Raw genomic sequence first — 144,179 nt, 5'->3', positions numbered from 1 at the left:
TTACTGGGGTCTTATGTGCTCCAGGCCATCTGTTCTCTGGACAGAGACTCGGAATTGGTCCTGTCCTGTGGCCCTTCTCCAGTCTTTGGTCTGAAAGAAGAGGGTTGTGCCCATGGGATTGAGGTCCTGCCACTTCCGGACTCACATCCAAAGACCACAACCGTGATGTGAATCATAGCCCTGTGATGATGAATATGTTCATGCTCAAAATTCTCTTTCTAGAATAGCTTTCAAAGGAATCCAGGAAACTGGGACATTTATTCAGGGATTTCTGTGCAAAAGGGCAGTTTTGGCTAAAGAAAAATCAGAGAGCTCTAAATTGGGAATCCAGCTCCATCACTGTTAGTTGGGTGGTCTTGAGAAAGTTACTTGACCTCTTTGGATCCCAGTTTTTCCAACTATAAAGTGTATTATACATGCTATAATAATATCAGCAAATAATGATGTGGCACTTGCTATGTGCCAGACACTGTTTTAAGCCCTTTCGGTTTACTTAATCACTTAATAATTTGTATCACTCATGGTTGTCAGGTGGATTAGCCCTAAGCTGAGTGCCTTATTGTTCCTGGCTTACTGTATGTTCAAAGAAAATTTGCCACTTCCAGTAGCACTTGCCTGGGAGTTATTAAAATAGAATGCCATGCTTCTTCATAGCTGGTTCTAACCTACTGAAGCTAATAAATGACCAGGAGCCTTCAGTAGCTTGGGGGACATCAGACCCTCTCTGGGCCTAACTGAAGACTTACCTGACCAATAAACAATGGGGCTGTATAAACCAACTCCGTATAGACTTGTGGACTCATTCACTGCTTTATAGAGTTCTCAATCCTTAATTAACATAATCACCATGAAATCTCCTGTATTACACTTAAGAATTCCTGACTTTTCCTGTTTTGTGAGGTCTCAGTTAATTTACTCACCAGTGGTTATTTCCTTGCCTGATAGCTTTTTCCCCAGGCACTGATGTCTTTGTTTTCCCCTTCAATATGTAGGAAGTCAGTCAATTAATAGGTGTTTTTGTTAACTTTACATGCTATTTACGTATGTGTTTCTCTCTTTGATGAGTGAGGTGAGGGATGGTGTCTCTAAGGCTGGCAATTCCTTTTCTGTACTCAGTACCGCATGACCACTCTGCTCTTGCCAAACAAATGTAGGACTGTGGGGCAACCCGGGTTGCTGGGAATTTATGCAATCTGGAGGCAGTGGTGGTGGTGGGGAGCTATTTTTTAAGTTAATTAATTCATCTGGCTGCACCAGGTCTTAGCTGTGGCACATTGAGGCATGTGGGATCTAGTTCCCTTCCAGGGCTGGAACCCGGGCCCGGGCATTGGGAGTGTGAAGACTTAGGACCACCAAGAAAGTCCCTGGGAGGGGCCTATTTAAGGAAAAGAATTTTTTAAATTTTCAGCAAATTTTTATTTTTGAACAAATACTTATTTAAGGTGAGAAAATAGAATCCAACAAATTACAAATTTAAAACAAGTGAGAAATGACACTCTCCTGATGGAAATGCTTATGAAGGGTTACCTTTTCATATTACGAACCTCCAAAGGAGCTTATAGAGAAGGAAATGGCAACTTACTCCAGTATTCTTGTCTAGGAAATCCCATGGACAGAGGAGCCTGGCGGGCTGCAGCCCATGGGGTCGCAAAGAGTTGGACACTGAGCATGCACGCAAAGGAGCTTATGTAAGTGCAGGGCCCTGAAGTTGAAGCTTAATCTGCTTCATGGCAAATCTCACTCTGATGACCACAATACTCCTACATCTTAAACCCCCTCCCTCAGAAGTTCAATGCTTCTGGCTTTCTTTCAGCTTCCTGTTAGAAATAGAAGGTTTTGGAATTGGAGACAATGACTTACTTATTGGTTAGAATCTGGCCCTTTCCCTGTGGATTGCCTCCCTATTTGGAAATTAATTAACTTCTCTGAGCTTTGCTTTCTTTCTTTATAAATGTAATCAGAGAACATGCAGGCTTGCCACCTATGATTCTTCTGTTAGAGGCATCAAGTGATGTGAGTGACAGAGTTTAAAGTTTCTTAACCCCCAATCCAGGAAAACTCATGTGATTTTTAGTACTGAGGTCCTAGAGGGCTCTACCCCAAGGAAATCCAATCTACAGCCCTCTCTAAAAAGCAAAGTAACCAATAGGTAATCTAAGATATGGAAATGTATACTGTGTGCCTACAGACAAATAATAATGAGTGATTTTAAGAGATAATGAATAGCATTTCCTCATGGTTGATGGGAGGAGTCTCTTTGATGGCTGTTCTCCAGGTGCTTCCAGATACCTACCTGAGGGCAGTTTCTGTGACTGCCATTGTCTAGCACTTTAATGGACCTATAGCCACTCCCTAAATGTTTGATGAATAAACACTTATATAACAAAAGAGTCCTGTTTTATAGAAGTGGTAACTAAAAATTGCACTTATAGTGCACCTATACCAACTTTATTCTGTATCCTCCTTCCCTTCCTTAAGTATAAACAACTTTTTCCTATTCTAAGATCTGGGATCTGGCCCTTGGGACCATCACATGACTCCTTGCTGGCAATTAGTCCCCTTAGTTAAGGAAAAGCAAATGGATAAAGGCCTTGTACTTTCAGGTTTGGAAAAGCAGGCTGGCCCCAAGGTGGGGTTGGATTTCAGGGCCTGAAAAGGACCAGAACTCAGGTCCAAGTGACAAGGTCTGAAGAACACAAAGCCTGGCTCCTGAAGTGGTAGGACCTGGGAGCACGGAAGGTGGTATGCAGTTGGCTAGGCCAGGAGCCTGCTTCAGGAAACCCGTCTCTGGAGGAGCAATGAGGGGGCCACACAGAGACCCCTAGCTCTCTGCAAGGAGCAAGAGTAGCCGGGAAGCAGATGCTGAGAGATTCCCTGCCCGTCTCTGGATTCTGTGAGCTGCGGCTGATGGGGGAAAGGGAAGTGTAGTTGGACTGGAAAGGGGACAGACATTGGCCTTTCCACCAGGTCAGGAGAGTGGATACCTGAGAAAAGCAGTAAAAGACATGTGACACCATTCACGTCCCTGCTGTGGGGACCATGGCGAAAGAGGAACAGGCAAGCACTTTTTACTTCATCAGGGGAGACTAGTTGAAAGCTGCTTCGTAGTTTGGCAGGCTTCAGAGTGGAAAGCAATCTCAGAAGTGAAGCAGGAGTCTGGTTGATGATGAGTTGGGTCACCAGGCTGGAGCACTGGACTCCCCTGGGTGGTGTGATGGGCAATAGGGATGGAGGAAGAGCATGAGGGAAATTGAAGCCCTTGGGCAGACATGTGAGTTTCCTGCAGGGTACCGGCAGGACTCAGGGAAAGGTTCTGATTTATGCCTGTCAGAATGTGGTGGCTGTGGAAGGCAGGTTTGAGGGGCTGGGCGTGGCCTCCAGGAAGCACTGGATTATTCTGGAGCATTTAATTATAATTTATGCCATAAAACATCCGGGGTAGTTTTTATGCCATGGGAGTTGATGCTGCTCTATTTTGGTGCTTCCAGTGCCTTTTGGGGTTCCTTAGAGCCTGTGCTCTTCCTGGGACCAAGCAGGATATCACTGAAGACCCTTTGGGAAAATTTTTACCTGAAGGTACCAGAGGATCTGGGCTTCCGAGGTAGCTCAGATGGTAGAGTCTGCCTGCAATGCAGGAGACCCAGGTTTGATCCTTGGGTTGGGAAGATCCCCTGGAGAAGGGAATGGCAACCCACTCTAGTATTCTTGCCTGGAGAATTCCATGGACAGAGGAGCCTGGCGGGCTAGTCCATGGGGTCACAAAGAATCAAACATGACTGAGAGACTAACACATATAATACATACATACCAGAGGATCTGCTTCAGGCTCAATATAGCCGTCTTTTCAGACTTTTGTCCAAGGTGCTCTGGTGTAAGTGCTCTTGGATATTAGACCAGGCATCCTGAGGACAATTAAGCCACATCCCTCTATTTGAGGCAGTCTCAAGGTGCTGAAATCATCCCAGCTTCCACGGCCATTCTCCACGTTTCCCCAACATTTGGACCAGGTGGTTGTCTGGTTATTTGCAGAACGTATCAGGAAGCCCCAGAAACCTGCATTTTACTTTTAAACAGGAATTTTTAATTTTATTTTTAGAAAACGTATTTATTTATTTTAATTGGAGGATAAGACTTTACAACATTGTGATGGTTTTTACCATACATCAACATGAATTGGCCATAGTCATGTGTCCCCTCCCTCCTGAATCTCCTCCCACCTCCCTTCCCAATCCCCTCCCACCTCCCTTCCCATCCCTCCAGGTTGTCACAGAGCACCAGCTTTGGGTTCCCTGCATCATACACCAAACCACCACTGGCTGTCTATTTTACATATGGTAATGTATATGTTTCAATGCTATTCTCCCAAATCATCCCACCTACTTCTTTTCCCACGGAGTCCAAAAGTCTGTTTTTTACATCTGTGTCTCCTTTGCTGCCCTGCATGTAGGATGGTCAGTACCATCTTTCTAGATTCTATATATATTTGTTAATATATGATATTTGTCTTTCTCTTTCTGACTTCACTCTATAATAGGTTCTAGGTTCATCCACCTCATTAAAACTGACTCAAATACATTCTTTTTTATAGTTGAGTTATATCCCATTGTGTATATGTACCACAACTTTCTTATCCATTCATCTGCTGATGGACATCTAGGTTGCATCCATATTCTAGCTATTATGAATAGTGTTGCAATGAACATTGGGGTACATGTGCCTTTTTAAATTCTGGTTTCCTCAGGGTGTGTGCCCAGTAGTGGGATTGCTGGGTCATATGGTAGTTTTATTCCTAGTTTTTTAAGAAAAGAATTTTTTTATTAAAGGTTTTTTTTTTTTTTAATGTGGACCATTTATAAAAGTCTTTATTGAATTTGTTACAATGTTGTTTCTGTTTTATGTTTTGGTTTTTTTGGCCACAAGGCACGTGCGATCTTAGCTGCCGGACCAGGAATCAAAGGCAAAGTCTTAACCACTGGATTTCCAGGGAAGTCCCAATAGGAATTTTTGAAACCCTTCAATGGCACACCTTGATGCTGGGAATTCTGTAACAGACAGACATGTCTTCTCTTTGTTTTCAGAGCAGAAGATTTCCTGCCTTTGTGTGTGCTCTGGGGTGTTGGGCAATCAGGCTGGCTTTGTCATAGCACTTTGGAGCTGTGATTTATGTAACAATTCATTTCAAGAAATGGTATTTCTTTGAGATCCTGCAGTAAATTGAGATGAGATGATAATGCATTTTTAAAGTACTTAAAGTGAGGTCACATGTGTTAAATGTTACATGGAGCTGTTGACAGTCAGCATTAAGATTCTTGGCATTTAAGTAAATTACCGGTGAGGGAAAAGGGTTCCATCAAGTCACCTGTTGACATGAAACTCTCAGTAATTCTCTGTGTAACAGCCTTGCTTAGCAAAGAAGAGCCATGCGTTCACAGGGACTCTTGGTAGCTTTTTGTAGATTCATTGTCTATACATGGGCAACAGTTTCAGAATGAAGGGAGTTTTGTCATTACTTCACTCTCTTCTCTTTCCCTCTTGCTTGGGATTCTACATTAGGGAGGAAGCAGCCCAATGCTTCTTTTCATTTTATGTTATAACATTTACCATCACAGTGAGCAGGCTTTAGGTAATGGAGAGTTTTCCATCCTCAGCCCATGGCCTGGCATTTTGAGTAACATTGTTGAGAATCTCATACAATAAAACATGTGAAATAAATTCTTTTGGAATGTGTTTTGTTAGGTTTGAGTCTCTTAGAAAAACCATTGTTCTTGTATGATACAGGGTTATTGTTCCTTTCTATTCTCTCTCTTTGAAAAAATATTTTCCTCTTTTAGATTTTTTCTTTTCTAGTTAAATTTATGTATTTATCAAAGTAGCATTTGAATCTATTTTTAAACTCAAATACATCATCTTTTAAAAAGTCTCTCCTTTAAACTTTTTTCTGATTAGAAAAGCAGTCTATTTTAATTGAGAAAATTTAGAAAATGCTAAAAGTTCTAAAGGAAAGAATTTAAACAACATTCTTCTTATAACATGCAAATGGTAACTTCACCTCTCATTTTAAACATAAGAAACATCAAAGCCATATGATACATGTTTATGGTTGAACAGTTGATTTGCATGTTATATTTATATTAAATAAAGGGCTTTAATGACTGGATATGTTTTTTTTTCTTTTTACTTTATTTTTTATTGAAGGATAATTGCTTTACAGAATTTTGTTGTTTTCTGTCAAACCTCAACATGAATCAGCCTTAGGTATACATGTATCCCTTCCCTTTTGAACCTCCCTCCCATCTCCTCCCCATCCCACCCCTCTAGGTTGATACAGAGCCCCTGTTTGACTTTCCTTAGCCATACAACAAATTTCTGTTGGCAATCTATTTTACATATGGTAATGTAAGTTTCCATGTTACTCTTTCCATATATCTCATCCTCTCTTCCCTTCTCCCCATGTCCATAAATCTGTTTTCTGTCTATTTCTCCATTGCTGCCCTGTAAGTAAATTCTTCAGTACCATTTTTCTGGATTCCATATATGTGCATTAGAATATGATATTTATCTTTCTCTTTCTGACTCAATTTACTCTGTATAATAGGTTTTAGGTTCATCATCAGAACTGATTCAAATGTGTTCTATTATATGACTGAGTAATATTCCATTGTGTATATGTACCACAACTTCTTTATCCATTCATCTGTTGATGGACATCTAGGTTGCTTCCATGTTCTAGCTATTGTAAATAGTGCTGCAATGAAAAATGGGATACATGTGCCTTTTTCAATTTTGCTTTCCTCAGGGTATATGCCTAGGAGTGGGATTGCTGGGTCATATGGTAGTTTTATTCCTAGTTTTTTAAGGAATCTCCATACCATTGTCCATAGTGGCTGTATCAATTTATATTGCCACCAACAGTGCAAGAGCATTCCCTTTTCTCCATACCCTCTCCAGCATTTATTGTTTGTAGACTTTTTGATGAGGGCCATTCTGACTGGTGTGAGGTGATATCTCAATGTGTTGTTTTTTTTTTTTTTCACAAATGGTAACATTTTATTATAGAAAAAGCATCCCAAATGTAAGGACTTCGTAAACACTGGTAGGTGAACAAGTGGAACTTTAAAGGTAAATACAAAGTAAAGAGGCAAAACCTACAAGCCTTTTGCCTTAAAGAGGAAATGTCATGTTCTCCTGCAGATGGTATCCCGCCAGAGCACGAACGGCTCCATCTCCCACAAAGGCCTCAGGTCTGCTTTCTGAACTATGCCCAGTTTAACAGTTTCAAAAATGATGGCAAGAAGTGGCACTGAGTGAATCACCAAGACTGACTCTTAACCTTCTATTGACTATTACTCAGTTAAGGCTCCCAGCACACTCTGGCTGTGTTTCCTCCGAGGAGGACCAGCTGGAACACTATCCATCCTTCCTGGGCTTATTCCACAGTGTTTCCACAGACCTGCATATGTTAGGTTACCACACGGAATTTAGTTCACAACAGCATTGGCTATTGCATATTGTGCAATAAATTAAGCTACTTAGAAAGTAGCTTACCCTTTTTTCTGTCATTCTTTTAATTCCTTTTCTCCACTTTGGAGAAACCATTAAGTCATCTCAGACACATTTTAACACTGTCTCCATGCCTGCATCCAGTTCCTTAATGGCAACTGTTTCCTCATCAGCTATCTATGACCTGATGCATACACAGACTCAGATCCTAAACCTCAATTCAGGTTTATCTGCTTGACGACACAGATACCTCTGAATAAGACAGTCTAGGCAAAACCATTTTCTTATGAAAATGTTTCTGTACAAACAGCCTGGCTTTCTTATTTAGGCACTTAGGAAAAAAACACCAAACCTGAGTGCTACCTTTTTCATGAGAAACACCTCTTGCCCAGCTGGCCAGTAGCTGACTCCTGATGGGAGTGACTGTAACCCAGCTCTTGGCCCTGCGAGAACTGTGGAATGTCCTGGCCCTGGGGACAGCAGCTGTGGCTGAGAGGAGCCACCAAATTAGAGCGATGCTTCACTCCAGGCCAGAGGGGAGGGGCCGCCGAAGACACGCCTCTCCACCAGAGGGAGCCTGCAGGCCCTGCTCGCCCCCCAGCCCCCAGCGCCCGGTGACACCTCCACGCATTTCCAGCACGCTCAAACCCGAGCGCTGGGTCCAAAAGCACGTCAGCCCAATTCTGGGGGGAAAAAAGACCTAGTTTGTGAAAGCCTGAGGAAGTTAAATTATTTACACAGAACAGAGTACAAGCCATACTTTCATACCTAGCTTTGTACCTAAGCAAGGACTAATTGTGTTAGCTAAGACACGTTTACCCCTAAATGTTAATATATAAGCTATAAAACAGAAATTATACATACTTACTACAGACTACACAAAAGTTTGACTCCAGTTTCCTTTGTGATGGCATGGAAGTCAACTGAAAAGTGTAAAGGAAGCACCGTTAAACAATCTGGGCTGGTCAACTACTCATGGGTGTAAATGTAGTACCAGTAAGGTCAAAGCCAAACCTGACCTCAAATATGAGCCCGTTCTTTTCACAGAATTAAAACTACCCTCTGGGCTACAAAATAACACTAACCCTCAACGGCAACCCTGACCGTCAGCCATACAAATGGATGCCAGTGTTCATCAGAGTAACTCTGTAGCTGGGGGTTGGCTCAGTTTAACCCCTTGCTACTAATTTTTCTGAATAAGAACAGAGCATTGACGTGCCTTGGGACACTGGTCCTGGTCACATGTGCAGAACACACGCCATAAGAACACTCTTGTTCATCAAGCCTGGAAAGTAGCTGTCAGCACACTCCTGACTTTCCCTTTGGAGGACTGTGACTAGGGCAGTCATAAAATGGCACGGACTAGCTTCCCTATAGTATCTTATGGAAATATGGGACACGGTATCATATGGAATTTAAGAAAACCAGGCCTCTTCTTAAAGAACTTGAAGGAAACTGTGTCCCTTCTTAAATGCTCAGGCTCGGTGACTGGAAGGCCAACCTCTACCACAAAATGGGAGAAAGTCTCAAGACGCATCTAGCTATAAGCTCTGAAGTGAGCTCTGCTGTTCACAGCCACAGGGACATCAGTATAGACAGGAGTGACCCCACGGCGATGCAATCACTAAGTTGGATCCCTTCTGCCCTTTCTTCTTTTGGGGTTGATCTTAGTACAGTTTTCTTACCTAGTGTGTGAGCAACTGATAGGTTATTTAAAAATCAAAATACCCTGATACCTAAAGTATTCCATATGTTCTGGGAGCTAGAGCTCCATCTAGCTTCCGAACTTTCGATTCCTAGCGAGGCTAGACACTTTCTTGACTACGAATTCAAGTTTGGGACCTAAGCCACAGTACACAGTAACAGTATAGATCACAAGTCCCTTGAAAGTCTATGATCCGATAGATTAGGTTAGTACTTCTAATTCCCAAGGAGTTATGAAATGGTCAAAGAGACCGAAAAGTTTGACCGAGAAAGGAGAGTTCGGTCCACACGCTTTGCCCATTTCTGGTCGGTTCCCGAAGGAGACATTGGGTGCCTCTTGGCATTGGCAGGTCGGTATAACGCCCCGACAGGTTTCTGCCATAAGCCCTATGAGATCACCGTGGAACCGCAGAGCAGAGCTCCTTACTTGTTTCACGCGGGGCATGCCATTCATTCACACAAGCACACGGTAGAGTTAGTAAAGCACAGCAGAAAACGTGTTCGCTAAGAGAACAAAGAACTAAAGCTCCAAGCATCCTTACCTTGTCCTGAAGGATCCCGGACGAGCCCCCAAGATGAAAGGTTGTTGTTGAATCACGCGAATACACCGGGATTCTTGGCCCCCGGAGGAGAAGAATTCAATCCGGGGCCAGAGACGAGGCTTGATCGCTCAGAGCTTTTGTGTAGTAAAGTTTTATTAAAGTATAAAGGAGATAGAGAAAGCTTCTGACATAGGCATCAGAAGGGGGCAGAAAGAATACCCCCTCAATGTGGTTTTGATGAAATAGATGGGGAAACAGGGGAAACAGTGTCAAACTTTATTTTGGGGGGCTCCAAAATCACTGCAGATGGTGAATGCAGCCATGAAATTAAAAGACACTTACTCCTTGGAAGAAAAGTTATGACCGACCTAGATAGCATATTCAAAAGCAGAGACACTACTTTGCCAACAAAGGTCCGTCTAGTCAAGGCTATGGTTTTTCCAGTAGTCATGTATGGATGTGAGAGTTGGACTGTGAAGAAAGCTGAGTGCCAAAGAATTGATGCTTTTGAACTGTGGTGTTGGAGAAGACTCTTGAGAGTCCCTTGGACTGCAAGGAGATCCAACCAGTCCATTCTAAAGGAGATCAGTCCTGGGTGTGCATTGGAAGGAATGATGCTAAAGCTGAAACTCCAGTACTTTGGCCACCTCATGTGAAGAGTTGACTCATTGGAAAAGACTCTGACGCTGGGAGGGGTTGGGGGCAGGAGGAGAAGGGGACGACAGAGGATGAGATGGCTGGATGGCATCACTGACTCAATGGACCTAAGTGTGAGTGAACTCGAGGAGTTGGTGATGGACAGGGAGGCCTGGAGTGCTGCGATTCATGGGGTCGCAAAGAGTTGGACATGACTGAGCAACTGAACTGAACTGAACTGAATAAGTAATGTGAAGCATCTTTTCATGTGTTTGTTAGCCATCTGTATGTCTTTTTTGAAGAAATGTCTGTTTAGGTCTTTTTTCCATTTTTTGACTGTGTTGTTTGTTTTTCTGTCATTGAGTTGTATGAGCTTCTTGTATATTTTAGAAATTAATCCTTTGTCAATTGTTTCATTTGCTCTTATTTTCTCCCATTCTGAGGATTGTCTTTTCACCTTGCTTATAGTTTCCTTTGCTGTGCAAAAGCTTTTAAGTTTAATCAGGTCCCACTTGCTTATTTTTGTTTTTATTTCCATTACTTTAGGAGGTGGATCATAGAGGATCTTTCTTTGATTTATGTCATCAAGTGTTCTGCCTATGTTTTCCTCTAAGAGTTTAATAGTTTCTGGTGTTACATTTAGGTCTTTAATTCATTTTGAGTTTATCTTTGCATGGTGTTAGGAAGTGTTTTAATTTCATTCTTTTACACGCTGTCCAGTTTTCCCAGTACCATTTATTGAAGAGGCTGTCTTTGCCCCACTGTATATTCTTGTCTTTGTCAAAAATAAGGTATTCATAAGGTATCCATGACCACAGACCACAGATGACCAGTGGTTTTTCCTGTGGTCATGTATGGATGTGAGAGTTGGATTGTGAAGAAGGCTGAGCACCGAAGAATCGATGCTTTTGAACTGTGGTGTTGGAGAAGACTCTTGAGAGTCCCTTGGACTGCAAGGAGATCCAACCAGTCCATTCTGAAGGAGATCAGCCCTGGGATTTCTTTGGAAGGAATGATGCTAAAGCTGAAACTCCAGTACTTTGGCTACCTCATGCGAAGAGTTGACTCATTGGAAAAGACTCTGATGCTGTGAGGGATTGGGGGCAAGAGGAGAAGGGGATGACAGAGGATGAGATGGCTGGATGGCATCACTGACTCTATGGACATGAGTCTCAATGAACTCCGGGAGTTGGTGATGGACAGGGAGGCCTGGCGTGCTCTAATTCATGGGGTCGCAGAGTCAGACATGACTGAGCGACTGATCTGATCTGATCTGATCTGAAGGTATCCATTTCTGGGCTTTCTATCTTGTTCCATTGGTCTATATTTCTGTTTTTGTGCCAGTACCATACTGTCTTGATGACTGTAGCTTTGTAGTATAACCTGAAGTCAGGAAGGTTGATTTCTCCAGCTCCATTCTTCTTTCTCAAGACTGCTTTGGCTATTTGGGGTCATTTGTGTTTCCATATGAATTGTGAAATTTTTTTGTTCTAGTTCTGTGAAAAATGCCGTTGGTAATTTAATAGGGATTGCATTGAATCTGTAGATTACATTTGGTAGTATAGTCATTTTCACAATACTGATTCCTCCTACCCAGGAACATGGAATATCTCTCTTTCTGTTTATGTTGTCTTTGATTTCTTTCTTTTCAGTGTCTTACAATTTTCTGTGTACAGTTCTTTTGTCTCCTTAGGTAAGTTTATTCCTAGATATTTAATTCTTTTTGTGGCAATGGTAAACGGGATTGATTCCTTAATTTCTCTTTCTGATTTTTCATTGTTAGTATATAGATGCAAGTGATTTCTGTGTATTGATTTTGTATCCTGAAATTTTGCTAAATTCCCTAATTAGCTCTAGTAATTTTCTGGTACTGTCTCTATGGTTTTCTATGTACAGTATCATGTTATCTGCAAACAGTGAGAGCTTTACTTCTTTTCTGATCTGCATTCTTTTTCTTTTTCTTCTCTGATTGCTGTAGTTGGGACTTCCAGAACTATGTTGATTAATAGTAGTGAAGACACCCTTGTCTTGTTCCTGATCTCAGGAGGAATGCTTTCAGTTTTTCGCCATTGAGAATAATGTTTGCTGTAGGCTTATCATATATGGCCTTTACTGTGTTGAGGTAGGTTCCTTCTATGCCCATTTTTGAAGAATTATAATCATTAATGGGTGCTGAATTTTGTGAAAGGCTTTTTCTGCATCCATTGAGGTTATCATATGGTTTTAATCTTTCAATTTGCTAATATGGTATGTCACTTTGATTGATTTCCGTATATAGAATGATCCTTGCTTTCCTGGAATAAACACAACTTGATCATAGTGTATGAACTTTTTGATGTATTGCTGAATTCTATTTGCTAAAATTTTTTAGCAAAAAAATTTTTGCTGAGGTTTTTGCATCTATGTTCATCAGGGATAATGGTCTGTAGTTTTCTTTTTTTGTGTGTTGTCTTTGTCTGGTTTTGGTATCAGGGTGATGGTGGCCTCGTAGAATGAGTTTAGAAGTGTTCCTTCCTCTGCAATTTTTTGAAAGAGTTTTAGAAGGATAGACATTAGCTCCTGTCTAAATGTTTGATAGAATTCTCCTGTGAAGCCATCTGGTCCTGAGCTTTTGTTTTTTGGGAGACTTTTGATCACAGATTCAATTTCAGTGCTTGTAATTGGGATGTTCATAATTTCCATTTCTTTCTGGTTCAGTCTTGGAAGATTGAACTTTTCTAAGAACCTGTCCATTTCTTCCAGATTATCCATTTTATTGCCATGGAGTTGTTTGTAATAGTCTCCTATAATCCTTTGTATTTCTGCAGTGTCTGTTGTAACCTCTCCTTTTTCATTTCCAATTTTGTTGATTTGATTTGTCTCTCTTTTTTTCTTGATGAGTCTGGCTAAAGGTTTGTCAATTTTGTTTATCTTCTCAAAGAACCAGATTTTAGTTTTATTAATCTTTACTATTGTTTCTTTCATTTCTTTTTCATTTATTTCTACTTGGATCTTCATGATTTCTTTCCTTCTACTAATTTTGTTTTTTTCTTCTTCTTTTTCCAGTTGCTTTAGGTGTAAAGTTAGGTTGTCTAGTCTATGTTTTTCTTGTTTCTTGATGTAGGATTGTATTGCCATAAACTTCCCTCTTAGAACTGCTTTTGCTGCATGCCATAGATTTTGAGTTACCATGTTTTCATTGTCATTTATTTCTAGAAATTTTTTGATTTCCTTTTTGATTTCTTCAGTAACCTGTTGGTTATTTAGAAATGTGTTGTTTAATCTCCATGTGTTTGTGTTTCTTACAGTTTTTTCTTGTAATTGATATCTAGTCTCATAGCATTGTGGTCAGAGAAGATGCTTGATACAACTTCAGTTTTCTTAGATTTACTGAGGTTTGATTTGGGACCCAAGATATGATCTATCCTGGAGAATGTTCCATGTGCACTTGAGAAGAAGGTGTATTCTTCTGCATTTGGATGGAATGTCCTGAAGGTATCAATGAGATCCATCTCATCTAATGTATCATTTAAGACTTGTGTTTCCTTATTAATTTTCTGTTTTGATGATCTGTCCATTGGTGTGAGTGGGGCGTTAAAGTCTCCTACTCGTATTGTGTTACGTCAGGTTTTCCATTTATGTCTGTTAGTGTTTGTCTTCTGTATTGAGGTGCTCCTATGTTGGGTGCATAGATATTTACAATTGTTATGTCTTCCTCTTGGATTGATCCCTTGATCATTATGTAGTGTCCTTTCTTATCTCTTGTAATCTTCTTTATTTTAAGGTCTATTTTGTCTGATATGAGGATTGCTACTCCAGCTTTCTTTTGCTTCCCATTTGCATGGAATATATTTTTCCATCTTCTCACTTTCAGTCTATATGTGTCTTGAGGTCGGAAGTGTGTTTCTTGTAGACAGCATATATATGTGTCTTGTTTTTGTATCCATTCAGTCAATCTGTGTCTTTTGGTTGGAGCATTTAATCCATTTACGTTTGAAATAATTATTGATATATATGTTCCCATTGCCATTTTCTAATTGTTTGGGGTTGATTTTGTAGATCTTTTTTCTTCTGTTGTATTTCTTGACTATACAAGTCCCTTTAACATTTGTTGTAAAGCTGGTTTGGTGGTACTGACTTCTCTTAACTTTTGCTTGTGTGAAAAGCTTTTTATTTCTCCATCAATTTTGAATGAGATCCTTGCCAAATACAGTAATTTTGTTTGTAGATTTTTCCCTTTTAGTAACTTAAATATATCCTGCCATTCCCTTTTGGCCTGCCGAGTTTCTGCTGAACAATCAGGGGCTAAGCATATGGGGTTTCCCTTGCATGTTACGTGTTGCTTCTCCCTTGCTATGTTTAATATTCTTTGTGTTTAGTGTTTGTTAGTTTGATTAGTGTGTGTCTTGGTGTGTTTCTCCTTGGATTTACCCTGTTTGGGACTCTTTGTGCCTCTTGGACTTGGTTGACTATTTCCTTTTCCATGTTGGGGAAATTTTCAACTATAGTCTCTTCAAAAATTTTCTCATACCCTTTCTTTTTCTCTTCTTTTTCTGGAACTCCTGTAATTCAAATGTTGGTGCATTTGATATTGCCCCAGAGGTCTCTGGGACTATCCTCAGTTATTTTCATTCTTTTTACTTTATTCTGCTCTTCAGAAGTTATTTCCACTATATTATCTTCCAGCTCACTGATTCATTCTTCTGCTTCAGATATTCTGCTGTTGATTCCTTCTAGAGTATTTTTAATTTCAGTAACTGTGTTGTTTGTCTCTGCATCTTTATTCTTTAATTCTTCTAGGTCTTTGTTAATTGACTCTTGAATTTCCTCCATTTTGTTTTCAAGGTTTTTGATCATCTTTACTACCATTATTCTGAATTCTTTTTCAGGTAGTTTGCCTATTTCCTCTTTATTTATTTGGACTTCTGTGTTGCTAGTTTGTTCCTTCATTTATGCAGTATTTCTCTGCCTTTTCATTATTTCTTTTTTTAACTTATTGTGTTTGAGGTCTCCTTTTCCCAGGCTTCAAGGTTGAATTCTTTCTTCCTTTTGGTTTCTGCCCTCCTAAGGTTGGTCCAGTGGTTTGTGTAAGCTTCTTATAGGGTGAGATTTGTGTTGAGTTTTTGTTTGTTTCTTTGTTTGTTTTTCCTCTGATGGGCAAGGCTGAGTGAGGTGTAAACCTATCTGCTGATGCTGGGTTTGTATTTTTGTTTTGTTTGTTGTTTAGATGAGGCTTCCTGCATAGGGTGCTACTGGTGGTTGTGTGATGCCAGGTCTTGTATTAAAGTGGTTTCTTTGTGTGAGTTCTCACTATTTGATACTCCCTAGGGTTAGTTCTCTGGTAGTCAAGTGTCTTGGAGACAGTGCTCCCACTCCAAAAGCTCAGGGCTTGATCTGTGAGTTGACTCCACTTTGCAAACATCTTCTAAACTCCACGTTTTCAGTGCTGGATCAGACATGGCATTCATCTTTATCTTAAAGGAACTGAAGAGCAAGTCTATAACCAAGTTCAAGGAGATGTTCACAGACACCAGGTCAATGTCCAAAAAATGAAATCCCATCCCTCCCATAAACTATCTCCCAAGGCTCTAGTAAAAAGTCCTAAGATATATGGTGAATCCTTTTAATTAGTCCTGTCCCATCATCACACTTAGTGGCTCCCTGGGCCACCACAGGGGCAGAACCCAAGGCCACCACCAACTGTGGGGATGTGAGCAGCTGGGCAAGCCCCGGATGCCCAGGCAGCTTCAGGAATCCTCAGAAATTTCACTAGATATGTTTTAAACTTCCTAAATGTTATATCATATTTAATATTCCATATTATACCCAAAGAAAGGAATGCCTACCCACTCCAGTATCCTTGCCTGGGAAGTCCCATGGACATAGGACCCTCGTGGGCTATAGTACGTGGGGTTGGAAAGTGTCAGACATGGCTAAGTGACTAATACACACACACACATTATATTGCATATGGAAAAGATCATTAACATAACTGAATATTGGAAATCTGGAACAGATCAGACCCCATATATTTGAGTCAATAGTCTTTTTTCATACTTCTTGTTAGTCACCTTATTCTTTTAATATAATTGAAAAAATAATAAAATATGATAACTAATGTATATTTTAAAAGATTAATTAAAATATTAGTACTAAAATTTTCCTTCCTTTTTTACTCTATATCCCACTTCCCAAAGGAAATGCTTAAAAGTGTTTTTAACTATTTATTTCAATATTTGCTGCCATTTAACTTTCTTAAAAAGTAAATTTTTGAGAACCTATCTAAAAATATTTCCTTCATTTTCTTTGATTGATTGCTTGACTAAATAGAGTTCTAGGTTGAGAATAATTTTCATTCAGAATTTTTGAAGGCATTGCACCTTCTATCTTCAAGCTGATATTAACTTGATGGCCAGTTCTTTGTATGAGTCATAATTTTTCTCTTAGGATTTCATTTTGAAATTCATTTTTCATGATTCTTCACTTTCTGTGCAGAAAATTTTCAATCTGAAATGTATTACCATTATTGTTATGATTATTCATAATTTCTGCACCTCCACTTTTTTCATTCTCTTTTTTAGAATTTCTCTTCATTGGATGTTTCACTTTCTGAGTTGATTCCCTGGAATCCTTATCTTTCTCTTCTTATAGTTCATCTTTTTGTTTTATTTTTTTGGGGGGGTTCTTTGTGGTCAATTTCTGTGACTCCATGTTATAACATTTCTGGTGAGTTTTATTTACGTTTTGGTCTTGCCAGCAGCTGAGTGCTGCAAAGGCAGTCACTGAGTGACTTGGGGCATCACTTAGCCCTTAGACAATTTGTGACCTTTTTGTTTAAGATGGGTATAATCTGGCCAAAGTTTGCATAATTTCATTTCTTCTGTCGGTATTCTTTTGTTTTGCCTTCAAGTTGCAGTTACATAAACACTGGAAATTATTATGTGTGTTTTACTTAACAATTGAAGTAATTGTGTAGAATTCATTCCAATGCTAGGACTTGAGAGAATTTGTCCTGAGGGGCACCTTAGTAGAAAAATCTGTTAGGATGTGTGTGTGTGTGCGCTAAGTTGCTGCAGTCGTGTTTGACTCTTTGCAACCCCATGGACTGTAGCCCACAAGGCTTCTCTGTCCAGGGGATTTTCCAGGTGGGTATACTAGAATGGGTTGCCATGCCCTCCTCCAGGGAATCATCCCGACCCAGGGATTGACCCTGCTTCTCCTGCGACTCCTTCATTGCAGGCAGATTCTTTATCACTGAGCCACTGGGGAAGCCCATTAGGATGTGCAGAAAGGGTGAATCCTGTGGAGAAACTTTTCTGTTCCTTCCAAGTTTACATATTCTTGAGGAATCAACCCCAGGTGACAATGAGAGATCCTCAGCATCCAGCAACCACACAGGCTTTCTGAAGTGGGTTCCAGAAGAACTTAATATTACCATCTGTTCCATTTACAATGATGGCTGGAGAAGGAGGCAGATGGGGCAACAGGATTCTTGGGACAGTAATATTCATACTAATGAATCAAACTTGTGTCAACTTACCTGTGTGCACTAAAGTCAATCTACTGACACTGGGTTGGGGTGAAGGAAAGTTTAGTGTTTATTGCAAGGCCAAGAAAGGAGTATGGGCAGCCTATGCTCTAAAGACCTGAACTCCTCTGAAAGGACATGCAAAATTTGCTTCTGAGGTTTGAGGGTAACCCTGGAGCCCAGCCATCAGGCCCACATTTGTGGGTTGTTTCAACAAATAAAACCCCTTAAAGAATTGTGGGATTGGAGGTGCTGGTTAGACCCTTGGCTCGCCAACCTCTTCCCTCCCCCAGTTCCCAGGGGAGTACAATAGAGCAGGTGGGAGATTCCTTTGTGAAAGTTGAGGACTGAGGATGTTGGGGGAGAGGGGTGCACCTGACCAAGTGGAAGATGTGTACCTTAGAGAGGTACAGTGCCTACTACTGGGGTGGTTTAGAAAGGAGAGGAAAAGCAATGCTGCCATGTCCTGGGCCCCATGAGTGAGCACACTGCCTGGTAGTCCTTATTGCCTAAACAAAAACATGCTGGGCAGAAGACTTCACTGTGGGACCGACCATCCAATAGACAGCACCACCTTTACATGTCCACCTCTGCACAGAGGTAGCAGTGACCAGCAGAAAGGTGGGTGCTCCCTCCAAATGCACACACACACACACACACCAATAAAAGCTGCACTGGAGCAGAGAATAGAGGGCCTGGGAAAGTGGGTCTGACATTCCTTTCTCTGCTTCCAGGATCTTCAGACAAACCTCTGGACTGAGACTTTGAACTAAGCACTAATAATTGTACTTTCCGAATTTCACTCAGTTAACTAAAGAAAGAGATTAAATGTAAACTGGATTTAATCATTACTGGACAATTGAGTTTAACTGGCTGAACTAGATTCAGTCTTCCTGATGCTGAATGGGCACGGAGAGCCTGTAAACGAATCAGCCTCACACTTGTTTCACTGAACTGAGACTCTTCAACCAAAACTGTTGCACAGAGAAGAGAATATCTGAAGGAATATTTGGCAAACTATTGACACTGGTATCTATGGGGACTTGTGTGGAGAGTTATAGGACACACACATTTTCTACATTATGATTTTTGTAGAAATTTATTTTTATAATTATAGTGCTATTTTGTAATTATAAAATGACAATAACAAAGTGTAAAAACTCAGAAACTGATTAGCTTACAGCTGACTAGTGTGATGTGTCAGCTGTAGTTGCTGACGGAGCCACTGCTAATGAGGAAGACCAAGACAGTCCAGTGGGGTGGGATGTGAAGACCAACGTAAACCCGTTACTTCCATGAGCAAATCGAGTGGAGGCTCTGCTTGATAATGTGAGCAGCTAGTGCACATGAGCAGGACAAATATTTAATGCATCATCCAAACCATAGCATTCTGAGTGAGCCAGAGCACTGGTACTAATTTTGCTGGGACCACAGTGTAAACTAGGTCTACGCCCTGGCAAATCGGCCTGTTGTCACTCTGGGAGCACACTGTATATGCCATGTGGCTGTGCCCTAGGAGTGGAGGTCAACTCAGGGCTGTACCCATGTGCCCTAGACAAGGTCTGGGCACCCTAAAGTGATCCGTGTAGTGAATTTTGGTGATTAAAAAGTCCTAGACTAGCAATGTCCAGTAGAAATATAACATGAAAGCCACATATGCAACTTAATTTTTTTTCTAGTAGACACATTAAAAAAGTAAAAAAGAAGCTGATGAATTTAATCCTAATAATATATTGTATTTCATCCTTGTGGAAGGCAGAGTAATGGCCTCCAAAGATGTTCACACTCTAATTTTGCCACCTGTGGTATGTTATCCTACAGGACACAAGGGATTTAACAGATATGATTAAGTGAAGGGCCTTGAGAAGGGGAGATAAATCTAGATTATTCTGTATTATCTGGGCCTGTCCTAATCACATGAATTGTTAAAAGCTGAGATTCTTTTCTGACCGTAGTCAGAGAAGAATGGTCAGACAGGTGGAACACTGTGGGCTTTGGAGATAGATGAAGGGGTCCATGAGTCAAGGACTGTGGGCAGCCTCTAGACACTGGAAAAGACAAGGAAACAGCTTCTCCTCTATGGCCTACAGAGGAGCACACCTGGATTTTAGTTCAGTGAGACCCAGTTTGGATTTCTGACCTCCATGACTGTCATATTAAAAAATTGGTGTTGTTTTAAGCCAGTAAATTTAGTAGTAATTTGTTACACTAGCAATAAGAATCTAGTATAATCCAACATGGGCTTCCCAGGTGGCACTAGTGGTAAAGAACCCGCACACCAATCCAGGAGATGTAAGAGATGCAGGTTCGATTCCTGGGTCGGGAAGATCCCCTGAGGAGGGCATGGCAACCCACTCCAATATTCTGGCCTGGAGAATCCCATGGACAGAGGAGCCTGGCAGGTTACAAGTACATAGAGTCACAAAGAGTAGGACATGACTGAAGTGACTTAGCACACACACATAATCCAACATATTTTCGTTTTGACACTTTAGCGTATAAAAATTATACACGAGATATCTTGCATTCTCTATTTCATGCTAAGTCTTCAAAGTCCCGTGTATATTTTAGACTTTAAAGCCCAGCTCAGATCTCAATTCAGGCTCTCAAAATTTCCAGCATTAGTGGCCACATGTGATTAGCGGCTACCACACTGAAAAGCACGATTCTAGACCCTTAGCTCCAGGATTCTGAAATCTAAGTTTCCCAGCACTGATTTATCCCAGCTTGAAGCATCTGCAGAGCCTCCTTCTAGGGTAGCCCTATTTCCAGTGTTCTATTTCCAGCCAGTGCACTTTGCTTGTGTGTGTATGTGTGGGTTAACTCTGTGAGCATTTAAGCTGTGCCTGTGGGTGGTGGGGCAGGGCCAGCAGCCTTGGCAGACATCCCACATGGCCCAGGGGAAAAAGGCATGGTTTTTGCAGGTCCTAGTCGTCCTCCCAGCGGGAACCAGCTTGCCAACTGATCTCCTGCTAAAGATCCTTTATCACTGCTCTCAGTCCTGCCGGCCTTGGCCAGCAGCTATTTCCGGGTCTCCACAGAGACCAGTGTGGACTCATGGAAGGTCTGCATTCCATATTTTTTAATTAAAATTTTTTTAATTCTAGCTGTGTTGACATATCATTGAACATTGTGTGAGTTTAAGGCACACAGTGATCTGAAAGACTCATATGTTACGAAATGTTTACCGGAATAAGATTACTTAACACACGTTTCACCTCACCCTTTTATTGTTGTTGTTATTGTGGGAACATTAAGGCTCTACTCTCATAGAAACTTGCCATTGTACATTACAGTATTGTTAACTCCAGTCCCACACCCCATTTTGATCTGCTTTCACATGAACCTGCTTAAACAGGCAGAGATAGTTGCAGGAGGCTCTAACTGAAGATAGTTCGGTGCCCATTCATGCCAAGGGGGTATGAGCATTTAGGTCATTCTTCATGGCCTCTTCTAGAGCCTAATCCACAATAAGCAGGTCACACGAGGAATGGGCCAGTCTGGCCATAGGACCAGGCACCTACTCTCTGGTTTGTTGGCACAGCCTGTCAATAAAACCAACAGAGAGAGGTGGGCGCTGAATACCTAACTCCCCCATATAATGGCTGTTTATAATATTAGATGTGCAAAAAGGCCACAAGGGACATACCACACTTGCTGAAGGTTGAGCTGCTGTTGCAAAGCAAGCAGAGAAAAAAAACCCTCCTGCCCTGAAAAAGCACATGTTATTATCGCCTCTGATTAGATTTCCCAGAGAAATGACCCATCACCTGGGTGAGTAATCCTAATGTCCATCAGCTTCTTCCGGGTTTCTGCTTCTGACTGTAATTCATTTCTCTCTGGCACATGTTGTTTGTATTTCTGATTAGACTAAGGTGAAAAAGAGGTGAGTTTATTGGTACAAGTTATTCATTTACTCTATGCTATTGGTAATTCTGAAGTGCATTCAGAGGTACTGGCCTTCTGATTAAGAATTTTCACAGAATTCTGTGATGTGTGGATGGTCAGCCGTGAATGGAGAAAACCTACATCTGAGGGGGTATGGTGCGGGTGGAGCTCTTAAGACTGCAGAAAGAGTGATTCATTTCAAGGTTATGGTCTAGATAGGGAAACTGCAACCTTTGGCAAGTCTACAAAGTGCTATCCACACAAATAAAAATTACTCATTAAACTGGATATGGGAAATTTTGCCAGGGAAAGTCTAGTCTTAATAGCGCTGTGTCCTTATTTTTAACCTCCCAGCAGATTATAGCTGTCTCTCCTCAGTTTTAAATGTGTGTATGTGTGTGTGTGTGGCACATGATGGAGATGTAGCAGTGTTCTCAAGAGGGTAAAAGTGTGAGAGCATGGAGTATTCTCACTGTACATAGTTTCTCCTCCTTCCAACTCAAGGAACATTTACAGGTTCTGTGGTGGTAAAATCTACTGCTGAAAGCCCTGGTCCGTTTCTGACTTTGGTGGATTCCTGTAAGACAAGGTGTGAACTGACACCTTGGGATGTCTTTTCTCTGAGAAATAGTGTATGAGGTTCCTGGACAGTGGGGCTGAGGGATCCTTTGGAGAAGAGCTCAGCAGACTTTCTTCTCACCTTCTTGGACAAATGCCCAGGGCAACCATGTTGCAACACACTGGGGGCATCTTAGGACTACACGCTGGGGGCGGCTTGGGACTGCTTGCAACTCTGCTCACATACTTTGCCAGGTATACTTTAAACTCTTGTAACTAAAGTAACTTGTAATTTGTACTTGGCATTCCAAGTTCTCCAGGATTGGCCACAACTCTCTTCTCCAAGGGTTTCCCTAGTAGCTCAGTTGGTAAAGAATCTGCCTGTAATGCAGGAGACCCTGGGTTGATTCCTGGGTGAGGAAGATCTTCTGGAGAAGGGATGGGCTACCCACTCCAGTATTCTTGGGCTACCTTTGTGGCTCAGCTTGTAAAGAATCCACCTGCCATGCGGAAAACCTGGGTTTGATCCCTGGAGAAGGGAATGGTTCAGTATTCTGGCCTGGAGAATTCCATGGACTGTATAGCCCATGGGGTTGCAAAGAGTCAGACATGACTGAGCGACTTTCACTTTTACTTTCTCTTCTCCAAGCTTGCTTGCCCTCTGCCCTTTCTTGCTCCCAGTGCTTCACACCTGTTAAATGACTTCCTTTCCCCTACTTCCTCATACTAACCCACTCTGAGCCATTGCTGACACCAGCTGTGTTCCAGAATGCCTCCTCTATTCTTTACCTGCGTGCTTGTGCTTGGTCACTTCAGTCGTGTCTGACTCTTTGCGACCCTATGGACTGTAGCTTGCCTGTATCCTCTCTCCAGGGGATTTTCCAGGCAAGTATACTGGAGTGGGTTGCCATGCTCTCCTCCAGGGGATCTTCCCGACCCAGGGATCGAACTGGAGTCTCCTGTGGCCCCTGTATTGTAAGTGGATATTCTTTACCCCTGAGCCACGAGGGAAGCCCTTCTTCTACCTCCATGTGCCCAAACACAATGCATTCTTTCAGATTCAGTGTCTATGTCACCTCTCCACAAAGCTCTCCAGCTCCCCAGCCCTCTCCAGCTCCAAGTTACCTCTTCCTCTTCTGGACTCTTTTCTTCTCTGATTGGATGACAAATCTCTTATTCCCTTTGAGTAGACATTTATGTTCACGTCTCATTTTTCGTGCTAGACCATAAGTTAGTTTCTTGAGGGTAGGGCCCAAGTGAAATTTATCTGCCCCTTGAGGGACAATCTACTCACAGCAGGTGACTGTTGGGTAAATGAATGAACACAGCATTGATCAAAAGCCATTGAGATGAGCACTCTTGGAGAAGTGTTTGTTCAAGTGAGTTCCAAGGACCATTTGCTTGGGTTGGGGACAGGAGGTTGTTGAAAAATGCCGATTCATGGACCCCAGTAAGACCTAGTGAGTCAGATTCTGTGGGAGGTAATGCCTCGGAATCTAGTTTTAGGTCAGATCTTTGAGAAGTCTGATCTTTGAGAACCTCTAGGGATTTGCAACGGAGAAGGCAATGGCACCCCACTCCAGTACTCTTGCCTGGAAAATCCCATGGATGGAGGAGCCTGGTAGGCTGCAGTCCATGGGGTCGCTAAGAGTTGGACACAACTGAGCGACTTCACTTTCACTTTTTCACTTTCATGCCTTGGAGAAGGAAATGGCAACCCACTCCAGTGTTCTTGCCTGGAGAATCCCAGGGATGGGGGAGCCTGGTGGGCTGACGTCTATGGGGTCACACAGAGTCGGACACGACTGAAGTGACTTAGCAGCAGCAGCAGCAGGGATTTGCAAAAAATGTTCAGCTTGGTTGAGGTTAGGTCCCCTAAAGTAAGGATCTAGAGAATGAGGGCTGGGGGCTCTGGAGAAATCCTATTCCACTGATGTGTCAGAAAAGGTATTTGTATTGGTTTAAGGCTGAAAACGGCAAGCTGCAGTAACTTGTGGTTATGATTGTAAGGAGCCCAGCATCTATTGCAGGGAATCCTTCTAAGTCAGGGAGAAAAATACATCCCAGGGCAGACAGTTTAATCTGTTTGTGCCTATCAACCAAAGCATTGTCAAGTGTTAGCTTCAGGTTTGGAGAACTTTGTTAGAAAACTCAAAGGTCACTGGTTTAATGAACAGAATTGAGTGTTTATTAGAAAAAAAAAATATTTTAAACAAGAAAGCAACTGAGGGAAATCAACCAGACTTTAGACCTCAAGCTGGAAAAGCTCAAAAGAAAACACAGCGCATCCAAGTGATTATTTTAAATGCATATAAAATTCTATAATAGGAAATGGGAAACGGATTTCTGTGGACTTCAGTTACTATAGCCAATGGGTAACTAAGGAAATACTCTACTCTTCCCTACTGATTTTTTCTGGGTGATTTTAACCAAGTATAAAAGCCATCAAGATGCCTAGCTACATAGGGAGAAAAGCAAATAAAAAGGCACTTCATTCTTTACATAAAAAGCTTTTTCCCAAAGAAAAGTAGTGCAGTGGTCATGCTTGTCTAAAAAAAAAAAACAACCCCAAAAACCAAATCACAAAAGGGACAAATACTTTTAAAACTATGGCATAATGGGGCTGCTGTTAATATTTAGAAAGACAGAGAATTATAGGGTTGAGCTGCAGAGAAAATGGCTCAAGGTTCTATTTTCAGCTTTTCTATATGTCAGAGGTGGCCAACGAGGCGTGGCTGACAGGGCGGCTGGCACTCTTCCAGCTGAACTGGTTTAAAAGCAGAGACCAGAGGAGCCTTCTTGGAGTTGAAGCAGCAGGTAGAACAGCCTCTAGGACTCATTTTTCTACACATTGCATTCTTTTTCCTTTTAATTTTCAACTTGATGGCCATTAGGAGGAGATTACCTGGTTGGATCATTTAGTCAGAAGTTATCGAGTTTCCATTTGGCCAAAGGCTGTGTATATCTACCAGCCATGCAAGCAACCCCTTTTAACTCTGAACTCTCAAAAGACCTCTGCAGTCATCCCAGGAGTGCTTTCAAGTCTTCTTTTTATTTGGAAAGACAGGAAGACTTATTGGAGCTGCCCTAAGAGTTTCACTTGAACTAGACTGTCTAAACCTATCATATTTGTGTGAGGCCAAATTCTGGTTGCCTGTGTGTGTGTGTGCGTGTGTTCTCTGGGGTACATGGTGTTTGTTTTCTCTTCCTCTCACACCCTGGACCAATTTACCTTATCCAGGTTAATTGCACATTTTTGTTATTATTCTGGAAATTAGGTCATCCTGGTAGTCAGACAAGCCACCTTGAGTTACCACACAAATGTTTTGCTCAGAGGCACAGAGGTAAACATGTTCAGAGGCATCTTCTTGTGAGCCTTTCCAGTTATACTTGCCTGAAGGACTGACAAACTCAGGTTTTTCCTGTTGTCTGAAACAGTGTGCCACTCTCATCTTCAGAAAGCCAGCAGAGAAGCAGTATAGCATGTACTATCGTGATTAACAAGAGGACCAGTCACCTTGTTCCTGGGGGTGGGTGCCTCATACTACCTATTCCGGAGAGGGCTCCATTTGATGTCCCCTGTCTAGCAGTGAACTCAGCAACCATAGCTCAACAACCGACCTCACTGCAGGAGGTCATTGTCACAAAGTTGTGGCCCCCACGATGGAGAGCGGGACTAAAGCGAGTGTGTGGGGAGATGGGATCAGATCCTGCTGTTGCCTTGTTGCTAGGACAATACTCAGCAAATGGGATTTCAGCTGAAGCAATCATGCTCCGATCAGGCTTAGATTAGGCTCCTCTGGGGAGAATTAAATCCAGCTCTTGTTTCTGAAGAACTTGCACATGTAAGCCCGGCATTGTAACTTTGACTAATAAGTGTGGAAAGAGAAATCAGAGCCCTCAATCTGTGAAGAGCTCTTCTGGGGAAAAGAAAAAAAAAATTACACAATACCAGTGCTGCCTTTATCAGGTGTTTAGTCTCGTCAATGTCCCTGGAACTCATGAGTTTACGACAAGCTGCATTAAAGTCTATCAATTACTTTGGAAAGGGAAAGGCGCCATGAATGCCCTAATACTACTCACTCCTCAAGTCTTGGTCTTGCTCATTCTCTTTTACTCTAACTCCATTCTTGGTCTTTAACTTGTGCACTTTGTTCTTTTCTATTTACTTATGATATATATAGGATCAGGATATTAGCTACAAAGGTTTAGAGTCTCAAAAAATTATTTGCTAACGTAACACCCCATAGATTACTTCCTGGTTGAGTGGATTAAGCTTGTCTCCCTTAATCCTGAGGTCAATCAAAGTGTCACTAATGGTAGGGAACTAAGTGTTACTTGTCTCCTTGTGTGGGGCAAAATGAAGCACACTACAGCTCTCTGATGGATCCTAGCCAGGAAGTGTTCGTGTCTCATCCTTTGAATCTAATCTTCAGTTTACAGGGAATATGAAGATAGGAGGACAAGTTTAAGAGGATAGGACTTCTGCTAGGTACCTGACCTGCTGTCTTCAAGGACTCCGTGATGTATAACGAAAGATGAGAGTCCTAGATTAAAAGAAAATTAAAGATAATAATCTGATATAATGTCTGGCCCTGGACTGGATGCCGGGTTAGCTAAATTAGCAGTAACACATTTTGGAAACAATGGGTGTGGGGGTTGAAAAGTACTGGATTAGAAGAAGATTTATTAACATGGAAAGATGAATGATTATATAAGTATATAGGATATATATGCATAAAAGGAAAGTGTGGAACGCTATACACATACGTGTTAACTGTGGTAACCTTCGGGAATAAGAATATGTTTTGAATTTTCCTGTTTTTTCCTTATTGACATTTTTCATTTTTTCCAACTTAATTGAGATATAATTGACACAAAATATTTAAGATGTCCAATGTGAGGATCCAATACACACGGGATCTAATTTCTTTTAACAGTGAAAACATATTGCTTTGTAATCACAAAAGTTTGTTTAAAAGAAAACAAACCAAGAAATGCATTTCCAGGCAGCAGTGATGAAAAGGGACAGGAATTCAGGCCAGTCAGCCTGCTCCTGGGCTAACACAAAGGATGTGCGGACGCCTCCAGGCCATCCTGAGGCTCATCAGGAAGTCCCCAGCAGAGATAATAATTCTACAGTCATGTAGCCCCGCTTGTTCCATTTTGAGGCACAGGTGAACCATAAAATTTATCACAATATAATTGAACGTGCCGATTGAATTTCCACCTATGATGATTTTTGCGGGTGATGGGATGGGGGCTCGGAGTGTGAGCCTCTTGGGAGGTGCCGGGCTCTGTCATCAGCCTTTGTCTTCTCCCGCTATGCTGCGTTCTGAATGGGAAGCATCTCTTCAGCATGGGATCTTCATAACTTTGTGTATCACTTGGTTAATTCCTCAGGGCCAGGTTTTACTAGTGACATTTCCTCTTAGTCAAAGCTTTTCCTGAGAGGAGAATTCTGTAGGAGGCAGATGGATGGCACAGTTTCTACTCAAACATTAAATGACATACAAGCTGAAATAACATCCAGAAGTTCTCTGCTTTAACCCCTTAGTCTTTTCTCCTGGGCAGGTTAGTGATACTGAATGACACTTCCTGAATATTCAAATGAAGGGATGGTGGAATAGCTTCTTTAATCCTGTTTTGATGGTAAATACAGGATAAGGAAAAAGGAAACTAAAAATGAAGTGAAGAAAAAACAGAGGATTATATCTCAAAATTGGGACAAAAATTTTACTCTTAAAATGAAGCCAAATATCTAAAAAAAAAATTACTCTTGCAACAAAGTAATCTTAAAGAAAAAGAATCAGAAAGGAAAGATAACACAAAACAATGACTTCAATCATAATGTGCAAGGTCCCATCCGCCCTGCGGGAGGGAGGTGGAAAGGCCAAGTGTACGCTCTGTTCCTTAGTTACATCAGTTAAGTTCAAATTGAATCATCTGACCTATCTAGTTGAGCCTCAGGACCTAGAGGGACCAGGTTGGCAAATCTGCTTCCGAATGTGTGGAATAAGGCCATGATGTGTCGGTTGTGACTTAGAATGAGACTGAGAATATTCCTGTTTTTGAGAGGCTGTTTGCTGGCATGCATGGCTGGCATTTTCATCCTCAAATATGCAGTTTAAATTAGAGAGTGAAAAATCCCCTAAATGTATAGAAAGTAGAACTATGGAGGGTGGAAACTGATATTTACCTCTCATGGGGTTGTTCAGGAGCATTTTCTGGTGATTCAGTGTTGACACCCATCTCAACATGGTGATATCGCTTCACACTGTTGAACTACTTTTTGCTGCTTTGCTAAAGATTACGATGTCAAGTGTATAAGCTTGAATTGTATGATTTGTGTAGATCAAATATGGCTGAGTGTGCAATTTCATGTTGTTTAATCTAATAATCGGTTTTTTCCCTTAGAGGAACTAAGACGTGAGTGGAGAGACAAAGAGTAACTCATCAGTGGATGCAAAATGATTAAGAACTGGAATTAAGAAGCCTTTATTTTGAAATCAGTAAAACATATATTAGTAATACCTTAATTTTTTTTTTCTGACTCCTCTCAGTAGGTGAATCTTTCCCTTAGATGAACCATCTGGTCAAATTTATAAACCACAGGGGGAATTGACCCAATGACTATATGAAACTCAGTTTTATCCCAAAATATTACTGTCTGCCTTGACCACCCATCTTACTTCCAAGAGCAGACTGGAGGTTTTCTCAGAAACAAATCCACCCTCACACGACCAAGATTTATGCCCATGGTAGCAATTTGGCAGAATATGGTGAAACTCTGAAGGCAAGTCCCAAAGAAGAGCTAGTGTTTAAATGGCTGCAGCACTTCTGGCACAGATACGCAGCTTCCCAAAGTGACTGCGCACTTAGATGGGTGAGCACTGGTTGTGTTTCTTTTAAAGTCAGACCCATTACTTTATAATCACACCTTCCGAGACAGGCTCTGCATCTCCAGAGTCCCTGGAGAGGCATTTTGTTCCTTCCGCCTGAATTTTATTCAATCTCGTATCTCAGTGGAGTGGCTGTAACCTGGTAGGTTCTTTTTCAAGTCCTAGAGAGACTCACTCCTAGATTATCTGTTAGGGTTTTAATTATTTCTTTTTTTTGTGGAGGGATCTGTATAGTAATTATGATACTTCTCAGATTTTGTCTTAACCGCTATGGAATTTCTATCACAGAACCAGCTGAATTGCTAGAATACAGGACATGATACTGGACTGGTATTATCTCTTCTTGCAAGTGGCTTTTCTATTCTGTAAGGCAATCATGAATTTTCTGACATAGTTAAATTAAAGATCAAAATTAGTCCAAACTATTCTGAAAGTCCCTGATGCTGGGAAAGATTGAGGGCAGAAGGAGAAAAGGGCAATAGGGGATGAGATCGCTGGACGGCATCACTGATGCAATGAACATGAACTTGGGAAAACTCCAGGAGATGGTGAGGGACAAGGATGCCTGGCATGCTGCAGTCCATGGGGTCCCAAGAGTCAGACACTACTGGGCGACTGAACAACAATCCTGAAGTTCAGATGACAAAAGTTCAGGTGTCAGTTCTGAACTGACTTTCTGTGTTATCTTAGGCAAGTTAACTAACTTCTGGAACTACTACTTTCTGCCATGGAAAAAGAAGGGCATTAAAGAATTAATAAATAATCTCCCAGTTACCATCTAACTCTAAAACAATACCAGTCTGTTTAACATCTTGTATATTGTTAGGCTATTATTTAAATTATTCCATTATTCCTTAAACATTTACTTAAAAAATTTATTTTTTGTCATTTTGATTTATTTTTAATTGAACAATAATTGCTTTACAATGTTGAAACATTCACTTTTGTAGAGAGTAAAAGAGAAGATAGCTCAGAAACAGGTAGGTGAGTAGGAAAATCCAGGTTTTAAAGTCTCTATGGTAATTGAGTTATATGGAGATAATTTAATTTTTTATATATATTCATCTTTATAAGAAAATATTGTATAAGAGAGCTCTGGGGATTCTGGAGGATGGCTCCCAACACCTAAAATTATATGTTTAAAAGTTGGAATTAATATAAATAGAAGTAGTCATATGTGTTGGAATGGTCATGGTCACCTCAAGGTTCCTTTTTGTGACTGAAGATTGATGAGGTGCCTATGTTACTGTCTGGAATAAGAGCTGAGCATTTAGGCAGAATAGCACTTGCAGAATGTTTGGCACTAACTCTAGTTTAGGGCTGATGTTAATTGGACTTTCTTTTGTCATCTTGGGTGTCAGACACCAATCAGCGCCCTGGCCTGATTTGCTCCGTTATGAAGTATGGGCTTGAGTGTCCTTGCTGGTGGCATTCCGCCACCTTGTGGCCGGCTGGGGACTTCTGCATTGTGCATTTTCCCTATGGGTCCTGGATCAGAGAAGCAACATGTGACAGGTTTTCCAGGCTTTAGGATTCCAAGCACCATTCTGTGAGTTCTGTTTATTATTTACAGACTCTTCCATTGATCATCAAATGTTTGTGAGGCATTCCAGCCCCAAAGAAGAGTCAGTTATCTAATCCTTTCATTCTTTAAGGTCACATCAGCTCATACAGCTGATGGGATGGCATAAAGAAAGAGAGGTATAAGTGTTGTAAATGTCTGATCTGACCTTGGTTTTGCTCCTTTAAAAAAATTTTTTTTTAATTTATTTCTGGCTGTGCTGGGTTTTCGTTGCTCGGTGGTTTTTTCTCTAGTTGTGGTGAGTGGGGCCGCTCTCTAGTTGCGATGCCTGGGCTTCTCTTTGTGGTGGCTTTTCTTGTTGTGGAGCACAGGCTCTAGGGCATGTGGGCTTCAGTAGCTATGGCATGAGAGCTCAGTAGTTGTGGTACACGGGCTTAGTTGCTCTGTGACATGTGAGATCTTCTGAATCAGGGATTGAATCCATGTCTCCTGCATTGGCAGGCAGATTCTTTACTACTGAGCCACCAGGGAAGCCCCAGTTTCACTCCTTAATGGATTCTTGCTTCAGGGAAGCCCCAGGTCTGAAGTTGAGAGGCCAGGTTCTTCCTGGTTCTGCAGATTAAACTGTCCATCCTTGGGAAGACCAACTCGCCCCTCCATCCTCAACCAGCAGTTATGAGGCTTTACAGGGTTACTGCATGTCTGTTACTGCACATCACAGCACCCGTCTGTGGTAGGTACTATTTTTATCCTCATTTTATAGATTTACTGAGATTCAGAGACATCATCATCAACTTGTCTAAGGTTGATCAGACAAACCACAGTAACATGAGTTTCCACAGTGAACCCCTTAGCCTTGTCCCTGTGAAACGAAATAAAAACACCCACTTTACTGCACACAAAGCAGATGTAAGATCACAGGAGATGATAATGCAAATGAAAGCTGTTTTAAATGAGAAAAATCTATCCAGATGTTGGTTAGCATTTTAAAAAATTATCACTATTACTTTTATTATACATGATGCTGAGAGTGTTGCTGCTGCTGCTGCTGCTAAGTCACTTCAGTCATGTCCGACTCTGCCTGACCCCATAGACGGCAGCCCACCAGGCTCCTTCATCCCTGGGATTCTCTAATGACAGGCAAAAATTGCGTATTTCCTCAATGGAAGAGAAGAGTGACTTCTTGGAGAGGAATATACAGATTGATTAAAAAGTTATTTGTAGCTGCTATAAAGGACATTCTCTAATACTCTCATTTTCCTATTTGCTGCACAGTTTCATACTAAGCTGATCCTAATTAGAGATTGTTTGTGGGAAATGAATTTCTTTGTGAATTCCATGTATAAATGAAAAGGTGGCTTTGAACCACGGGGGGATAGCAACTAGGCCAGTGTGATAAAAATTTTGAGATGTTTGCCTGTAGCTGCCTAGGGGAATTGGACAGTTAATTTAAATTAAATGGGGGAAAATAGATGTTCCGTCATCCTCTCTGAGGGATCAAGACGAATTCATTTTGTGTTGTTTCTCTGGGACTTGAGTTACTTGGAATGATTGCAGATAGACTTCTCAGCTCTCTACCAAATTAAGAACAATATCTGCATCATGAAAACAAGTAACGCTCAGGGTAAAAACCACCAAACAAAAAACAATGTATCCTTCTATTCTCAAATCTAATGTTGGGTGATAGGAAAGCATGTCTTAACAAAACCTAGCCGAAGTATATAAAGGGAACACACAGGATGTGAAGTATGTAACCAAATGGTCTAGGTAGCGCATGTTCACCACTCACTTCCCTCACACACTCTCACAGATCATTCCTTCAACAGGATAAAGCCAGAAAGAAACCCAGGCAAGAGTAGCAGGTCTTTGCAGGGCAAGATTCTGCTTGAAATGCTGGAGAATCAATGGAGCAGGCATGAGATTCCATCAGAAGGCATCTCACTAGAAATTTTGAAATTGTGTCTCTGTGACTTTTCTGCCCCTAGCAAAAGAATGTTGTGCTGGAAAACATTTTGGTTTGCTTTATGGGATATAAACTGCTAATGTTTGCCACTTTGTATCCATAGTTAGGATACATAACCCATAAGTTAAATTTGCAGTCCCTGTGGCCTTTTTTTTTCTTGGTAAATGACTGCCTTACATACCTGAATTTTATTCATTATCTACCTGTATTGTACAATTCAGAGATATGTAGGGATTAGAAATGGAAAAATTACACACTGAATTCCTCATCCAGTGCACACAGACACACATACACAAATTTTAACAGGTTTAAAATAATCTATAAAATTTAAATTAAAATACCTTCAAGGTTTCTTTTTAAGGAGAAAATGTCATAAAAAGAAAGGTTGGGGAATATAAAAGAGAAGATATATCAGCTCTGCCCATTTCTCGTTGATGGTGGTGGTGTGGGTGGTAGACAAGTTGGAGATGGGTTGAGTGTATAAGAATTTGGCTTCTTAAACCACTTCTTATCCTCTCACCTGTTACCTCTTTAAGTCCTACCCAGCTAGTGGTTGCAAGAGATAGGAGGGCCATCAAACTAGCATACTATGTGAACTGGTGGACAGGGCAATGTCAAATTACCTAAACTTGGATTCTCCTGGCCTGTATTGAAGAACATCATGAAACAATTATTTCTACCATAAGAAAGTTGTGGTAGTTGCTGTTATTATATTACAGGATGGATGCCCTCCTTATGGAGACTCTTAAGATAAATTAATTTGCTCTTAACATCAGGAACCGGAGAAGGCAATGGCACCCCACTCCAGTACTCTTGCCTGGAAAATCCCATGGACGGAGGATCCTCGTAGGCTGCAGTCCATGAGGTTGCAACGAGTCGGACATGACTGAGAGACTTCACTTTGACTTTTCACTTTCATGCATTGGAGAAGGAAATGGCAACCCACTCCAGTGTTCTTGCCTGGAGAATCCCAGGGATGGGGGAACCTGATGGGCTGCTATCTATGGGGTCGCACAGAATCGGACACGACTGAAGCAACTTAGCAGCAGCAGCAGCAGCATCAGAAACAGTTGTTTTTCTCCTGAGCAATGAAAAACAAAAACAAAAACAAAAAACCACCTTATGACACTGAGATGTGTCCTTAAAGGTCTTATTGTTGCACTGACCATTAGAAAGCTTGAAGCTAAAGTTGCAACTTATTCACAGCAAATACATAAGACTTTATGGTATTTGTTTTTGTCCTAAGTTTATTTATCTCTTTACCACATGTTTTTTAATCTTTCCCCTCTCATTTGCCTTAGTGGTAAGGATTAGATTTGCCTTTGGAATGAAAAACTCAAAATGCCAGTGGCTTAATGAAGATGAAGTGAAAGTAGAAGTGTTAGGTGCCCAGTCCTGTCTAACTCTTTGCAACCCCTGAATAGTAGCCCATCAGGTTCCTCTGGCCATAGCATTCTCCAGGCAAGGATACTAGAGTGTGTTGCCATTCCCTTCTCCAGGGGATCTTCCCAACTCAGGGATCAAACCCAGGTCTCCTGCATTGCAGGCAGTTTCTTTACAGTCTGAGCCACCACCAAGCTTCGTGTTTTCTCAGGTAAAATTCTGGGTAAATAGTCCAAGTTTGGAATGGCAGTTCCACGAACATTAGGAGCCCAGACTTCTAATGTGTTGCTCTGTCATCTTCAACACACAACTTCTAACTCATGATCCAAGGTTACTCTTACCATCATGTCCACAGTCAAGTATCAGGAAAGGACACACCAATCCTCTCTTTTAAGGGTACTTCCTAGAAGTTGTGCAAAGAGCTTTCATTTACATCCCATTGACCAGGCCTTCAGGTAGATCCCCTGGAGAAGGAAATGGCAACCTGCTCCAGTATTCTTTCCTGGGAAATTCCAAGGACAGGAGAACCTGGTGGGTTACAGTCCATGGGGTCACAAAGAGTCAGACATGACTGAGCACACACACACACACACACACACACACAGACCAGACCTTAGGCATTTGGGTACACCTAGCTATACGGACAGTTGAGAAATGTGGGTAGCCATGTGTTTCAGCTAAAAATGAGGAGTAGTAATACTGTAAAGAAAAGGGAGATGAGCTATTAGGAAACAAGTAGAAGGTTGTGCCAATTTAGGTTATTTTATGAATCTTTGTGAATTACTTTACATTCTATCCATGCTGGGTCAGGGGTGGTTATAAGTAATGAAAGAATAAATAAGTTTACATTCCTTAGGAGGAGGGTGGATCTTGTTATTGCTTCTGTTTAACAGGAGTCAGAATCTCAGAACCTCTCTTTGATGGATTTCTTCAGCAGTTTCTGTAATCTTGATTTGGGATGCTCAGATCACTAAGGGTCAGTGAAGGTAGGACTGAAGAGCTTGAATGATTGCTGTTAATCTCTGAAAGTCTAGTGAGCAATATGCATTCACCTGAGCTGAAGGGGGTTACATGAGTATTTGATAAAAAGGGGAAATCACTATCATTCAATATAATCATCCCTCGGTATCCATGGAGATTGGTTCTGAGTCCCCTGGCAGACACCTAAGTCTGCGGATGCTCAAGTTCCTTATAGAAAATGATACAGTACTGTCAGCCCTGTATCTATGGATTTCGCATCCACTGATTCAACTGCCTACGACCAGGACTGGTTGAATCTGTGGATGTGGAATCTGAGGATACCGAGGGCTGACTGTATATGCAATTTGTTTGGTAGACAAATATCTTTAAAAGAGTGCAGCTCTTAGGGAGCCATGGTGTTGTAAGGACATGACAAAAAGGATCCAGAATGGTGAGATGTTTTGGTGCTCACTGGTACTCATGCTACACGCTCAGTTGTGTTCTACTCTTCGTGACCCCATGGACTGTAGCCTGTCAGGCTCCTCTGTCCACGGAATTTCCCAGGCAAGAAGAGTGGGTTGCCATTTCCTATTCTGGGGGATTTTCCAGATCCAGGGATCGAACCTATGTCTCCTGCAGCTTCTGCATTGGCAGGCAGGTTCTTCACCACTGCGCTACCTGGAAAGCCCATGTTTTGGTGCTACTGACAGGAATTGTTGTTTTGTTATGAAACTTTAAAGTTATATAGCTATACTAGAGCAGTATTTTTCAAACATCAGTGCACCTAAGACCTTAGGGACATCGTTAAAACTGCTGGTGCCTGGGCCCCACCCTCACAGATTTTGATTTGTTAGCTTCAGTTCAGTCGTTCAGTCATGTCTGACTCTTTGCAACCCCATGGACTGCAGCACACCAGGCTTCCCTGTGCATCACCAACTCCTGGAGCTTGTTCAAAGTCATGTCCATAGAGTTGGTGATGCCATCCAACCATCCCATCCTCTGTCGTCCCCTTCTCCTCCTGCCTTCAATCTTTCCCAGCATCAGGGTCTTTTCCAATGAGTCAGTTCTTCTCATCAGGTGGCCAAAGTATTGAAGTTTGAGCTTCAGCATCGGTCCTTCTAATAAATATTCAGACAGTTCTTTAGGATGGACTGGTTGGATCTCCTTGCAGTCCAAAGACTCTCAAGAATCTTCTCCAACACCACAGTTCAAAAGCATCAATTTTTTGGCACTCAGCCTTCTTTATGGTCCAACTCTCACAACCATACAAGACTCCTGGAAAAAGCTTAGCTTTGACTAGACAGACCTTTATTGGCAAAGTAATGTCTCTGCTTTTTAATATGCTGTCTAGGTTGGTTATAGCTTTTCTTCCAAGGAACAAGCATCTTTTAATTTCATGGCTGCAGTCACCATCTGCAGTGATTTTGGAGCCCAAGAAAATAAAGTCTGTTACTGTTTCCATTGTTTCCCCATTTATTTGCCATGAAGTAATGGGACCGGATGCCATGATCTTTGTTTCTGATTTGTTAGCTTGGGAACAGCATTTCGACAAATATCAGACTAAATGAAGTTGATTGCCAAAGATTAACCATTTCTTTATGGAGTTAAACTTTCCTTTAATTAACAAGAACAAGGACAAGTCAGTTAAAAAACCATGGAATTTGCTTTTAATACTTTGTTTTCCAGGTTTTTGAAGGGTCCAGCATTTCTCCTCCCTGTGACAATCTCTTTAGTGAAGCATTACCCTCAGACAGTCGAGCACAATTGAATTCCTGCCTAAATGTTAACGATTTGATGAGGGCTTTTAGCACTCTCTTGCAGCTCTGGGCTCCTGACATGCCAGGTACCAATGGGCATGGAGAAAGCATGCTTAGGTTCTTCCTCACCATGGCAACCAGTGCATGCTGATCTGTGTCTGTCAGTTTCCAGGCTGGCAACTCTACAGGGTCACCTGTGCCATAGCAACAAGAGAAAACTGCAGTTGACTTTGACATTTCAAGTGCTCTAGAAACAGGGTTTCAATCCCAGGCCCCGTCTTCTTTCTCTCTGTAGTTTCTGGTGAGAAACTATTTGACTCCAGAAGTTGGGGGCCTGAGAGCAACAGGGTGGGAGGGAGGATTCTGGGATGTGAGAGACATTGATTGCTGATGTGGACAAATTGGAACTGTCAGCTGAACCAGAAGGAAATAAAAAGTATGACTTCTGGGGGAAGGGAGGGAACCACTTTCATAAAAACAGCTTGCAGTTTAGGCCAGGAAGTGAATTACAAGTTCTTCACTCTATGTAAAATATCAGGGCACAAGGAAAAGTCAGTCATCCTTGCCTTTAAGTATTTGTGTGTGTGGACAGGGGGTGGGTGGGTAGGGGTGGGGGCAGTGGGAATGCTGCAACGTTTACAGTAAAATGAGGATGAGAAGGAGAGAGAGAAATGGTAGCCTTGAATTTTTCCAAACATTTTACAGTAAAAAGTTTTTTTCAAACACACAGCAAACTTGAGATAATTTTGTACTACTTAGACTCTAGTATTATTTGATTTTACCAACTTTATCACATATTATTCACATGTACCCCTCTATTCTCCATCAACACATTCTGCCTTTAAAAACTTAATATTCTGATCATGTGTCCTTTCTTTCTTTCCAGTTCTGGTGCTTATTACCCTCCTTTTTGGTCCTCATTCACAGAAAGCCATCCTCTTTAATGATTATGACAAAGAACATGATGATGATAACTACAAAAGTAGCCCATGGATTGAACATATGGTATATGACAAACAGTACTAGCGACTCTTCTTATCTTACTATCTCATTATTTGTCAGAATGAGGAGGTACAGTTATCTCCTAATCGAGTCTTGGAGATGAAGTGGCTAAACTAGAATCCAAACCTGGTCTTATGTGCCATTTTCACTTTGGCAGACCAGTTTCAGGAGAATAACAGTCCTAGAAATCTCCTTTCAAACTGGGTTAGTGAGAAGTTCAGTAAAATCACTCTCAAGATCATTGCTAATGTCACTTTCTGCATGTAGAGAAGTCTTTAGTTCAGAGTGTAATGGAAAGACTAATCTTTGAACCATCATTATTGTGAACCTGCTGGGTAATCTGCATTTCTTTGCAGAGGAGTGAGCTAGGCAATATCTTCCTTCTCTTTATCATCACTGCTGAAATTTATTGAATTCTTCTATGGGCCAAACACCACACATTTATTTAATACTTAAAGCTAATTCTTTGGGGTAGCTGTTATAATCTCCAGTTTAGAGATTGTAGGGGTAGGAAAGGATCCTTTCCTTTACCTCTTGGGTTCTGTGGATGGCTTCTGCTGCAAAGGAGTAGCCAAGAGCTAAGTACAGAGCAGGTGTATAGTGTGGTTGTTTTTGAACCATTGGTACAGGGAGTTGACTCCCTCTCCCTGCAAATCATGGCTGCTCTCCTGTGCATCCTGAGGAGACAGGACACAATTCTGGATGCTGCTTTTGCTGGTGAAACTGCTGATCCTCCCCTAACTGGAAGAACAGACCCAGGCCCCAGGACCTAGGCAGTGCTCACCTGTCCTCTGCCATCAGCATGCCCTGTATGCAACAGTACCAGTGGGAACCATACTTTTTGATTCTCTATGGACTAGGACTTCTTTCCTCCTGGACTAGCTTTAAGTGGGTCAGGAATTGGTGCTCAAACTTCCTTTTGTTTTATTCATACCCAGTTAATCTGTGTTGGCAGTACAAAAACCCATTAAAAAATAGAGAAATCATTTTCACTTTCAAATAAGGAACTTAAAACTTAATCTTTAATTGGATGAAGATAACCTGGTGTGTCATTTACCCAGGGTTTTCACAAAGTGGATGTCAGTAGTGTATAAAATTCTACACAAGTCCTGGCTTGCTATTATGTTTCAGTGACCTTCTTGATTGCCAGCAATTGAGCTAGTAGGCTGAATTTGTACTGGAAATACATTGTCCATTCGTAGTTTGATCATTTGGCTCTGTCCTGAGTCTTAGCGTTAAACGGAAGTATGCTGGGAGATAAAATCTCTATGTGTCTCTAGCATTTTTGTGCGTGTTACAAGGAACTAATCATGAGTGTACAGAGAGTTGAAAACAAGACTGTATTGCTGGTACTCATGAAAAATGGGAAATATCTGGAATAGTCAACTGTAAGAGATTGGTTAGATTCTGGTACAGTGATACAGTGGGATATACAGCAGCCATTTACAAATGATGATGTAGGAGAATACTTAACAATCAAAAGTGTTTATAATAGTGACTTCCCTGGTGATCCACTAGATCAGGCTCCATGCTTCCAATGCAGGGGGCCAGGGTGCTATCCCTGATCAGGAAACTAGATCCCACATGCCACAACGAAGAGTTTACATGCTGCAATTAAAGATTTTGCGTGCCCCGACTAAAAAAGATCCCTTTTTTAGTACCTCAATGAAGATCGAAGATCCCACATGCTGCACCTAAGACCTAGCACAGCCAAATAAATATTTTTTAAAAAGTGTTCATGATATATTATGAGGGAAAAGCTGGCCTCAAAATAAATAATAGTAGTGTTCTATTTTAAAAGTCTTACACACACACCCACACCCACACACATGCACACACACATTGAATGACTATATCACACAGATTATTAGTACTTGTTATACTTTGTGATGGGATATGGATGTTTTTATTTTCTTTTTCAGGTTATGAATATTTTTCTACAAAATAAGCTGATTACTTCTGCAATCAGGCATTTATAAAAGCTTATTATAAGAAGGGGTAGAGAAATAAACACCTGTCCCTATACAGTTGCAGCAGGCCACCAAAGGGAGTCACTTCTGGAGCCCCAAATCTCACCCATCCTCTCAGGGCTCCCCAGGCTCTGGCCAGCTTGCTGGGACAATTCTCTCGGTCTCTGACCTGCTCCTTGCTATTGATATATGGACAATGCCTTTTTGACCAGAGGCACTTGTGAAAAACTGTAACCTGAATGAAATTCTCCTGAAACATATTCCTGTATTAATGGGAAGATGGAAAAGAGAATATTTAAGAAATTAACTTTATCTTCAGATCATCTAGACGACCCCCCCACCGCCCGCCAATTTTAGATGGAATTTTAATTGAATTCTTTTTGAGTACTTTCATAGCTTTTGAGAAAAAACTTTTTTGAGTGTCCAGCTGCAGCCTCCTGTGAGCACTTGGCTCTTGTTTGAGAACGCTGAAGTCTGTTGCTATGGAAGCAATACTCAAGTCAGGCTGCAACAGGAGGACCTCTCCTGAGTCCCCAAGAACATATTGTTTCCTTCTGTTTGGTTCCTTTTGGTTTAAGTAGATGCAGAAACTCTCACTTTCCACATAGCCTGTTTTCTGTGGCCAGACCCTGATGAACGGATGGTCAAAGAGAGCAAATAATTCTCAACTGTTTGAGATGCCCATCTCAGAAAAGGGCAGGTGGAATTTTGATAGGTGAATTCTAATGAGAATTTGAATCTTTGTTTTGCACAGATGCTTTGAAGAACTGGCCAACTTGTCCCATAAATGGGGTTAAGTTTATCATGGCTCCTAAGTAACAACATTTTCAGCGGATAGATACTTCTGTACCTTGCAAACTACTGGAGCCTAAATCTGTTATGTATAACCAAAGCTCACCTCGAAGATGCATGGTACTTTCCTATAATACTTGCAAACTACAAAGTGTTTCTTACATTTCTTATATATTTTTAATTCATGTTCTTGCTTTAGAATTCTATGAAGTTAAATGTTAACATAACTCTTACTTTTATTGGAGACTTAGGAAAGCCAAATGATTTTTCTCAGAGTGCAATAGAGTGAGAGTACTGTTATGTGCTGTGTGGGAGCAGCTAATCAACACTGTATTCAGCCAAGAGTGATCATGTCATGGAGCTGTAGCCTTTCAGTCTGTGGCCTGAAGCCAACTGTCTTGAAAGTCCTCATGAAGAATGACATATAAGTAAAAAGATTCAGCAAGATTATGAGGGAGAGGAAGGATGATAAGGAGCAAAATTCCAGGAATTCCTTGGCGGTTCAGTGGGTAGGACTCCATGTTTTCACTGCCCAGGGCCCAGGTTCGAACTCTGGTTAAAGAACTAAGATACTGCAAGCCAAGTGGCATGGTGGAAAAAAAAAGGAAAAGAAAAAAAAAAAAGGAGCAAACCTCCATGTGGGTAAACCATGCATTCTTCACATTTCAATTTATATATCCAAAGCTTAACATATCCTGAAACTCCTTAAGAGTGTGCAGCAAATAGAAATTTTTCTGAAAAACAAATATTCTACAAAAACTAAAACAACCTAAATGCCAATCAAGAGTAGAAGGGACATATAAATGGTGGTGTAGTTATACAATGGAGGAACAGCAATAAAAACAGAATGACAGACAAAACTTAAGTTCATTATGCTGAACGAGAAAAGAGACAAAAGAGCATGTGCTGTATGAACCCATTTATATGATGTTCTAGCTGAACCATTTATCTGAACTGATCTCTAGCGGAAAGAAAATCTGTCAGGCTTGCCTGGGAATATGGGAGTATGGGGGTGAGGCAGAGTGGACCGGGGAGCTTTCTGAAATGATGAAAATATGGTCCATCTTGATTGGGGTGATAGTCACTCAAAATGTACACTTAAAATCTATACATTTATTGTCTATAAACTATACCTTGATGTATATACAAGTGTATGTGTGTGTGTGTATAATACAAGTGTATTTTATAGCCTTTCTCTGTGAGGCATTTTTCTAAGTGCTTTACATGATTTAACTTTATTATCACAAAACTATACAAGAGAATATATGTTTATTTGCACTTTACAAATGGGGAAACCGAGGCACAGAGTGGTTACATAAATATATATCTAAGGTAATGGGGCTGGGATTTGAACTAGGGGCAGGATTTGAACAGATTTGAACAGTGATAGTTCGGGTCCAGAGGTGGACGCTTAGCTGCTGAATCATATTTCACACTTGCCAGCAGTGGCAACCAGCTTGCTGTTTCCCATTTCCTATAACAGCTTTTCAAATTTGCTCATAGAAGCAGAAAGAATCTGGTTACTTAAGTACACCTATTCACATTGGGCATTGGGGTGTTTTAATGATTCCATTTAGCTTCATGGGAGACAACACCTGAATTGCAGACTGGCCTTGCTAATTATCATGAAGACCAGTTGCCTGCACTTTGTTCGCTAATCATTGTTCAGTACAGTTTATTATAAGATAAGCAAAACTATGTGCTTGATGTTGCCAAGAAATAGAAGGTGAAAGTAATTCTGACATTAAGATTTGAAAGAAGACTCATTCACTCCAGTTTGATAGTTATAACTTACTGTATAGTTTATTATATGCTGATAAAAATGAACAGTGACACCAGTGTTCACTGTAGCTGACTGTGAGGAATGAAACTGAGGTGGAAGGAAGATTTCTAATTTCTTGGTTATACGCTGGAATATCATTTGCAATTTTTATTCTAAGTATGTATTCTGGATTTCTGGATGAGCTATTTTAAAAAGTTTTTTTTAACAGTGATTTAATTAACTATCCCAGCTTATGTGAAGGTTAGTAATTTTGTATTAATCATACACTGAAAAAACATGTACTGACTACTACTGTCTACGAGATGCCAGGTACTAGTACTGGAGATATATAGGAATTAGTAGTCTATCTAGTGGGTCAGACAGACATGAGTGAATAACTATGAAATGAGGTATGCACTCTGAAGTTGAAGGAACTTGGATTAGACCAGGGAATAGTGCCCCAATTCTCCTTTTAGCTATGTGCCTTTGTTTACTCACTCAGTCACGTCCGACTTTTTGTGACCCGATGGACTGTAGCCCATCAGGCTCCTCTGTCCATGAAATTTTCCAGGCAAGAATACTGGAGTGGATTGCCATTCCTACTCCAGGGGATCTTTGTGACCCAGGGATTGAATCTGCGTCTCTTGTGTCTTCTGCAGTGGCAGATGGAATCTTTACCACTGAGCCACCTGGGAAGCCCCTATTAGCTACAGTAATCTACAGATTACTAAATCATAGGTAGCTCTACATGACTTCCAAGTGGGGGTGGGCTGGGAAGTGCAAGGAAATGAGACATTTCTGAGTGACTTAGGATTCTACAGTCCTCTTATTTTATGAGTATTACTGGAAGCATGCCCAGTGCATGGAAGATATGGAGCTGATTCTGCATGTAAACATGACTTGCAAGACATCGTTTTTTTCCCTAAACTTGGTTTCTCATACTAAAGTGGTTGGGGAATTCCCTGGTGCTCCAGTGGTTAGAACTCCACACTTTCACTGTACTGGACCTGGGTTCAATCCCTGGTCAGGGAACTAAGATCCTGCAAGCCACAGGATATGGTCGAAAAAAGAAAAAAAAGGGGGGTTGGCAGTTGCCAGAGAACGAAATTGCAAGATTGGTATTTGAGTGCTTTTCTCTGTTCCATTTATGAAATGTATCCCTAAAGTTCAGTCACTGTCTTCCTATTTTGCAAGAGGCAGAGTGAGTAGGGGAGCTGGTTTGAAAATTCTCCAAGCCAGGCTTCAGCAATACGTGAACCGCGAACTTTCAGATGTTCAAGCTAGTTTTAGAAAAGGCAAAGGAACCAGAGATCAAATTGCCAACATCTGATGGATCATCAAAAAAGCAAGAGAGTTCCAGAAAAACATCTATTTCGGCTTTATTGACTATGCCAAAGCCTTTGACTGTGTGGATCACAATAAACTGTGGACAATTCTGAAAGAGTATAAGCATACCAGACCACCTGACGTGCCTCTTGAGAAACCTGTATGCAGGTCAGGAAGCAAAAGTTAGAACTGGATATGGAACAACAGACTGGTTCCAAATAGGAAAAGGAGTACGTCAAGGCTGTATATTGTCACCCTGCTTATTTAACTTATATGCAGAGTACATCATGAGAAACGCTGGGCTTGAGGAAGCACAAGCTGGAATCAAGATTTCCGGGAGAAATATAAATAACCTCAGATATGCAAAAGACACCACCCTTATGGCAGAAAGTGAAGAAGAACTAAAGAGCCTCTTGATGAAAGTGAAAGAGGAAAGTGAAAAAGTTGGCTTAAAGCTCAACATTCAGAAAACTAAGAGCATGGCATCTGGTCCCATCACTTCATGGCAAATAGATGGGGAAACAGTGGAAACAGTGTCAGACTTTATTTTTTTGGGCTCCAAAATCACTGCAGATGGTGACTGCAGCCATGAAATTAAAAGACGCTTACTCCTCGGAAGGAAACTTATGACCAACCTAGATAGCATGTTGAAAAGCAGAGACATTACTTTGCCAACAAAGGTCCATCTAGCCAAGGCTATGGTTTTTCCAGTGGTCATGTATGGATGTGAGAGTTGGACTGTGAAAAAAGCTGAGTGCTGAATAATTGATGCTTTTGAACTATGGTGTTGGAGAAGACTCTTGAGAGTCCCTTGGACTGCAAGGAGATCCAACCAGTCCATGCTAAAGGAGACCAGTCCTGGGTGTTCATTGGAAGGACTGATGTTGAAGCTGAAACTCCAATACTTTGGCCACCTGATGTGAAGAGCTGACTCATTGGAAAAGACCCTGATGCTGGGAAAGATTGAGGGCAGGAGGAGAAGGGGACGACAGAGGATGAGATGGTTGGATGGCGTCATCAACTCGATGGACGTGGGTTTGGGTGGACTCTGGGAGTTGGTGATGGACAGGGAGGCCTGGTGTGTTGTGGTTCATGGGGTCTCAAAAAGTCGGACACAACTGAGCAACTGAACTGAACTGAACTATTGTCTACTTTCTAGAGTCTCTTGAAATAGAAATGCCAAGTGGCCCACTAGCGACCAGGGTAGGAAGAACTCTCTCTACGTCCAGGGCAGTCACAGGGCCTTTGTCATATGAAGGAAAATACACTCATCATCATGAATGCTTGTTGTCTTTAGAGTCAGAAAAAGAATGGCCAATGGGACCTTTTCTTCCTGCTTTAGTTTAAATGAAAAGTTGTTTTTATTAACAGATTGTAAAACGTGGCACAAGTGGTAAATAATCCACCTGCCAACACAGGAGATGCAAGAGATGCTTTAATCCCTGACTTGGAAAGACCCCCCTGGAGAAGGAAATGGCAACCCACTCCAGTATTCTTACTTGGAAAATTCCATGGACAGAGGAGCCTGGTGATCTACAGTCCATGGGGTTGCAAAGATACACAACTGAGCACACATGCATGCACACACGCACGCACACACAGTTGTAAAAAGATAAGTATTTTTTAGGACAATTAGCACCATATGGTGCGCCTGTACCAAGCATGTCTTCTTTAATCCTGTGCTCCTGCCTGTTGATAATGTGAATGATTGCTTCTGCTTCCCCTGCTCCAGTACATTCATTGTAGTTTAATCCTTCCTGGAACACTGTTGTCCTTTAATACCTTCTTTATAATCATTCCTGATTTTGGAATTGTTCTGTAATTGGAAGTCAGCCTCATTGGGCAGGTGCATGTCTTAAGCTCTTCACAATGGCCTACCAGCTTAATTAAACTATAGAAACATGAGAACAATTAGGTGGGAGTATTTGCAAAATGAATGCATGTAAATAATCTGTATAGTTACAGAGACCTCACTCAGACCTAACTGCTTGGATGTGCTGATTTTATCAATGGAAAGAAAAATCAAGAAAAATTTCCATATTTCATGACTCCAATCTATTCTTAGCTGTGACCCTAAGGCTTCTGTGGTGTCAGAGAATTTGTTTGTAACCACAGCTTCTGGATTGGAGAGAGAAATGCCACTTCTGACCCCTTCTCTGTTTGCAAATCAGTGGAAAATAATAAGGAGAATAAGAAGCAGTAAATGTCCCTCTTTATTGAGATTAGGAAACATTCATATCTGGACTCACAATACTGTATTTGAAAAAGGACTTTCAGGTTAATGAAAACTGTATCAGTGTGAAGATAGACTCAGAAAGAAGGGTGGAGACTTCGCATTCCAGGCACAGATAAGACAGAATGCAAAATTCTTCATTTCACAGCCTTGGCTTGAAACAAGGTCAGGGTGCATAGACTGACAGCAACTTTCTATGCTGGGTGAGTGCAAAACAGCGCTGGGTGACCTTGGGCGACAGCCAAGGAAACACACAGGAAACACAAAGACACTCCATCTTTGCCATTTCAGAAGACTACGGGTGGGTGGAGGATATACTATGAGGAATAAATAGCTCTCTAGTATCTACATCTGCCAAAGAAGAGTGAAGTCATCACTGTCTACCAAAACCTTCGACTGAATAGCTTTACTGGGAAAAGGGAAACTTCCACCTAGCCCAGCACCACTCACAAAGTTCACACAGTATTGATAAGATTTCTGGAGGCAGCAAGCCTCAAGTGCTCACCAGGTCATTTGCCTGATCCTTACCCCCTTACTATCTATTCTCATCACATGACTTAGAAATAATATCTTCCTCCCTCAGTACTAGCCCATTAACAATAATTTCCGAGTGTGGTACTGGAAAGAGACTGGAGTGAATAGGATGGAGAGAAAGGGGTACTTTTTGCCACTTTTGCCACTTTTTATTAAAAATGAATATTAATTTTTGAATTTGAAAAGGGGGAGACTTTAACTCTCAGGAATAAAACAGAGTAGAGAAATGCAAAGAGTTAAAAAGAGAAAAAAGAGTGAGAGAGAAAAATAATAGTCATAGTAAACAGAGGAGAACCAACATATGAATAACTGGCATCTCTTACATACTGTGCCATAGGCTTTTATGAAGGCTGACACCAGAACATATAGAACAGAGGGAAAGGACATGCAAATACCATTTATGTTCCCACTTCATCACCACTACACATACACACACAACACATACAAATCAACTATTTACACATGGATTTAAAAAATTACTCTTGTGTCTGGACAAAAATGAAAACACAAATAAATTACTTAAGGTATTCCAAAACCTTTCTCACATTCTTTCTTTTGGGTGAAGCCCATTTAATCCAGTCATTAGTATTTGTGTTTCCTCATATAATGTGGTCTTTATGCCATTAAGATCATTGGTGATGAACATTTCACTAAAAAGCATCTTTGCATTGTCTCCAACATGTCACTTTGGGACACCAAAATAAGTAATTCTCAGTAGTGGGGAGGAGAAGAAAGGGGAGGAAGAAGATGCTATAGACCTGAAGCATTCACTCCTGGTTTTCTTCTTTAAAGTTGAAACTCCATGACAGAAGTATTGATCTGTGGAAATAGCTTGTTTCTCCCCACTCTCCTCAAAGCAGAAAATTCAGCACCTGTACTTAAGAGTTCTGTTGGAGGAGTGGCTGGACTCAAAGTACGTTAGGAATCCAACTGCAGTTCAGTGTTGGTGTATTCAACAAGTTGCAGCAGTTCTTCAAAGAATATAGGCTATGGTTTCCGGTTGGGATGACCTCACCAGGACCCTTGACAACAGCGCTGGAGCAAAGGAGAATAAAACAGTTAGTTGAGACTTCAAAGACAGAAATAGAAGATGAACAGAAGATGACACATGAGACATAGCACAGGGTAGGAAGCCTATTTCTTCCCTCACATTCCAGTTAGTGTTAGTGTTCATCACTCAGTGGTGTCTGACTCTGTAATCCTAAGGACTGTAGCCCACCAGGCTCCTCTGTCTATGCAGTTCTGCAGGCATGAATACTGGAGTGAATTGCGATACCCTTTTCCAGGAAATCTTTCCAACCCAGGGATTGAACCTGGGTCTGCCACATTGCAGGCAGATTCTTTACCATCTGAGCTACCAGGGAAGCCTAACATTCTGGTTAGGGTGGGTTAAGGATAAAGTAGTTTTGGCTCTTAAACCCTGTTTGGCCTGAAAGACTCCCCTTATTTCCTCCAGAGTAAACAAATAAAAGATAGAGTCAATCTTTATAAAACACTTGCACATGGGGCTTCCCTGGTGGCTCAGTGGAAAGGAATCCTCCCGCCAATGCAGGAGACATAGGTTTGATCCCTGGGCTCGGAGAATCCTACGTGCTGCAGACCAGCTAACCCCATACACCACAGCTACTGAATCTGAGCTCTAGAGCCTGGGAGCCTCAACTACTGAAGCCCACGTGCCCTAGAGTTGATGCTCTGCAAGAAGAGAGGCCACTGAAATGAGAAGCCCATGCACTGCAACCGGAGAGTCACCCCTGCTCACTGCAACTAGAGAAAGACCCATGCCACAGCCAAAGTCCAGCACAGCCAAAAATAAATAAATAAAATTATATTTTAAAAAACCCCCAAAACTTGCACCTTAAGAAGGGCAGATGGAGTGGTGATACTGATTTTGAAGATAGAAACTGTACAAGATTGGAGGGCTGGCATGAGTCACTGATGGCCCCTCATCCACAGAGGCTCATCACCAGCATGCTGTCAGGGTAGTCTGCATTGCTCGATACTTTTGAAAGGGAGGCAGTACCTAGTAACTAGTACTAGGGTCTTAGATAAGGGTCTGGGTAGAAAGACTCAAATTTTCTTGGCTCCTTCTATCTTACTCTTGCTTGCACTCATTTTGCTTCAGTAAGTGACATAGTTTCTCCAAGCCCTAATTTTATCTAATGCTTAAAAAAGCAATAGTGCCCAACTTATACAGTGGTTGCAAGGTTTAACTGAGCTAATTCATACAGTGCCTAATACACAGCTGGGGGCATATTAAAATGTTTGAGCAGCATTGGTTAGTGTTATGGTTTCTAGTCTTAGTTGAGAAAAGTCAAGATGGAGGTGTTTTGGGATCCCCTGGTGGTCCAGTGGTTTAGAATCCACCTACCAATGTAAGGGACATGGGTTCGGTCCCTAGTCCAGGAAGATTCCACATGCTGTGGAGCAACTAAGCCTGTGTGCCACAACCACTGAGCCTGCACTCTAGAATCTAGTGTGCCTCGACTACAGAAGCCTAGGTACCTAAAACCTATGATCCACAGTGAGAAGTCACTGCAGTGAGGAGCCCATGCACCACAATGCCACAACAAAGAGTAGCCCCTGCTGGCTGCACCTGGAGAAAGCCCACACTCAGCAACAAAGAACCAGTATAGTCATAAATAAATAAAAAGATGAAAGGTGGTTAGAACTGCCACGCAGGGTTATGAAGAGTTATGAAGTTATAATAAGTGGACGGTATTTTTATTATTAATGATGACTATAAAGAAGTTATCATCAAAAGTACAATACCTGCTCAGTAGACCCTGGCAACAAGATACGACGTTGGTTGTATTTCTGACTAAGCCGGAGTTGAAGGCATTCTCCAAAATGTGGTGGCAGTTGATGTCTACAGGAGTGTTGGTAAGCATGCCTAGAAGTGGAACAGAGTGCCATTTATTTAATTAATGATGTCACCGAACTCTTCTTCTATTCTTGACTTCTCCACCATGCTCCACACTTTTCACATCACAGTATGCTTAAGAGCAGCTCTGCCTCTCAGCTCTCTACAGCAACATATGGTGTGTATGTAAGTGGTGGGCACTGTCCCCCCAATGTTGCCATCCTGTGAGTGCAGGGAGACAGGACACAAACAACACAATATAATACCTGCGATGCAGGCTGTCAGGAAGCAGGCGATGGTCCCCGCAATCAGAGCTCTCATTGCTCCTGCGGTGATGTCACGCTTTCTTGAAGGAGCCATGGAAGCTGGGGAACGTGAAAGAAAGTATGAAAGGTTAATGTTGAGGATATTGATTTAAATTCCAAATTCTTTGCCTCTGAGAGTTCTAGGGCTGGAGTCTCAGGTCAGCTGACTTTTCTTTTCCTTTTGTAAACTGAGTGGGAAAATTCAAGATTCAAGAACTAAGTGATGAGCTCCACACCCAGAGAAGTTTCTCTGGCGTAGGAGACCTCACAGTGTGTTAAGGGCATGGCAAGGTAAATGGGTTGCAAGGAGGGATCCCAAATATCTGCAACTCATCTCTCACCATCCCCTTCTTTGCCTATGGTGGCACAGAATTAATTAATCACAGCATTTTCCCATTGAACTTCCACTGGCCCTCAGAATCCTTCTCCAGGTGGTCATTAAAAATCTACTGGAATTGGCATGCAAAGTGAAATGTATTTGTCATCTTTGAGTGGGGTAATAATATCTGTACAAGGAGCACAAGCTGGAATCAAGATTGCCGGGAGAAATATCAATAACCTCAGATATGCAGATGACACCACCCTTATGGCAGAAAGTGAAGAGGAACTCAAAAGCCTCTTGATGAAAGTGAAAGTGGAGAGTGAAAAAGTTGGCTTAAAGCTCAACATTCAGAAAACGAAAATCATGGCATCCAGTCCCATCACTTCATGGCAAATAGATGGGGAAACAGTGGAAACCGTGTCAGACTTTATTTTTCTGGGCTCCAAAATCACTGCAGATGGTGACTGCAGCCATTGAAATTAAAAGACGCTTACTCCTTGGAAGAAAAGTTATGACCAACCTAGATAGCATGTTGAAAAGCAGAGACATTACTTTGCCAACAAAGGTCCATCTAGTCAACGCCATGGTTTTTCCAGTGGTCATGTATGGATGTGAGAGTTGGACTGTGAAGAAAGCTGAGCACCAAAGAATTGATGCTTTTGAACTGTGGTGTTGGAGAAGAGTCCCTTGGACTACAAGGAGATCCAACCAGTCCATTCTGAAGGAGATCAGCCCTGGGATTTCTTTGGAAGGAATGATGCTAAAGCTGAAACTCCAGTACTTTGGCTACCTCATGCGAAGAGTTGACTCATTGGAAAAGACTCTGATGCTGGGAGGGATTGGGGGCAGGAGCAGAAGGGGACGACAGAGGATGAGATGGCTGAATGGTATCACTGACTTGATGGACGTGAGTCTCAGTGAACTCCGAGAGTTGGTGATGGACAGGGAGGCCTGGCGTGCTGCGATTCATAGGGTTGCAAAGAGTCGGACACGACTGAGGGACTGAACTCACTCCTGATGTTAGCCAGGACACACATAGGAAAAGTACATTGCAGAGCAGGGGCAAAAATAGGCCCCAAAGAATTAACTGCTGTTGCAGTGTCTCTTTTTCTAACACAAATAATGTTACAGAGCAACACGGAGATCAGAAGCACGTTTACACTGTATCTGTTGGTGAAGAATATTCTTTTCACTTACTGAGTCCGCCGATCACTATTCCCAGGGAACCAAAATTGGCAAAGCCACAGAGAGCATAAGTGGAGATTGCCTCAGAACGCATCTGGAAATAAGCATAAACACACAGATGTATACATGATGTGACCTAGTTTAGTAAATCTGATATCCTAACTGGGCTTCCAATTCTGACTATGAAATCACTATTGACAGGTAAATGTACAGTGTATGGTGTCAAACACCTGTTGTTTTTTCCATCTCCCCCTGAATTTTGAGGAAGGAAAAGGGGCTGTGTGGGTTCAGAGACTTCATGAAGTTCTTAGATTGGTAGTCTTGGCCTCTACAAATGCTATTTTCTGCTCAATGATAACTTTTATATTGTGTCAGGCAAAGTATTAGCTGCTGATGATACAAAATTGGTTCTAGAAAATACTCACATTACATTTATTTGACAGAGGACTTATTCAGAATGTATAAAGAAATGCTATAACTCATTAAGAAGACAAGCACCCAATAAAAAACAGATAAAAAGATTTCATGAAAGATATGCAAGTGGCCACAATAAGCACAGAAGAAGATGTTTGACATCAATTGTCACCAGGAAAATGAAAATTAAATGAAAACAATAAACTATCACTATGCATCCATTAAAACGGCAAAAAAAGATGAACAACATGAAGTGTTGGCAAGGATGTGGAGCAATGGGAATTCTTATACACTGTTAGTGGGAATGTAAAGTGGCACAGCCTGTTCGTAAAATATGAACATACCTAGCAGGTTTTTTTGTAATTGAATTAACATAAGAGCCTGTATGAGCACTAATACCACTCCTAGGAATGTTCCCAGGAGAAATAAAAGCATATGCCTATAAGGAGATTGTACATGAGTATTTAAAGCAGCTTTATTCATAATAGCCCCAAGCTGGAAACAACTCAAATGTCCTTCAATAGCCAGATGGATAAATAAAGTGTGGATATCCATAAAATAGGATACTACTCTACAATAGAAAGGAAAAAACGAACACATGCAACAATATGAATCCTGAATCCATTTATACGAAATTCTAGAACAAGCAAAAATGATTTATAGTGAGAGAAAGATCACTGGTTTCCTGGGACTGGGTTGGGGTGGGATGAGGTGTTGTTGACAACTGGCCAAGGGAAGTTTCCTAAGTGTGGTGGAAATGTTCATTATCTTGACTGTGGGCGTGGTTACAAAGGTGACAGGTTTATCAAAATATAGGCCTTTTTTAGTATGTAAATTATACTTCAGTGAAAAGGAATTATCTTAGCAAAAAGGAAGTTCACAGATAGCAGAGAGGTTCCTTTCCGCTATCTGTGTGTGCGCTTGCCTTTCTTTTTTCCTCAGCTCTGACCCGATTATAGGAATATTAGGTACTAGGAGAGTGAATAGTCTTTTTACAGGGAAAGATGAGAAGATGGCAGGTGGATTCTTGGAAGCATGAGCATGACCCTCCTCCTCTGTTCCAATGGATAAGACATGCTGCTCAGTCCAGATAATCTTCCTCAGATTGAGCAGCTGACTGTGGGAGGCTTGGAAGATGCAGTGGGCTCAGTTGTTCACCAGAGACACAGCCAAACTGGCAAAGGCGCCCACATGACCAAGGCAATAATTTTCTTTACCAAAATCCTGAAAAATCTATGATTTGTTTTGAAGAACAAACCAGGCTAACGCTCTATCAAAAGTAGCAGTGCCTTTTTTTTCCTCTTTTTTTTTTTTTTTTCACTAACTGAATTTTTAAAAGCTCATGTTCAAGGTTCAAGTGGTAATGGTAAGTTTTTTTGTTGATTATAAAGCTCCTCTTCTCTTTCACAATTTCTGAGAACTCCTTTGTTGATATTCTCCATCATCATGCAGACAGGAAAAAAAAAATATTTCAAGTATTTGGGCGGTCCACTGTTTGCGGAAAAGCTCATTCTTGTCCCCTGCTCAGTCTATTGCTTTTTCATTTAGTTCAATTGGCTTCAAAAATAGGCAAGCTTGTTAAGAGGCCATGGGGAAGGAGATGGCAAAAAGTGCTTAAGATTCCCTCCTCATTTCTGAGGATCTAGGGGAAGAAGGGACACAGATGTGGCCATGTAGGGTCTTATAATAAGAGGAAAAGGAGGCTGGGATGATTCCACTTAGCCTTTGCCCAAGAGTTATGTGATAGAAAGAGCTGCACTGTACTAGGAAATTAATAATAGTTCTTTCAGCTCTCCTTGTACTGGATCAAAGATGCCACAGGTACAAGGAAAGTCATTGCAGCATTACTTCTAATAGCTAAAAAACTGTAATAGTGCTCATCAACGAGGGACTGGTTGAAATAAGTTATGATGTGCTCATATTGTGTCACAGGCATCCAAGATACATTGCCAAGGGCAAAGAGCATTGCTAACAGCAGAGAGCATGATGCGAAATGTGGAGAGGAGCGGAATCGTAGAGAAATAGGGAGGATGACTTCCTTTCCCTGTACACCTCTTGTACCTTTTGAGTTCTGTACCATGGTACGTTTTATGTGTAAACAAACAAACATGGAAAGTATTATCTTTATTCTAAGAAAAAGAAGATGGTGAAAATGATGGAGTGATAAAGGGCTCATTCTGGGGGTAACGTGCTACATATGCATTCCTCTTTTTTTTTTTTTAAACTGAAGTATATTTGATTTACACTGTTTTGTTAGTTTCTTCTGCTCAGCAAAATGATTCAGATATATATATATATATATATATTTATTATATACAAATATGTATTCTTTTCCATTATGGTTTATTACAGGGTATAAATTTAGTTTGCTGGTCTATACAGTAGGACCTTATTGTTTATCTACTTTATGTATAGTAGTTTTAATCTGCCAGTACCAAACCTAATTTATCCCTTCTTTTCTCTTTCCCCTTTGGTAACTGTAAGTTTGTTTTTCATGTCTGTGACTCTGTGTCTGCTTCATAAATAATTTCATTTGTGTTATATTTTAGATTTCACTTAGATATAAGTGATATCATATGGTATTTGTCTTTCTCTTTCTGACTTACTTTACTTAGTATGATAATAGGTTTATCTACGTTGCTCTAAATGACATTATTTTATTATTTTTTATGGCTAAGTTGTATTCTATTGTGTATATGTACCGTATCTTCTTTATCCATTCATCCATTGATGGACATTTAGATTGCTTCCATGTCTTGGCTATTGTAAATAGTGTTGCTATGAACACTGGGGTTACACTTTTCTCTGAGTATATTCCCAGGAATGGGATTGTTGGATCATATGGTCACTCTAGTTTTAGTTTTTTGAGGAAAAGTGAAAGTGAAAGTCTCTCAGTCATGTCTGACTTTTTGCGACCCCATGGACTATACAGTCCATGGAATTCTCCAGGCCAGAATACTGGAGTGGGTAGCCTCTCCCTTCTCCAGGGATCTTCCCAACCTAGGGATCGAACCCAGGTCTCCTGCATTGCAGGCAGATTGTTTACCAGCTGAGCCACAAGGGAAGCCCAAGAATACTGGAGTGGGTAACCTATCCCTTCTCCAGCAGATCTTCCTGACCAGGAATCAAACTGGGGTCTCCTGCATTGTGGGTGGATTCTTTACCAACTGAGCTCTCAAGGAACCTCCATACTATTTTCCATAGTGGCTGTACCAATTTACATTCCAACCGACGGTGTAGGAGGGCTCCCTTTTCTCCATTCCCTCTCTAGCATTTGTTATTTGTAGACTTTAATGATGGTCCTTCTGACTGATGTGCGATTGTGCTCATTGCAGTTTGATTTTCATTTCTCTAATAATTAGTGATGGGCATCTTTCCATGTGTCAGTTGGCCATCTGTACATATGCATTCTGAACACTTAGATGAAGGTCATCAGTGTGCATACTTCAATGGATAACACTGTGTTTTTGCCTTACGGACCCAGGTTGTATGCTTTAGTCACATTGTACCTTTTCCAAGAGATGGTGGGATGCTCCCACCACTTGTTGGTTGGTAAACAGAAATTGTAAGAACTCGTCCCCATTTGGTTGACTGGAAATAAGACATTTGGAAAAACAAAATGCTTTCCCCTTTGTGACTCAACAATAGCAAAAGCCATTGAGTTCCTATCTCCAAATATCCTCCTGTGAGTCTGCCCCTGGTTGGGCTCACTCCCAACCCACATCAGCTTTACTGTTCTATTTCTATCCTCTTAATAACCTGTTCACAAACCTGCTTAGTACAGCCAGAACTGAGAGCTCACTTTGCTTAATAACAAAACTACTTTTTCCAGGCAACCGGCAGTAGGGGATGGAAAACATTTCACTTAATGTAGCCTATTCTTTACTTTTGGCAGGGAAGCCAGCTAGTTTGTGGTGGCATCCAAATGATGAGGATGTTTGGCCAAGCTCCATTGTGTGGTCAGTTGAAGAATGAACACTGAGAAACAGGAGACCTGCAGAGTTATTGTTCATCTCAGATGTGTGGGTCAAAATGCCCCTGACCATAAATACAAATCAATACTTCCCTGGAGTATGCTGTTATATTTGTGTAACACGTGGGAGTAATCTGCGTGTTTGGTGTTTGGGAGGCTGGGAGAGATGGTCAGAGGTGGGCAGTCTCAGAACCTTGAACAGCATGCTTTTCCTTCCCTTTCCCTTTAAAGCCAAATATGTGCCTAGGACGTTAATTCCAAGCAGATTGTTTTGATGAGTAATGGTGGTAGGAAATGTTCGCCATTTCCCTTAGAGTTTCCATGTGTGACAATTCTGTTCTTCAGAAAAGTAGAAGCTGGAGACTCAGCTGCAAATATGGCTGAGATAACAGCCTCACCTGGATTCCCTCATCCCATTCAAGGCCAAGTAGACATGAGCATCTCCTTGCAGGCTATGGACCTGAAATCGTGCCATAATTATAGGGCCTGAGCTTTTTGTCTTCCCTCATTCACTTGGAGGATAGTTGTTGTGTCTCACTGCCTCTTTAATATAGGCACTAGGCGGCACTTGGGCAGTTTCTCAGAGATCAAACAGTTTCTTAAACAGGAAGAAAGAGAACTTCATGATCATTAGATGACGAGTCCCATGAGAACAGAGGCTTTATCACTCATTTAACACTGTGGCAGCCATCCACAGCACAGTGCTCAAAGAAGACATTCCATAAATATCTGATGTGAAAGTGAAGTGAAAGTGAAAGTCACGTAGTTGTGTCTGACTCTTTGCAACCCCATGGACTATATAGTCCACAGAATTCTCCAGGCCAGAATACTGGAGTGGGTAGCCATTCCCTTTTCCCAGGGGATCTTCCCAACCCAGGGATCAAACCCAGATCTCCTGCATTGCAGGCAGATTCTTTGCCAGCTGAGCCACCAGGGAAGTCCAAGAATACTGGAGTCGGTAGCCTATCCCTTCTTCAGCAGATCCTCCCAACCCAGGAATTGAACCGGGGTCTTCTGCATTGCAGATGGATTCTTTATCAGTTGAGCTATTGGCTATAATCCCAGCTCATGGACTTGCACTGATAGTGGCTCAAAAGTAAATGATCATAGTGGTAAAGATTAGCCGTGTTTCTTTCTACACACAATCACATACACACATGTGCACATGCATGCCCTGTGATTAACTCAACGTAGCCCGATTGTGAAGTCAAAGATTTGGGGCCTGTTTTCTTCTCTGATGTACCCCAAATACCTGGCATGGTACCTGGCACACAGAGGCACCAGCAGCTATTTGATGAATGTATGTATGTGTTGAAGTATATCGGGAAGGAAATGTACTCACCGACATGTACTGCTGCACACCATCCACAAATTTGGGTCCACCCACTTGCCTTAAAGAGATCAACTTTGAGAGTTGCTGATAAGCCACAAATTCATTGAAGAATGTCTTATAACCTATGAGTTTGGCAACCATAAAGCTATCTTGCCAGTCTACTCCCATCATGAAGGCAAAGGGCATGAAGATGTAGGAGCATATTACCTAAAAAAAAAAAAAAAAAGAAGACCTCATTAGAGCAGTGATTTGCTTCCAGTTTTTGGGTCTCATGCCTATGACCAGATTGTTCCCATCCCCTCTGTGTCCTTAGGCAAAGAAATCCCTGTGCCTCCTCTAGCCTCTCTTTATTCTTTAGAAGTAAAGGTTGAAACTGGTCATTTGAAGTAAGGTAGGATTTGGGGGAAGGAGTCAGGAATGAATGTGTTGGGGGAAGGAGGAGAGAGGGGTGGGAAGTTGGGGGGTTCCTGGTAAGTCTGTACATGGTAGAAGAGTGCACTATAGCCAGTTAGAGTATATTATAGACAATTCATAAACCAGCTTTATTTTTAACAAAGATTGGCAGAAATGAAAAGGAGGAGGAATATGATAGAATTGTACCTCAAAACTCAGTTGTGGGTAGTCAAACATGTTTCCCAACCAGGACAGGGCTGAATTCATAAAAGACAGCAGAGCTAGGAAGGCAATCAAATTCACGGCAATGTTCGCCACCAGGGAAATGGATGAGGATGCTCCCTGTGTTGCAGCTTCTAGGAGATTCCTTGAATCACTTTATCAAAAAATAGCAATTCCAGAATTACTAAAGGATTGTCAGTGGATGGACATCATAGGTGTAGAAATGGCATAATCGGAGCTCATTTGAATGGAGAGACAAACTCATTTGAATGGAGAGACAAACCCATGTCCTGGCTGAAATACTCACCACGAAATCATGAAAGGATTTAGTTTTTGAGAGTAGGTGATGGGCATATGAGTGTCACTCTTTTAATTTGGGGAAATAATTTATAATAAAAATTTATAATAATTAATACAATTAATTAATATATATTGTATTATATTTATTAATATATTAATAATTAATATAATAAATAAATAGTTTATAACAAAAAAAGAATAAAATATTATAGGTTTAAACAATTATATTTGATGGCTTCCAGAGAATATTTATAAAATATTCACAGTATCAGTCAGTCAGTTCAGTCGCCCAGTCGTGTCTGACTCTTTGCAACCCCATGAATCACAGCATGCCAGGCCTCCCTGTCCATCACCAACTCCTGGAGTTCACCCGGGAGTTCACAGTATAAGAAGTAACAATTCAAGGAAGGTCTGTGTCGCATCCATCATCTCTTTTAAGAAATGGAATGTCACAACAGCTTTGAGCACTCCCTCGTTAATCACATCTTCTTCTCTCTAATCTCAGAGGTACTTGGCCCACTAGGATTTGCTTAAGATTCCCTTTTTAGAACTCTATTACACTGTTGGTGGGAATGCAAACTAGTATAGCCACTATGGAGAACAGTGTGGAGATTCCTTAAAAAACTGGAAATAGAACTGCCTTATGATCCAGCAATCCCACTGCCGGGCATACACACTGAGGAAACCAGAAGGGAAAGAGACACGTGCACCCCAATGTTCATCGCAGCACTGTTTGTAATAGCCAGGACATGGAAGCAACCTAGATGCCCATCAGCAGATGAATGGATAAGAAAGCTGTGGTACATATACACAATGGAGTATTACTCAGCCATTAAAAAGAATACATTTGAATCAGTTCTAATGAGATGGATGAAACTGGAACCTATTATACAGAGTGAAGTAAGCCAGAAAGAAAAACACCAATACAGTATACTAACGCATATATATGGAATTTAGAAAGATGGTAACAATAACCCTGTGTACGAGACAGCAAAAGAGACACTGATGTATAGATCCGTCTTATGGACTCTGTGGGAGAGGGAGAGGGTGGGGAGATTTGGGAGAATGGCATTGAAACACGTATAATATCATGTATGAAACGAGTCGCCAGTCCAGGTTCGATGCATGATACTGGATGCTTGGGGCTGGTGCACTGGGACGACCCAGAGGGAGGGTATGGGGAGGGAGGAGGAGGAGGGTTCAGGATGGGGAACACAGGTATACCTGTGGTGGATTCATTTCAATATTTGGCAAAACTAATACAATATTGTAAAGTTTAAAAATAAAATAAAATAAAAAAAAGATTCCCTTTTTAATTTTCTTTCCCCTGAATAATACATTGTGTTAGTTTACACATTTGCTAGCTATTTATAAGTGAAATCCACATATTCCATATAGATACTTTGGCAACTTGGTTTTCCACTCATGGTTATGATTCTCTACATACAAACAATGGATGAATCTCAGAAACATATTGGTTGATAAATTCCGTTATATAATGACATACTTTTGAACACCCTAAATTCCTTATTTTTTTTCCACCCCTTTCTCTTTCTTTCAAAAAGAGCAAAAAGTAAATGAACCTAAGAGGGGTTAGGAAAACTAATATCACATCTCATCATCCCTATTATATAAGAAACTTCTGGAAATGGTGATCCTATGATTTTCCAACAGTCTTAAATCATGGCCCAGTGAAGCCTATGTGTGGGTTCAGTTGGTCAGTTGCGTCTGACTCTTTGTGACCCTGTGGACTGCAGCCTGCCATGCTCCTCTGTCCTCTGGGATTTTCCTGGCAAGAATACTGGGGTGGGTTGCCATTTCCTTCTCCAGGGGATCTTCCTGACCCAGGGATCAAACCCATGTCTCCTGTGTCTCCTGAATTGTAGGTGGATCCTTAACCGCTGAGCTACCAGGGGAGCCACAATGAACTCTATATGATATTTAAAATTAATGATCTATTCACCTGAACCTAATATAATATCACAAACCAACTATCAGATCAGATCAGATCAGTCACTCAGTCGTGTCTGACTCTTTGTGACCCCATGAATCGCAGCACGCCAGGCCTCCCTGTCCATCACCAACTCCCGGAGTTCACCCAGACTCACGTCCATCGAGTCAGTGATGCCATCCAGCCATCTCATCCTCTCTTGTCCCCTTCTCCTCCTGCCCCCAATCCCTCCCAGCATCAGAGTCTTTTCCAATGAGTCAACTCTTCGCATGAGGTGGCCAAAGTACTGGAGTTTCAGCTTTAGCATCATTCCTTCCAAAGAAATCCCAGGGCTGATCTCCTTCAGAATGGACCGGTTGGATCTCCTTGCAGTCCAAGGGACTCCCAAGAGTCTTTTCCAACACCACAGTTCAAAAGCATCAATTCTTCAGTGCTCAGCCTTCTTCACAGTCCAACTCCCACATCCATACATGACCACAGGAGAAACCATAGCCTTAACTAGACGAACCTTTGTTGGCAAAGTAATGTCTCTGCTTTTCAATATGCTATCTAGGTTGGTCATAACTTTCCTTCCAAGGAGTAAGCATCTTTTAATTTCATGGCTGCAGTCACCATCTGTAGTAATTTTGGAGCCCAGAAAAATAAACCAACTATACTTCAATCTAAAAAAAAGTTAATTAAATGAAATGCCTACAATGAACAGTCAAGGAAATGCATTGACATTTAGGTACCGGTAGTTAGGAAAGACTTCCTTGAGTGTTGAAAGAAGATATTTTGGATAGAGTCTACATAGTTATGTGAAATTAAATTCACTTTAATTCACTGTGTTCTCTGATAATAAAATTTTTGCTGCACTTCGAATTTGCAGCAAAACTCCCCTCCCCCACCCCCAGCCTCCTACTTTTGTAGTAATTAACTATTAACTAGGTGAACTTGTTCCACTTACCCACTTTCCATTTTCATGGCATTCTTGAGGTTTATTTTAGGTGTTTCTGTCTCAGGCCAAAAAAGTTTAGAAATAGCCAATGCCGCAGGTGCAGACATAACTGAAGCAGTTAACAAGTGAGAGGATGAAACCTGTGATTTCAAGAGAAAGACCAGTTTAAGGTTTAGCTTTTCTGTTGTGTTTAGAATGAATGACCCAAATGCCTTACAAGGGAGGTGATGGGCAGGCATTGATTCTGTGCCAGAAATCAGTGTTTCTTTGGAGGCTTGGAAAAGCTCAATAGTCATATCCTGGGCATCAACTTGAGAGAAGGGAGATGGCATCAATTGACCAAATCTTTTGGAGAAGCACAAACCAAAATTTGACCATTTCAGAAGAGAATTAATCCTGTGTTTAGGAACTTTCTAAGACGATAACTCTACCTCTCTGTTGTTCTTTCAAATGTTCAAATAGCCCCTAAAGCTATTTCATTATGTCCTCAATTTAGTTGATGGGTATCTGGGGCGCAGGCATGCATACACCCTCTCCATTTTCCTTTTGCTTTCCTGATGTCCTTTGTGCCTCTACATAATATCCGTTTATTCAGAGTCCCTTTAATCTGTAAGTTGTTTTTGTTTTCCTCACTGCAGTTCTGCTTAAACTCTTTCCCTTTCCCTCCCACAACCTCTTCCTGTTTCTGGATTCTCTTCCCTGTGTTTCCAGAATTATAGAATCTGCTCCTCCCTCCCTACTCCCATTCCATCCAGCACAGTTTTGTAGGCAGAATTCATATAGCGATCCATCTGGGGCATGAGTCAAACTGCTGTTCCTGAGGTCTCTACCCTTTTTGTCTTTCTTCTTCCCACTGATTGGCTCTGTAAGATTTGGATGAAGTCCTGGATTGAAACTTGCCTATCTTATGTGAATTCCTCATCAGCTGGACCACGCAACTGCTATGTTATTCCATTTTTCCACTGGAGGCTGTAAGCTCTGTGCTCGAGGCATGTGCACCGGTTACCATAACATTCTTCAGCCCCATCCCATAGACCAACGGCTCTCAAACTGGGCTATACAATGAAATCTGAGGACTGAAAAATAATATTGATGCCTGGGTCTCATCCCAAGAGATTCTGGATGAATTACTCTGGGGTATGGACCTGGGCATTAGGGCTTTCAAAAGCTTTTTAAAAATCCCAGGTGATTCTAATGTGAAGTAGGTTTTGAGAATCTCTGCTGTAAGCCAGGAGTCAGAAAAAGCTTTTTGTAAAGGGTAAATAGTTTTGGCTTTTGGGGCCACAACTACTCAACTCTGTATCATAAAAGCTGCTTAGATAATGAACACGAATAGCTGGCTTCCAATTAAACTGTAGTTATTAAAAAAAAAAAAAAACCAAAGTGATCTAAATTTGCCCCTGGGCCAGAGTTTGCTAAGGCCTGACCTAGATGGCCTTTAACTAGTGTCTGTAATAGTTAAATTTTTTTTTTTACATATTTAAATTTTCACCCGAAGTAACCTCATAATATGAGGTTATGATTGAAATACCAGATTTCATTCTGGTATGGTTGGATATAGTTCATGTTTAGGTGCCTGGGATATGAACGTGAAACACCAAAGCTCCTTGGGGTCACTCTATTCAAATGCCAAAAGAACTGTGACCATCTATACAGAAAAAAGGGATACTCTTTTTGCCTCCTTATCTGGCAGCAGTAGTAAAGGAAAGAACCGAAATAACAATAGTAAAGAAAAAAAGAAGATTGAATTTTTCCATAAGTTAAGCCTGAAACATTCTTACCCCAAAAGAGATGTATGCACCTAAGACACTTCCAGCAATGGTAGAGAACCCAGCGGTCATGATCGCGTGGAGTTCAGACTTGGTGACATATGGTAAATACGGTCGGACCAGCAGAGGAGACTCGGTCTGGAAATACAAAGCGACCAGATTAAACGTTCCCTGAGGAGGAGAGGCTACTACTCAAAATTCCATTCTCTACAGCAGAATTTCTAAGAGTGGACTTCAGGCCAGTTCCATCAGCTTGACCCAGGAATTTGTTAGACCCATAAGTTCTCAGAATTACTTAATGGAAAACTCTAGGGCTGGGTCCAGCAGCAGTGTTTTAATGAACTTGCTGGTGGTTCTGATGAGTGTTCATGTTTATGAACCTATACCATCAATGTCTGGGTCTTTTGGACTCTAGGGCAGTGTATATACAGAGTCATGTGTGAAGTTCGTAAGGCCAGTTTATGTAAGGCTCCTGCCTACCCTAGGATTGGACTCTGATGACTTGGTACTCTTTTCTAAGGTTGGACAACCATGGGCCAAGTAACTCTATCCAGTGGCCTGGCCTTGGAAACTATGATTCCCAAACCTCTGTGACTTCCCATCTCCCAGCTTCATCTCAACATACCCTAACCTCTTTGCTGATACCATAGGGAAACAAAGACACAAGTATTAAAAAATACCAGCAATAACAAGGACCGGTGCCCATGGGCCTTTCCCTAACTGAAAATCAGAGAACTACCCCTACTTGCATGGAAAGGCATCAATTAGAATATAGTTGTAAAGGCTTGAGTTCCATTAAGGAGGGCAGGTGGCCTACAGTGTGGGACTCTCCATAAATAACAGCTGTACTTTTAGCATATTAAGTACATATTAAGTATCAAATTGAGCACCACAGGAGCATGTGTGCAATTTTACAATTTTCCCCTAATTATTTCTAATTGTTCTATAAGATTGAGTGTGTTGAGCTTCAATTTATGGACTAAATAGAAACTCAGTACATGAGCCCTCTTACCCTGCAGGTAGGAGTAATCAGCTCAAGATGGTGCCCTAATTAGTCCTGAGGGATTTTATGGCTATAATTATAATAATTTCAACTACTAGGGAAAGAGCTCTGCTCTAGGCTAGTAAGCTAGGCTTACCAATCAGAAGGCTCAGCCGCCTGGAGCAATTGTAAGCCTTTTAATTGGGGCCATGTGTTTTTCGGGGTGACTTGATTTTTGCTTCAAATTCAGTTTCCTTGCATAGCCATGCTAGCAAGTATTCATACCTGGTTTCCTTGGTGTGTGATTCCATTCTGCCTGCAGTTATGTATCCTAAGTGATGAGGATTTCTTACTTATATACCCCTTAGGAATGCTGCCATTTTGAGAGATGTCCCTTGGCAACATATTTCTCTGTTTAAATGGACTTCAGGCAAAAATGTATGTGATAGATAAGGAAGATGAAAATGCTTTTGCTCATCAGCATTTTTCTTTAGGCTCAGCAAAGAGACTGTTGGACGGTTCAGATAAATTGAGAATGAGCTTAAGTACTGATATGGCTGCATGGTTCTTGGGGGAAAGCCTTTCTTGGTCTCTTTCATTGCCACAAGCTTTATATTAGTACTAAAGAATGAGAGGCTGCCTGTTACATATTTGCAGCTTCAAGACGAATGGTGAACTCCACTTGAGTAGATGAGCTGCTAGCCTTTGATGGGTGGGTCAGAAACCTCAACAACTCAGTTAATTCAGAAAAGATTTGTTGAGAATCTATGCATGAGAAGCCCTATGCTTTGATAAAATTATTCAGTTTTTCTTCCTCTCCATAAATTTCCAAGAACCCAAATTCCACACTAGGCATGGACTCTCTTAGAAGAGCGCTCTCTCTCTGTCTCTCTCTCTCTCTCTACCCTTGGAGTCTACACATTATTAATATTGAGGGTTCCTTATCTTGATACCTTTCTCCTACAGTAAAGGAAATAACACTGTCATTAAAAAAATTTTTTTTTCTCTTTCTGGAAAGAGTATCCATTTTAGCAGATGTTTTCTTTTTTTGATTTTACAACTTACCTGTCCAATAAATATATTGCCAGAAGCTACTACAGATTCAACAGGAGATGTTCCCATAGTCACTAGCATTACCCATCCAACCTAAAAGGCAAACAAGGATAAAGTCAGTAAAGAACTGTTTGTACACACAGAACTTCAAAGTAGGGATAAAAATCCTTAAAATGGAGGAAAATGCTGAGGACTTCAACAATTGTACTAAACTTGAATATATATACCTTATTGATAGGGACAGAATAAAGGGACAAAGTAGGTGATTAAATAGCAAATCACACTGTTGCTGCTGCTGCTGCTAAGTTGCCTCAGTTGTGTCCGACTCTGTGTGATCCCAGAGATGGCAGCCCACCAGGCTCCCCCGTCCCTGGAATTCTCCAGGCAAGACCACTGGAGTGGGTTGCCATTTCCTTCTCCAATGCATGAAAGTGAAAAGTGAAAGTGAAGTCGCTCAGTCGTGTCTGACTCCTAGAGACCCCATGGACTGCAGCCTACTAGGCTCCTCCCTCCATGGAATTTGCCAGGCAAGAGTACTGGAGTGGGTTGCCATTGCCTTCACGCTAAGGGATTGCAAATAGGAAAAAAAAAAAAAGGGAGACTCCTGTAAGTTAATGATTACTCAGGAAAGCAGATTTGCTTAAGCATAAAACCAAGTGAGCTAGCTTAGCAACAAACCCTGCAACGGAAGTACAAGACATTCCCCAAAACAACAAAACAATGGTGGCATGAGACCCACATCCTGCTCAGCGAGTTCAGTAACATGCTCTCTGCACACATAAAAACAATAATTTATGAAAAGGTGACACTTCAAAGTGAAAGACCCTCATTGTACTGAGATCTGAAATAATTTTCCGTAGTGCCATGACAGTCTTGGCTTGACCTGGTGGGGACAAAATCTCCTCTGCCAAGCATGGAGGAGAAGCTGATGATGGAAGCATGGGGTCTACTTAAGAATGAGGAAGAACATGGTTTTTTCCCTCTCTGCACTTTTCCTTTGTTTATAAGACTGTAGCCCACTAGTTTCTCAGGGCGTGGCACCTTCTTGCCTGTCTGCTTGTAAAACTCATAAACATCCTATTCTAATAAATCATGCCTTTCATTGAATTCTTTCTGCACTGAGAAAGAAAAGACTGGAGCTCCTTGCTATGCTAAGTCACCTTAGTCGTGTCTGACTCTGTGTGACCCCATAGATGGCAGCCCACCAGGCTCCCCCGTCCCTGGGATTCTCCAGGCAAGAACACTGGAGTGGGCTGCCATTTCCTTCTCCAATGCATGAAAGTGAAAAGTGAAAGTGAAGTCGCTCAGTCGTGTCCGACTCTTATCGACCCCATGGATTGCAGCCTAACAGGCTCCTCCGTCCATGGGATTTTCCAGGCAAGAGTACTGGAGTGGGGTGCCATTGCCAGCTCCTTGATGTCCTTCAAGACGCCACCTAGCGTTTTCATTACATAGTGCATAAAGCAGGCTGATCAAATCTTACTTGAATGCTAAGTCTGAGTCAATATGCCAGCAAATTTGAAAACTCAGCAGTGGCCACAGGACTGGAAAAGGTCAGTTTTCATTCCAATTCCAAAGAAAGGCAATGCCAAAGAATGTTAAAACTACTGCACAATTGCACTCATTTCACATGCTAGCAAAGTAATGCTCAAAATTCTCCAAGCCAGGCCTCAGTAGTACATGAACCGTGAACTTCCAGATGCTCAAGTTGGATTTAGAAAAGGCAGAGAAACCAGAGATCAGATTGCCAACATCCGTTGGATCATCAAAAAAGCAAGAGAGTTCCAGAAGCATCTACTTCTGCTTTATTGACTACTCCGAAGCCTTTGATTGTGTGGATCACAATAAACTGGAAAATTCTTCAAGAGATGGGAATACCAGACCTCCTGACCTGCCTCCTGAGAAATCTGTATGCAGGTCAAGAAGCAACAGTTAGAACTAGATATGGAACAACAGAGTGGTTCCAAATTGGGAAAGGAGTATGTCAAGGCTGTATATTGTCATCCTGCTTATTTAGCTTATATGCAGAGTACATCATGCGAAATACCGGGCTGGATGAAGCACAAGCTGGAATCAAGATTGCTGGGAGAAATATCAATAACCTCAAATATGCAGATGACACCACACTTACGGCAGGAAGCAAAGAACTAAAGAGCCTCTTGATCAAAGTGAAAGAGGAGAGTGAAAAAGTTGGCTTAAAACTCAATATTCAGAAAACTAAGATCATGGCATCCAGTCCCATCACTTCATGGCAAATAGAGGGGGAAACAATGGAAACAGTGACAGACTTTCCTTATTGGGCTCCGAAATCACTGCAGATGGTGACTGCAGCCATGAAATTAAAAGACACTTGCTCCTTGGAAGAAAAGTTATGACCAACCTAGACAGCATATTTAAAAGCAGAGACATTACTTTGCTAACAAAGGTTCATCTAGTCAAAGCTATGGTTTTTCCAGTATGGATGTGAGAATTGGACCATAAAGAAAGCTGAGCACCAAAGAATTGATGCTTTTGAACTGTGGTGTTGGAGAAGACCCTCGAGAGTCCCTTGGACTGCAAGGAGATCCAACCAGTCAATCCTAAAGGAAATTAGTCCTGAACATTCATTGGAAGGACTGATGCTGAAACTCCAATACCTAGGCCACCTGATGTGAAGAACCAACTCATTGGAAAATACTCTGACACTGGGAAAGATTGAAGGTGGGAGGAGAAGGGGTTGACAGAGGATGAGATATTTGGATGGCATCACTGACTCAATGGACATGAGTTTGAGCAAGCTCCGGGAGCTGGTGATGGACAGGGAGGCCTGGTGTGCTGCAGTCCATGCGGTCTCAAAGAGTCAGACATGACTGAGTGACTGAACTGAACTGAACTGAAGTCTGAGTCATTGTATATTCTTTGAACACTATACAATGAATATCTCTTGACATGTCTATTTTGTATAAGTAATGTCTTGATTTTTTTTCCGAGTAATAAGTTATAATATTTTCTAACAGTCATGTCAGTCTTCACAGCATTCCAAGGACTATTTTAAGCCCTTGTTCTAGTGATGAGTTTAATCTTTATAATAACCCTCTCAGGGAGGTCCTATAGTTAGACACATTTTACAGAAGAGGAAACCAAGGCACAGAACTGTTTAGTTGTTCTGTCAGAGATTGCTTAGTTAATAAGTAATGGGACGTAGTTGAGGTTTGGCTTTTTCTACCTAAGTCTCAAACATGGTTGACAGTTCCACTTTTGTAGTAGTTCTTCCAACCAGAGACTGTAGTGCCCACCCGAGAATGGGGACTTTCTGTTGCATCCTCTCTCCTTCCTTCCTGCTTCGACATGAAACACAGGAATGCTAAGTGTTTCAATTGACAGTCAGAAAATTATGCACTCTGGCACTCTTGCTGAAACCTTTAATCCTGCTGGTATTCTGGCTCTCTCTCCATTTTATTTATTTACAGGGATCAAAGGAGGGTTGTGGCTCTGCCCAAAACTTCTATATGCTGCCTTGTTCTTGAGTGCATTTAAACTAACTTACAAATTACTGAGTTTTGCAATATAATATGATGTAGGACTGACAGTGTTGGGGCAGCAGGACTGAGATGAGCTTTTCAGACCTAAAAAAAAAAAAATTTGCATGCTGACAAAAGCCCTCATGAGAGAAGAGCAGCTTTCCTTTCTTCCTTTGATTCTCTAGCAACTCCTAGACAAGGAAGATCCATTTGGGTTATCATCTGAGGGTAAGCAGTGACTTTGTGTAAGGCATGGGTGGATAGTCAAGATGAAAGGACAATCTGGTCCTAACTTCTTGAAGTCAATTCTTTGGCTAAAGGAGTAACTGCAGAGGTTTCATGAAGATGTCCAGGGAGTCGCAAGTCACAGCGTTATTAGAAATCCTGGAGATAAAATTCCTTCTGTAGATCCATGGAGGATTTTGGGGTTTGAATCTAATACCTTGGGGTAGGAGTGGATTTTGGTACGAAGGGAAAGGCAGTTTGTAAAAATCCAGATAAAAGACATTCAAGACTTTGTCCCTGAGATAATCACCTCTGCCCCTGTCACCCACTTCCTTCTAGTCCCGGTACCTTTCTAATGATCCACTGCATCAATCCGAGGTAGTACAACATGGACATCACAGTGCTGAAGAAAATCACAATGGGCAGGACCTGGGGGTGGGTGGAGGACAAGAGTGGCCACAGGTTAACACTGATCCCAGCAGTACTAGTAGGTTTCAGATCAATCTGCTTCTTTCTGTCTCCTTTTTCCCCTCTGAAATGTCATCAAAATACCAGAAACTTCTCTTGAATAAACAACACTTTTATCAGGCAATTTCCTCATCTACATACAGTTTCTTCTAATTCGTTCAGGATAAACTTGAGTGTATTTCATAGGAAACTTAAAAAAAATCCTACTGTGATGGGCTTTCCTTACTTCAGTTTCTAGAGAAGCAACGACATTTTGGGGAGGAAATTTATAATAATTAGATCAAGAAACTGAAAACCATTGGCAGATATCTTTGTCATTCTGATATTCAACAGACATAGGATTCACTACTTATTATCAGAGCAACCTGGATCAAGGTTAACTGCGAGCAACCTCAGGTCTTTATTCATAGTAGTGACACAGTAGGTACTTAAATAATGCCTCCTATAGAGCAAGCATTCATGCATTTAGTGTTTAGAATAATGAATATTTTACTTACAGATTTTTGAATCATTATACAAAGATTAGACTTTGCAACTAGTCTATTTCTGTGTTAATGAAGGTTGTCTTTTTCTAGATTTTTCCTGATGCTCTTTGGATGCCTTCCATGCAGCTCGCGTTTCTACGGGGAGCAGTTTCTACCCTGCATGAACCACACTGGGTTGTGGTCTGGATCCCTCACCACCCCTACTCCATTGTTCCTTTTCCCTCTGTTCCCAGCTAAATGGCCAGGAACAAGCTGCCACCAGAGACACAGAATGACTGGAGACAATTTGTACAGGATCTAATTTAGAAAACTCTATTAATAATATATAGTAAAAGACTTTTTGTGCCATTATTCAGAATGCACTCATTTATGTGCTTTTATTGGCTTTAATGGGCAGGCAGAGGCTTCCTGAAAGCTTCAAGGAGTTAAAGGGGCTCATCTCACTAACATTCCCACAGGGAATCTATTTTGGCAGAAAGGATGCCCTCGGGGAGAGGATAGGTGTTGTTCTTGTTGTTGTTGATGGTGGTGGTGGTGGGGAGGTCTGAAGACAGTGGTGCGGCCTGAACAGCAAGTTCCTCCTTCTTTGTGATTTTATTTTTTGTAATTCTGGATTCAATTCATGATAGGAACATATTTCTATCTCAGTTTGTAAACACTGGACCTTTCAGAGATGACTTAGTTATTTCAGCACCAAAGTATCAAATCAGTAGTTTAAAAAAAGATTCAGCATAGCAGTTGGCCAAGGTAATTTGGAGGTAAATGGAGTCCATGAGTGAGAAAACAATAAAAAAGTGTAGGAACAGTAGCATGCCATAAAAAAGAAATCTGAAGAAAAAGCCAAATGCTTTTTCTGACTTATCATCAAGGATTTGTAGGGACTTCCCAGAGGAAGGTGAGCTTCCTGGAGCCGTGGGAGGCCTGGGAGAGAATTGATTAGGCCTGACCTTGGGGCTAAGTCGCCAAGTTGCCTTTCCCCTGTAAAATAACATCCTTCCTGTGGTTGGGAGAAGGCCAGGCCTGCAGGCCTGCCAAGGTGAAGGCAGTACTGAAGGAAAGAGGGGAAAGGTTTAGCACGGGGATGGTTCTGTAAGAACAGAGGTTGGTGTGGGTGACCAGCTGTCCCAGTTTGTCTGCGATTAAGAAGTATCCTGAGTGCAGAGCTGTCACTGAGCCTGGACCAGGAAGTCATTAGCAGCCATATTCATTGCCAGGTACCTCATGTTCTTTCCCCTGAAATCTCAGATCCTATTACCCCATAGGAGCTTTCATAAGTATATCAGCAAATGTTACGCAACTCCCCAAAGTACAGGCATAGCTTGTTTTGTTGTGCTTTACTTTATTGTGCTTCTTGCATGTTGTATGTTTCACAGATTGAAGGACTATGGCACTCCTTCACTGAGCAAGTCTACTGGCACCATTTTTCCAACAGCACTTGCTCACTTTGTGTCTTTGGGTTACATGTTGGTAATGCTCACAATATTTCAAACTTTTTCATTATTACTATGTTTGTTATGGTGATCAGTGATCTTTGATGTTACTATTGTGATTGTTCTGGTATTTTTTTTTTAGCAATAAAGTGATTTTAAATTAAGGTATGTACTTTTTTTTAGATATACTGCTATGTCACACTTAATAGATGACAGTAGAGTTGTAAACATAATTTTTATGTGCACTGGGAAACCAAAAAGTTTGTGTGATCGCTTTATTGTGATATTCACTTTACTGTGGTAGTCTGGAACTGAACTTGCAACATCTCTGAGATCTGCCTATGTTTTGATATTTCTGATTTCCTCTACGTGTTCTCTTTAATGTTAAAAAAATTATTTATTTATTTGGCTGCATCGTGGCTTAGCTGTGGCAGGCAGGATATTTGATCTTCAGTGTGGCATGCATAATCTTAGTTGCGACATGTGGGATCTAGCTCCCTGACCATTGAACCCGGACCCCCTGCATTGGGAGCTCAGTGTCTTAGCCATTGGACCACTGGGGAAGTCTTCCTTAATGTTATAATAACAAAATAATATGTTTTCAGCCCATTGACTTCAGGTAAATGGTAAATGAGAAAGGATGGTGCTGTGCTGTGCCCCTGTGACATGCCTGGGTTCTGGTCAGTTAGGACCTATCTGAACATCTGCAGATGAAGAAGCCACTTAAAAGGAAATGTCTACGCAGAAAAAAAGTGTTTGGTTTTACCTTGAATGCAAAAAAGTGGTCTGTATATTTCTCACCAAAGACGAATGAAGCACCAGCATCACTGTACCCCAGGAACGTCTGAATTACAGAAAGGAAAAGAGCAGATCATTACAAACACTGAAACAGTAGTTACCATTCACAAGACAACCAGGCTCTGCAGAGGGTGAGGACCCAGAAAACTTGCGGAGAGACTTAGAGAGTTAATTTTCTTAACTTTCCCCCTCCAGTAGATAGATGGCCAGGAAGTATATTTTAGGACTGTAGCTGCATACGGTTCCTGGCATTTCTGACATTCACTTTGACTCTAGGGTGCTAAAGAATAATCTGGGTGTGATACTTTGCTCCAGAAGACATAGATGGTACATGGCGGGTACTAGTTACTACTGGATGCATAGAGGTTTGTTTCTCTGTTTGGGGAAGCATCTTAGAAGAGTGGCCCCTGGGACAGGATGCAGGGGTCGAATGAGATAGAGAAGTGATGTCATGGGTACTTAGTCATTCAGTTGTGTCTGACTCTTTGTGACCCCATGGACTTGCAAACCCCTGTCGGGCTCCTTTGTCCATGGGGATTCTCCAGAGTAGAACACTGGAGTGGGTTGCCATGTCCTCCTCCAGGGGATCTTCCCAGCCCAGGGATTGAACCCAGGTCTCCCACGGGCAGGGAAGCCCATGATATGGGAAAGGGACAACCAAAATAATAATGAACTTGGCAGATTAACATATTCCACATAAACAAAATTATTTGTCTAACTCATGCTATGGAATTAAAATTTGAATCAACCAAATAGGAAAAGGAGTACATCAAGGCTGTATATTGTCACCCTGCTTATTTACCTTCTATGCAGAGTACATGATGGGAAACGCTGGGCTGGAAGAAGCACAAGCTGGAATCAAGATTGCCGGGAGAAATCTCAATAACCTCAGATATACAGATGACACCACCCTTATGGTAGAAAATGAAGAGGAACTAAAAAGCCTCTTGATGAAAGTGAAAGAAGAGAGTGAGAAAGTTGGCTTAAAGCTCAACATTCAGAAAACTAAGATCATGGCATCTGGTCCCATCACTTCATGACAAATAGATGGGGAAACAGTGGCTGATTTTATTATTTTGGGTTCCAAAATCACTGCATATGGTGACTGCAGCCATGAAATTAAAAGATGCTTACTCCTTGGAAGCAAAGTTACGACCAACCTAGACAGCAGAGACATATTGAAAAGCAGAGACATTACTTTGCCAACAAAGGTCCGTCTAGTCAAGGCTATGGTTTTTCCAGTAGTCATGTACAGATGTGAGAGTTTGACTATAAAGAAAGCTGAGCACCGAAGAATTGATGCTTTTGAACTGTGGTGTTGGAGAAGACTCTTGAGCGTCCCTTGAACTGCAAGGAGATCCAACCAGTCCATCCTAAAGGAGATCAGTCCTGAGTTCATTGGAAGGACTGATGCTGAAGCTGAAACTCTAATACTTTGGCCACCTGATACGAAGAGCTGACTTATTTGAAAAGACCCTGATGCTGGGAAAGATTGAGGGCAGGAGGAGAAGGGGATGACAGAGGATGAGATGGTTGGATAGCATCACCAACTCAATGGACATGAGTTGAGTGAACTCCGGGAGTTGGTGATGGACAGGAAGGCCTGGCGTGCTGCAGTCCATGGGGTCTCAAAGAGTGTGACATGACTGAGTGACTGAACTGAACTGAATGCAGATAAATAAACTTATTTCTGACGTATCTTAAGGCTTATATTTAAATGTTAAAAGCACTATAAAAAACAAGGTAGTCCTTTGAACTGAACTTACCTGAACTTGTTTGCCCAACCAATCAAAAGCCATAAATCCAGGTTCTGTCCTTAGTATCAAAAGGCCAAGAAGAAACTGTAACCCAATTCCCCAAAAGACAGGCCTCCAGTAAACCTATACAGAAAGAAGAAGAGACATCGTATTAGAAAATGAATGCTAAACTCAGCATAAATTACCAGAGGATCACTATTTTATTGGAAATTTCTCAGATATGGCTTGTGACTCACCTTTCAGAGGCCAAAGCAGCTGTGAGCAAAGAATCCCTCAGAATTATACTAAAAATCTCAGAATTGTATTATTTCTTCTTAAACCTGAGTTTAAGCCTTCAGTCCTGGAAACGTATGTAACCATTTTGTCATGATAAAATCACTTAGACATGAAGAGTAGTTTTACTAGAGTCATTAAAGGAGGAAGGATCTGGTCTTCTGGTCATGTGGTAAATATTAGATACATATAATTATTTTCCCATCTGGAAAATGGAAAGGCTGAACATGACTTCTCTGTGTGTCCAAGGTTTGTTGATCTGACAATTTGTAAGTGAATTAAGTGAAATTCCACCCTTTGGAGGGGCTTTCATTTCACTGTAATTTCACAATTAACTCTAATGCAGTCCAAGAGAGTGTAGCATGTAAATGGACAATCAAGTGCTTTCATTTTTGGTGCAGAGATGAGTGCTCTGCAAAGAACTATGGGACTGGAGGCACAGAAAGCAGTGGAGATGTTCACCTAAACAGGGAAAGCAATTTGGATCTTATCAAGTGGCTTTGGTCTTTGATTAATGCTCTTTTTTTTGGATCAATCACTCAGCCAGTAAAGTCTTCAGACTTTCAGCTAGTAAAGTTTGCTGTTATGAATCATATGTGAAAGTTTTAATATCTCAAAATTCTTGCCGATTTAGTGGGTTCCAGGATGATAAAAACAAGGATAAGAATGGAATTCAATGTAAACAAAACTGCTTAAGGACAAATTTTTGGAGCAAAATAACCTCAACGGCAAATAGAAATTTGATAAACTGCAGAATCCAATGGTAGAATATTGTTATTTACTGACCTGAAGAAATTTGGATCAAAATGAATGAGTTTTCTTTGTATGGGTGTTTAATGGGGGTGGGGATGGGGATACAGAAGTAGAAATCAGACTTGACAGAAGAGAATATTTCACTGGTTGAACAACTGGAAAATTACTGAGAATGAAAAAGGTAGAGTAATAGAACTATTACCATTCAGGAAAAGGGCACCTTAGCCATTTAAAATATCATAGCAAGGTAAGAAAAATATGGAATAGCAGTTCAATTCTTTCATACTCATTACTTTGAGCAATTTACACATGAGGGGAAAAAAGGAGAAAAAAAAATGATTGATTTCATACTTACTTTGGTTGGGTGCTTGGAAAATAGAAATGTTAGGGAAGTGTATATTATGAGTCCTCCAAAAGACACCAGCTGCTGTTGGCCCAGTTTGGCAGTGTCAAAGACCAGCCAGAGAATAACTCCCAGGATTAGGCAGCCCCATATCACCCTAAGAAAATCAGGAAGGATGCTTTGGCATCATTTGTTGTGCTAACGTGGAAATCTTAATCAGGCTTAAATGTACAAAAAAAAACCCCAAAAAAACATATTGAGAAACACATCCTGGCACTTGGAAATTATGTGTCTAGAAATTGCAAAAGACTCTCTTTGGGTGTAGCTAGAAAGGCACATAGTCAAAAAATGAAGCAATGTATCCCCAATACTCCACAACTCTTGGACTCTGCTGGTGTAGTATTCATAAAGGGGTCAGAGAGGAGAAAGGATGCCTGGAGAAGAAATCTGGTGATTTCTTCCTGAGAGCTGCTGGGAATTCTCTCCTCCATTTAGGGAGATGGGTGAAGCATTACCTTCTTCCTCTCAAGGAAGAACTTGAAATGTGTCCTCTGCATTGGGGGACCCACCCAAGCCTCGGAGAGCTAAGTCAGATTTTAGACCTGGTTCTGACTCCCTGGAGAACCCAGTGGGCAAAACAGGAGTGATTCAGTAAATGGCAGAGCTGGAGAGGATGCTCTGTTGGGATTGTACAACTCTGGTCATTAGGCCAAGAATGTGTGAACTTTCTTGGTAGATCCCATGTTGGCCATACTGAGGAGAATAGGTTCTGGGTCCTACCCTGCAGGGCCACCTGCAGGCAGGGGGTCCCAAAGAGACAGACTGAAAGAAAAGCCCTGAACAGTCACCTGCAGGACAGGGGTCCTATAAGAGAGAGTTGATTTTAATAATTTACAGATGCCCAGAGAGAAAGTCACCCCTTCAAGTCAGAACCATCCCAACTTTTGGACAACATTTTATCATTTAGTGGCACTTGAAATGAAGGCAGTTTGTAGGGGCATTTGAGCACATCTTGCATGAATCACTGCCTGATCTAGGCCTTCATGTCCTGATTATAAAATGAAGGTTTAAAAAAATTTTTTTTAATGAATTATTCCCTGGGTTGTTCCTAGCTTTAGTATCCCATCAATGAGGAAGCAATTTTAGAATGAATCTATGGAACAGTGTTGCAAAAGACTAACATCCCTCTCAACCACAATAAAAGAACTGAGTGCATTTACCACTTCAACCAGAACCAATGGCTGTCCAGTAGCCTTTGGCCTGGAGACAGGAACCTGGCTATCTGAGACTCATATTTGGCCATGAGGTGATCCCAGACCACAAAGAAGATGGCAACCACGGTGATCACGAAAAGAGGAAGGGCTCTGTGAAAGTTCATCACACAGGCTGCAATCACCAGGGCCAGGTAACCTGTGCAGGAAGCAAACACAGACAGTGAACATCACCAGTCAGCTGGAGACCAGCCTCCAGCACTGATCTGGCTCAGCCAAGGGCAGGGCCCACCAGGAAATCATTGAACACAGGGGTGCTCTTGACATAGCTATTGGCCCTTCTGATGATAAGGATTGTATTGTGGGTCAAATTCCTTTATTTTTTATTTTTTTTAAATAGTCTCTCCAAGAATGCTAGAAGCACAGGGTGCCAGGTTTTTTTTCTTAAGGAAACTTCTGAATTCCTGAATCTTGTTGCTTGATCGCTGGGGCTCTTGCTTAGTGGGTGCAGCTAAGTCACTTTAGTGCCAAGTCTAAGTCTGTGTGACACTATAGATTATAGCTTCCCAGCTTTTCTGTCCATGGAATTCTCCAGGCAAGAATACTGGAGTGGGCTGCCATGCCCTTCTCCAGGGGATCTTACCAACCTATTGATTGAACCCGGGTCTTCTGCACTGCAGGCAGATTCTTTACCATCTGAGCCACCAGGGAAGCCTCTTGCTTAGTACTGACTACTTTTTCTGATACCCAGACTCAGCAGATGAGCTTCTACAGAGAAAGGCCAGGCACCAAAGCAACCACTGGCAAAAATTATTGAGTCTCCTGGTTTGTGGCCCAGATTTGGCCTAAACTTGAGTAGGAAAATCTCTGAATGCCACAACACCGACATGCTACAGAATCTCTAAAGGAAAGAGGTGGGTGATGACTAGGCTGATAGTTTTAGAAGAGGAGATTCTGGGATAAGAACACAAGGTTTTCCATTAAAAGTTGGCAAACATGGCTTTGTTTGCAAGTTAAATTTGGCCTTCCACTTGTTTTTGTAGGTGGCAAGTACAGTTGTATTTGTATATTTGTATTTGTAGTCTACAAATAAAGTTGCCTTGGCACATGGCCACACCATCTGCTTAGTTTGTACTACAATGGCATAGCTGTGTAGTTTTGAGTATGGTCTGCAAAATACTATTTGGGCTGGTAGAAAGCAAGCAAGCATGCTTTCAACCCTGATGCTCCCTGTTCTGGCAGTGTGAGACCGGAAAACCACTGACCTCTTGGGGCCAGCCATCTTGGACTAATGTCCATGGACTTGAGTGGGAGGGCTCACATTTTATAGACAGGAATGGTCTTTGAAATGGGCCCTGGAGCCTTTTGTTTGGAGGGAGTCAAAGCAGAACACCTGCTCATCTGTGAAGACACCCTGGTCCGGCTTTCAGGTAGGAGGAGAGGGCTTCGTGACCCTAGGCTCCTCCTTGTTCTGTGTTCATATAAAGCAGTAATTGATCAGATATTTCACCCCTTCAATTAGGTTGCTGCCTTGTGATTGTCACCATTTTTCCAGTTACCTGAATTTGCATTATCCAACCCTCAAATCCATACCACATTAACAAAGACTATGGGAGTAGGTGATCTAAAAAGTCAGCTGCTGGCTGCATAAACAGGACATGGGGCTTTCCCCTGGTGGCTCAGTGGCAAAGAGTCTGCCTGCAGTGCAAGAGACCTGGCTTCGATCCCTGGGTTGGGAAGATGCCCTGGAGGAGGGCATCGCAACCCCCTCCAGAATTCTTACCTGGAGAATCCCATGGACAGAGGAGCCTGGCAGGCTACAGTCTATAGGGTCTCAAGAGTCAGACACAACTGAAGTGCCTTAGCACGCAGAACAGCTATCTACATGGGCATTTCAAGCCGAGACCCACCACTCAGGGGCTTTTTGGTGAAATTCTCTCCTCTCTGGATGACTCACAGATGATTCAGGGAAGGGAAGACTTATTTGTTTTCTACAGAAAACTGATATTTGCGAGAACCTGGAAAAGAGACACTAGTATCCCATTCCCTTTTGCTATTTACCTGCTATTAAAATGCCCCAGATGATGTACCGAAGGGTTGTTTTGTGTTCCCTACAAAAATCAGACATCCTCCCACACATCCTTTCCAGGCACCTGTAACAACACAAAGGCAAGAAGTAGGCAGATGTAAACACCACATACACGACATGTCCTGGCACGCTAAAGCGATAGTAGATTAGGCTTTGTAAGTCATCAGGTAAACATATTCATGAGGTATGTGTCCTACAAAATAGAAATAAGAAACTCATTTCATTTTAGACCAAAATCAGCCATGGTTTGGCTCAACCTTTGCTGAATGGATGTGCCAAGCTCTGAGGGATTATGGAGATGCAGAAAATGTGCTCCCAGAAATAAAGCAGAGGACAGGATAACCAACCAAAAGCTGAGAATGAATCATAGGATGAGACTGTTTCTCACTAGGCTAGATCACCCCCTCTCTAGTGGAAGGGTGACTGTCTTCACAAGATGCTTGAAAAGTGAAGTAGGATTTTGGGGATTTGAGGGCTGTCAACCAATGGGTTGTGATATAGCTTTCTCAGAAGGTTCTGGAATTGTTGATGTCTTTGTTTCTGCCCAGAGCTTTGTTACAGGGTGGTGTGGAGTGTGCAAGCCATGTGTGCATCTGATCACTTCTTCCAAGGAAGATGGTGTACACCAGTAAGGGAGTCTGGAGAGGTCCCAGGGTGGTACCCACAACAACTGTCCTTTCTTCTCCCTGGTGTTCCCAGTCGCCCTGTGCTTGCTTTGAACCCTGGCTTCCCTGCATACACCTCTTTCCTCAGTGTGCCTCCCAACGCAGGCCTCTCCTCTCCTACTTGAGGCTAAACGGAAGGAATTTACTTGCACATTTAATCATGACCACTTTCAGGCCATTGGACAGGATTTCTAAGATAACCCTGTCTCCTGTATAGAAGATTCACAATCTCCAGGATCTCAAAGGACTCAGACCCCAGCTGGGACCTCCCAGCCCCTTGGTAAACATTCTCCAGTTCCCCTCCCTCCAGCAGTCATGCCCACGTGTCCATGTCACCGTCCCCTTCATGGTTCAGGGCACTGCTCAAGCCCTTCACTTCCGCAAAGCCTTCTTGCATTTCCTCAGACAGAGGTAGTCCTCTGCAACCTCTTCCTACTATCTCCTTTGATTATGAAGGAGACAATCCTTCAAAATCAAAGATAGTAGGAGATGATTCCTACTATCTCTTTTGTTATGAAGCCTTGACTGACTGTTAACTTCATGGAGAATAGATGTCTGAGCCCAACATCAGCAGCTTGGACACTGAGTGCTTGACAGGCCTTTGTTGAATTCTTAGATAAATGAAATGGTAGTTCTTATTGCTTTTCTGGAACAATATTTTACAGCTGTGGGTTGGGACCCATTCGTGAGTTGTGAAGTTTTTGATACAGTCGTGATAATTGTCCTTAAACAAAAGAATAGGACATCTCAGAGTATGTCACACATAGTGATGACAGGCATTATTTCATGAACATTTTGTCTTATGTATGTGTATGAATTGGTGTACTGAGAATTAGTGGCATTGTTCTAGAACATGTTGAGGGAGTATAAGTACAATAAAGACTACATTTTTCGTGGTCTAGTTTAGGACAGGCTGCTCATACATTGTCCTCAGTTGCAGATATAGTGTTATAAGGCAGCAGCGTCAGACAGCAACATTCAATAGAGCACATCCATCTACTCTAGGTCAAATGCACCAGACTGTTTAATTGCAGGGAGTGTGTATAGTCCATTACAGCAACCTGACACTGCAAAAAAAGCAAGTGGCTAGAAATAGTCACTTTGGCCATTTGGTTATCTAGGCTGAATGACTCCAAATCTCTTGGTGGTTGTTTTTCCATCCATTAACATTGATGAAACCTGAGTACCTCTGACCACCCAAGAGAATCTCTTGGCCCCAAGGGTCAGAGATTCTTGAACTAAAATGAGGATGAAACTGAATTCAGGTTTCCAACATGGTAAAAATTCTTTTTAAAAAGAAAATTTTTATTGGAGTATAAGCTGCTTTACAGTGTTGTGTTAGTTTCTGCTGTACAGGAAAGTGAATCACCTATATGTATACATATAACCACTCTTTTTTGGATTTCCTTCCCATTTAGGTCACCACAGAGTACTGAGTAGAGCTCCCTGTGTTATACAGTAGGTTCTCACGGTGGTAAAAATTCTTTATGATGTATATGTGACAAGAACTTTCAATCTGAATTTTGACCAGCTCTATCTTCTGATACACAAGTTCCTCAGAGACTCAGGAATTAACACCAAATTTAAATAGGAATTTAGAAAATTTACAAATACTTTAGTGTTATGATAGAGAAAGTCTTGGACTAGGAATCAGAAGCTGAAATTTAAAATAGCTTTTTTTGCAGCTGACAAACCCTTGGCTAAGTCTGAGCTTCATTTTTGTGGTCCAAAAAATAAAAGTAATAATTTGCCTCTCCTGCTAATGAGTGATAAGGACGTGGACTATTTTCATGATACCATGAGGTAAGAGCAAGTTTGTTGGGACTAAAAGTGAATTGGGTTTTGAGAAATCAATTGCTCATTGATTGAACATTGAGAAGATGAATTAACTACTTTTGCATGGACTGGGGCAATTAGTTGGCAATTTACAGCTTTAATTAGAAGACTGTCCTGGATATTGGGTTCCTAGGACATCAGCAATTTGAATTTACCACATTGATTATACTAGAGTTTCATTAATTTTTCTGAAAATGCTGTTAGGTGGGTAGTAGGCAGGGGAGATTGGTGGTGACTATCTCTGATAAATCATCAGATCAGATCAGATCAGTCACTCAGTCGTGTCTGACTCTTTGCGACCCCATGGACTGCAGCATGCCAGGGCTCCCTGTCCATCACCAACTCCCGGAGTTCACTCAGACTCATGTCCATCGAGTCAGTGATGCCATCCAGCCATCTCATCCTCTGTCGTCCCCTTCTCCTTCTGCCCCCAATCCCTCCCAGCATCAGAGTCTTTTCCAATAAGTCAACTCTTCGCATGAGGTGGCCAAAGTACTGGAGTTTCAGCTTTAGCATCATTCCTTCCAAAGAAATCCCAGAGCTGATCTCCTTCAGAATGGACTGGTTGGATCTCCTTGCAGTCCAAGGGACTCTCAAGAGTCTTCTCCAGCACCACAGTTCAAAAGCATCAATTCTTCGGCGCTCAGCCTTCCTCACAGTCCAACTCTTACATCCATACCTGACCACAGGAAAAACCATAGTCTTGACTAGACGAACCTCTGTTGGCAAAGTAATGTCTCTGCTTTTCAATATGCTATCTAGGTTGCTCATAACTTTCCTTCCAAGGAGTAAGCGTCTTTTAATTTCATGGCTGCAGTCACCATCTGTAGTGATTTTGGAGCCCAGAAAAATAAAGTCTGACACTGTTTCCACTGTTTCCCCATCTATTTCCCATGAAGTGGTGGGACTGGATGCCATGATCTTCGTTTTCTGAATGTTGAGCTTTAAGCCAACTTTTTCACTCTCCACTTTCACTTTCATCAAGAGGCTTTTAAGTTCCTCTTCACTTTCTGCCATAAGGGTGGTGTCATCTGCATAGCTGAGGTTATTGATATTTCTCCCGGCAATCTTGATTCCAGTTTGTGTTTCTTCCAGTCCAGCGTTTCTCATGATGTACTCTGCATATAAGTTAAATAAACAGGGTGACAATATACAGCCTTGATGAACTCCTTTTCCTATTTGGAACCAGTTTGTTGTTCCATGTCTAGTTCTAACTGTTACTTCCTGACCTGCATACAAATTTCTCAAGAGGCAGATCAGGTGTTCTGGTATTCCCATCTCTTGAAGAATTTTCCACAGTTTATTGTGATCCACACAGTCAAAGGCTTTGGCATAGTCAATAAAGCAGAAATAGATGTTTTTCTGGAACTCTCTTGCTTTTTCCATGATCCAGCAGATGTTGGCAATTTGATCTCTGGTTCCTCTGCCTTTTCTAAAACTGCTTGAACATCAGGAAGTTCACGGTTCACATATTGCTGAAGCCTGGCTTGGAGAATTTTGAGCATTACTTTACTAGCATATGAGATGAGTGCAATTGTGTGGTAGTTTGAGCATTCTTTGGCATTGCCTTTCTTTGGGATTGGAATGAAAAGTGACCTTTTCCAGTCCTGTGGCCACTGCTGAGTTTTCCAAATTTGCTGGCATATTGAGTGCAGCACTTTCACAGCATCATCTTTCAGGATTTGGAATAGCTCAACTGGAATTCCATCACCTCCACTAGCTTTGTTCATAGTGATGCTTTCTAAGGCTCTAGGTCAGATCTTCCCGACCCAGGGATCGAAGCCGGGTCTCATGAGTTTCAGGCAGAGGTTTTAACCTCTGAGCCACCAGGGAAGTCTTATGATAAATTATAATTAATGTTAAAAATTAGATGAGAATAAAAAAGTGGCAAAACTACTTTGCTTAGGAGGTACTGTTCGTGCTTAGTCACTTACTCCATGGACAGTAATCTGCCAGGCTCCTCTGTTCCTGAGGATTCTCCAGGCAAGAATACTAGTGTGAGTTGCCATGCCCTCTCCCAGGGGATATTCCAAAACCAGAGATTGAATCCAGGTCTCCTGAATTGCAGGTGGATTCATTACTGTCTGAGCCACCAGGGAAGCCCAAGAACATTTCTATGGTTTGAACCTGTACCCTTTTCGATGTGTTTCTTGATCATCCTCCTCTTCTTCATCCTTTCTTAGAGAATCCTGCCCGATGGTGATGTGCTCTTCTACCTGGAAATCAAACACGGGGACAGAGATGGATGATGAGAATGCTGAGCATAATGGACTCTGATCTATTTTGCTCAGAATTTGGTAAGGAAATTTTTCCAAATTATTTAAATTACTTTAAAATTATTATGCAAGATGATGTCTCCAATTATCAACTGCTCAGAGATTTTTCCCCTTGTCACAAAAAAATCTAGGTTCATTCATCTCTCCCTTTACTTAAAAGGAGCCATTGGTATTTTCTCCATTTCTTCAGCCAATGGGCTAATATCTCTGCTTTTAGTTCCTATCTCTACTGTAATCATTCAGTTCCCGCTCTGTTTTCAGACCAGTGCTCAATGAAGTTAATACCAAAGGCTACATAAATCTCCCTTTATATTCTGTTAGCCCCAGTTTCCAGAAAACTGAGACTAAGGCTGTTTTTATTTTCCTGGCAGCCCAAGGCTTGGTCTTCTGATATGAACAGTAGCTCAGCATCTTCCATAGCTGTTAAACTACCCTTGGGAACTAGGGTTCTTCTATCAATTGGGTTAAGGGGAAATATTTCCTCACTCAACTAGCCCTTGCTCTAGTTACTGAGTGATGTATATGCCTGGGCTTCCCTGGTGGCTCAGACAGTAAAGAATCTGCCTGCAACGCAGGAGACCCGAATTCAATCCCTGGATCAGGAAGGTCCCCTGGAGAAGGGAATGGCTATCCACTCCAGTATTCTTGCCTGGAGATTTCCATGGACAGAGGTGCCTGGTGGGCTACAGTCCATGGGTCACAAAGAGTCAGACACGACCAAGCAACTTTCACCTTTTCTTTTTCGTACCTGTGCTATCTTTTTCTTTGGGGTGGAGGGTGTTGTACAGCATGTGGGATCTTAGTTTCCCAACTAGGGATGGAACCCATGCCCGCTGCATTGGAAGCATAGAACCTTAACCATTGGACTGTCCTGCTGGGAAGTTCCAACCTGGGATATCTTTTATGGACAATCTTCATAAGTACTGTTGGAGCTCTTAAGCATCCATGACCCATTCTATTCTTGTGATGGTGGGAAGGATTTCCTGCCTCCCATCATTCTGTGATAATGTCTCAAACAGGTCCAGCTATTGTAAGCAAAAGCAAGGGAAGGTTGGGAGGGAGTAGGCAGCTGTTGGAGAAGGCAATGGCACCCCACTCCAGTACTCTTGCCTGGAAAATCCCATGGACGGAGGGCCTGGTGGGCTGTAGTCCATGGGGTCGCTAAGAGTCGGACACAACTGAGCGACTTCACTTTCATTTTTCACTTTCATGCATTGGAGAAGGAAATGGCAACCCACTCCAGTGTTCTTGCCTGGAGAATCCCAGGGACGGGGGGAGCCTCGTGGGCTGCCATCCATGGGGTCGCACAGAGTCAGACATGACTGAAGTGACTTAGCAGCAGCAGCAGCAGGCAGCTATTAAGCAGTTTTGAACATGCTCAAGAGGTGTAATGCCAAATCTCAGACTTAGTTTGTTGCCAGATCCCATGAGGCTTTCATTTCTCTTTAACAACAACAACAAAACCCATGGAAATTAGTTATTAGAATGTCTCTGAAAGGATCCTCAAAGATTATCTTGTCCTTTGAGGCTAAACTCCCATTATGCTCCTGATTCAGGCTGCCTCCAGGTCGTGGGCTGGGCCTCAGGCACAAGGATGGTTGTAATAGAGACCAGCTGAGTCCAGGCTGCAGCTGCAAAGGTCAGGGGTTCAGAGAAGCCCTTCTCATTTTCCCCCACCTAACGCTACACCTGGCCAAGAGAAAAAGTTTGGTAAAATTTTCACTTAAATGATCTTCATCATTATTTTCTTTGACTAAAATTATCCCAAGTTACTTACCATATGGAATGTCTAGTATTTCTTTGTTTTCTCTTTTGGTCTTTTCAACCCCTTTTCATCTTTGAAACAAGACAAAACAACACAACAAAACCTTCCTGACCCCACAGTCATGGGACATCTACACTCCCTCCTTCCCTTGACAGTCAAACCACTTGAAAGAACTGTCCTTACGTTCAGAGACATTCCATATCCTGTTCACTTCTCAACTCTCTGTGACCAAACTTTTACTGAGATGGCTTCTGCTAAGGTCACTGCCAAGGTCACCTAAGGACCACTGTGACCAAACCAGTAGCTACTCCTCAGTCTTCATATTTCTATTTATAATAATACTTAATTTTTGTTTTTGACTTTTTTTGTGAAACAATTTCTAAACCAAGACTTTTAAGAGCATATTTTTTTTAGGTTCATAGCAAAATTGAGAGGAAGGTTCAGTTTTCTCATATATTTTTGCCCCCTACCTCATGCAGCCTTTCCCATTATTGACTTCTCCACCAAAGTGGTACATTTGTTACAACTGATGGACCCATGAAGTCTATAGTTTACATCAGGGCTTATTCTTGATGTTGTACATTCTATGGGCTTGCTCAAATGTTTAATACCAGGTATCAACCATTATAATATCATGCAGAGTATTTTCACCATCCTGAGAATCCCCTGTGCCTATTCGTCCTTCCCTCCCTCCCACCTTCCCTCCCATCTGGGCAGCCAGTGGTCTTTCTGCTGTTCCCATAGTTTGCCTTCTCCAGAATGTCATTTAGTTTAAACTACACAGTATGGAGTCTTCTCAGATTGCTTCTGTTAGTAATACATATGTAATGGTCCCTCATTTCTTTTGATGTCTTGATAGCTAATTTGTTTTTAGTGCTGAATAATATTGCATTGTCTGGATGGACCACCATTCATTTATCCATTCACCTACTGAAGGATATTTTGGTTGCTTTTAGGTTTTGGTGATTATGAATCAAGCTTGTATAATCATCCATGTACAGGCTTTTGTCTGAAAAGAAGTATTATCTTCTCTCTCTCTCTCTTTTTTTTTTTGGTTGAAGAACACTTACTGATATGAACACTTTAGAATATATTAAGTGAAATAGACAATTACCAAATAATATGAAAGCACAATCCCAATATACCTGACATGCACATAGGTGTATAGGTAACTTGGATTGAAACAAGCTACATTCCAATATGTTAGACACTGATTTTTTTTTCTGGAATTACAGTTCATTATTTGTCTTCCAAATTTTGCTGCAATAGTATTTCAAATTTTCTACTTCAAATAAGCTATTTATTTATCATAAGCAAACTCCCCCTAAAATATGGCACCCCCCAAAAATTACTTTTTAAAGGATGATATACATGGGTAATTTGCTCCCTTTTAAGCAGCAGGTTTTTTTTCAAATGAGACCCTTACATCTGTAGCTTATATAATACTGTACATCAACTATACTTCATAAAAATGTAATTAAAAAATCTATAATCAGTGAAAATATCCTTCAAAAATGAAGACATAATATAGATATTTTCAGGCAAACAAAAAAATAAGATCCTACCCAGAATTCAATATATAAAAGAAATAAGAGGTTTTGTCACAGAGCACCTCAACTTGCTGTGTACAGTTAGATGTCATTGAGGGGCCCTAGGGTGTCACAAACACAGTTTTAGAACCGTGTCTTAGAACCTTCCTCTTGTCTGCCTCATTTACTTTAAAATTGAGATGTTTTTGTTGAAGCCAGTGCTTTCTGTCTTAGGATGGAATTTGGAATGTGCAATCACGAAGTGTCAGAGCAAGCCTGGGTACTCTCTCCATCAGAGAGGACAGGTGTATAAACACAAAATCTTTGTTTGTGCATATGTGTTTTCCTTATGATCCTGCCATACCCACTCTAATTGCCATTTAACTTGTTCCTCTGAGTGCCAGACTTTCAGTCCCTATAGCTGTTGCACGGCAGTTGCCGTGGTGACAGATTCACTGTTTTCCAGTCATACCTGTTTGCCATTTTCATGCTCTCTGTTTTGCACAACTCTGTTCCTTAGTGAGTGGTCATTTCCTGATGGGTTCTGGTTTTCAAAGCCATCTTCATCATTCTAAGAAAAAATACAGGATTGCAAAAATAAAATTTCAGAGCCAAAAAAGAAATGTTCTTTCAATGAATGATACTCAAAGACTTTTGAGGGATGGGACAACAAAGATGAAGTGTTTAGATGAGTCAGCTGATTAAAGAAAGAAACAATGAATCTTAGTACTTAAAGAAATAGAAATGACTATAAAAAAATTTGAAAATTTACTATCTGTAAAAGCCACATAAGGAAAAAGATTATCTCAGTCTAGAAATGTAAATCCTTTTGTTTTCTTGCCTTTTTTTTTGGCTGTGAAATCTTAGTTCCCTGACTAGGGACTGACCCCAAGCCCCTTGCAATGGAAGCACAGAGCTCTAACTACCGGACAGCCAGGGAGTTCTCTAAATCCTTTTGTTTTCTAATTTAATCTAAGGATACCTATGGTTGCTGGTACCAAAAATATGTTTTAGTTAAAAATTTAGATGACTTATATTTCACATATTTTTTCCTTGAAAGATATGAATGCTGTAAGTACAAGACTAACAAAAGCTTAAATGTTTTGTATTTTTCCACTTCTTTGATTATACATGTTCCTGAGCAGTTTCTCTGCTTTTAATCTTTCTTTACTTCAGATCTGTATGTAAATTCCTTCTATGCTACTCTTTCTACATAATAAAATGCGACTCCTGGGCTCTGGAGTCAATTGCACACTCCTCAGCACAGTTCAGGGTTGCTCGATCCTGTTCATTCGTCTTACTCCGCTCCCCTTGCAGGCACCACGAAGGAACACCCACCCAAACAGAACTATGTGCCCTTCTCCAGGCCCAGATTAAGTTTTCCTGCCTTGTGTCTGAGATGCTTTCTATCCTGCAAAACAACCTACAAAATATTAGCAGTTCCTTCTAAACAAGATTTAAAGATAAAGCATGGTTCAACTACAAAAGATGATGATCTGAAAAATGCATGTGTTGTACTGAAAGTCACTACTTATGTTTGAAACATGCATGATTTTTGTTGGTGTTGTTATGATGGAAAAGATTGGTGTGGTCCAACTTGAAGAAGACAGAAGGAAGAAGGTTGCTGGGACTAGGCTATGTAGCCTTCCAATAAGCAGAGCTGAGATGAGAGTGCAGCTTTCCAACCTCCTTTTCAACACTTCACACAGACTTTCAAATTATAAAACGAAACAAAATATAGTTAACTGTGGGCTGGATAATTTTATTCTTAGACGTTGGATTTGTGAGATGTTAAAATGTGTTCTGTTTGGTTTAAAGCATTCTCTGGTAGTAATGAGCATGATAAAAAATGCCTTCTTCTGCGAGACCAATTTGGCTTTAACTTTTTCTGATTTTTCTTTTACAAACTGAGTAGGGTTTTCTCTTGGAGGTGTGTCTTGACCGCTAGACAAACACTTGGCTCATTTTTCCTTTACCTTTTTGGGATGGGTCCAATCTTTCTCCCATCTCTTCCCCAGCTAGCCTTTTTAGATGGCATTTTATTCCAAGTAAGGCCGCAGATAGATAAACAGTGTCAGATAGGTGCTTTTATCTTTTCAAGAAATGTTTCCTGCTAGCCTTGTCAGCTGTGACATTGATTTGAAAAAGAAACAAGTGTGTGAGTTTGATTATTATTTTTAGCCATGTAGGATCTTCCACCAGGGATGGAACCCATGCCCCACTGCACCACCAGGCAAGTCCCTCTGTGAGTTTCATTTTAACTTTAGATCTCTGGCTGGCCCCACAGATCTAGGGGAAAAAAGTACAATTCCAACTTGTAATGTATGTTCCAAACCTGCAACTCCTGCTTGGAAGGCAGATTCTTTGCCTCTGAGCCATCTGGGGATCCCCTATTGGAACACAGGACTGTATAAACGTGAATAAAGTCTAACTTCCAGCACTCTGATTTATGCATAAAAGTCTTGTGGCCAAACTGCTTTTTTTGTGTGTTACAAATGCTTACACCTTACTTTAGCCCAGCTCCTTGCTTATAACTTCCATGAGTGCTGAAAATTTACTTAATAAAAAGCTAAAAATAAAACCCAACAGGAGTTGGAAAAACAGGACCTAGGTAACTGAGGGGGGTTGGTCCTTTGGGTCCCTAAATACACAGGTGACACCGGGCAGGTCACATCTTTCTACCACCCATCTACACGACAGTTTCCACTTGGTATTCTCAGGGTCCATTTCCAACTCCTATCATTTTCTGGCTCCAAGAGCTTCTGCTTCTAGGTGCTGATTACTCCTGCCACCTAGTGGCAGAATTGGAGACTTCCTTGAGCAGCTTGGTGCGGGATGGAGCTGACCTTTATAGGGTTAATGCAAGAGGAGAGGGGTGGGGGTGGCAGTGTAGGGGTTGAGTGAGGGGTAGAGTGGGCACCTCTGGACATGTAATGGGATTGTTTTACCCCCACTATAGTACATGCTTTGGCTTTTCAGCGTTGTTCAGAAGAACAATATCTCCCAGTTGGGGATTTTCAACAGAAGCAAAGGTGTTTCTGGGTGTTAATTGGTGCCTGAAAAATGACCCTTAAAATACCTGTTTATCTGCTTCTTTTTAAATTGGAGTCCTATGTGCTATAATAGGTGGCCCATAATTACTTCTTAGCCCATTGTTTTTTTTTTTCCCCCATCTATTTAGCAATTCGGATTGAAAGATATCATAGTACACTGGACTCCTACAACCATGACTGTATTCTGAGGCATACCTGCTCCCTGAATGGGTAACAACGTTGTGGGTGTGGTGTATGAGTACTCTAAGCAATTTACAGCACAGCACTTTTAACTTCTCTACTTAACCTTAGTGGCTGTGTGTCCTAAGGGGATGATCTTGGATTGGGCCCCCGCTGGAGGGCAGATCCTTGAGCCAGGAGTACTTGGTGTTTGGGCTTGTTCCCCTACCTTGTCTTTTTAATTTTGCATTTCCATGTGGTTCAAGCAACTATAGATCCACAGTCGGTGTTCCAGGGAGTACAGATGGACAGAAGCCTTTTAAGTTAATTTCTTCCTTTCATTCAGTTTCTAAACCACACAACTTCTAGAACATAGTCCTGAAAACTGAAATCACCCTCCTCCCCACTGGCATCTATTTGTGGGTGGGAGGGGTCTCCTATAGAATTTTAGCTGAACACATTGCCACCCAAAATAAAGGTGACAATTGCAAGCTTCCCTTTTAACTAGATTCTGGTCAATGAAATGTAAATAGAAGTGGAGCCCTGAGTTGGGCAACTTGGGGATGCTCCTTAATATATGGCTGGCAGGTCCTCTTTATTCCTTCTAGCCTCTCCTCTGTCCCGCTGCCTGGTGGTGGATGGTTCCAACTGGGTCATGAACACAAAGGCCCCATCCTTGTGATGTCAAAGTGGTGAACTAGAGGGGCCTTGGGCCCCTGGAAAACTTTAGCTCCCACTCTGCCTCTGCACGACCCACCTCCTGACTTATCTGCAGGAAACACACTTCTCCCTTATTACTTTTGGTTTTTGCTTTTATGTACACCTGAGCTTACATAATATTTAGTGGGTTCAAGACACTGTATGAAACCTTTACAGCATTTTGCATTTGATCTATAGAGGCCTGTGAGGTGACTATTGGGATCACCCTTTTTACAGATGGGGAAACTAAGGCAAAGATAAGTAAATTCCCTGACTCATGTACAACCAGAAGTACAGAAGATGGTATCTGAGTTAAGACTTTCCAACCTCAGGCCCTAATATACTCGTAGAGTTTAGCCAGTGGGCCAAGGCCTTTTGGCCTTGGGAATGTCTAAAGACATCGTAGTATACCTACAGATTGAATTCCCTTTCAATTAAGAAAGCCTGATTTGGACTATAGCTATTAACATTAGCCTAGAGTAGAAATGACAGAGATACTTAAGATTCCAGAAAGGCTGGGGTCACTTTTAAACTTGTTTTAGGTTCTGGCGGTCATTTCTTATGCCAGCATGATGGCCTTCCTAACTTAGACAGCTTCTAAGTCAACTTTGCCCTTTAAATAACATGAGTGGGCACTCCTGCATTTGTGGGCAGGTCATGTCTCCGTGGGGCTTCCCTGGTGGCTCAGATGCTAAAAAATCTGCCTGCAATGTGGGAGACTCAAATTCAATCCCTGGGTCAGGAAGATTCCCCTGGAGAAGGGAATGGCAACCCACTCCAGTATTCTTGCCTGGAGAACTCCATGGACAGAGGAGCCTGGCGGGCTACAGTCCATGGCTTCGCAAAGAGTCGGACATGACTGAGTGACTAAGGCCAGCATAGTACATGTCTCCATAATGAATGTAATATTCTTTCTTCTTTTAACCATGCCTGCTCCACTCACTTGGTCTCTCTCTTCCACTGTGGCCCTGATTGAACCAACATGGCTTCCATTTCTCAGCTGCAGTGTCTCTATCGAGACTCAGTATCACTGTACCAGGAGGGCCTTTCTTTCCACTTTCCTTATACAAACTGCTCTGGCCTCACGTGGTCTGACTAGGGGTCTGGCCTTGCTGAGGCAGGCACTGCGTGGCTTTGAGACCTGGAGCAAGAACGGAAATCTTCCTCCAAGGAGATTTTGACCCTAATCTTTGGCTGGACGTAGAACGTATAGGTTTATCCAAGATGAGATTTCCCAGCAGGCAGAGCGATGTTGACAAGGAGCTCCAGGAATTGCTGTGACGTTCCTTAATTTGTTCTAGGGTTTGGCATTACATAGCAAGTTTTAGGAGGTGTTTGATAATATACCTTGGGTGGAGGGTTTTATACTGCTCAAACAGATTAGATTGGTGATCTAGGTTGCTTATTTTCCATGTATTTAATATGTATATAAGACTGTGGTGGTAGTGGTGGTTTAGTCGCTAAATTGTGTCTGACTCTTATAACCCCATGGACTGTAACCTGCCAGGCTCCTCTGTCCATGGAAATTTCCCAGGCAAGAATACTGGAGTGGGTTGCCATTTCCTTCTCCAATATGTGTGTATCTATTTCCAAATCTCTGTCCACCTTTAATGCAAACTTCCTCAAAGTGTTATTCATGCTTTACAGCCTAGGCCCTAGGCATAGAAACTGGTTTTTAGCTGTACAGGCTAGTTGTATTTTCTCAATAGGATACCATAAAGGCCCACAGCAAAACAGATAGAGGACAAAGCAGACTGAGGGTCACCGCTTTCCTTGCTTTGATTTAATCCCTGTGTTTCCATACCAACACCTGAGACCTGAAGGACATTTGCCTGATTTATCTCTGTGTTTGTTTCCGAAGTACCTGGTGTTTGGCAGAAATGCTCTGTAGCTGTGCTGGGGGAGATATGTGCTTGGAGAGATATACAGTGGTCAACCACCCAGAGCTGGCTCCGACGTGACCACAGGAAGGTGCCTGCAAAGATGAAACCCGGAAGTATCCAAGAGTTATCTCTGCTTCATCACCCAAAGCGGGGATTTGTACTCTGCTAGGTGCAATTGGTGGAGAAGGAAATGGCAACGCTCCAGTGTTCTTGCCTGGAGAATCCCAGGGACCGGGGAGCCTGGTGGGCTGCCGTCCACGGGGTCGCACAGAGTCAGACACGACTGAAGCGACTTAGCGGCAGCAGCACCAGGTGCAACTGGTGCCGTGTGCAAAGGAGCATGAAGACTGAGCGTGCCCTGGTTGCCCTTGGAAATCTCCACCCCTTTCCTAGAGCCTGATGACCTGTCTACCTCCTGGTCCTGGGAATTCCCTGACTGCTCTCCCTCCGGGAAGAAGGTACCTTTAGAATGTGAGCTCCCCTTCTCTATTCTCTGGCAAAGCCTGTCTTGCTTGCACCAAACTCAGTTTCATTATTGGCAGCATAAACTTGGGCAGCAAAGAACTCCCCGACCAAGCCAGGAGTGTTTCAGTTTGACTAAACCCCCAAGAGGGGTGGCCTTGTGTCTAATTTGGTAATAGAAGCAACAACGTGGTACATTCTGAGAGGCAGGGACACCTTAAATATTGCCACGGATGTTGACGTCCCAATGCCTGCAATGAAAATGGGAATGTGATGTCATTTGGACTTGGGACTGGGTAAATCTGTATTTTACCCCCTGGACTCTGAGCTGAGAAGCCAGATACTCTGTCCTTTGTTCTCTGATGAGTACCAAGTGCCCAGCACAGTGCCAGGCTCAGAAGTGCTCAATGACTATTTTAGAATCATACATTAACAGATAAAACAGTGTCTCTACAAGCGGTAACCCACCCAAGTGACTCAGATGGTGAAGAATCCGCCTGCAATGCAGGAGACTGGGGTTTCATCCCAGGGTCAAGAAGATCCCCTGGAGAAGGGCATGGCACCCCACTCCAGTATTCTTGCCTGGAGAATCCCATGGACAGAGTAGCCTGGTGGGCTACAGACCATGGGTTAGCAAAGAATCCAACACAACTGAGCGACTAACACTAACCAGTGGTGGGGGCTAGCACAAGACTGCTCTCTCTCCTTCCTTAAGAAGGTCATCTTGTGTTCTGATATTCTTAGCCTTAAGTGTCTAAGTGAAGGTGTCAGTAATACATCTCCAATTTCGGCTGCTTTTCTGAGTTTCTTCAAGTGATCTAACCTTTCTGTATCCATTTCTCTGAAAATGGATAAGGACTAGACTCCAACCAGTCCATCCTAAAGGAGATCAGTCCTGGGTGTTCATTGGAAGGACTGATGCTAAAGCTGAAACTCCAATACTTTGGCCACCTCATGCGAAGAGTTGACTCATTGGAAAAGACCCTGATGCTGGGAGGGATTGGGGGCAGGAGGAGAAGGGGACGACAGAGGATGAGATGGCTGGATGGCATCACTGACTCGATGGACATGAGTTTGAGTGAACTCTGGGAGTTGGTGATGAACAGGGAGGCCTGGCGTGCTGCAATTCATGGGGTCGCAGAGTCAGACATGACTGAGCGACAACTATAGAGCAACTACTTCAAATAATAACTTAAAATTCCAAAATGCAATACAAATAGATCATAGGCAATGACTCAGCATAAATCTCAGGCAACTGCTTCTTGGGATATTGATAAATTATCTATATGAATTGTGGCTGCATTATGATTAAAAAGCTTGAGTTCCATAGTCACACTTGGGTTCAAATCCAGCCTTAATTTCTTGAGGCCTCATACTCTATTACATGGGAACACAGCATTCTTTACTTAACTAAGGGGGCTGTGTGGTCAGTCTGGTGCCACTCATAGTAAGTACTTTGAAAGTATTGACTTTCTTTTTTTTTTTTTTTAATGTTAATTTTATGGTTTAGTTTGCTACTTGCTTGCTTGTTTTGGGGCATTTAGTCACTTTGTTCTCTTATTAAAATTCGGCTTGTAAAAGTCAACATCTGTTTTGTGAATCTAATTTTTTCAAATTACCATTATTACCCCCAACCCCACCACTTATCCACCTATCTATCTATCATCTATTTAAAAAATCTACAAATGTCAACTATTTTAAGACTATTCCTGGGACTTCCCTGGTGGACCAGTGATTAAGACACTGCCTTCCAAGGCCAGGGGCATGGGTTTGATCCTGGTTTGGAGAGCTAAGATCCCATATGTTTTGAGGTGCAGCCAAAATAAAATAAAAATTTTAAAAGGCCATTACTTCCTAATATTTTCTTCCAAGTTGCATGGGCATTGCCTTGGAATGGTTGCATTTTCAAAGGCAGTATTCCAGAAGCCTCTAAACTTTACCTATTGCTCCTGACCCTTTTGACTCATACAACGTCTGGCTCAAGTCTTGGGTTTACGTAATCCTTAATGTGAGGTGATGGGCACTGGCTAGACTGCTCCTCTGTGAAACATTTCAGTTCTTCCTGCCAAGCCTGTGTGGGTTGACAGATTGGGTGCAATATTGTGGGAGGCAAGCACCTGACCAGCCTGGGGCTCATTGTCACACTGCCCTGGCACAATCCTCTGTTACCTCTGAATGCTCTAGTGGGAGCTCTGAGTTGGGTGCAAGGTGTCAGGGCTACAGAACACTGATGACATTCTCCCCTCATGATCTTTGTGAGCCAGAGGCAAGGGGAACCTCTAAGGATAGAAATATAAGGAAAAGTAGAAACAGGCAGAGTTCTATACCTGGAGGAGAAAAATTAGAGGAAGGTTTTATTTGTTGGATTAAAAAGAATACTTTTAAGCATGCAAATACTCATGGACTATGACTTCTGTGAACTTTCTAAGAATGTTTTTTTGACATGGACCATTTTTAATGTCTGTATTGAATATATTACAAAACTGGTTCTGCTTTATGTGTTTTTTTTTTTTTTTTGCTTTTTAAAAAAAAATTACTTATTTATTTTAGTTGGAGGCTAATTACAATATTGCGGTGGTTTTTGCAATTCATTGACATGAATTAGTTTTTTGGCCATGAGATATGTGGGCTCTTAACTCTCTAGCCAGGGGACGAACTTATACCCGGTGCGTTGGAAGGCGAAGTCTTAACCACTGGACCACCAGGAAGTCCCTGGTGAGCTTTGTTGAGGAAACTTCTCAAGGAAAAAATAGCCAAATGGAGAAATTTTGGCAAAATAAGTGACAGTATGTTTTGAATCTATTTTTAATGAATCAAAACCCCAAACAATTTAGGGATTAAGATTCCAGAACAAATTATAAACATTATAACCCCTACTAATGGAGAAAAAATGATCAGAGCACCGCTTGAGGGAGGAGGAAATAAAAAGATCAATGATGGGCTAAGTAGGCCTGTTTCCTCAACGTTTAATTTCTGGAACTGGAAGAGATTTTAAGTAGCAGTGTTTAAAGTAGAAAGGTAAATGCTAAAACATATATAGTTAGCCAAAATCAAGTGATGGAAGAGAAGGAAATAAAATAATGGAAAGTAGAAAATATACAAATTCTGTGATCATTCACAATTTTAAGTTGGTTATAAAAGGAACCATTAAAATAAACAAACAAATACATCTTCAGAAGAAACCAAACAAAAATAAACCAAACCAAACAATGAAAAGATTAAAAAAAAATTACAACCTGAAATATGATGAGAGGAGCTTTTTTTTTTTTTTGGAAGTCGCTCAGTTGTGTCTGACTCTTTGTGACAGTATACGGTCCATGGAATTCTCCAGGCCAGAATACTGGAGTGGATAGCCTTTCCCTTCTCCAGGGGATCTTCCCAACCCAGGGATTGAACCCAGGTCTCCCACATTGCTGGCAGATTCTTTACCAGCTGAGTCACAAGGGAAAACCAAGTATACTGGAGTGGGTAGCCTGTCCCTTCTCCATCGGATCTTCTAGACCCAAGAATTGAACTGGGGTCTCCTGCATTGCAGGAGGATTCTTTACCAACTGAGCTATCAGGGAGAAGAGCTAAGAGCAAGCAAATCAGTTTGAGTCAGATAGAACAACAGAACACAACCATATACTGAAAATGACTCAGTGGTCATCATCTTAATCAATCCAGGCTGAATAGAGCACAAGAAATTCAATGACTATGTCCAAAAAAATACCAGTGGTCAAGGTACACTCACACTCTTTAATGTATGGCCATCTATATACAAGTGGCATGGATTAATAAGGGAAACAGGGAGAAAAATTTAGACACGTTTAGAAAGACATTGAGAGAACACTTTCAGTCTATGAGAAATCAAATGGGAAAGCAAGGATAAAGGAAAACCAAAATAACAGAGAATAGAAATCTAACATCTCTTGAACTCCAATAAAAAATATATGTTGTGGCTGAGATGGCTAGTTGTCCCCCAAAATCTATTCTTCCCCATTTCCTTTAGAAACACAACTCTGAATTTTAGCAGGACCTATGATTTCCCAGAAAAGGGCATGTTTCCTAACCTTCCAGCAGTTCTGATGAAGTCTGCCTTTGTGACTGAAGCTATGTACAACTTCTGGGAGCTGTTCTAGGGCAGGACAGTGGGTGGAGCTGACATAGCCATTTCAGAATGCTTTTAAAAACATAAAATTAAATATATAGGATTAAAAGGAAGCCAATTATATTGAAATACCAGTTATTAAAATATTGAAATTAATTTGTGATAGGATAACATATATGCATCTCTATTAACACATTATAAAACAAGGAAAAAAAAACCCAACAAGGTCCAGTGGCAAGTTCCAATAACCACATTAATTTCAATGCCATGGATGCAAATTATGCAACAGATATGAATTCTTTTTTCTACTTGTATTTACTAACTCACTGTAGTGAGGCTCCTGTCACATACATTTCAAACATGAGGTTTGATCTCCCCTTGGTTTATGGAGTGGAATGTGCTCCTTTCTCATCAGGCCCGTTGGGAAGGTTTCCCTGCCCACTCTCCAGCTGATGTATCTCTTAGTTATGAAGCCACCATAAATGAATACATCTGGGAGAATATGGACCTTTTAAAAAAAATCTTATTTGTCCCTGGAGGTCCTGGTTTTATGTCTGATTCTATTCACCTTGCTGCTGCTGCTGCTGCTAAGTCGCTTCAGTCGTGTCCGACTCTGTGCGACCCCATAGACGGCAGCCCACCAGGCTCCTCTGTCCCTGGGATTCTCCAGGCAAGAACACTGGAGTGGGTTGCCATTTCCTTCTCCAATGCATGAAAGGGAAAAGTGAAAGTGAAGTCGCTCAGTCGTGTCCGACTCCTTGCGACCCCATGGACTGCAGCCTACCAGGCTCCTCCGTCCATGGGATTCTCCAGGCAAAAGTACTGGAGTGGGGTGCCATTGACTTCTCCTAGGTTATATTTAAAAGATGAAATGTAGATTATTTTCCAGTGTAATTCTGGAACCCGACCAGACCAAGCTCAGGTAGACTGGAGAGTGGTTGTTGCATGCAACGTCCACTTGGTGGTGCCACTCCCCTGATGCTGCTAGATAGAGGTGCCACGAAGGCCAACCCAAGGGCCCCCTCTGACTCTGGCAGTCTGGAAGCTGGAACCTGGTAAAAACCATTACTGTGACCTCATGTTTATATACTCTGAATGCTTACTTAATATCCTGTCTAGGGTGATTATATCTAATAAATAAATCCAGTCATTGGTAAAAAGCATTCTGAGATCACTGACCAAATTTGGGCCAAATTGAATACCAAAAAGTAAAAAATAAGAATAAAGTCTGTAACTTACTCACGCCAAAAAATAAGGTGGAATGACAGATGGATAAAGGACAGCGTAGATGAAGAAATATGTGATAAATTGCAGTAAAATACAGATTGTAGGTGATGTGTTCACTACAAAACTCTCAACTTTTCTGTATGTTTGAAAATTTTCATAATATGATGTTGGTAATTAATTATAAGATGATGAATAAAAAGGAATATTAGTCCATAGTGATATTCAAAAAGAGAGAAAAAAGAAAAAAAGGGAAGTTCATTCTTTTCAAAAGAAAAGAATAAGGTAAGGAATATTGACAAAATTAAAGTCAACATTTTGCAAATCCTAAGGTAATAATTGATTGAGGAAAAGGTCATCAATGGATGCAAAAACCGTGGGGTGAAATGTACTGGGGACCTGAAGAATCACTGCTCAGATCACTTACTAACTAGAAAGAGAAAAATGTAACTTCATAATGGAATAGTCTACCAAGTTATCCCAATAGTGGAGTTAAATTTCTCTAGCACACATATGTGTATGTTTTCCTTTTTTCACATATGGTTTCTAGATCCTGGAACTAGTTAAAAGTCATATACATGTAGAATTGTACTCTCCTAGACATCACTGCCCTTCTGCTGAGCTATCTTTCACTCTTTTCTTAGTTTCTGATATCTGTACTTGATAATGTGTGATTATTTCAGCCTGGTTCCAATTTTCTATTATTGTTTCTTTTGCCTTTCTTTGACTTAAGTTGATTGTTTAAATATTTGAGGTCACTCCCATAAGAACTCCTAAGATATACTTGAGAGGGAGAGTCTCAAGACACCCACAGAGCAGCTAATCCTAGGAACAATAATATGACAACTTCTGTACTTCTTATTCTGGGTCAGGCACAGGGCTCTGTGCTTTCCCAGGAACTACCGTACTCAACCCCCTTTGCTCTTGATTTTCTAACATTTGCATCTTCAATAATTTTTTTTGTTATGTGAAGTCAAGAATTCTTCTCCCATTAAAAACCAGTTTTCTATCTGCACTTACTGGTTGCTATGGTCTGAATGTTTGTGTCCCCTCAAAACTCATTATGTTGAAATTCTAACCCTCAAAGATGATGGTATTAGGAAGTGGGGCCTTCAAGAGTTGCTTGAGTCATGAGGGTGGAGCCCTAATGATTGGGAATAATTAGTGCCCTTGTGAAAGTAAGCGCACAGAAATCCCTACCCCTTCCACTACACAAGGACACAGGGATTTCAAGGGTGCTGACTATAAAACAGGAAGAAGGCTCACAATAGAACCATGACTATGCTGACACCCTGATCTTGGGCTTCCAGTCTCCAGATATAAATTTCTGTTATCTTTAAGCTACTGAGTTTGTGGTATTTTGTTACAACAGCCTGATTAGATAAGATACTGGTTTTCCGTTTTGCCTCATGTTCATTCTTTAACCCATGCTGAACTGGCTTTCATTCCTACCATGCTAGAAATCACCCTTGCTAAAGTAAATCAATGGTTTCCATTTCCCTAAGTCCAGTTTTCATCGTACACAATGGACCAGGTACTCTTTGAAATGTTCTTGTCCCTGACTTCTGTGATCACATTTTGTTAGTTCTCCCCTACCATCTGGGCTTCTTCTTTTGTACTGTATAAGCCTTTTCACTCAACTCTTTACTGTTATGTACAGTTCCTTGGGGCTCCCTCCCAAGCACTCTCATCTACTCCTTAAACAAATACTTACTGTGCACCTACTATGGCAGAGACACTGTATTAGTTACTCGGCATTGCATATACAGCCCCTCTTCTTAGGAAGTTTAGAGGGAAGTGAAAGTGAAGTCACTCAGTCTTTGTGACCCCATCGACTGTAGCCTACCAGGCTCCTCTATCCACGGGATTTTCCAGGCAAGAGTACTGGAGTGGGTTGCCATTTCCTTCTCCAAAGCTGTCAACCATAAATTATTTAACTGATCATTTCATTATAGTCAGTATGCCAGCTAGTGATAGGGCTCAGTTGCTCAGTCGTGTCCGACTCTTTGCGGCCCCGTGGACTGTAGACTGCTAGGCTCCTCTGTCCATGGGGTTACCCAGGCAAGAATGCTGGAGGGGTTGCCATTTCCTCCTCCAGAGGATCTTTCTGACCCAGGGATCAAATGTGTCTCCTACATTGGTGGGTGGATTCTTTATCACTAGAAACACCTGAGAAGCCCCATAGTTGGTATAAGGACTATTGGAAAGTTCAAGGTACCACTTCAACAGGTTAATTGGAATAAATGTGGCTTTGTCTGAAATTCCAAAGATTCAACCCATTTAATCACAGGGGGAACCAGAAATGCTCTTATAAGCAAAACATCTTCTCACATTTGAGAAAAAAATTAATAAACAAGAATAAAATCTTTTTGAATTTATCAGTTGAAATTGAGGTTCTTCTTACTCTCATTTCCTTCTCTGAAGTGTTTCACTAGGTAAATCTCTAGTCTGTCTGAAGGGATCAAAATTTAGGTGGTGAAGTGATTGCAGATTGTGTTTTGTTTATAAAAATGCTTCTACCTTGTGCCACGAGGCTGCTGGTGGAATTTCGGTAGGGCTCCTGATTGTCAAAGATCAAAAGATTAAGACATGTTGGCTATCTATATTTTGTTGCAACTTTTAAATGTACTTTGAACTTCCAAACCACATCATTCCAGCCTGATAGGACAAATATTCTTGGATCTTTGATTAAAACCTGGAATGATAGCTCAATTCAGTTCAGTCGCTCAGTCGTGTCTGACTCTTTGCGACCCCATGAATCGCAGCACGCCAGGCCTCCCTGTCCATCACCAACTCCCAGAGTTCACTCAGACTCTCATCCATCAAGTCAGTGATGCCATCCAGCCATCTCATCCTCTGTCGTCCCCTTCTCCTCCTGCCCCCAATCCCTCCCAGCATCAGAGTCTTTTCCAATGAGTCAACTCTTCGCATGAGGTGGCCAAAGTACTGGAGTTTCAGCTTCAGCATCATTCCCTCCAAAGAAACCCCAGGGCTGATCTCCTTTAGAATGGACTGGTTGGATCTCCTTGCAGTCCAAGGGACTCTCAAGAGTCTTCTCCAACACCACAGTTCAAAAGCATCAATTCTTCGGCACTCAGCCTTCTTCACAGTCCAACTCTCACATCCATACATGACCACAGGAAAAACCATAGCCTTGACTAGATGGATCTTTGTTGGCAAAGTAATGTCTCTGCTTTTCAATATGCTATCTAGGTTGCTCATAACTTTCCTTCCAAGGAGTAAGCGTCTTTTAATTTCATGGCCGCAGTCACCATCTGTAGTGATTTTGGAGCCCCCAAAAATAAAGTCTGACACTGTTTCCACTGTTTCCCCTCTACTTCCCATGAAGTGATGGGACCGGATGCCATGATCTTTGTTTTCTGAATGTTGAGCTTTAAGCCAACTTTTTCACTCTCCACTTTCACTTTCATCAAGAAGCTTTTTAGTTCCTCTTCACTTTCTGCCATAAGGGTGGTGTCATCTGCATATCTGAGGTTATTGAGATTTCTCCTGGCAATCTTGATTCTAGCTTGTGCTTCTTCCAGCCCAGTGTTTCTCATGATGTACTCTGCATATAAGTTAAATAAGCAGGGTGGCAATATATAGCCTTGACATACCCCTTTTCCTATTTGGAACCAGTCTGTTGTTCCATGTCCAGTTCTAACTGTTGCTTCCTGACCTGCATACAGATTTCTCTAGAAGGCAAAAAAATAAAATCACTTTCTCCTTATCCCAACTGTAATAACATTGTGACTCCATCAAGAGTTCTATCAATGTTGAAGCCCAAGTGGTTGTTGGTTCTGGTATTAGAACTCAAGTTGGAATTACATAATTCTTTGAAATTTGGGGTCTGTATTATTTATTATACATGGCCTAAAAACATTGTTCTGTCTCTGTTATTACCTGTCACCCACACTTCTAGGGTTTGTTGTTGTGGTTCTTGTTGTTATTTTTGTTGTTAACCTCTCCTCTCAGAGTTCTGGGCCTTCTTGGTTCTTTCTTCTCCCTATCTAGACAGTTTCAATTTTAGAATGATTCACATTCTAAGAGGTAATTTGTTATACATTTCCTATGCCTTATGGCATCGAATGGAGAAGGCAATGGCACCCCACTCCAGTACTCTTGCCTAGGAAATCCCATGGATAGAGGACCCTAGTAGGCTACAGTCCATGGGGTTGCAAAGAGCCGGACACGAGTGAGCGACTTCACTTTCACTTTTCACTTTCATGCATTGGAGAAGGAAATGGCAACCCACTCCAGTGTCCTTGTCTGGAGAATCCCAGGGACAGAGGAGCCTGGTGGGCTGCCGTCTATGGGGTCTCAGCTTAGCAGCAGCAGCAGCAGCAGCATGGCATCCAAACACCAAATGAAAGGATAAACACCCCTTTCCCCCTTTTATAAACAGAACCCACACAGATATCCACGTATAATAAAGCTCCACATATTCAGAGCTGTGGCTATTAATAAGGTGGCATTTTCAATTGGTGACAAAGCTGATGTAACTCGAGTAAGAGTGTCTCATTTAGTAATGACATCAGAACCTCTTCGTGAAATTTCGGGCTGTGTAAAGTAATTTTAAAAGGGTGCATAAGTCAGTATAGTAGAGGGGTCCTGTTCAGTTCAGTTCAGTCGCTCAGTTGTGTCTGACTCTTTGCAACCTCATAAACTGCAACACGCCAGGCCTCCCTGTCCATCACCAACTCCCAGAGTCCACCCAAACCCATGTCTATTGAGTCGGTGATGCCATCCAACCATCTTATCCTCTGTTGTCCCCTTCTCCTCCTGCCTTCAATTTTTCACAGCATCAGGGTCTTTTCAAATGAGTCAGTTCTTCGCATCAGGTGGCCAAAGTATTGGAGTTTCAGCTTCAACATCAGTCCTTCCAATGAACACCCAGGACTGATCTCCTTTAGGATGGACTGGTTGGATCTCCTTGCAGTCCAAGGGACTCTCAAGAGTCTTCTCCAACACCACAGTTCAAAAGCATCAATCCTTCTGCGCTCAGTTTCTTTACAGTCCAACTCTCACATCCATACAAGACCATGTAAATGTAAAGGCATCTAAACTTGCTAGGAACGCTAATTGCCACTTGAAGCCATGGGTAGACAGTGGCTCTTCTCTAAACCACATTTTAGCAATTGCGTTTTTTTCCTGATTATATTTGTAACGTACTTTGAAGGAAATGGCACCCCACTCCAGTATTCTTGCCTGGAAAATCCCATGGACAGAGGAGCCTGGTAGGCTGCAGTCCATGGGGTTGCAAAGAGTCGGACACGACTGAGCGACTTCACTTTCACTTTTGATGTTTATGCTGATGAGTTTTTAATGTACTTTTGGAGATATTTCAGTCTTGTGTACTCTTCTGATATCAGAAAAGTACTCCTGGTTGTTTGTAGTCTTATTGTATAATCAGCCTACCACAGGCTTTCATGTACAGCAAAGTAATTAATATTGTGAAAGAGTAAAGTACTTCTGCTATAAAAGCAGTTTGAAAAATGAGAAATTATTTAAAATGGTTACAGAATACAAGTTAATTTCCTTTCCCTACTTCAGTCTACTTTACCAGCAAAAGGATCACTTATTTGTCATTGTGAAATTCTTAGAAAATGTGTTTAATCCTCTTAAATACACTCAATACTAAAAAATCTGTATTTCTTATTTTGGTAAGTATGGTAAGTTCTGTTGGGTACAGAGTACAAGGTGCAATCAAAGGATGGTGAGGACCTTTCCCACTGTATCTCTTGAGCTGTCTGATTTTTTTCTCCAGTGTTTTGTTTTACACAGGTTTTGAATTTCTTAACTTTTATTGTGTCTACTAAATACTGCATATATACTATTCTGATTGTTTACTACCAGTAAAAGACCTGTTAATCATACACACAGAAAAATTACAATTAAGTATGGTCTAATACTTATACAAAAACTGTGAAGACTATAACACTTGTCTGTGAAGCAATTTGGTCAGACAAATCACTAAATGACTTTATTCTTTCCATTAATTTCTTAATTTCATTTCTAAAATTAACAGCAGAAAACATAGCTTCAGCTCTTCATTAATGTCTATTATTGGAGAAAGACAGAGTAAGAAGGAAGAAAAGGGAAAGAGGGAAGAAGAGATGTGGGTGGTATCAAGCGACATTGGATATCATTAATGATACCTTCATCTTGTAACTTCATCTTGTCATACCTTGAGTATCCCCTAAGCTATGCAAAATCCTGCTTTGTTTTTGCAATGATTGGTTTATATAGTGGGTATTCCTTGGGACCTTCCTGCAAGTTCAGTGAAACCAACCCCAAGTCTACTTTCAGTTCCTGTTTCAGCCACTCTCCAGCCCTCTTCGTGTAAAGGTGTGTTTCAGGGACTTCCACGGTGGTCCAGTGGTTAGGACTCTGAGCTTCCACTGCAGGGGGCCCAGATTCAATCCCTGGTCAGGGAACTAAGATCCCACAAGCTATTCGGTGTGGGAAAACAACAACAACAACAACAAAGCAGGTTGTTTTATGCTAAAGCCTGAATCACCTGCAGGATAAAGTCTGGGTTAGTCATGCCTGATTCTTGAGTTACTGTGGGGAGTTATGGTCATTTATTTCTAAATATTATCCTTACTTAGAATCCAGTATTTTATGCTACTACTGCTACTAAGTCGCTTCAGTTGTGTCCAACTCTGTGTGACTCCACAGACGGCAGCCCACCAGGCTCTGCTGTCCCTGGGATTCTTCAGGCAAGAACACTGGAGTGGGTTGCCATTTCCTTCTCCAATGCATGAAAGTGAAAAGTCAAAGTGAGGTCACTCAGTCGTGTCCTATTGTTCGTGACCCAATGGACTGCAGCCTACCAGGCTCCTCTGTCCATGGGATTTTTATAGCATATCATTATGTCGTAGGCATTTGACTTTGCTCACAATTGGAAAAATTTTGGTTTTTGGCTTCCCTGGTAGCTCAGCTGGTAAAGAATCTGCCTGCAGTGCGGGAGACCTAGGTTCAGTCCCTGGGTTGGGAATATCCTAGAGAAGGGAACGGCTACCCACTCCAGTACTCTGGCCTGGAGAATTTCATGGACTGTATAGTCCATGGGATTGCAAAGAGTTGAACATGACTGAGCGACTTTTACTTCACTTCACTTCACTTCAAAATTATGTTAGCCATTAAGCACTTCTTTCCACAGAGTGCTAATTAAGTGCTAGAAACTTACAGTATACAAAAAATTTTAAAAAGAAATTCATTTGACTAAATAGAACATGAATCAAAATGAACCAAAATATCTGTAGTGCTTGCATGTGCTCAGTCATGTCTGACTCTTTGTGACCCCATGGATTGCAGCCCCCCAGGCTCTTTCTGTCCATGAAAAATTTCCAGGCAAGAATACTGGAGTGGATTACCATTTCCTACTCCAGGAGGATCTTCCTGACCCAGGGATCAAACCTGTGTCTTCTGCAACTCCTGCATTGCAGGTGGATTCTCTACTTCTGAGTCACTGGTGAAGCCCCAGAATAAACCAAAATATTTGTAAATCACTTTTTAAAGTGCTGTGAAGAGCCCCAGGTATTGAGAGCTGAGCTCTCCAGGGTGCTGGGGGACCTCAGGGACATAAGGTTTTATGTTCAGTTGACATGGTAACAATTCAGATCTGCTTGCTGGCATCTCTCAGTTTTTCCATGGGTGGATGCCAAGATTTGCTATAAGAAGAGACAGACTTCACACTTAGAGTTCAAAATGTGGTTTCACCTGCACCAAAATAGCCTTCCCACCTAAATGGTTTAAATAATAGTTACTTGAGCATTAGTAATAAATACTTGAGCATTTGTTAGGTACCAGTGCTTTACATTTGGAGAAGGCAATGGCAACCCACTCCAGTATTCTTGCATAGAGAATCCTGTGGACAGAGGAGCCTGGTGAGCTGCAGTCCATAGGGTTGCACAGAATCGGACACAACTGAATCGACTTAGCATGCAGGCATGCATTGGAGAAGGAAATGGCAACCCACTCCAGTATTCTTGCCTGGAGAATCCCAGGGACAGAGGAGCCTGGTGGGCGGCCATCTATAGGGTCACACAGAGTTGGACATGACTGAAGTGACTTAGCAGCAGCAGCAGTGCTTTACATTAATTTCACAAAAGTCTTATGATGCAGGGTATCAGTAACTATTTTTGGATGAGAAAATAGGTATAGAAGTTATGTAACTTGGGAGTTCCTTGCTGGTCCTGTGGTTAAGAATCTGACTTCCAATGCAGGGGACGCAGGTTTAGTCTGTGGTCAGGGAACCAAGATCTCACATGTTGTTGGGCAGTTAAATCCATGTACCTCAACTGCTGGGCCCACGCTCTAAAGCCTGTGAGCAGCAACTAGAGAAGACTGAACACTGCAGTGAAGACCAAAAAAAAAAAGAAGTGCACCAAAAAAAAAAAAAAAAAAGAAGTTAGGTAGTGTGCCCAAATCACAGAACTAGTAGTCTAGTTCTGAAGTTTCGATCCAAGGGGTTTTGCCCTCCTCAGAATAATTTAATATGTAGCTTTCAACCTCAGTATCTGTGTCCTGTTATCCTCACTTTCCCCAACCCCCAACAGTCTGGCTTTTTTCGAGTTCACCCCCTTTCTCTCCCCTTCTTCTTCCTTAATGAGAGTCCCTTTGCCATCTCCAGCCAAGGTCAAAGTCACATACGCTAAGGCCAGTGCTTGGAACATTGCAGACTACTTCTTACTCCCACCTGTGCTTTTCTAAATTCTTCCGTTCCTACTCCTTTCTTCCTTCTTCCCTGACCTAAAGACCTTGTGCTCTGCAAGGGAACAAGGAAGTGGCCATGTGGGGCAACAGAAAGCCACAAATATGCAGTTTCCTGGAAACGTCCTTTGTTGAATCTGCCCCTCTTTGCTGGATCCAACATACCCTGTTTCTAGACCTTTGCTTCTCTCCTGCTTTGCTTGCCTGCATCTGCCCCTCAATTAAGCAAATACTTTGTTTCAAACCTCCCTGGCTGCACAAGTCAGACCAATACTCTCTAACCAACTTACTCCTTGTATATGTTCCTGAACCTTTAGTCTTGAGTGGATGAGAAACTCAGAATGCAATAACTAGAATTAGAAAAATAAAGATTTTTTAAAAGCTAGAGAAGTTATAAAGTAATATGGATGACAGTGTAGGATGATCAGTACATTTCCAAAGCTGAGCAGGTCAGCAGAGTAAGGTAACTGTGGTCCAGAAGGGGAGCTGTTAATGCCTGTTCTGGCCCCTTTTAGACTGTGACTGACACTTTCTCATGATGCAAAGAGCCTCGTCTCATATTAATGGGTTACTTTCTGATCATGTTTCATAGAGAAATATACATATATATTTAATTGTTGTATAGTTGATTTTTAACATATGTTAGTTTCAGGAGTAGAGCAAAATGACTCATATATATATTCAGTTCAGTTCAGTTCAGTTGCTCAGTCGTGTCTGACTCTTTGTGACCCCATGAATCGAGGCACGCCAGGTCTCCCTGTCCATCACCAACTCCCGGAGTTCACTCAGACTCCCGTCCATCGAGTCAGTGATGCCATCCAGCCATCTCATCCTCTGTCATCCCCTTCTCCTCCTGCCCCCAATCCCTCCCAGCATCACAGTCTTTTCCAATGAGTCAACTCTTCGCATGAGGTGGCCAAAGTACTGGAGTTTCAGCTTTACCATCATTCCTTCCAAAAAACACCCAGGACTGATCTCCTTTAGAATGGACTGGTTGGATCTCCTTGCAGTCCAAGGGACTCTCAAGAGTCTTCTCCAACACCACAGTTCAAAAGCATCAATTCTTCGGCACTCAGCCTTCTTCACGGTCCAACTCTCACATCCATACATGACCACTGGAAAAACCACAGCCTTGACTAGACAGACCTTTGTTGGCAAAGTAATGTCTCTGCTTTTCAATATGCTATCTATGTTGGTCATAACTTTCCTTCCAAGGACTAAGCGTCTTTTAATTTCATGGCTGCAGTCACCATCTGTAGAGATTTTGGAGCCCAAAAAAATAAAGTCTGACACTGTTTCCACTGTTACCCCATCTATTTCCCATGAAGTGATGGGACCAGATGCCATGATCTTCGTTTTCTGAATGTTGAGCTTTAAGCCAACTTTTTCACTCTCCACTTTCACTTTCATCAAGAGGCTTTTGAGTTCCTCTTCACTTTCTGCCATAAGGGTGGTGTCATCTGCATAGCTGAGGTTATTGAGATTTCTCCCGGCAATCTTGATTCCAGCTTGTGCTTCTTCCAGTCCAGCGTTTCTCATGATGTACTCTGCATAGAAATTAAATAAGCAGGGTGACAATATACAGCCTTGACGAACTCCTTTTCCTATTTGGAACCAGTCTGTTGTTCCATGTCCAGTTCTAACTGTTGCTTTCTGAACTGCATACAGATTTCTCAAGAGGCAGGTCAGGTGGTCTGGTATTCCCATCTCTTGAAGAATTTTCCACAGTTTATTGTGATCCACACAGTCAAAGGCTTTGGCATAGTCAATAAGCAGAAATAGATGTTTTTCTGGAACTCTCTTGCTTTTTCCATTATCCAGCGGATACTGGCAATTTGATCTCTGGTTCCTCTGCCTTTTCTAAAACCAGCTTGAACATCTGGAAGTTCACGGTTCACGTATTGCTGAAGCCTGGCTTGGAGAATTTTGAGCATTACTTTAGTAGCGTGTGAGATGAGTGCAATTGTGCAGTAGTTTGAGCATTCTTTGGCATTGCCTTTCTTTGGGATTGGAATGAAAACTGACCTTTTCCAGTCCTGTGGCCACTGCTGAGTTTTCCAAATTTGCTGGCATATTGAGTGCAGCACTTTCACAGCATCATCTTTCAGGATTTGGAATAGCTCAACTGGAATTCCATCACCTCCACTAGCTTTGTTCATAGTGATGCTTTCTAAGGCCCACTTGACTTCACATTCCAGGATGTCTGGCTCTAGGTGAGTGATCACACCATCGTAATTATCTGGGTCATGAAGATCTTTTTTGTACAGTTCTTCTGTGTATACTTGCCACCTGTTCTTAATATCTTCCCCTTCTGTTAGGTCCATACCATTTCTGTCCTTTATTGAGCCCATCTTTGCATGAAATGTTCCCTTGGTATCTCTAATTTTCTTGAAGAGATCTCTAGATTTTGACTATAGTTCCCTATGCTATACAATAGGTCTTTGTTATGTATCTATTTTATATATAGTAGTGTGTATAGTGGGAGAAGGCAATGGCACCCCACTCCAGTACTCTTGCCTGGAAAATCCCATGGACGGAGGAGCCTGGTGAGCTGCAGTCCGTGGGTGCCGGGAGCCAACACGGAGTCCCCACCCATGACAAAGGTCATGTGGGAGAGTTCTGGTGGGCAAGTCGAGCCAGAACTCGAGGGGTGCCCCTCTGGGCCTGCCTGAGCATTTACCCCAAAACCAAAATCTGTCTGTTTTACTATTTTACGACTTTCACCAACTCTTCTGACATTACCGGGATCTATCCCCGACCACCTTTCTCTGTAAGAAAATCAATTTAAAACTCTAAAATTGCTAAATAGAACTAGTAGAGGATTTCTTTGTTGAGCTAATGCTTGCTGCCAAGTTTCCATATCCCTTACCTACTGTGTCCCTGGGAGTGTATTGATTAATATAGCTGGTGTATAGACATGTAAGTAGTAGCTTTAATGTTTGTAACCTTGGACCCTTGAGTTAATTCTTTTCTTGTTATAGCCCACCACTTTTGCCCTATAGGTATGCAACTTTATCTAATGCTTTTGGAGGGTGACGCCTGACTTTAGAATTATCACCTTTGGAGAAAAATAAGTTTTCTGAGGAAAAGGGTCATAAAATGTTAACAGGCTTCCTGGCCAGAAGATGATGTAAATCACCTAAAACTTTTGCATATGATAAGTTTCCAGGAAGAAAGCCTGGCTTCGATAAGGATCAAGGACTGCTGACCTTGCCTGACTCTATCCCTTCCCCCATTATCCTCTATGCACAACTTAAGGTATAAAAACTACTTTGGAAAATAAAGTGCGGGCCTTGCTCACCGAAGCTCGGTCTCCCCATGTCGTTCTTTCTCTTTCCTTTTCCTATTCAGGCTGATTCCATGGAGCGCAGGGGCTCTCTGCATTCACTTTCCTGCCTGGGCTTCTAAGACCCACTCGAGAAGGTGCCCAGGGTGGGGCACCTTCCGAGATTCGAGAGGGTGCCTGCGGCCTACGTGAACAGAGCAAGTCCTGTGCTGGGGCTTTATTAGCTTTCTGCATAAACCAGGAATATTAGCCTCTTTTCTCTCCTCTATTTTCTTAACTGCAAAATTCTTTCCCTGTCTCTTTCTCCTTTTATCTATTATTTATCTTTTAATCGCTGACGCCGTCCTCCCGAGGGAATCCCTGGATCCTACCGGGGCTGGACCCTGGTGTATGGGGTCGCTAAGAGTCGGACACGACTGAGCGACTTCACTTTCACTTTTCACTTTCATGCATTGGAGAAGGAAATGGCAACCCACTCCAGGGTTCTTGCCTGGAGAATCCCAGGGACGTCAGAGCCTGGTGGGCTGCCGTCTATGGGGTCGCACAGGGTCGGACACGATTGAAACGACTTAGCAGCAGCAGCAGCAGCAGCAGTGTGTATAGTGAAAGTGAAAGTTGCTCAGTTGTGTCCGACTCTTTGCAACCCCATGGACTTAGTTCATGAAATTCTCCAGGCCAGAATACTGCAGTCGGTAGCCTTTTCCTTCTCCAGGGAATCTTCCCAACCCAGGGATTGAACCCAGGTCTCCCACACTGCAGGCGGATTCTTTACCAGCTGAGCCACCGGGGAAGCCCAGTAGTGTGTATATGTAATCCTAATTTATCCCTCCCTCTCAATAAGGAATTTTTTCCATGACTTTAGTTGCAACCTCTTATAATCTGGCTGGCTAACTTATTCTAGAATGTTCCTAAGTCCACAGAGTATAGAAATTCAGTTTTAAATGTAAACATATTGGTTTTAGATTCTTGGGACCAAGATTTTGAAATTAGCAAAGAGCCATGAGGTAAATAAAAAACTGTCCTCTATTCCTGTATGCCTCTTGTTACCACCCTCTCTGTCTTCCTGTTCATGTCTCTCATAATCTTTTCATTCAGGGCCCTGACTTCTCCATATAATGTCATATGAAAAAAATAGTTCTTGACATGGTGGCCTGGGGAATTATACCCTTTGGGCCCTAATGAGCATTTTCCATCCACTCAGCTCAAAGGTCTGCGTAGTCAAAACTATGGTTTTTCCAGTAGTCATGTATGGATGTGAGTATTGGGCCATAGAGAAGGCTGAGCACCAAAGAATTGATGGCTTTTTAATTGTGGTGCTGGAGAAGATGTGTGAGAATCCCTTGGACTGCAGGGAAATCAAACCAGTCAATCCTAAAGGAAATCAACCCCGAATATTCACTGAAAGGACTGATGCTCAAGCTGAAGCTCCATATACTTTGGCCTCTTGATGTGAAGAGCCAACTCATTGCAAAAGACCCCGATGCTGGGAAAGACTGAAGGCAGTAGCAGAAGGGGGCAACAGAAGATGAGTTGCTTGGATAGCATCATCGACTCAATGGACTCAGAGTCTGAGCAAACTCTGGGAGATAGTGAAGGACAGGGAAAAGGGTCAAACCCAACATAGCGACTGAACAACAACAGCAACAGCTCAGAGTAGGTGCTCAAAAGATATTTGTAGAATGAGTTAGTGAGGGAATGAAAGCCTGTAGATACGCATTTTGAACATTTAGGAAATTTTCTCCAACTGCCAGTCTAGGGGAGCTCACCTCCTTGCATCATGAATAGCACTCTTTGCAGACTATGTTGTGCTACTTTGCCACTGTTACCGAATTTAACCTAACAGAAGCTCCCTGTTTTCAGCTCCTAGTATAATGTCTGGCATGAGGTCAGAACTCAATAAATTTTTGTTGAATCAATAAATGTTATGCTTTATGTTGAAAGAGTTTTGGCTCTTGGAAGGAATGAAACAAACAAAGGCTTGAATTTATAAAACCAGGAGATTGGAAGGAACACCAAGGTATCTTCAGGTATATTTCCTGACAATCATTCCCAGTAATCATCTCCTTTGTTCCTGAAAACCCATGAGAGTTTTCTTAACCTTGTGACTCCCAGGATTTTCATAAGAAACTTCTATTTATTGTCAAAGGATATAAGACATTTTTACCTTCTCTTTCTTTCTGATTTTCAAAGGAAAAAGAAAGTATGACCAGGCATGCCAAGACTATAAATGGCTTCTGGGCCAAAGGTCTTAGCCCACGTGTGGAGTGAATTTAGACGCCTCCAACTCCAGAGCCTGGCTTTAAGTGAAAATCATGCTGTTCTATGTCTGCCTAAATCTGCAATATGAAAACAAAATTCCAAATTTCTGTGGCATGATAGAGATTTCATGCTCCCAATAATTTGTTCTATATAAAATTTCAAATTCTCCCATCTTTGATATTTTTTGACAAATAACAGTTCAGTTAGCATCCGGGGGCTAGTTTGTCATCAACATCAACAGTGTCTAGATAAAATGGGTCTGCAAGCATCACTGTCTTCCTTTTAAATTAAGAGCTTATGGAGTGGAAGTTTTAAAATCAGTGGTAAAACAGAGAGAGAGAGAGAGGAAGCCTGGTAACCAGTCTTGGATCTGTCTTAACTGAGGTAAGAACATTTTCCTGAAAACCTTGGCAGCCCATCCTTTAGAGGTGTGGAGGTTGGGGCTGTGTTGGCAGCACACAATGCCCTGTGAGCCAGTTTCAATTGGTGTTCCCATGACTGATCAAGGGCTTTTAGTCATCACTGACATGACACCTGCATGACAATCAGGACCAGAGACAGATAACAAATCAGGTTTTACTCCATGCAACCAACATGTAAAACCTCAAAAGAAGCCTCTTAGAATCAGAAGGGATATTCATGGTAGGAAAATAAACCATTTAATCTCCCGCTTCTCCTTTCCTTTTCCTGTGACCATTAGATGCCTGAATTCTTCCCCATGGTAAAAGGCAGCCATGATGGCTGTAAGCCTCAGAACCTTAGTCCTTGCTGTACTCATGACTGATCATCTGGTGCATTCCTCCCAAAGCTACTCACACTCTCCTGAAGCCTCAGATGTGGCTAGAACCATTCATCATTTAATCATACACATACTCCTTTATGACATGTCTAACTTTGCTATTTAAATCTCAGGTTATTGGGCTTCCCTGGTGGGTCAGTGGTAAAGAGTCTGCCTGCCAATACAGGAGACACTGGTTCAAGACCTGGGAAGATCCCTTACATCTTGGAGCAACTAGGACCATGTGCCTCAAATACTGAGCTTATACTCTAGAGTCAGGGAGCTGCAACTCGAGAGTAGTCCCTGCTTGCCACAACTGGAGAGAAGGCCCACGCAGAAAAGAAGACCCCCCCACCCCAAATTAAAATAAAAAAATCCTAAGGTTATTGGTACCATTGGCAGGAATGATGGAGTAAGAACATCTCAAATTCCTTACCTTCATAAAGGCAACAAGAACACTGGAAAAATTGTCAAAATCACTTTTTCGGAGCTCTGGAAATTAACCAAAGGCTTATGACAATCCAGAGAGTATTTTTTCCAAATAAAATGACTGAATCTCAGAACTGCAGGCTTTGTGGTGTCTGAACTCTCTAGTCCTATTCCACTCTCCCCAGAGTCATGATGACCTTGAAAAACAACTGAAATAGCAGTGAAAACTAAGCAGCCTAGCATCCTAAGGAAGAGGCAAAATGGGAATGTTACTCTCCCAAAGTCTAGTTTCAAGATCACAGCCCTTGTTTGACCTGTCCTGCAGTTTCTTGGCAATTCCCACTCACAAGGCTTGTCTTTATTTAATCTGAGTCTGCATTTGTGTAAGTGTATGCATGCAAAGTCACTTCAGTCGTGTCCAACTCTTTGTGACCCTATGGACTGTAGGCCACCAGGCTCCTCTGTCCATGGGATTCTCCAGGCAAGAAAACTGGAGTGGGTTGCCATGCACTCCTCCAGCAGTTCTTCCAACCCAGGGATCAAACCTGTCTCTCCTGAGTCATCGTTCACCCAATACTATTTCCCTGAGGGCCATGGTTTAACATGGGAGGCAGCTGCCTGAGATAGTGATGACAGTTGGAGAAAACAGCAAGATAAACAAAAATGTAAAGGAAAAGTTGGAGAATGAGATATCCATAAGGGAAACTAGAAGCCCAGGGACATGCCTGAGAAAGATCTGAGAAAAATTAAAATTCCCATCTCTGGCTGATGTGGAAATTCAGCAGAAGCAGGGAGTCAAGTAAACACGGAATTGGAGCTGGCCTGCTGGAGGACTTCGGACAACCTCCCCAGCAGTCCCAGAGCCCCTTTCATGGACTGGGACATTGACTGGTTTCAGGCACTTGGGAATTTATGTCAGATCCATAACTAATTATTAAACTCACTGAACAGAGCCTTTAGTGGCTGCTGTTGCTGCTGCTACTAAGTCGCTTCAGTCGTGTCCGACTCTGTGCGACCCCATAGACGGCAGCCCACCAGGCTCCCCCGTCCCTGGGATTCTCCAGGCAAGAACACTGGAGTGGGTTGCCATTTCCTTCTCCAATGCATGAAAGTGAAAAGTGAAAGTGAAGTTGCTCAGTTGTGTCTGACTCTTAGCGACCCCATGACAATAAACGCAGACTCCATAGAATTAGTTCAGTTAATTCAATAAACAAACCAATAGGAACCATAATGGCAACAGTAACAACAACAAACCCCGGAAAGGGGGGAGGTACTTGTTTTTCAGAATTACCACATTATTTTATTTTCTTAAATTGAAGTATAGATGATTTATATAATGTTTTGGTGGTTTCAGGTGTACAGCAAAGTGATTCAGTTCTGTCTATATATTCTTTTCCAGATTATTTCATTGTAGGTTATTACCAGATGTTGACTAGAGTTCCCTATTTTATTTTGCTATCCTGAGGGAGGGAGGCAGTTGAACAGAATGTGCAGGATGGGACTGTCTGAGCTGAGGGATGACAGTGTCCTGTTCCTTGACCTGTCTGGTATTTTTTAATACCTTGTCTATCTGGTTTTATGTGTTTTTCTGCATGTTACATTTTACAGTGATTGGAAAAACCCTGCCTACAACTCTGATCTTGCCTCTTCTGAGCCCACCTCTCTCCCCTCTGCCAGAGGAATGTCTTTTCTATCCTTATTTTCTCCAGGCTCTTAACACCTACTCACAACACAAACTGTCCCCAGCCCCCACCCTCCCCCCAGTGACCAGTGATATCCAAGTTAGCAAATCAAATGAACTTGTCTCCTCCATGGAGGAGTCTTTGCTTTTGACCTTGCAGTTCTTTTCCCCTCAGCTTCCCCAGACTGTTCCCCCTCACCTGGTTCTGTCCTCTCTTCCTGTGACTTTCCAGTTCCTGAAACACTGGTGCTCCCCAGGTTCCCTTCCCATGGTCTCATCCACGCCCTTGCCCACCTCTCTGCTAACAGCCCCCCCAAAGTATAGTGTCCCTTCCAGGCTCTGGTGCAGGTGTGGACGAAGCTTCCTGCTTCATCTCCATCTTTATCTGAATGTTTGGTGTCATCTGAATTTCAAACAGGCCTCAAAATGAAGTCATTCTCTTCCTTGCTCCAACCTGATTCCTAGATTTTCTATGTCTGTAAAGGGAATCACTTCCAAGTTGACATCTCAAGCTAGAAATGTGGATGTGTCATTCTTTTTAACCTGAGTACCAAGAGCTACTATTATTATGTTCATATTGTGCTAGGCATTTTCTACTTTATGCCTCGCCCCACTTGCAGATTCCTATTTTGAAAATCTCATGCCCTGAGTGGTATGTTAGGAGATGGAAACTTTGGGACGTGATTAACTCAAGAATGGGATTAGTGTCTATAAAAAAAGACCTCAGAGAACTCCCTGGTATTTTTGTCTTTGTGAGAATGGGGGCCTCACCAGATATTGAATCTGCTGATGCCTTTATCTTGGACCTCTCAGCCTCCAGAACTGCAAGAAATACATTTCTGTTAATAAGCCACCCAGTTAGAGATATTGGGTTGGCCAAAAAGTTTGTTCGGGACTTTGTCAACAAAGGTCGGTATAGTCAAAGCTATGGTTTTTCTAGTAGTCATGAATGGATGTGAGAGTTTGACCATAAAGAAGGCTAAGCATCGATGCTTTTGAACTGTGGTGCTGGAGAAGCCTCTTGAGAGTCCTTTGGACTGTAAGGAAATCAAACCAGTCAATCCTAAAGGAAATCAACCCTGAATATTCATGGAAGGACTGAAGCTGAAGCTCTAATACTTTGGCCACATGATGCAAAGAGCTGACTCATTGGAAAAGATCTTGATGCTGGGAAGGATTGAAGGCAGGGGAAGAGGGCAACAGAGGATGAGTTGCTTGAAGAGCATCATCGACTCAATGGACATGAGTTTGAGCAAACTCCAGAAGATGGTGAAGGACAGGGAAGCCTGGCGTGCTGTAGTCCACAGGGTTGCAAAAAACCAAGACAGGACTTAGCAGCTGAACAATAACAAGCCACCTAGTCTGAGATATTGGGTTGGCCAAAAAGTTTGTTTGAGTTTTCCTGTAAGATTTTATGGGAAAAGCCTGAATGAACTTTTTGGCCAACACAATATTTTGTTACAGCAGCCTGAGTGAATTAAGACCGTTTTTTAAGAAACATAGAGTACGTACATCGTTTACATATATTACAGAGGAAGTTGTGGAAATATTCACCGGCAGGGGAGCTCTTATTCCTCTCCCTGACGATCCCACTGCAGGGGGGCCTGTAATTAGTATTAATACTGTCACCCAGCATCAGTTTCCATTGCCTGTAACCTGGTTCTGACCATCAGACTAACCTAACTGGTGTCTCAACCACACACAAATCTCTTCCCATTTCTGTTCACCTTTAAGTAGTGCTGGAGTACTTTAATACTTTAATCATATAAATTTTGATCGTTTCTTTCTCAAACATCTGATGAGCACACATGGAGGCCACATGGTCTAACACCAGCCTCCCCCACTCCCTTCACCCCCCCAGCTCCACATCCTCTCTACCCAGAGCACACAGGCTCTTTCAGGTCCTGGGCCAGGGCACAGGCAATTCTCTTTGTTGGAGATGCTCTGTTCACAACCTTCCCTGTTTATCTGGGAAATCCCTGCCTATCCTTAAGTGACACCTGATGTTCTCTGAACATCTGTGACACAGAATAGCGTGTTATTCCCTCTTGAATTGGCTCCCTCCCTAGTGGTGGCCATATCTAGGGGGCAGTTAACAACCATGCTGAGTAAATAGGTGTCTCTGGAAATTCTTATTGAAGGTCTAGCACTGGACAGATGACCTGGTCAGTGCTTAAACAATCTGTATCACTGGAGGCAGAGGTGGTGAGGAGACATCTCACAGGTATCTTAATCTTATCTTCCAGTAGTTACCGCCACGTATTTCCTAGTCACTTCCCCACAGTTTATTGACCCTAAAAGCCCAATCCCTCTTTCTTTTGTCTATATACTTCTCCACAATTTATCATCCTTTTAAAAAACATATATAAGCCTCTGAGTCTTACTGCTTCATTGGGATTTTTACTTTCTTTCTGTGAAGTTTATGTGTACAGAAAATTAAAAATATTAATAAAATTTGTGTGCCTTTTCTCCTATTTAATCTCCCATTTGTCAGTTTAATTCATAGACCTCAGGGGCTGAATCTAAGGCAGTAGAGGGAAAGATTTTCTCTCCCCTACACTTATAACCTGTGAGATAAGCATGACTGTGATAAATACACAGATGAAACTGAGGCTCAGGGAGGCTACAGTAACTTGCGCAAGACTCAGGACAACTCAGGGTTGAGTCAAACCCTTTTACCTTCCTTGTTCCTTTCTTTGCTGTTGCTTAAACATTTGTTTTGCTTGTGTATCGAAGTTGAAGCCTAAGGGATTTCTGACATCTGTTCACATGGGCTTCCCAGGTTGGGTGTCAGCTTAGGAAAGGAAGCATACTTGGGAAGAGCCTTGAAAAATCCCTGTCCCAGACCCAATCAGAAAGCCTGGTATTTTCTGGTGACAGTCTCCTGTGACATATGGACCTGGGCCAAGCAGCATTACTCGCTCAGTGAGTTTTGGTTGATGACATAAGACAGTTTGCAAAACCCAGCTGTGTGGGGCAGGTACCCAGGCCTGATCTGACAGAGGATTTAATACCTGGTTTAAGAAAAAGGAACTCTGATCTGAATAGACATTTCTTCAAAAAGGACATACAGATGACCAACAGGCACACAAAAAAGATGTTCAACACCGCTAGTTATTAGAGAAATACAAATCAAAACTATGATGAAATATCACCTCACACAAGTCATAATGGCAATCAGCAAAAAATCCACAAACAGAAAATGCTGGAGGGGGTGTGGAGAGAAGGGAACCCTCCTACAGTGTTGGTAGAAATGTTAATTGGCGTAGCCACTATGGAGAACAGTATGGAGGTTCCTTAAAAAACTAAAAATAGAGATACCATATGACCCTGCAATCTCACTCCTGGGCATATATTCATAAAAAAAACATGATCCAAAAGTATCCATGTTCATTGCAGCACTATTTACAATAGCCAAGAAATGGAAGCCACCTCAATGTCCATTGACAGAGGGATGGATAAAGAAGATGTGGTACATATACACAATGGATAATACTTAGCCATTAAAAAGAATGAAATAATGCCATTTGCAGCAACATGGATGAAACTAGAGAGTGCCATTCTGAGTGAAGTAAGTCAGGCAGAGAAGGAGAAATATTGTATGACATCCCTTATATGTGAAATCTAAAAAGAAATGATACAAATGAACTTAGTTACAAAACAAAGAGACTCATAGACTTAGAAAATGAGCTTATGGTTGCTGGGGGAAGGCATAGTTAGGGAGTTTGGGAAGGTCAAGTACACACTGCTATATTTAAAATGGATAACCCACAAGGACTGGAGCTCTGCTCAATGTTATATGCCAGCTTGGGTGGGAGAGGGGGTTGAAGGATATTTAAGGCTGAGTCCCTTTGCTCTTCACCTGAAACTACCACAACCTGGTTAATTTACTATATCCCAATACAAAATAAAAAGTTTGAAGTTTGGTGGGAAAAAAAGAATACACATGTATACTTAAAGAAAGAGAGAGAGGAAGGGACTCTGAGGTGCTGACTACGTTCAGGATCTGGATTCTTCCCCATTCTTCCCCACTCACCAGTTCTTTGGGAAACTGTCTGTAGGTAAATACTATATCCATGCCATATGAGCCCTAAACACAGGCAGAAGAGCACAGTGTTGTTTTCAAGTGACAGGGCAGGTCAGGGATCAAAACAAGTTGAGTTAAGAGACTTTTCAGGTTTGCCAACCCAAGAAGGAAAGAATAATAGGCTTAAAGAGAACCATTAAGAACCTTATTGCATTACAATAATCCCTCTGCTTTAGTGAAAAAACTTGCCAGAAAGGCCAGGAAAGGACATTAATTACTTGGTCTTAAACATAAAACCAAAGCTCTGCTCACCTGAAAGCCAGTGTTGCTGCAACCCTGGGCTGGGAGGGCCGCCACCCTCTGCAGCTCCATAGAGATTTTGCTGCTCATGGACTTGGGCTCCGGAGTCTTTTCAGATGTCTGGGCTGGAGATCCGCTGTACCTGTGAAATCAAACACAGCCTCTGCTGAAGTCAGAATGCCGCCTGCTGTTATAGGCACCAGGCCATCGATTCAGTTTGGGAACTTTGATCTAAATCTCCTGGTTGGGGTGGGGCAGGAGTGGCGAGGGGCGGGGTGGACGCTTTCAGGTCAGGTCCACCTACCTTATTATTCCTTCTCATTATCCCCATTCCTGCCGGTCCATTTTTACTCAGGGAAGAAGAATCCTGTGGTGCTCAAAACAGAAAAGGACATTTTCTCTACAGTCTTGAGTGAAAGAATCTAATTCCTGTGCTAGTGTTGGACACTGGGAGTGGTGAGTGGCAGGAAACGTAAGCGCTGGCAATTACCAAGTGACCAGGATTCTGTGCTACAGAATACCTGTGAACACAGGTTCTAGACATTACATATGGTGGTCTTGATTTATCCTGAAACAAGGGAAAACTGAGGTGTCCATGAACATCACCTCAGTTAATCTCAGAGTAACAAAAGTTAATGGTTTGCTCAGGGCCACTTGGCTAATGAATGGACAGTGAAAAGTCAAATTCAGGTCTGGTGGATTGGGTTGCTTCAAAAATTCAACTCCTAGAGGCACTTCCCTGATGGTCTAGTGTTTAAGACTTCTAAGAGTTTAAAAATGGTCCAGATCAAAATATCTTAAAAATAAATGCAAAGATGTAGCAGTAAACGAAAAGTGACCAACTTCAAAGATTCTTTCCTCTATGAAATTTTTAGCTGTGGGACTTTTTTTTTTCCAAAACAGCAATTTCCCCTAGTACATTTAAAATGAACTATCATACATCTATTCATTATTGTAATTGTGAGGCCTATGTGGAAATGTGAAAAATGTTTATGTCAAGTGAAAAACTAAAATGTATAAATTGAATGCTGTGTCAGTAGACAAAGAATGGAAGAAGATATCAAATACTACTAGTGGTTATTTCTGGGTTGTGTTTTTTTTTAATCCTCTGCATGTTTTATTTTATTTATTTATAGGGATTGCACTGGGTCTACATTGCTGCTTTCAGATTTTCTCTAATTGTGGTGAATGGGGGCTACTCTTCCTTGTGGTGCCTGGGCTCCAGTAATCGAAGCACGTGGGCTCAGTAGTTGTGGCTCCCAGGCTCTAGAGTTCAGTCTCAGTAGTTACGGTGCGTGGGCTTAGCTGTTCCATGGCACGTGCGATCTTCCTGGACCAGGGATTGAACATGTGACTCCTATATTGGCAGGCAGACTCTGAGCCACTGTACCACCACTACCAGGAAAGTCCTGGGTTGTGGTTTTATGGGTGGTTGCTATTTTCTCTTTCATCCTTTGCAAAATTTTCTATAAAGAGTGTGATTTACTATCATTATCATCATATTGAATATGTGTATACACATATGTGTATATATGAACACATATACATGTATACGTGTATACATATATACAATATGATGATATGAACATATATACATACATGTGTGTGTCTGTGTGTATGTTAAGAGCTCATTGGACCTATACTGCCTGGGTTCAAATCCTGGCTCTGCTGCTCACTACAACTCAGCTCAAGATCTAAACCCAGCCTTCTGCCTGTCCTTAGGCAGCCCAGGAGCGAAGAATGGTTTCTAGATCTTAACACAGTTGAAAAAATTGAAAGGATGAATATTTCATGACATACATAAACTATATGAAATTCAAATTTCAGTGTTCATAAATAAAATTTTGTTTGCACACAAACATGCCCGTTCATTTATGTGTTGTCTATGGCTGCTCAAGACTCAATCTAGTTTATAGTTGGAGAGGATCCTTATTCACCAAAGAAAAAGAAAAACCTTCATTCTTCTGTTTATGGTTGTAATTGCAGAAATGTGATTCAAATGTCTTGACATTCTTGCAGGCAACAACCCAGTATTTTCTCTACCCCTAGGCTGTAGACAGCATGTTTGAAAAGATACAAGCATATTTGAGAGCAGGTCACAGTACAAGCAAGATCACACTACAGTGTTGATTGAAAGACACAGTGACCTGTTCATTTCATTCTGAGGCTGCTGCTGCTAAGTCACTTCAGTCGTGTCCGACTCTGTGCGACCCCATAGACGGTGGACCACTAGGCTCCCCCATGCCTTGGATTCTCCAGGCAAGAACACTGGAGTGGGTTGCCATTTCCTTCTCCAAAGCAGGAAAGTGAAAAGTAAAAGTGAAGTCGCTCAGTCGTGTCCAACTCTTTGAGACCCCATGGACTGCAGCCTACCAGGCTCCTCCATCCATGGGATTCTCCAGGCAAGAGTACTGGAGTGGGTTGCCATTGCCTTCTCGGTCATTCTAAGGCAATACCAGCCAAAAGGAAAACTTGAGAGCTACTTAGGGCAAATTGTATGTACAAGTAGGATGCTAAAATGCAAAAATAGATACTCATTTCCAGAGAAGTTTTAACTTAAAATGCTATATATCGGAAACTTTTGGTTAAGAGCTTTTAGAAGTAATGAAAATTCTGACTTTCTTGGCAGCACAAGAATTAACTTAGGACTATTCATGGGACTATCACTTGATGGTACCTTGGTAGAAGCTATGGCTCATTTTAAACAATTTGGAGATAGACATTGTGATCAGAAAATGAGGTGAAAGACCCTTGCAACTTTCCAAGACCGAATATTAAATCATTCCCCAGTTGTGCAGAATCATTATTTGTAAGGAATAATTTGTGCCAAGGCCTGGGAAACTGTCTCTTAACTGCATCAGCTATTTTCATTGCAGGGTTCCTCAAACTCAGTTTTAAACTTTGAAATCACTGCATAGCAATCAAATCACTAGACTTTTTAATCAAGGGATCTGTGTTCTATTCCATTCCATAAAAGTTGGTTTTTAGACCCAAAACCATGGACTGTATATCAAATATTAAAGAAAAATGAAACACTTCCCCACCCCCTTCAAATTTATCAAAAATATGCAAGTAAAAAATTCTAAACACATGTCAGTAGATCTTGCTTCATGTATGTAGTTCTATAGTAAGGTCATTCTTTTCCTTTTGGTGACATATTTCCAAAAAGAGTAAAATGAATTTAAAAAAATTGTCCACAACATTTCTCCCATGTTGAGAACAATGTATTACATGTTTCAGCATGATTTTTATCTGCTCCTGCTGTCATCCCTGGAAGGACATTTCACGTACTACAGACTAACATTTTTTTTTTTTTTGATACATCTTGAAGTAGTTTAGTAAACTAAAAATGTAATCCTGTGATGGGTACAAACCCTAATCTAACCAACTTGAATTTTTGAGTTGGTTAGTTAGATTAAGAGAGAATCCAAGAGTGAGAAAAAGAAAAGCAATAATGTGTCTTTTACTTGGGTTTCTCTTACCTTGGACGTGGGGTATCTCTTCACAGCTGTTCCAGCAAAGCGCAGCCGCTGCTCCTTACCTTGGACGAAGGGTATCTCCTCACCGCCGCCCCTCCTGACCTTGAACGTGGAGTAGCTCTTCTGGGCCCTCCAGCACCCGCCCGCGCAGCCCCCGGCTCCTTGGACGTGGGGTAGCACCTCCCGGCCGCCGCCCCTGACCTCGGGCGGGGCCGCCGCCCCTGGCCTCCGGCGGCGGGTAGCTCCTCTCAGCCGCTCCTGCGCCTTCGCAGATATGCAGATTACACCATCCTTATAGCAGAAAGAGAAGAGGAACTAAAAAGCCCCTTGATGAAAGTGAAAGAGGAGAGTGAAAAAGTTGGCTTAAAGCTCAACATTCAGAAAACGAAGATCATGGCATCTGGTCCCATCACTTCATGGGAAATAGATGGGGAAACAGTGGGAACAGTGTCAGACTTTATTTTTGGGGCTCCAAAATCACTGCAGATGGTGATTGCAGCCATGAAATTAAAAGATGCTTACTCCTTGGAAGGAAAGTTATGACTAACCTATACAGCATATTAAAAAGCAGAGACATTACTTTGCCAACAAAGGTCCGTCTAGTCAAGGCTATGGTTTTTCCTGTGGTCATGTATGGATGTGAGAGTTGGACTGTGAATAAGGCTGAGCGCCGAAGAATTGATGCTTTTGAACTGTGGTGTTGGAGAAGACTCTTGAGAGTCCCTTGGACTGCAAGGAGATCCAACCAGTCCATTCTAAAGGAGATCAGTCCTGGGTGTTTTTTGGAAGGAATGATGCTAAAGCTGAAACTCCAGTACTTTGGGCACCTCATGCGAAGAGTTGACTCACTGGAAAAGACTGATGCTGGGAGGGATTGGGGGCAGGAGGAGAAGGGGATGACAGAGGATGAGATGACTGGATGGCATCACCGACTTGATGGACATGAGTTTGAGTGAACTCTAGGAGTTTGTGATGGACAGGGAGGCCTGGTGTGCTGCGATTCATGGGGTCGCAAAGAGTTGGACATGACTGAGTGACTGAACTGAACTGAATGTGTGTTTGAAATAGAAAATACTTTGAGATGCTTCTCCACCAAAATCACCTTTGAAGTTAGATTTTGCTTTTCAACACCCCTGCTATAGAGCTGGTACTAGGAAAGGCCAGGTGTAGAATCTGCTGCCTGGATAATGCCCACCCATGATTTATGATTACTTGGCCTTCTGGATCACTTTAGTTATAATCCTTAGCCAGACGATCTTGGTACAAGTGTGGGCCAGTAAAGCAAAAGGGAAGAGAATTAGCATCTGTTGATCATTGCCATGCACCTTTTAGGTACTTATAGTGCTTCCATTTCATCTTTGCAACAGCCCTACAAATGAGGTGTTGATAGCCCCATTTCACAGATGAAACACTTGAGGCTCAGGGGACGAAGTGACTTTTCCAAGAACATAACTAGTAAGTGGCAGCATCATGATTTGAGCCCAAGTGTCTGAAACCTAGACCTGTCAAGAGCTAAGTTCTGGAAGGAAATAAAGCCAAGAGAAGCACAACTGAGTTAATACCCAAAAGTGTTCAGTCTATTAGTGGGAAAAGCAAACTACAACCAAGATGAATGGAAAAACTTAACAAAATGGAAAGAAGCAGAGTTTAATCCATCTGCATACTTCGAAATCCCCAAAAGATGTGCCAGTGCTTCACTGAGGTAATTCCTAAGAAGCCCCAAGAGTTGACCTGTCATATATGATTCCACTGGAAGTGAATGCTTGGATCTGCAAATGACAGGAGGACAAGGATGGTACCCACTTAATCTCTGTATTTAGCATCACTTAGAGCAGAGCAGGCTCAAGGCTGAATAGCTTGTCTATTGACCAAAGGAGGATCCTGCATTCCCATTGTCCCAGGAATCTGTGTGAACTGTATAATGAACTATAAAGGAGGTTAGCGCCCATGGCTGGCCCTGCCCAAGAACCAGCGCTGGGAGGAGGGTGAAGTAAGCAGAATCTAGGGTGCACGTTTTAAGGGGCCATTTACTCTCAGTGAGTACAGGGTCAGGACCTGAGAGTGAGAGCTTTCTTAAATTTTGTACCCCAGACCCCTCGCCCAGCTCACCCTACTCCTGGTCCTGCCATGAACAAGCCCTGAGTCTGTTTTGGATCAGTGTAAGGTAGCAGTTAAGCATGTAGGCTCTGGGCTCAGTCTAGCTGCCAACCCAGGCTCTGCCTCTTACTAACGCTAACTAGCTGGAACCTCAGGCAAGTTACTCACCAGAAACCTCTCTAAATATCTGTTGTTACCTGCAAAATGAGGTTCGGAGTTTTGCCTACCTTCTAACAGGCCTACTGGGAAAGTTTGATGGGGTACCACATGGAAAGTATCTGGTGCATTGTAGGAAGAAGGCACACACTCTAGATTCCAGGGCAAATCTGCCAGCAGCTGCCCCAAAAGGCAACCCAGGGGAAATATTCTTTGTTCCTTTTCAATGCATGAGAAAACAAGACACAGTTTGCAAGGTCATGGTAGGTGGTTTTGGATGGTCAGCTAAATAAGGCTGCTACTAGGAAAAAATATTGCAATCTGTGGAGAAGAGACCATTCAAATGTGTTTTCTTCACCATTTTGCAACTGTGATGGCAAGAATTATGAATGGATGCTAAAGTTAGTGGCTGGCAGAATTTGGTAAGAAGGACATTTATGTGCTTCTTAGTGTCTCCCCACAAAGTACGTATTAATCAAAGAAAAAGTAAGAGAAACTTTACAATGGGGAAACCTGGAGGACACCACCTTACCAAATAGTCACCAGAAATGGGGGAAAGTGACATTCTGTGCCTCCTGATATGAGCACTGAGCAGGACACTGCATCACTTTTGTGGAATTATTGCCCCAAATGTATAACCTGAGTCTAATTGGGGCCAATTGGGGGATGTTTTACAAAATAACTGGACTATATTTCTCAAAATTGTTATGTTTGTAGAAGACAAAGAAGACAGAGAGTCCATCCCATATTACAGAATACCAAAGATATTTGACAGATAAATGCAGTACATCATCCTGGAGTGAGTCCTGTACCAAGGGGAAGGTTTGTTATAAAGACCAACATAGGAACAATTGAGCACATTTGAATTTTGGTCATAGTAAGGTATAATCTTAAATTTCTTCATATTGATAATGATACTATGGTTATGTTAGAGAATGACCTCAGGAAATAGACTTTGGAATATGGAGGAATAAAGGGGTATGATGTCTATAATTTATTCCTAAGTGGTTCAGAGCAAAACAACACGCAAATGTATATAAGAACTATTGAGGTGTTATATAAAGCTAATGAGGTGTTACAAAATAAAAAGATACAAAAAGATGTTTTGTGAATTATTCATATATGCTAATTATAAATTTAACCTCTGTGTCATGTATGTGGACAGGGAAATTAATTTGTATATACATGTTTCCCTTTTACTTTTTTATTTTGCACCATAAAAACAACAACAATCAGTAACATACTGCTTTTCTTCACATCTGTATGATTTTAAGACATTGCTTAAAAATAAAAAAAAGACATTGCTTTTTCTCCTGGAGAAATAGCTTATAGATGAAACAAATAGTATCAAATTGTGAAATCTGCAAACCTCAGAAGTCAATAGCGTGAAACCTAATCCCAGGGCAGGGAAGAAAACAAGAGTCATGAGAGAAGAGGCAGGCATGCATAAGGACGGCAAGCTGGGGAAATGAACGTTTCCAATGCCACTGACCCAGAACACACAGGAGTTACACTTTTCCTCCTTCACTTTAAAGGGTGATTTGGGGTCTGTAGCCTGAAGAATGACTTCAAATGACACAGGAGTTGCTTTGAGGAGACATACAGCAAGAAAGTTTCAAGAACAAAAGAATCACTCTACAGGTCTAGGTCCCAGAAAGAACCCACAGTGAAAAGCAAAGTCAGAGAGCTGATGTCTTGCTGCTTCAGCCAACCACCTCCACTGGACCCATGAAGGAGTCTCAACAGCATTTGAGGGAGAGTTCAAATCAACATATATATGGTGTACTTACAAACCCTGTAAGGTTACTTTCCTGACCAGATGGTGACAGCTTATGCCCTGAAGAAGCACAGACAGAGATTTCCAAAGTTAAATAAGGTGGAAAATGAATTGGCTTCATAGCTTCCTTTTCTTCTAGTCTAACAACAGCTTTCCCCTCCTGGCTCCCCACCCTCTGTTCCTGCAGGTACTTATTGCCTTATGCTTAAGACAATGACGAGGTGAACTTTGAAGTTCAAGGACCGAGCAGTCCTGAGGACAGGACGTCTGGAGGCCCAGGAGCCACATACACTGTGTTCTCATAACGGCTGGGCCTGCCTTCATTCCTGAGAACCTATCCCTGAGGTCAGTAAAGCTCATTTGCAAGCCTGGTGACTACTCGCTGTTCCACGGGGATAGCACGACATGAAAACCTGAGGTTTTCAGTGTTGCAATGGTCTGAAATATCCGTGAGTTTAGAAAACAAAACCACAGTTGTTCCTGGCTGGGCTGGTGCCCCAACCCAGTCCTAGCAGGACAATGCTGTGGCTGTGGGCTCCCACTGAGCTCTGAGACGCTGAAGAGGGTCAGCACTGGTACCAGCATGGAGCTAGGGCACATGCAGTGGGAGCCCTGCACGACAGGGCTCAGTGATGGTGAGACGGTCATGAACAAAGAACTGACTGCCTCCCCTCCACAGGAGGGGACTGGGGGGTGGCTCGGAAGGCAGGATCTAATGCAGGAGCTGGCCTGAGAGACCAAAGAGGAGGAGGTTCTTGATGGGATTGAAGGCCTCTTTCAGGCAGAACTGCTTGGTCTTTGTGAGGTTAACCTTGCAGATGGTGGGTGAATAGAGGAGCCCAGTTTCACGGTGAACCAGGGCCTTTCCTTCCTTTCCCTGACATTCTGTGAAGCCTTTGGCTTCTTGAAAGTGGGAGCTAATGTCAGACTTGGGACTGTCTTCTGCAGGGACCCCTTTGTAGTGTAGATGCGCTGGGCAGCACTTGGAGATCTGTAGGAGACATTCAGTGGGGCTGTGAAATGCAGATTGGTGAGGATCACACACTTGGATGCATGGTAGGCGTTTCCAAGGTTGAGGAACAGAAGAACTGTAACAGGGCTGCCTTGTTCAACAGCTGGCTGATAGCTGATGTGAGCACTGGTTCCCACTCTTGTCTATTGAGGGCTCTCTTAGCTTCAACCTTGCCTTGTGAAATATTTATTATGTCCATGAAATGCTCAGGATATTCCAATTAAAAGGTCTCATATCCCCCTTTGAGGAAGTAGATCTGTGGGGCTGGAGCCAGCAGACAGCCAGGTGTCACCAGAACATACAGTGCAACCCCCTCCCCACAAACCCCCACCCTGGCCTGGCTGCTCCCTGCCCCAGAAACTCATATTTATTTGGCTGTGCCACACAGCTTTGCAGGATCTTACTTAGTTCCTTGATCAGGGACTGAACCTGCATCCTCAGCAGTGAAAGCATGAGTCCTAACAACTGGACATCCAGAGAACTCAGAAACCCTAATTTGTATTTTTTTACATCTCTGAAACGATGTTACTCCATGTATTTCCCCCCATGTGGTTAAATACAGATTCCACACATATTTTACTATTTATGTTCAGAGTTGGGATAGACTTATTAAAAACAGCAAGGATTCTGCTACTTAAAAAGATTAAGGTTTTTGAAATAGGGGTTTTCTCTTACATGCTGCTGCTAAGTCACTTCAGTCGTGTCTGATTCTGTGTGACCCCATAGACGGCAGCCCACCAGGCTCCCGCGTCCCTGGGATTCTCTAGGCAAGAACACTGGAGTGGGTTGCCATTTCCTTCTCCAATGCAGGAAAGTGAAAAGTGAAGGTGAAGTCACTGAGTCGGGTCCGATTCTTCACGACCCCGTGAACTGCAGCCTACCAGGCTCCTCCATCCATGGGATTTTCCAGGCAAGAGTACTGGAGTGGGGTGTCATTGCCTTCTCCTTCTCTTACATAATATATCTTTAAACCAGTAAAACTTGTCATTTCTAGGTCAAGTTATGTGACTTAGAATAATAGAGATGCCCCAAGTAATTGTCAGTGATATTGAATTTTAAAAATATAAGGATGTACCCCAAAGTTATAAGTGGCCCTTAAAAGTTGCTCTAATTCTAAAAGTAAATGTTTTAAACACACCTTGAGCTCATATTTTCAGCCTCATCCATCATTACCCAGTTATTTCACATTTTGGCAGAAGACTGAGATAGTGTCAGGGCTCTTAGAGCAGTTGGTAGAACATCTGGAAGTTGCAGCATTATTTGGGAACACAGGGAAACATTGGTATTTAAGTCTGTTCAATCTACTGTGCAGGAAAGGACAATGTCCTACATATGTAGTGTAACCATCATAAACACAGAAAACTATGTAAAAGTAAGCAAGAAAACCTCTGTTTCTGAGTTTTTCTGTTAACTTTAGTTTCTTACTTACCAATTGCTTTACTAGCATTCATTAGCCTGATTTAAGGAGAAGGCAATGGCAAGCCACTCCAGTACTGTTGCCTAGAAAATCCCATGGATGGAGGAGCCTGGTAGGCTGCAGTCCATGGGGTCACTATCAGTTGGACATGACTGAGAGACTTCACTTTCACTTTTCACTTTCACGCATTGGAGAAGGCAATGGCAACCCACTCCAGTGCTCTTGCCTGGAGAATCCCAGGGACGGGGGAGCCTGGTGGGCTGCCATCTCTGGGGTTGCACAGAGTTGGACATGACTGAAGTGACTTAGCAGAAGCAGCAGCTGCAGCAGCAGCAGCAGCAGCAGCAGCCTCATTTAATGGAGAAGGTAATGGTACCCCACTGCAGTACTCTTGCCTGGAAAATCCCATGGACGGAGGAGCCTGGTGGGCTGCAGTCCATTGGGTCACTAAGAGTCGGACATGACTGAGAGACTTCACTTTCACTTTTCACTTTTCACTTTCATGCATTGGAGAAGGAAATGGCAACCCACTCCAGTGTTCTTGCCTGAAGAATCCCAGGGTTGGGGGAGCCTGATGGGCTGCCATCTATGGGGTCACATAGAGTTGGACATGACTGAAGTGATTTAGCAGCAGCAGCAGCAGCCTGATTTAACAGTCATCAAAACCAGTCTTTCTGGGTAGCTTTCACTCATTCACTCAAAACAAATTTTAGTTATGAAAAGGAAAAAAAAAAAGAAATCCTATTCCCAGTGTCTCTAGTGAGAATTGCAGGTACTGAGATACTGTTCATTACTGTTCTGCCAGTGGAGGAACCCAGGAGAATGCCTGGCCTTCGTCCGCCTCATTTTGTTCTACTCTCTTCCTTGCTCACAAATCTTCCAGGGCCTTGCGGCTCTGTTCTGGCTTTGGAGCATTTTGCACTTGAATTTGGAGCAGTCGCTGGACTGCTTCATTCTCACAGTTTGACTTTCAGCTCCTCAGGTGAGCTGCCTGGGACCATCCAATCTTCCTGAAGGTGCTGACTGGCTTGGGTATCACCGGGCACAGGGCCTGGCCTGGAGGGAGTGCAGAGGCAGCACAGCTATACAGGGGCTCAGAAGGCTTCTAAATAGCATCCCCCTGAAAAGAACCAGACAGGTGCGCCTATGACTTCTGGAAACAAGGACGTTTTTAAACCTCAGGTTGCATCTAAACGTGATCTGAAAAGGGCTTCAAAAGTAATCAAAGTTAAGACGATTTTAACATCCAAAAGGACAATGTTTGCTACAGTGGAACCATATCAAGTCTACAAAAGTTCATGAGTCCGTAACATTCTTAAAAAGAAAACTCTAGAAAAATCCCCTCATGCTTGTCACCACCTAAGCAAATTTAATTCCTTACTGTGAAAGTTATGGAGAAAAGGAAGCATTTACATCATCCAGTAGGAACAGCATTTCAAGGTAACAAAATAGCCCCAGTTGATGAGAAGCTACATTTTATACAATGCAAGTATAAAAGGAATGACAGGATTTGAAAAGCCTTGTTAGGAGACTTCTTGAGCAAAGATGGTCAGTTGGTCTTAAATAAGTGAGTGGACAGTAGGTGGGATGCTGGATACTCTGTGGGGCTAAGTTCGTGGGACACAGGTGACACACTGGCCTGGGGCACAGAGAAATAGCAGAATAAAGAGATCGGGCCACAAAGAACTAAACAGACATCTCTCCAAAGAAGACATGCAGTTGGCTAACAAACACATGAAAAGATGCTCAACATCACTCATTATCAGAGAAATGCAAATCAAAACCACAATGAGGTACCATTTCACCCCAGTCAGAATGGCTGCGATCCAAAAGTCTACAAGCAATAAATGCTGGAGAGGGTGTGGAGAAAAGGGAACCCTCTTACACTGTTGGTGGGAATGCAAACTAGTACAGCCACTATGGATAACAGTGTGGAGATTCCTTGAAAAACTGGAAATAGAACTGCCATATGACCCAGCAATCCCACTGCTGGGCATACACACCGAGGAAACCAGAATTGAAAGAGACACATGTACCCCAATGTTCATCACAGCACTGTTTATAATCGCCAGGACATGCAAGCAACCTAGATGTCCATCGATAGACAAATGGATAAGAAAGCCGTGGTACATATACACAATGGAATATTACTCAGCCATTAAAAAGAATACATTTGAATCTGTTCTAATGAGGTTGATGAAACTGGAACCTATTATACAGAGTGAAGTAAGCCAGAAAGAAAAACACCAATACAGTATAATAACACATATATATGGAATTTAGAAAGATGGTAACGATAACCCTATATGCGAGACAGAAAAAGAGACACAGATGTATAGAGCAGTCTTTTGGACTCTATGGGAGAAGGCAAGGGTGGGATGATCTGAGAGAATAGCACTGAAACATGTGTATTATCATATGTGAAACAGATCGCCAGTCCAGGTTCAATGCATGAGACAGGATGCTCAGGGCTGGTGCACTGGGATGACCCAGAGGGATGGGATGGGGAGGGAGGTGGGAGGGGGTTTCAGGATGAGGAACACATGTAAACCCATGGCTGATTCATATCAATGTATGGCAAAAACCACTACAATATTGTAAAGTGATTAGCCTCCAACTAAAATAAATAAATTAAAAAAATTAAAAAAAAAAAAAGAGATCAGGCCAATCTCAGTCCAAATGGACAATTTGTTTTGAGTGGGTCCACCGATATTATGAGCTTCTGAAGTGGGACAATGTGAAGTACACAACATTTCTGTTTTTGCATATGGATGTCTTGGTGTCTTTTTTCTTAAAAGTTCTAAAGTTAGATTGTTGTTTAGTTGCTAAAACAGAAGCTGGCTCTTTTGCCACCCCCATGGACTGTAGCCTGACAGACTCCTCTGCCCATGGGATTTCCCAGGCAGAATACTCCAGTGGGTAGCCATTCCCTACTCCAGAGAATCTTCCCGACCCAGGCATCGAACTTGAGTCTCCTGCATTGGGAGTCAGATTCTTTACCATTGAGCTACCCAGGAAGCCCTGAAGTTAGATTACCTTGATCTAACCCAAATTTCCCTCTTCAAGGCTGAGTTCTTGAGCAGGGTACGCTATCTCTTAGAGACTCAGTTTCTTAGACCTCTTAGGGTTTTTTGAGGACCTAATAATAATATTTGCAAAATTGCTGGACCAGAGCCTGACACTTTCAAGACTCAATAAATTAGCTATTATCGTTGTGTTTTCTGTATATGTCTGTGTATAATCTCCCCTCTCCTGCCCTCATCCCGGTCCAGCGCATGAGATCCTAGACTTCCAGCTGAGTAAGTTTAGAACCCATTAAAGTGTCAGGGCCCAAGTTCCAGACTCCTCCATTACTAATCTACTTGTAGAACCTGGGTGAGTCAGTTGCTTAGAGACTCTGGCCCTCAATTTCCTCACCATGAGCCTGGGAAGAGAGGTGGGCAGGGTGAAGGGGACCTTAAATGTGTGCCATGTGGGGAAGAAAGATGACACAAAACAGGATATTAAGATGTCGTTCAGCATGATTGTGTTTTAAAACCTGGGACACATGCATGTAAGATAGAAGTGATGGTTCCTGTTCAGTGGGCAGGACACTGGTCTTATTTTTCTTAACGTCTTCTAAAATAAAACTGAGGGCTGCCCTGATTCTACTCTTTTCAGGATTTAGCGAACAAATATTTGTTTACTAAATCTTTTAAATCTGTTATGATCATAATTCTTGTTCCAGAATAAAAATTCCATGACACTGTCACTTAACAAAACAGTAAAATGTACTTATTGACCACACCAATCACCCACTTGCCTGATAGACCATAAGCTCTGTTATGGCAGAGAGCTTTGTTTTTGTTCATTGATGCAACTCCAGGACCTATAACAGTGCCTCAGATATAGTAAATATTTGATAAATATTAGTTTAATTGTTCAAAAATCCTTACAAAGTTATCAGCTTGGATATTGAGTGTTTCTGTAAAACATGGGGCTCAGGTCCTGTGAAAAGGCTACATTTACTTGTCTCCATTCAAGGTTGATTTGAGTCAGGGAACCATCAAAGTTGAGTAAGGGCTTTGTAAATATGTGCAGTGCGTGTCACTAGCCATAGCAGACTGGGTTTTCCCCAGGACTCTCCCTGTGCAGTTTAGTCACAGAAAGTAAATAGGAATTCAGATTCCAATCCCTGCTTCTCTTTGTTCCTGCTAAATGAGGGTGGCTGATTACAAAGGAGCCTGTCAGTGCTGAGGTCTCCGCGTTCCAGAGTTGGGTGAGGAGGTGATCAGGGAGTGGAAACTGAGTAGAGCCTTGGCAGACAGCAGAGACAGGGCAATGGGTGCCCCAGGCAGAATTGGTTTGTTCCCCCAATGAACCATGGTGGAACACCTTCCCTGTTCAGGCCTGTAGAATCACAAGGACCTCAGAAGTTAAACACCATGTCCCAGGTCACAGAGCTAGAACCTCCTGGAGCCAGACAACCCAATCTATGCTGTCTGCCTTGAAGACTTGAGTTTTCCCCACTGTTCCTCTTCTGCTTTTGGCATCTCCAGTTCCTAAACATTTATTGAGAGCCTGTCATGAACGAGACACTATTCTAGACACTTAGGTGTTATCAGTGAACAAAACAAAGATCCATGTCTTAATCTGTGGGGTCTGAAACCAAGAGAAGGACCCAGAGACCAAGCCAAGAATTTTGCCTTGAGCTCCCCCTGCCTTAGGGGCAGATACAGAAGCCAACCTCTGTAAAGGCGTTCTTTGCTTCTCCCCTGTCCAATCTGAATATTCTGCACATAATCTGGATGTGAAAGTTGGACTGGAAAGAAGACTGAGCACCTAAGAATTGATACTTTTGAACTGTGGTATTGGAGAAGACTCTTGAGAGTCCCTTGGACTGCAAGGAGATCAAACCAGTCAATCCTAAAGGAAATCAGTCCTGAATATTCATTGGGATGACTGTTGCTGAAGCTGAAGCTCCAATACTTTGGCCACCTGATGTGAAGAGCCGACTCACTGGAAAAGAGGGCAAGAGGAGTAGCGGGCAACAGAGGATGAAATGGTTAGATGGCATCGTCGACCCAATGGACATGAGTTTGAGCAAACTCTAGGAGATAGTGTAGGACACAGATGCCTGGCATGCTGCAGCTCACAGGATTGAAAAGAGTCAGACACGACTTAGGCACTAAACAACAATAACCATCTGGCTTCAGCATTAAAACTTCTCCAGATGGAGCCTCATTAGTTCTTGCAGCTCCGTGTAGGCTTTATTTCAGTCCCTGGTTCAAGAATGGTAGTCTAAGCAAAAGTAAACAAGTGTACCGACAAGGGAGCTGACTGTGCATCAGATCATGAGCTCCTTATTGCTAAATTCAGACTTAAATTGAAGAAAGTAGGGAAAACCACTAGACCATTCAGGTATGACCTAAATCAAATCCCTTATGATTATACAGTGGAAGTGAGAAATAGATTTAAGGGCCTAGATCTGATAGATAGAGTGCCTGATGAACTATGGAATGAGGTTTGTGACATTGTACAGGAGACAGGGATCAAGACCATCCCCATGGAAAAGAAATGCAAAAAAGCAAAATGGCTGTCTGGGGAGGCCTTACAAATAGCTGTGAAAAGAAGAGAAGTGAAAAGCAAAGGAGAAAAGGAAAGATATAAGCATCTGAATGCAGAGTTCCAAAGAATAGCAAGAAGAGATAAGAAAGCCTTCCTCAGTGATCAATGCAAAGAAATAGAGGAAAACAACAGAATGGGAAAGACTAGAGATCTCGTCAAGAAAATTAGAAATACCAAGGGAACATTTCATGCAAAGATGGGCTTAATAAAGGACAGAAATGGTATGGACCTAAGAGAAGCAGAAGATATTAAGAAGATGTGGCAAGAATACACAGAACTGTACAAAAAAGATCTTCACGACCCAGATAATCATGATGGTGTGATCACTGACCTAGAGCCAGACATCCTGGAACGTGCAGTCAAGTGGGCCTTAGAAAGCATCACTATGAACAAAGCTAGTGGAGGTGATGGAATTCCAGTTGAGCTATTTCAAATCCTGAAAGATGATGCTGTGAAAGTGCTGCACTCAACATGCCAGCAAATTTGGAAAACTCAGCAGTGGCCACAGGACTGGAAAAGGTCAGTTTTCATTCCAATCCCAAAGAAAGGCAATGCCAAAGAATGCTCAAACTACCCACAATTGCACTCATCTCACATGCTAGTAAAGTCATGCTCAAAATTCTCCAAGCTAGGCTTCAGCAATATGTGAACCGTGAACTTCCTGATGTTCAAGCTGATTTTAGAAAAGGCAGAGGAACCAGAGATCAAATTGCCAACATCCGCTGGATCATGGAAAAAGCAAGAGAGTTCCAGAAAAACATCTATTTCTGCTTTATTGACTATGCCAAAGCCTTTGACTGTGTGGATCACAATAAACTGTGGAAAATTCTTCAAGAGAGGGGAATACCAGACTGCCTGACCTGTCTCTTGAGAAACCTATATGCAGGTCAGGAAGCAACAGTTAGAACTGGACATGAAACAACAGACTGGTTCCAAATATGAAAAGGAGTTCGTCAAGGCTGTATATTGTCACCCTGCTTATTTAACTTCTATGCAGAGTACGTCATGAGATACGCTGGACTGGAAGAAACACAAGCTGGAATCAAGATTGCTGGGAGAAATGTCAATAACCTCAGATATGCAGATGACACCACCCTTATGGCAGAAAGTGAAGAGGAACTCAAAAGCCTCTTGATGAAAGTGAAAGAGGAGAGTGAAAAAGTTGGCTTAAAGCTCAACATTCAGAAAACGAAGATCATGGCATCTGGTCCCATCACTTCATGGGAAATAGATGGGGAAACAGTGGGAACAGTGTCAGACTTTATGTTTTTGGGCTCCAAAATCACTGCAGATGGTGATTGCAGCCATGAAATTAAAAGATGCTTACTCCCTGGAAGGAAAGTTATGACCAACCTAGATAGCATATTGAAAAGCAGAGACATTACTTTGCCAACAAAGGTTCGCCTAGTCAAGGCTATGGTTTTTCCTGTGGTCATGTATGGATGTGAGAGTTGGACTGTGAAGAAAGCTGAGCGCTGGAGAATTGATGCTTTTGAACTGTGGTGTTGGAGAAGACTCTTGAGAGTCCCTTGGACTGCAACAGATCCAACCAGTCCATTCTAAAGGAGATCAGTCCTGGGTGTTCATTGGAAGGACTGATGCTAAAGCTGAAACGCCAATACTTTGGCCACCTCACGCGAAGAGCTGACTCAATGGAAAAGAGTCTGGTGCTGGGAGAGATTGGGGGCAGGAGGAGAAGGGGATGACAGAGGATGAGATGGCTGGATGGCATCACTGACTCGATGGACATGAGTTTGAGTGAACTCTGGGAGTTGGTGATGGACAGGGTGTGCAAAGATTCATGGGGTCTCTGATTCATGGGGTGTGTGATTCTTGCGTGCTGTGATTCATGGTGTTGCAAATAGTCAGACATGACTGAGCAACTGAACTGATTGACTGAAACAAGTGTAGGGTTTTTTAGTGGGGAGGTTTTGAAGTCTAGAGTTCCTTAAACAGGTAGCAAACAGGTAATAATAGAGGGCACTGGTTTGCTTGAAAGTGCCTGTGGCATCACTACAGATCAGATTGGAAGAATAGCAATTAAATTTATGACAGTGATTGTCTCAGAGCAAGACAAGGAAGGCTGGGTCAGTGGCCGTGGGGTCCCTTGACAACAGAGTTGGCTATCTGTGTGCATTATTTGGGTTCTTTAACAAAGAAATGTTATAAAGCAAATTGGATTGAAAGTTGTTACTTTTGCCTGGTGGGAACATGGTTGTTTTTATTGTACTCTTGCACTTTCTGGGTGGTGAGTATATAGGTTAGAACAAGGTGGTTGTGGTTAACAACCAGATTATCTGGGCTCATTCCTATCTGTCACTTATCGACTCAGCCCGTCTTTCTTTATTCATATGTTATAAAGATTGAGTGAATTGGTATGAAAAGCATTTCGACTAATGGTTGGCACATTATCAGAACTATCGTAGAAGTATTAACTGTACTGTTCTTATAGCTAAGAATATAGATATAAATAACTATAAATTAATCAACAAAAATGATGCATAGGATTTTCTAGGTGCACAGAAAGTTTGCAATCTTGATCAAAGAAGTTCTGCTAAGGCCCCAAGACTCCTGTGAAGTGAGCCTGATAATATGGAGTGGATCAGGAGATCCAGATCATGAGTAAGAAGTGGAGACAAACTCTGAAGTGTGGGTGCTCAGGCATTTGTTTGAGCACACACAGTGACATCCAGTAAAAAAGGGCCTTAGTAATTCATAAACAGGAAGCGTTAATTCCAAGAACCAAGGCACAAGGCACAAGGCTGTTTTTTCACACTCTTCTGTACAAGAAGGTTTTTTCTTTCTTCTTCTTCTTTTTTTTTTTAAAGTTTCCTGTTGCTCTTTCATCCATTTTCCAATTATAACCTCCATGTGCATTGGATTAGCCTCACTGCAGATGTGGGTTATTTAAACACATGTATATTTTTAAAGCTGAGTAATAATTTTTTTTATCCTTTAATTATAAACCAAACACATTTCTGCTCTCTTTGCTGACAGGAAACTGTCATATCTTATGTGTCTATTGTCTCTAAGCGAAATGACTTTACCCAACAAGTTTATTATTAATTTCTGATTTCATGTGTAAAATAGAAAATAACTCAAATTTTAGTCTCTAAAGGAAAAAAAAATGTGAGCCCATGTGTGGCTGTTAGCGTAATGGACACCATCTTGGGCCCATATAGTCCTCCCTATCTTTCTGCTGACCCTACCCAGAAATGTGCTCAGTGAATCACTTCTCTGTTGTCAATGGCTTTGTAGATAATAGATATTTTTTTATTAATCATCAGGACCAGGTGGCTTTTATGCTCTGTTAGTGCCCTAACAATGATGAAGACCTTTGAGAATATATTCCTGGCACCCATGAGACTAGTTATCCATTCAATCATCTTGATTCAAGAACACACACCCTATTTCCAAGCCCTTACTCGCATTGTTGTTTTTAGTCACTAAATCATGTCTGACCCTTTTGTGATCCCACAGACTATAGCATGCTTCTCTGTCCATGGGATTTCCTAGGTGAGAATACTGGAGCAGGTTGCCATTTCGTCCTCCTCCAGGGTGTCTTCCTGACCCAAGGATTGAACCTGAATCTCCTGCATCTCCTGCATTGGCAGGTAGATTCTTTACCACTGAGCCACCAGGGAAGCCCACTTACCTCCATACCTGAGGTTAACTATAAAATTGTCTCAATGGCCCCTGGGGGTGTGGAGTGCATCTGTGAATGCTTCTAAGTCATGGTCCACCCAATCCCACCCTGGGGGTTACCCTGTAATAACCTTACCACTGATAAAGTTTCAAGATACCTTTCCAGTTGGGTGAGCTCTTTTCATTCCCTCCATCCTCCAACAATCCACAGAGACCAACTCACAATTCTCTTTGTTCATTTTATTTTTCTTCTCTACTCACTGCCTCTCAGATCTCCTCACTCTTTCCTCAAAATGTTCTACTCTTAGGCCTGATTTTCATTTCTCAAGAGACTTGAACTGTCTAAATAAATATCTAGGCTACTGGTTGTTTGTTATGATCAGTGCATTTTCTTGGCAAAACTCTTATCAGTCTTTGCCCTGCTTCATTCCATATTCCAAGGCCAAATTTGCCTGTTACTCCAGGTGTTTGTTGACTTCCTACTTTTGCATTCCAGTCCCCTATAATGAAAAGGACATCTTTTTTGGGTGTTAGTTCTAAAAGGTCTTGTAGGTCTTCATAGAACCATTCAGCTTCTTCAGCGTTACTGGTTGGGGCATAGACTTGGATTACTGTGATATTGAATGGTTTGCCTTGGAAATGAACAGAGATCATTCTGTCGCTTTTGAGATTGCATCCAAGTACTGCATTTTGGACTCTTTTGTTGACCATGATGCCTACTCCATTTCTTCTGAGGGATTCCTGCCTGCAGTAGTAGATATAATGGTCATCTGAGTTAAATTCACCCATTCCAGTCCATTTTAGTTTGCTGATTCCTAGAATGTTGACATTCACTCTTGCGATCTCTTTTTTGACCACTTCCAATTTGCCTTGATTCATGGACCTGACATTCCAGGTTCCTATGCAATATTGCTCTTTACAGCATCGGACCTTGCTTCTATCACCAGTCACATCCACAGCTGGGTATTGTTTTTGCTTTGGCTCCATCCCTTCATTCTTTCTGGAGTTATTTCTCCCCTGATCTCCAGTAGCATATTGGGCACCTACTGACCTGGGGAGTTTCTCTTTCAGTATCCTATCATTTTGCCTTTTCATACTGTTCATGGGGTTCTCAAGGCAAGAATACTGAAGTGGTTTGCCATTCCCTTCTCCAGTGGACAAAATTCTGTCAGATCTCTCCACCATGACCCGCCCATCTTGGGTTGCCCCATGGGCATAGCTTAGTTTCATTGAGTTAGACAAGGCTGTGGTCCTAGTGTGATTAGATTGACTAATTTTCTGTGAGTATGCCCTCACAGTGTGTCTGCCCTCTGATGCCCTCTTGCAACACCTACCATCTTACTTGGGTTTCTCTTACCTTGGGCGTTGGGTATCTCTTCATGGCTGCTCCAGCAAAGCGCAGCCGCTGCACCTTACCTTGGACAAGGGGTATCTCCTCACTGCCGCGCTTCCTGACCTTCAACGTGGGATAGCTCCTCTAGGCCCTCCTGCGCCCGTACAGCCACGGCTCCTTGGACGTGGGATTGGTCCTCCTGGCTGCCGCCCCTGGCTTCGGGCGTGGGGACATGGGGGCGTGGGGTAGCTCCTCCCAGCCGCCGCCCCTGACCTCGGACGCCCTTGACCTCAACAACACAAGAGAAGACTCTATACATGGACATCACCAGATGGTCGACATTGAAATCAGATTGACTATATTCTTTGCAGCCAAAGATGGAGAAGCTCTATACAGTCAGCAAAAACAAGACCAGGAGCTGACTGTGGATCAGATCATGAACTCCTTATTGCCAAATTCAGACTGAAATTGAAGAAAGTAGGGAAAACCACTAGACCATTCAGGTATGACCTAAATCAAATCCCTTATGATTATACAGTGGAAGTGAAAAATAGATTTAAGGGCTTAGATCTGATAGATAGAGTGCCTGATGAACTATGGAATGAGGTTCATGACATTGTACAGGAGACAGGGATCAAGACCATCCCCATGGAAAAGAAATGCAAAAAAGCAAAATGGCTGTCTGGGGAGGCCTTACAAATAGCTGTGAAAAGAAGAGAAGTGAAAAGCAAAGGAGAAAAGGAAAGATATAAGCATCTGAATGCAGAGTTCCAAAGAATAGCAAGAAGAGATAAGAAAACCTTCTTCAGCAGTCAATGCAAAGAAATAGAGGAAAATGACAGAATGGGAAAGACTAGAGATCTCTTCAAGAAACTTAGAGATACCAAGGGAATATTTCATACAAAGATGGGCTCGATAAAGGACAGAAATGGTATGGACCTAACAGAAGCAGAAGATATTAAGAAGATGTGGCAAGAATACACAGAAGAACTGTACAAAAAAGATCTTCATGACCCAGATAATTACGATGGTGTGATCACTCACCTAGAGCCAGACATCCTGGAACGTGCAGTAAAGTGGGCTTTAGAAAGCATCACTATGAACAAAGCTAGTGGAGGTGATGGAATTCCAGTTGAGCTATTTCAAATCCTGAAAGATGATGCTGTGAAAGTGCTGCACTCAACATGCCAGCAAATTTGGAAAACTCAGCAGTGGCCACAGGACTGGAAAAGGTCTGTTTTCATTCCGATCCCAAAGAAAGGCAATGCCAAAGAATGCTCAAACTACCCACAATTGCACTCATCTCACACGCTACTAAAGTAATGCTCAAAATTCTCCAAGCCAGGCTTCAGCAATATGTGAACCGTGAACTTCCTGATGTTCAAGCTGATTTTAGAAAAGGCAGAGGAACCAGAGATCAAATTGCCAACATCCGCTGGATCATGGAAAAAGCAAGAGAGTTCCAGAAAAACATCTATTTCTGCTTATTGACTATGCCAAAGCCTTTGACTGTGTGGATCACAATAAACTGTGGAAAATTGTGAAACGGATGGGAATACCAGAACACCTGATCTGCCTCTTGAGAAATCTGTATGCAGGTCAGGAAGCAACAGTTAGAACTGGACATGGAACAACAGACTGGTTCCAAATAGGAAGAGGAGTACCTCAAGGCTGTATATTGTCACCCTGCTTATTTAACTTCTATGCAGAGTACATCATGAGAAACGCTGGACTGGAAGAAACACAAGCTGGAATCAAGATTGCCTGGAGAAATATCAATAACCTCAGATATGCAGATGACACCACCCTTATGGCAGAAAGTGAAGAGGAACTCAAAAGCCTCTTGATGAAAGTGAAAGAGGAGAGTGAAAAAGTTGGCTTAAAGCTCAACATTCAGAAAACGAAGATCATGGCATCTGGTCCCATCACTTCATGGGAAATAGATGGGGTAACAGTGGGAACAGTGTCAGACTTTATGTTTTTGGGCTCCAAAATCACTGCAGATGGTGATTTCAGCCATGAAATTAAAAGATGCTTTCTCCTTGGAAAGAAAGTTATGAGCAACCTAGATAGCATATTGAAAAGCAGAGACATTACTTTGCCAACAAAGATCCATCTAGTCAAGGCTATGGTTTTTCCTGTGGTCATGTATGGATGTGAGAGTTGGACTGTGAAGAAGGCTGAGTGCCGAAGAATTGATGCTTTTGAACTGTGGTGTTGGAGAAGACTCTTGAGAGCCCTTGGACTGCAAGGAGATCCAACCAGTCCATTCTGAAGGAGATTAGCCCTGGGATTTCTTTGGAAGGAATGATGCTAAAGCTGAAACTCCAGTACTTTGGCCACCTCATGCGAAGAGTTGACTCATTGGAAAAGACTGTGATGCTGAGAGGGATTGGGGGCAGGAGGAGAAGGGGACGACAGAGGATGAGATGGCTGGATGGCATCACTGACTGGATGGATGTGAGTCTGAGTGAACTCCAGGAATTGGTGATGGACAGGAAGGCCTGGCATGCTGCAATTCATGGGGTCGCAAAGAGTCCGACACGATGAGTGACTGAACTGAACTGTTTGTTTGTCACTGGTAGAAGCATTTCAGATGTGCAGGGCACTCAGTGCCGATCTGTGGATAATGACCTCAGATCTGAACAGACCCTTAATGAAAGAAATGGTTCAGTTCAGTTCAGTTCAGTCGGTCAGTCTTTTCTGACTCTTTGCGACCCCATAAATCGCATCACGCCAGGCCTCCCTGTCCATCAACAACTCCCGGAGTTCACTCAGACTCACATCCATCCAGTCAGTGATGCCATCCAGCCATCTCATCCTCTGTTGTCCCCTTCTCCTTATGCCCCCAACCCCTCCCAGCATCAGAGTCTTTTCCAATTAATCAACTCTTCCTTAAATCCACTTCCTCTCCAGGTCACTTCTCCACATCTTGAGCCTGATCACACTATAGGAGCCTCATCCACTGAGGTCACCAGTGACTCTTCCTCACTGCAAATCCATAAACCTTGGGCAATCCTTATTGTGATGCTGAATCTTGGCCCACTTTGGTTGCAGTTACCCTGCACTTCCGCTGCCCTTTCCTGGTACTCCTCCACCCTTGTCCACTCCCTCTTAGTTGCCTTTGTCACTTCCCTTCCTCCACCCACGTGGGGAATTAATGTCCCCAGGACTTCTGCCATAGATGTATGATTTACTGATTTACAGACTTTCTCTGAATGGCATCTCTAGAAGTCATCCAAACATTCTGCGTGCAAGTTGTGATATGGTGATTTATTGTAACACATACACATTTGGTCTTCCTTCCCCTTTCTGAGCACAGAGCTCCTGAAACTCTTGTAAATTCCTACACATGAAGAGCATCTTTTGTTCTACTGAGGCAACTCTGGGTGGGCTCCTGGATGGCTCTAGGATGGAGGCTGGTCACCAGAAAGATCAAGCCATGGAGACTCTTGGGATTTTTCTAATTAATCCAACCTGATAAAAGTGCCATGGGAACCTGTACTGATCAGAAGCACAGTGACATCATGGACTCATGATTGGCATCTGAAATGGAAGGGTGGGAGGTCTTGAAGGACTGAGCCCTTAACCTATGGGATTTGATGCTGTCTCCAGGTAGACAGTATCAGAGTTCAGTTAAACTGTAGGACACCCAGCTGGTGTCAGAAGTGTTATGAGAATGGTCCTTGTGTGAGAATCAGGGAAAAACACAGGAGGATTTTGCTTATGTACACATCCACATATGCAGTTCTGGAGAAAGCATCTTGAGCTTTCAGTATCATTCTTAAAGATCCATAATCCCATAAGAACTAGTGGAGAGAGAGAGAAGGAGGATATGAAGAACCTGCATCTCTTATGTCTCTTGCATTGGCAGGTAGTTTCATTACCACTATTGCCACCTGTGAAGCCCCCAAAGGAAGCAAAGGAAGTCCAAATTTCCAGAAGGCAGATGCTCCGCACCCATATTTGGAATCATCTCCACTTGGCTGTCTCATAGGCACTACCAACTCAGTGTGACCGACCCTGAAACCAACCACCCAAACAGGTTCCCATTCCTGTCTCCTTTCATCCATCTGTATGTGGCACTGCCATTCACCCTGCTTCCCAAGTCAGAACTTTGGGGGAAAGTTTATTCTCACATCTTACACTCAATCACCTTTAGTACCTGCTCAGTTCAGACAATCACCTCCTCTCACCTAAAGTATAGCCATAACTTTTTCTAACTTATTGCCTCTAGTTCTTTTCTACAATAGTTTATCTTCATGTGACTGCCCAAGAAGTATTTCACATGTGACATTTCATCCACAAGGGAAATAAAACACCTAAGCCAAATAGGTAAAGTCTTGGTCCTTGCCCCCCAGAAGGCATTATCTTTCATCCCTCGACAACAACGTGATCAGCCAGACTGAACTCCTTGAGTTCATGCTTTGCACATGTGATTTCTCTGTATGGAACATCACCCCGGCACCCTCACTTCCTCATTTACTGTCCGCCTGTAGTTCACCAGGCAAAACTCACCCCACACTTCAAGCCTCTCCCCCTCAAGGGCCTCCTCCTTTGTGATGCCTTTTTGGCTTCCCCAGGTGACATGGGCCAGGCTTCTGGGATCCACCTACTCTCAGGGACTCCCACCTACTTACCCACCTCCAACTTTCACACCCCTCTTATACACACGCTTTCGTTTTATACTGCATTGACTTTCAGCATCGTTAATGATTTGCGCAAGGCAGCATACTTGCTCTATGTATAGAGAACCAAAGCAAGA

General features: G+C 42.1%; 1 protein-coding gene and 1 pseudogene across 3 annotated transcripts; both read right to left on the bottom strand.

The window, feature by feature from the left end:
• Positions 1 to 41,859: 41,859 nt before the first annotated feature.
• On the bottom strand, positions 41,860 to 122,618 carry SLC28A3 (solute carrier family 28 member 3). Of its 3 annotated transcripts, none has more exons than XM_070375402.1 (20): positions 122,374 to 122,618; positions 119,196 to 119,266; positions 118,904 to 119,033; positions 86,316 to 86,414; positions 82,407 to 82,489; positions 77,745 to 77,836; positions 75,693 to 75,882; positions 74,485 to 74,629; positions 73,113 to 73,226; positions 71,315 to 71,392; positions 68,514 to 68,594; positions 64,453 to 64,533; positions 62,418 to 62,543; positions 60,646 to 60,776; positions 57,434 to 57,602; positions 56,843 to 57,040; positions 51,126 to 51,207; positions 49,568 to 49,666; positions 49,211 to 49,331; positions 41,860 to 47,476 (listed from the first exon to the last, which is right to left on the bottom strand). In XM_070375402.1, exons 3-20 carry the CDS (start codon positions 118,979 to 118,981, stop codon positions 47,350 to 47,352), a joined length of 2,094 nt encoding a protein of 697 aa, XP_070231503.1. In that variant the 5' UTR covers positions 118,982 to 119,033; positions 119,196 to 119,266; positions 122,374 to 122,618; the 3' UTR covers positions 41,860 to 47,349. The 3 variants fall into 3 exon arrangements, with proteins under 3 accessions (XP_070231503.1, XP_070231502.1, XP_005896311.1); XM_070375401.1 differs by having other exon boundaries at positions 119,196 to 119,258; XM_005896249.3 differs by lacking the exon at positions 119,196 to 119,266.
• A 4,290-nt stretch (positions 122,619 to 126,908) lies between these two features.
• On the bottom strand, positions 126,909 to 129,783 carry LOC102270682 (dual specificity protein phosphatase 5 pseudogene; annotated as a pseudogene).
• Between the last annotated feature and the right edge of the window lie 14,396 nt (positions 129,784 to 144,179).

Source organism: Bos mutus, chromosome 8, assembly GCF_027580195.1.
Source record: "Bos mutus isolate GX-2022 chromosome 8, NWIPB_WYAK_1.1, whole genome shotgun sequence".
Classification (NCBI taxonomy): Eukaryota; Metazoa; Chordata; class Mammalia; order Artiodactyla; family Bovidae; genus Bos; species Bos mutus.
The sequence above is the reverse complement of the archived record's forward strand: the minus strand, read 5'-3'. Positions and strand labels throughout refer to the sequence as shown.

Coding starts and splice junctions, on each gene's coding strand:
- SLC28A3 (XM_070375402.1), bottom strand. CDS start 118,981: ATGAGCAGCAAAATCTCTATGGAGCTGCAGAGGGTGGCGGCCCTCCCA. Junction 77,837..82,406: donor CAAGAAACACATCGAAAAGG/GTACAGGTTCAA, acceptor GTGTTGTTACAG/GTGCCTGGAAAGGATGTGTG. Junction 75,883..77,744: donor CTGGGGCATTTTAATAGCAG/GTAAATAGCAAA, acceptor CTTCCTGCACAG/GTTACCTGGCCCTGGTGATT.